The 144,179-nt window shown below is 37.7% G+C and overlaps 3 protein-coding genes across 6 annotated transcripts in view; 2 read left to right on the forward strand and 1 right to left on the reverse strand.

Moving 5' to 3' along the window:
* SAMD10 (sterile alpha motif domain containing 10) overlaps positions 1–1,674 on the reverse strand; it is a 65,673-nt gene extending 63,999 nt beyond the window's left edge. The window contains exon 1 of one of the 4 annotated variants that reach the window (XM_074288913.1): positions 1,256–1,665. In XM_074288913.1, coding sequence (XP_074145014.1) covers positions 1,256–1,346 — 91 coding nt within the window. In that variant the 5' untranslated portion in view covers positions 1,347–1,665. Of the gene's footprint in view, positions 1–1,255 lie in introns of all 4 variants that reach the window. The other 3 variants (XM_074288914.1, XM_074288912.1, XM_074288918.1) reach the window with 3 other exon arrangements.
* Positions 1,675–28,562: 26,888 nt separating this feature from the next.
* Positions 28,563–96,363, forward strand: PRPF6 (pre-mRNA processing factor 6). The gene is made up of 21 exons (XM_074288924.1): positions 28,563–28,775; positions 30,311–30,479; positions 31,913–32,031; positions 38,163–38,241; positions 39,427–39,603; positions 39,826–39,981; positions 40,257–40,351; positions 41,297–41,453; positions 43,522–43,684; positions 54,656–54,774; positions 55,643–55,861; positions 56,754–56,876; positions 63,701–63,822; positions 65,709–65,847; positions 67,867–67,986; positions 69,841–70,017; positions 70,613–70,746; positions 71,315–71,406; positions 89,682–89,796; positions 93,321–93,447; positions 95,958–96,363. Exons 1-21 carry the CDS (start codon positions 28,705–28,707, stop codon positions 96,108–96,110), a joined length of 2,826 nt encoding a protein of 941 aa, XP_074145025.1. The 5' UTR covers positions 28,563–28,704; the 3' UTR covers positions 96,111–96,363.
* A 6,088-nt stretch (positions 96,364–102,451) lies between these two features.
* On the forward strand, positions 102,452–103,976 carry C2H20orf204 (chromosome 2 C20orf204 homolog). The gene is given in 3 exon segments (XM_074288925.1): positions 102,452–103,202; positions 103,205–103,423; positions 103,640–103,976. Coding segments are annotated over 3 exon segments (960 nt in total). The 5' UTR covers positions 102,452–102,668; the 3' UTR covers positions 103,847–103,976.
* The last annotated feature ends 40,203 nt before the right edge of the window (positions 103,977–144,179 follow it).

Here is a 144,179-nt window from a genome sequence, read left to right on the forward strand (position 1 = left end):
GGGAATCTTGGCACCTCACTAGAGGGGGCTGGGGGGCATTGGGACCCCTCAAGCCGCCCCCCCAAAATTTTGGAAAATAATCACCATGCCCGAGTATCCTCCTTGGCAGACTGGTCAGAAACCAGTCTGACGCCCTCGCGGCTCTTACTCCCGGCACCGGCACACACCTGCCTTCCGAGCCTCCTTAGCACCGCCCCTCGTGTCCTGCTTTCCCCTTCGGGAGGGAAACAGGGGCATCCTTCCCTCACTTCCCATGCCAAACGTCTGAATGGGCCGCGGGGTCCAAGGTCGCCCGCTTACTGGCGCTTTCCGAGCCTGGGCCCCCTCGGAAGGAAAAGCGGCGGTGAATCCTCGGAGGACGCTGCAGTGGAGCTGGGTCTGTCCCCCCTCCCCCCGTTTTGGCATTTACAGAGCGCTCTCACCTGCGGCTCTCTGGGATGTGTGCGGGAGTAGAGGGGTGTGATTTTCTCAGTAAGGGGAAGCGCAGTTGTGAAGGGGGCTGAATCTCTGCGAGGGTCAGCATCCCCGGGGGAGACAGCGTCCCTTAGGGACGAGCGCCCTTGAGAGAGGATTCTTTGGAGGGCTAATATGCCTAAAAAGGGCCCCCGAGACAGAGGGCGTGGGGTCTGTCCCCTCTATTTCCTTCCTCCTTCCCGGGGGATCGGACGAGGACGGGGAACAACAGGAAGATGGGAAATCAAAGACAGCTCCGCCTTCCCTCCCCCCACTACAAAGGCGACCAATTTGTCGCTGCTCCCTTTCTCCCCCCAAGCCCCTCCCTCACCTCTGCGGGCGGAATAGGAGAGCCGCCACCGAGAGCCCCCCAGCCCTTTGGGGAGAGAGGGCTTCTCTCCTCGGCACCGACTCTGCATTTGGGAGGGGGCTGAAACCCCATCTCAGGGTGCTCCAACCATTCCCCTTCCTGTCCCCCGGAGAACCCGGCCCAGAACCCAGTCGGTCCAGGCTTAGACCTCGGGCTAGGGCTCTCTTCTCCAAATCCCCTCCCCCTCCCCCGGCTGCGCAGCCTGCGCGAGAAACCATAAACCGGGGCTGAGGCGGAGTGAGGGCGAGCCGGTGCCGGCTCGTTTCCTCTGCCTCCGCCGCGGCTTTATGTCAGCGGAATGGGAGCCCCCGCCCATCCAGCCCGGACCCGGCTCCTTCAGCGCCTTTGCTCTTTCTTCCCGAACCTGCTCCTCACCTTGGCCCCAGCGGCCCCACCCCGCCTCCCCGAAGGCCAGCCCCTCGCGCTTCTCACCGTCCACATCTCGGCGCTCTCCGAAGCTCGTCCTCCCGGCCCCGGCGCGGCCTCTCGGAGGGCTCAGCTTGGACCTCAGCTCCGTGAACATGGGGCATCCGCGCCGCTGGGGAGATCCGGGAGGCTGGGGTGGAGGCGTGGACACGGGCTCGGGGTCCCGCCCCGCTCCGGCCGGGGCCCGGCTCAGTCCGCGCCCGGTCTGAGGTTCTCTCTCACACGGACACACGGACACACGCCCCTTTTCGGGAGTGCGGAGGGGCGGGGAACGTGTCACTGAGAGGCAGCGTGGGTGCCCACCTAGCTGTGCGGCTTTCGATGAGTGCGTGTGCCTGTGTGTGCTCGCCTATGTCTGTGCTTACCGGGCCGAGGTTCCTTACCCCCGCCCAGCTCCGACTGCCCAGGTCTCCGCAGCCCCGCCCCCAGATCTGCAGCCCCGCCCTGCTTCCCCGGCGGGCCCCCCCCCCCCCCCCCCCGTGGGTGGGGAAAGCAGCTCCGGGTAAATGACCCAAGCTCCTTCCCTGGGTGTGACCCCTTACCTCTCCCAGACTTTCGGGTTTCGGGGTGGGGGGTGGGGGTGGGGAGGAAGACACCCTCCTCCGATACCCCTCGGGCTCCACTCAGGACAGATAGTCACCGGAAATAGCTGCCTCCGAAGGTCCGCGCAGCTTCTCGTCCCCTGTCCTTACTGGCACTTGTGTGTGTACCATCTCTGCCTTACGCCGCGCACGGGGCGGAGGGGCTCGAGTCTCGTTTGAAATTCCGTGTGTGTGGGGGTGTGTGTCCGTGTATGTCCGTGTGTGTGTCCGTGTGTGTGTGTGTCCGTGTGTGTGAGGGTGTGTGTGTGTGTGTCCGGGTGTGTCCGTGTGTGTGAGGGTGTGTGTGTGTGAGGGTGTGTGTGTGTGTGTCCGTGTGTGTGAGGGTGTGTATGTGTGTCCGTGTGTGTCCGTGTGTGTGTGTGTGAGGGTGTGTGTCCGTGTGGGTGTGTGTCCGTGTGTGTGGGTGTGTATGTGTGTCCGTGTGTGTGAGGGTATGTGTCCGCGTGTGTGTGAGGGTGTGTTCATGTGTGTGTCCGTGTGTCTGTGTGTGAGGGGGTGTGTCCGTGTGTGTGTCCGTGTGTGTGAGGGGGTGTGTGACTTGTGTATATCCATATTCATTTTCTTTTTTTCATATTGGTATGTCCAGCGCCAGAGCTGCACCTCGTGGATCAGTAGCTCTTGGCGGAACGAACGGACGCAGATTTGTTGTGCCATCTGCGTGTATAACTACCTACCTCTTTTCCTCTGCCTAGGGCCTGCCTCCATGCCTGCCTCTGAGACTGTGTCCCCCACGCCCATCTCACGCAAAGGGTATAGGGTTCGGCTGGCGTCCGTGCCGCCAAAGTGGTTGAAGTCTTAAAAACCTTAGGAGTCAAAAAGTGGAAAACATTTTTTCTGCCCTATCTCCCGCCCCTTTGTAAGGCCCTGGACCCCCATTAAAAATTATATATTCCGTCCCTTTGGATGGGGGGAGGGGAGGGACAAAGAAACAGAACAGATTTTTTTTCTCCAGCCTCACTGCAGTACTTATGCCGTAGTGTAGAATTCTAGCTCAGCCTTAAGCCAGGAGGGACTCCCACCCCCTGGGGGTCATGGACCTAAGGAACCTCAGAGCAGATATCTTTCTTTAACCCAAGCCCCTCACAAACGCCGTCCGCTTTCAGTTGTACCAGAGCTAGTTTTGACAACATAGATAAAATAAAACTGGGGATAATCCACAAATCACTCCTCCTTTTCTTTGGAAGTCATAGACTATCTCCCCCAGCACATGTATCTTCATTTGCTGCAGGCTTGCATTTTAAATATGTAGGTCAAATTGGTGAGGAAGGGAAAGAAGGCTATTTGGACTAATTGCTTTTTAGAGATCCCGGAGCGCCCTGTGGGGTCACCCAGGCAGGCCACGGGGTCTCCCTGAGCTCTTGGGGACGAATTGAATTTTCCTGAAAAGCAGAAGCCACAGCTGGGGGGGGGGGAAGGGGGGGAGGGGGGAAGCCATATGGAGTCCCAGATGGCAGTTTAGCTGCTAGCTTTGGGGGTATGGGTCTGGGATCCAGAAAAGAGGTGCATTTTGGGGGGAGCATAGTAAGGAGAATCAAAGAATCTTTGGTTGAGGAAGGAATTTATGAGTCCTTGTTCTTTGGCCCAAAGTATTCGAGATGGGTGGGAGTTTCCTGTGGTTTATAGTTTTGTTCTAGGTCTCTAATATCATTATTATTATTTTTTCCTGAGCAAAATGCCCTAAGAAGACCTAGTATCTACAGGGAGAATCTCCTTAACACCATAGGTTAGGGATTCTCGCCTGTTCCAGCTGTCATTTCCTTGGGCAGAAGAGAGGTAGCTGAGAACCATTCCTGTTTTGATTTGAAAATTAATTTAGGTGACTTGAAATTTTTTAAGCCAGCTTTCCCCTCAGAACCCTCTCACACAGTGATACTCCATAATACAAAGCCTTGGTTGAAGCAACATGGGCCATGATTAGTGTAGACACTGCTTTGTTTAGAAAAAAAAAATGATTATTTTTCCTATCTATAAAATGAGGGGTAGGGTTAAATGATTTTAAAGTTCCCTTTAGCTCTAAATCCTGTGGTCTTAGAATGAGCATTGAACCTATCCAGCAACAACCACTTGAATATGCAATTAATGTCCTACCATGGAGCTGGCTACAAATACAGACCCTCTGCTTCTAAATTCTATATTTTTTTCATTGTCTACACAACAGCACCTTTAATTCAATTAATGACTTCAGCTGTGACCCGAGTCTTGCTCTGGCTCTAAATCGGGGCTTGTCTTGTGGCATAATGCTCAGGAACTCATCGCATTCAAGGGAAAACTGTGAAGGAGACAGGAACTTCAGTTTGGATTCCCCAAATGGGCAAGATGTATATAGCAGACATACATGGGCACATTTAGATCTAGATCCATATGGATCTCTCTCACACATACACACTCACTCACATGCGTGCATTCACATTATCCAAAATATATATACACAGTATGTAGAAAATACATGCATAGATGTTCACACACAGACACAAATTCATAAATTCACATGCACACAAGTACACATTTACCCAGATACACAGGCATACACAGATGCCCCTCTCTCTGCTCTCACTCCCCAGAATATATTACTGGTGACAGGCTGAGAGGTTATTCACTATGCTTTATATCCTCATGGGCCATGGGCCAAAGCAGGATTTAAAGATTATGTCAGATCATGGGGTTCCAGCCCAATCTGTGCTGTGAGACAAAAGGAAATCTGGGTGACTTCCGGCTCTAATCACTTCTCCCTGCTCCCAAAGGACCCAGAACAACTACATAAAGAGCATTTGGCGTCTCCAAGGGGGAGGGAGATGGTGGTACATTCTGTAGCACCCAAAGACAAAGACTCATTGACTGAGCATCAAGTGCCCAGAGCAATTGCGGTCATTTTGGAGTTGCTTCTGGCCAGAGCTGGTTCAGACATGGACACGAGCTGAGAGGTTTGTGTGGGCTAAGTTATGTTTTGTAATAAGCTGACCCACCTCTCAGTCCACAACTCTTCTCCCTTCTTGGGCATGGACCAGTCTGTAGGATCAGGGGAAATTAGCAGGATTTATCAACATTGAAGTGGGGAATAGGGGAAGGAGGAGAGAGTCTTTTGGACGAAGTCCCCTAAGAGAACAAGGCAGCTGTGTGATTGAGGTGGAGGAAGGGAAGGGATATGGAGTAGGGAGAAGGGGTGAGAGATGAAGGGTCAAAAGAGGAAAGGGATTCGGGAGTAGAAAAGTGCTATTTATGAAGGAGGTTTTTGTTACAGTCCAGTTCCCCAATGGCCAGAGCAACAGGGTTGAAATTCTAAAGCCTGCTACCTCTGCTTGGAGGAGGAGCCCCTACAGAGATGTTGTCCCCCCCCCCAATCCCCATCATATATGTTTAGGGCTTTCCTATATGTCTAGGTATGGAATTTAGAGTTTGAATCTCAGGCCATCTTGGGAGGTGGGGTCCTGAATGAGAGGCCATGCTGGATAATGACTCCCATCCTTAAGATACCCATTTAAGTGTCAAGCTAGCTGTCAATAGTATCTCTTGAAGAATATTAGTGTAAAAATATTATTTAAAAAATATATAAGAATTGAAACCTTGTGTATTCTCTACTTTTTTGGCCTGTAAAGTGTAATTCAGTACTTGGCCTCTTTATTCTTTTTAATTTTAGGTGACAGGATTGGACACTGACCTTTTGTATTTTGAAAGATCAGAATATCTTTCTGAATCCATGCCATATTTTGTTTCTTCTGCTCAGGATCATTGGATCTAAAATCGTTTAGCACATTTTTTTGGAAGTGGGTTGTGAAGATTATAATCTGTCTGTTTTATTGATTTTGTTTGCATCAATATAACTTTTCAATGATTCATCCCCCCCTCCAACTTTTTGTATAACAAAAGTTGAATATTTTCTGTCTGCCAGCACATACCTCATTCTGTACCTCCTTATTAAATTGATTAGAGTTCTTAAGTTTTCCAGTGTTGTTTTCCTTTCCTTATTGCAATCAAAACCTTATTTTCAGAGATGAAATTCCCAAATACATTTGCAAAATTTCCTTCCCTGGAAGGAAATGCTTCCTTACATCCTGTGCTGAAAAAGAGAGAAAGAAGAGAGACTAAGAGTCCATGAGGACTGAGACACAGGAGAACTTGTTTTGAGAACTGACATACTAACATCAACTCTACAATTAAGAAGAGAACAGAAGACCTGATTACAATATTAAAAAAGAAAAGCGTTTGAATTTATTTATATTATATCCTTCATGGGGAGGTGGGACAGCTTTGGTGTGAATGTTCCCTTCACCCAGATCATACTCTTTCTTATCCTATGGTATTCTTGTCATTGCTATCCCATAAATATCCCAACGAGGAACTACCTAATAGCCTCTATGTGTTCTTTTTTTTTTTCTTGTTCTTTAAATATTTCCAGGGTACCAAGGTACCCTTGTCCACTGGTGCCAGGATCTCTCATTATCACTGGGACTTTTTTCTGCTTGTACATATCCTGGATAATGTTGAACATGCAAGTTATCATTGTAATCATGTTGTAATGTATTTAAATCCACCATAATCCTTCCATTGCTCTGTGGGTCATCTACAATTTTCATATTTCTCAGATCATGGCATTTTAAAACTAGCTGTCAAGTAAGAAATATTTGAAGAACATTAATGTTTAAGATGTTTACAGTGATAAAAATGTTGAGGTCTGGGGCATTCCCTAGATCTATAGCTAAAAAAGTTAAAATATGACTGTGAAAGGAGATTCAGTTGTTGGCTTCTGCATTTATTCTTCTCAATTTTAGTTGACGTGATTAGAAACTCTGATTTAAAGATCAGGAGACTGAGCTTTGCTGGATTTTGCAGCCAGGTAAGCAACAATACCCCAAGGAGCAAGAAGTGATCTTCAGGACCCAGACATGGGTAGTTGAAACATGAACTTGGTGGACTAATGTTACATAGAAACTAACTAAATAGTAAATCCATTCTTTCCATAAATTATAGAGGATTATAGTAGTCATGTAAAGTTGTAGGAGATTATATAATTATATAAAGTATGCCCACGTGGTATGGGGGAAGGAGGAGAGACTATTTGTACTTTAATTATTGCCATATCTTTGAAAAAAGTATCCCTCTTAAAATGCTAATTAATGGTAAGTGGCTAAATGGAATCTAAAGGGTGGAAGGATTGGGACTGCTAGGGACTTGAGCTAATAGCATTAGATAAGATACTCTTAAACACTTTAGGGAGCCTTAATGGGATATCTACCAGTCCCGACTTTAGAAGAAAGAGCCTGGACTATTTCCTACAATTGAAAAATAAATAAACAAAACACCCCACAGATTAATACTATGATTTTCCTTTTTTATTATACTATGTGGTACAACAGATAAAGCACTGAGTCTGGAGTCAGGTGGACTCAATTTCCTCAGTTCAAATCTAGTCTCAGATACTTATTACTTGTGTGACCCTGAGCATGTCATTTAATCCTGTTTTCTCATCTGTAAAATGAACTGGAGAAGGAAATAGCAAACTACTCTAATATTTTTGTCAAGAAAATCCCAAATAGGGTTGCAAAAGTCAGACACAACTTTAAAATAACTCAAAAACAAATAGAAAAACCTCCCAAGGTTGTTGTGAGGCTCAAACAAGATAATTATAAAGCACTTAGCACAGTGCCCTAACAACACATAGTTAGGGCTACATAAATGTTAACTATTATCATTTTTAAAACATATTTTGTTTTCCTATGTGGATAATTAGACTGATCTCTTATATACTATGGATTTTACAGAGGTTGTTTATTTGTTTGTTGTCCTTCATTTCTGGAAGAGGACCTAAAAGATATCACATGTTAGAATCAAGTTAGTATGTCCAACTGTGGCTGATCAGACCAATACAAGCCTGGAATGCTCTGCCTCAGGCTGGACACAAATAGTCCCAATGAACATTTGGGATGGTTTCTCTAACTTTGTGCATCTTGTATTTCTTCTGAGCTAATTCTACTTTGCTCCTAGAGCATAATACCTTCTCTGATGAGGTCATGCCATAAGGGCAATCCTGTGGCAGAGTCTCCCATGTCACAAATCAATTCTAAAATTCTTTTTTATTTTATTTTTTAAATTCTAAAGTTCTTAAGAGAGACCTTGAGAGTGTCATTTTTTCTGACTACCTTGTGAGAGCTTGTCCTATATGAGTTCTCTACAAAACAATCTTTTTGGCAAGTGTACATTTGGCAGTCAAACAGTGTTTTTTTTTGGTTTTGGGTTTTTGGGTTTTTTTTGGGTGGGAGGGGGAATGGGACAAGAAGTTTGTTCTTAGGGAAAGGAATGACAGCATATATCAATAGACCAATTAGAACAGAATCATTAACAACTTACAAATGCACTACAAGTAAAATCTTCTAATAGTTAAGCTCTGTAGCAGCAAGAAATAATTTTTGCATGGCTTCTAATTAGTTATTTTACATCTTTCCTTCTGATTAACATGGTTTAATCAAATATACAAGTCTGGTCTTTCTGTCAACTGCAGAAACTTCTCTTGCTGTCAGATCACTTCTGTTGCTTCTGAAATTACAAGTACTTATGTTATTGTTCAATAGTTTTTCAGTATGTTTGACTCTTCATGACCCCTTTTGAAGTTTTCTTGGCAAAGGTACTGGAGTCGTTAGCCATTTCCTTTTCCAGCTTATTTTAGAGAAGAGGAAACTGAGGTAAACAGTTTCTTTAGGGTCACATAGTTAGGAAGTGTCTGAAGCCAGATTTTAATTCAGGAAGAGGAGCCTTCCTGACTGCAGGTTGGAGTGCTATTTACCCTATTATCTGGCTGTCTATAGACACTCACACCAAGTATTTTCCAAATGCTCCTCTTTGCAAATGACATACTCATTGAATTGAGGCCAGAAACATTATATTTGATCCATATTCAGAAAAATGAATTATATAGATAGAGTGTGATTTGAATAGCCATAAGTTTTATGCTGATTCTTGGAACATGGATTTTGAGCAAAAAGGGATTTTAGGGGCTATCCTGCCCAACCTTCTCATTTTACAGACAGGGAAACTGAGGCTGAGAGATAGGTAGTTGATTTATCCATGGGTACATAGCTAGTAAGAATCTGAGTCAGGATTCCAATTCAGGCTTCCAGGGCCAGCACTCTATCCACTATGCTACTTTGCTGTCTCAAATGTGGGAATGAAGGAAATCTAAAATTCCTTCCTAGAAGAGGCGAGATGATAATGCTGTGGCTCTGAAGGGAATGGAGGCAAGAACAATAGCAGGGCAGCTATTTTTCACTTTCTATGGGCTGCACTCTTGGTTTTGTTTTGCTTTTTTGAAATAATAGCTTTTTATTTTTTCTAAATACATGCAAAGATAGTTTTCAACATTCATCTTTGCAAAACCTTGTATTCCAAATTTTTCTCCCTCCCTCCTCTTCTCCCCCTTTCCCAGACAGCAAGCAATTCAACAGAAGTTAAAATATGTGCAATTCTTCTAAACGTATTTCCATATTCATCATGCTGCACAAGAAAAATCAGATCAAAAGAAAAAAAATATGAGGGAAAAAAACAAGCAACCAAACCACAACAAGAACAAAAAAGTTGCAAATACTATACTTTCATTCACATTCAGTCTCTATAATCTGCTTTCTGTATGTGAATGCCTCTTTGCATGACAAATCTGTTGGAATTGCCTTAAATGACCTCACTATTGAAAAGAGCCAAGTCCATCACAATTGATCATCAAATAATCTTGTTGCTGTGTACAATGTTTTCTTGGTTCTACTCTTTTTATTTAGGATCCTTTCATGTAAGTCTCTCCAGGTCTCTCTGAAATCATCCTGTTTTCTAGGAATTGTTGGATCAGTTCATAACTCCACCAACAAGGTAGTAGTGTCCCAGTTTTCCCACATCTCCTTCAACATTTATCATTATCTTTTCCTGTCATCTTAGCCAATCTGAGAGGTATGAAGTGGTACCTCAGAGTTGTTTTAATTTGTATTTCTTTAATCAATAGTGATTTAGAGCATTTTTTTAAACTATGGCTATAACTGTCTTGAATTTCTTCACCTGAAAATTGTCTATTCATATTCTTTGAATGGCTTGTATTCTTATGAATTTGAGTCAATGCCCTATATAATTTAGAAATGAGGCCTTTATCAGAAATACCAGATATAAAAAGTTTTCCCAATTTATTATAATAAAAATTATCCATTTTATATTTCATAATGTTCTCTAGTTCTTCTTTGGCCATAAATTCTTCCCTTCTCTACATATCTGAGGCAGAGAAACTATCCCTTGTTCTTCTAATTTGCTTATAGTATCACCCTTTATGTTTAAGTCATGAACCCATTTTGACCTTATCTTGGTATAGGGTGATAGGTATTGGTCAATGCTTGGTTTCTGTCATACTATTTTTCAGTTTTCCCAGCAACACTATTTTTTTGTTCTATTTTAGAATGAATATTTTATTTAGAATAAATGCATATAGATATTCTTTACCTTTCTTAAAATGAAGCTATTACTAGGGAATATCACAAAATCAAAGAAACTAAATATCAAAAGTCTGTTTGAATTATTGAGGCTATTCTCACATCGTAGGATAGAATTGTATCTTTGTAAAACAGTTTTTGACTCTGTCTAGTATGGTTTAAGTATCTTAAACTTTTCTTAAACTGCCCAATAATGTCAAATATTAAATTATTATAGTCATAGCTATTGGGTCTTATAAATCTAACCTATTCTATTAATCTACTATTTCTTAGTATCAAATGGTTTTGATGATTGCCACTTTATAATATAGTTTTAGGTCTAGTACAGCTAGGTCACCTTCCTTTGAATTTTTAAAAATGAATTCCCTTGAAATTCTTGACCTTTTGTTTTTCCAGATAAATTTTATTATTATTATTATTATTTTAGTTCTATAAAGTAATTTTTGTTAGTTTGGTATGGCACTAAATAAGTAGATTTATTTAGGTAAAATTGTCATTTTTATTATATTAGCTCAACCTGCCCATGAGCATTTGATATTCTTCCAATTGTTTAGATCTAACTTTATTTGTGTGAAAAGTGTTTTATAATTGTGTTCATATAGTTCCTGGCTTTGTTTTGACAGGTAGATTCCCAAATATATTATTTACAGTCATTTTAAATGGGATTTTTCTTTCTATCTCTTGCTGCTGGACTTTGTTAGCAACATATCAAATACTGACAATTTATGTGTATTTATTTTATATCCTACAACTTTGCTAAAGTTGTTAATTGTTTTTAGTAGTTTTTAGGTGATTCTCTAGGATTCATCACATCATCTGCAAAAAATGATCATTTTGTTTCATTATCTATTCCAATTCCTTCAATTTCTTTTTCCTCTTATTGTTAAAACTAACATTTCTAGTACAATACAGAATGATAGTGGTGATAATGCACAGCCTTATTTCACCCCTAATCTTTCTGGGAATGCTTCTAGTTTATCCCTATTACATATAATACTTGCTGATGTTTTTAGATAGATGCTACATACAGTTTTAAGGAAAACTCCACTTATTCCTATCTTCTCTATTGTTTTTAATAGGAATGAATGTTGTATTTTGTCAAATACTTATTCTGCATCTATTGCTATAATCATATGGTTTCTGTTAGTTTGATTATTGATATGCTCAATAATGCTGAAAGTTTTGCTGATATTGAACCAGCCTCTGAATTCCTGTTATAAATCCTACTTGATCACAGTGTATTATCCTGGAGTTAAGTTGTTGTAATCTCTTTGATAGTATTTTATTTAAGATTTTTGCATCAATATTCATTAGGAAAATTGGGCTATAATTTTTCCCCTCTTTTTTGGCCTTTCCTGGTTTAGGATCAACACCATATCTGAGTCATAAAGGGAATTTGGTAGAACTTCTTCCTCTATTTTTCCAAATAGTTTATATAGTGTTAGAATTATTTATTCTTGATTTTTATTTGATTATGGTTTTTATGTCCTTATACTTGGTCAATTTTTGAGCTGGTGCTATGCACCACTGAGAAAAAAGTATATTTCTTTCTGTCCTTATTCAATTTTCAATCTAACTTTTCTAAGATTCTTTTTTTTTTAATTTAGAATTTTTTTTTCACAGTATATATGCATGAGCAATTTTTCTCCACAATATTATCCCTTGTATTCATCCCCTCCCTCCCTCTACTCCCTCCTCCTGATGACAGGTAATCCCATACATTCTACATGTGTTACAATAAAACCTAGATACAATATATGTGCGCATATATCATTTTCTTGTTGCACATCAAGTACTAGACTCCGAAGGTACAAGTAACCTGGGTAGATAGTAGTGCTAACAGTTTACATTCACTTCCCAGTGTTCCCTCTCTGGGCGCAGTTATTTCTGTCCATCATTAATCAACTGGAAGTGAGTTGGATCTTCTTTATGTTGAAGATTTCCACTTCCATCAGAATATATCTTCATACAGCATTGAAGTGTACAGCGATCTTCTGGTTCTATTCATTTCACTCAGCATCAGTTGATGTAAGTCTCTCCAAGCCTCTCTGTATTCCTCCTGCTGGTCATTTCTTACAGAGAAATAATATTCCATAACCTTCATATACCATAATTTACCCAACCATTCTCCAATTGATGGGCATCCATTCAACTTCCAGTTTCTAGCTACAACAACTTTTCTAAAATTCTATTAACCTCCTAGTTTCTTATTTATTTTGTGGTTATATTAATTATTAATCTATATAATTATATTAATCTAATTTTAAAAATTAAATTAAATTAAATTTTAATTAATCTAATAATATTAATTAATATTTAATTTGTGGTTATATTCACATAATTAATTAATTAATTCTCCCTTTTTTCACCTCTCCTTTCTTCTTTTACCCCTTTCTCCCTATGTTTCTGCTCTCTCTTCTATCTAGCCCCTCCCTTTTCCCCTTTCTTCTACTTCCTCATAGGGTAAGATAAGTTTCTTTACCCAACTGAATGAATATTATTCCCTAACCCAGAGGGGAAATTGTCCCAAGCTCTTTAGCAGGAGGACTGGGACTTCTCATGGACTGCACTGGGCTAGGACTGGGACTGGGACTGGTGGTGCAGGCTTTCCCACTGTGCTGGGTGGGCCTGGCCATGTCCTTCCTGTTATCTTCTCCCATTAGATTATCAGCTTTTGGAGGTCACAGACTGTTTTATCTTTCTTTGTATCCCCAGCACTTACCGAAGTGCCTCACACACATAGCAGGTGCTTAAGAAATGTTTGAGCAGCTAGATAGGGCAGTGGATGGAAGATGGTTTTCCTGAGTTCAGAGCTGATCTCAGATACTTACCAGCTGTGTGTGTGATCCTGGACAAATCACTTAACTCTGTTTTGCCTCAGTTGCCTCAACTCCAAAATGAACTGAAGAAGGCTATGGCAAACTACTCCATTTATCATTTATTTTTGCCAAGTAAACCCTGAAAGGGGTCAGATGTGACCGAACAACAAGACCAAAGAAATATTTGAATATATTGATTCCTTCAAATTGTGTGAATAGTCTAAGACAAATTATGTTACTTGTCCAGGGTAGCATGGTTCACCCAGGCATAGGAGGATCAGTACATATAAAGAGTGTCATTGATATAATCCATCTCTCCTCTTACCCCTCCCCCCAAAGAAGAGCTACTTCTGGGAAAGTTAGAATGATGTGCTTAGAATGAGAGACTGGAGCATGTATAGACATTCTATAATAATTTTGGTCTGCTAACAATATGGTTAGAAGGAATCTTTTCATTTAACTATATAGCTGGAACTGGGGGGCAGGAGGAGGTAGAGTAAGGAGGACTAGCCAAATAGAGCCAAAACTTTTTTCTTTGGGAACTCTCTCCTGGTGGATCACAGCTGCTGGTTTGATTTTCAGTGATGGAATCCATCAGACTGTGAGTTCCTTAAGATCAGGAACTTTGCATTTTGTCTTTGTCTTTGTATTCTCCAGTGCTTAAGACAATGTCTAACACATAGCAGGTATTTAATAAATACTTTTTGCCTGATTTAATGAGTATCTAGTACAATTCTACTAAGCAGAATGGCTTTGGGCGCTTTCTTTTTTGAAGCTAACATGTAGCCCTGTCAGAATGGACTTGATGGACTCAGGGGTTGTTATTTCATTTTAGATGGAGGAATTGGAAAGTCTACCTTTTGAGTTTTGAAAGAGTAGAAGGAGCCATCCAGGTGTCTGCAAGCATCTAGGTATCTGGGAGATTGGGGAGTCTGGAGAATCCAGAAAGCCCTAGTCCATTCCACACCAGGTTTGAAAAGCAGGCCAACATCAAGAACATCCTTCAGAGAACTATGGAGACTGAATGTGGATCACAGCATAGAATTTTTACCTTTTTTGCTATTTGTTCGCTCTTTTTTTCTTTGTCTTTTTGATCCCACTTTTCTTTTGCGGCATGATAAATGTGGAGATATGCTTAAAAGAATTGCATATGCTTAACCTATATTAGATTACTTGTGGTGTAGGGGAGGAGAGGGAGAAAAATTTGGAACACAAATTTTTTTGCAAGGGTGAATGTTGAAAACTATCTTTGCATGTATTTTGAAAAATAAAAAAACTATTATTATTAAAAAACAAAAAAGATAACAAAACAAAACAAAAACCAAATTCTTGAGGGTAAGCCCCAAGAGCCATTTTAGCCCATATCATGTACTTAGATGGGTTGGATTCAGTCTCCACATCTATAAGATGGGGACAACGATATTTGTAGTATGTACCTCATTGTAAAGCCCAAATACAAAAAGCACTTTTTAAATGTTATATTGTTATAAAATTTCACTTATCAACATCATCATCATCATCAATGACAACAACAAAAGTCATATCACATCTAGAGAATACTTCTAACTCCTCAGGTTATCCCTAGAACCAAGGGGGAGATGTGGGTTCTGGATGATGAGACAGAGCTTGCTTGCTACACAGGTTCATGCTATCTCCTAAAACAAAAGTTTCTTTTTATACCTCCAATAGCTTACATTTCATTTTAAAACCCACCATCTTTTATGTTACTCACCAACTTTTATGTTACTCACTTGGGTTAAGGGAACAGTGGATCTATCCAGAGTTGCTGGGTAGTTCACATCCGTTAGCAAAATTCCATAGTACACAGCTGCACAGAAAGGAGCCAGAGTACATGCCCAGCCCTGTGAAAAGCTCCATTGTTTCCTCACTACAATTCTTTATGTCTTCTTTAGTAAAGAACTTGTAGTGACTCCTAGTGCTTTAGAGTTCTTGGACTGAAGTCTAGGCAAGGTGTTTCTGTCCCCTGTGACCTCTGGTTTCGAAATAAAAATAACTCACATTTTTATTTTATTTTTATTTATTATTGCTTTTCATTTACAAGATATATCCATGGGTAATTTTTCAGCAATGACCCTTGCAAAACTTCTGTTCCAACTTTTCCTGTCCTTCCCCCAATCCCCACCCCTTGATGGCAGGTAGATCAATAAATAACTCACCTTTAAGGGATTATTCAGGAGCTCCCACTTTTGTTTTCATAGGAATAAGATAGAGAACTCCACTCTGAAATATAGCAGGAATAAGGAACAAAGAAGGATTTGGGAAGGGAATATTGGGTAGAAATAGATGTTGGCAATAAAAGATTGTATATTTGGGTCAAGAGGTATTAGGTTCTTACTAAGTGCTAATGAGATAATGAGATATTAGGTTCTTACTAAGTGCTAAGTCCGTACTTGACAATTCTCTAGTTCTGGTCTTTACTAGGAGTTCAACCCCTTTGAATTCCTGGGGAGGAGCTTGCATGCTTAGGAGGAGCAAGTTCATTGGTTGAAATAATTTTTCCCAGAAGCCCTTGCAATATCCCACGCCCATTCTCTGGGAGGATAAAAGAGGGCAGCACTCAAAAGATAGAGAGTCTTGTCTGGACCAGACTTGAGGTGGCTCTCTGGAGGAAAAAGTCTCTCCTCTAGAGCAGAGAGCGATCAGATCGGCAGTTTCTGGAGACAACAGCATGGTATATATTGGCGCCCAACGTGGGGCAAGGACTTTTGCTTATCCTGACAAGGACTTATTCTGAGTCCTTCAGAGGAGCTAGACCGGACCATTGCAAAGAGGACTTTTTTTTTTTTTCCTGGCCAGAAAAGTCTCAAATGGAAAGGGGAATATCACTCACAATTAAGTCCCAGTTCATTCTCAATGAGGTCTTTCTGATTTTCCCAGATCTCCTGGTTTGGTATCACCACTCCACAATTCTATAGCCCTCCTGGCTTATGTAAAGATAAAACTCTTTTTTCCCTTAATTCCACAAGATCTCCTATAACTCTTTCCTACCTCTCTACCTCTACTACCATGTCTCACTGAGACAGAGCATGCTTGCTACACAGGTTCATGCTTTCCCCTAAAACAAAAGAGGTAGTTTCTTTTTATACTTGCAATAGCTTACATTTTGGGATGCTCCTCTTGATTCTCACTACCATTATCCCAGACTATGAAGTCAACTGCTTTCACTTTCTTTTTTTTTTTAATTAATTTTATAATTATAACATTTTTGACAGTACATATGCATAGGTAATTTTTTACAACATTATCCCTTGTACTCCCTTCTGTTCCGAATTTTCCCCTCCTTCCCTCCACCCCCTCCCCTAGATGACAGGCATTCTCATACATGTTAAATATGTTATAGTATATCCTAGGTACAATATATGTGTGCAGAACCAAATTTTTTTGTTGTTGTTGTTGCACAGGAAGAATTGGATTCAGAAGGTAAAAATAACCTGGGAAGAAAAACAAAAAAAAATGCTCACAGTTTACACTCATTTCCCAGTGTTCCTTCTCTGGCTGTAGCTGATTCTGTCCATCATTGATCAATTGGATCTGATTTAGATCTTCTCTTTGTAGAAGATATCCACGTCCATCAGAATAGATCATCATATAGTATCATTGTTGAAGTGTATAATGATCTCCTGGTCTTGCTCATTTCACTCAGCATCAGTTGATGTAACTCCTCCAAGCCTCTCTGTATTCCTCCTGCTGGTCATTTCTTACACAATAATATTCCATAACATTCTTATACCATAATTTACCCAACCATTCTCCAACTGATGGACATCCATTCATCTTCCAGTTTCTGGCCACTACAAAAAGAGCTGCCACAAACATTTTGGCACATACAGGTCCCTTTCCCCTTCTTTAGTATTTCTTTGGGATATAAGCCCAGAAGTAACTGCTTTCACTTTCTTCCCTCCAATATTTCTTCATACCAGTACCAGGTTAATCTTGTTTACATGTAGATCTGCTAACAGCAGCAAAATCACTTCTCATTACTTATGGAATAAAGTTTAAAATATCGTTGCCAAGCATTTAATGCCTTCACAGCCTTGTGGCAGCCTCCCTTTCCAGTTTTGTCTCATATCACTCTCTTCTCCATTCTCTAGCCTCTAATGAAATGGAATTGTTGCTGGTATACAACCTATTCCTCTGTGCTTTGCTTATATTGTTCCAAACATTTTTAATGCCTTCCCAATCCCAATTTTCACCTATTCCTTATCATTACTTCAATTGTGTCCAACTCTTCATTTGGGTTTTTCTTGGTAAGGATACTAGATTAGTTCACCATTTCCTTCTCTAGTTCATTTTACAGATAAGGAAACTGAGGCAAACAGGGTTAAATGACTTGACCTGAGTCACACAGCTAGTAAGCACTTGAGGTCAGATTTGAATTAATGAAGATTAGACCTGGCACACTATTCACTAAGATACCTGTCCCTTTCTTTAAAATCCAAATAAAATGCTACCTCCCTAACTATAATCTTTTTTGCCTCGGATCTCACCATGACAATTTGTGATAGGTCATAAGAAAATAGGATCATAGAATCATAATTATAGAGCTGAAAAAGACCTTAGGGGACAGCAGATTGTTGAGATTCAACCTTTATTTTACAGATGAGAAAAATAAGGCAAATAAAAATTAAGGACTTGACCCATATTACACAGATAACATGTGAGGCAGGGTTTCCATCCAAGTTTTTACGAGTCCAGGACTAGTTAGTGGCCTCTCTACTATATCACACTGGCTCTTAATGCACTTGATCTATATTATAGTTAACTTTATCTATTATAACTACCAGCTCTTATGCTCCATTAAGGTTTTATGTCTAGATAAAGTTTGTATCTCACTCAGTGCCTACCAAAGTGTCAGATAAAACCAATGAGGGCCTTGGGTTTATGGATTATCTATTCCTGGTGGGTTATTTTGAGTAATTTCAGTATTTTTGCTTGCTGCTAATCTATCACGTGAAGGCTAAGTGATATTTCTTGAGCCATGAGTGATTGGGCGGCTGGTGCTGTTTTCTGAAGGAAATTTTCTGATTGGCTGAGGAGCTGGAAAGAAAGAATAAAGGAGAGGCTGAGTATGTTTTGACTGAATAAACAATCTTTCTTCCCTAGTGGATTTCAAGTGAGTGAGGAGGATTGGTATAAGTTATCAGGTGAGAACAATGGTGACATTATCTTTCAAGTTGGCTGCCATGTGTCCCTAAGGACATTGAACCTATTTCTTTTATGCTTCTTCTCTTCTGATTTTAGGTGAATGAGTATTCTGAGATAGGAGTGCTCTGGTGCCTATGGAGACGGGGAGATCTATCAAAACCACCTGAGGTCCCACTAACTGGTGTTTCAACGTTAGCAGCAGCAGCCAAATAACCTTTACCCGAAACATCAATGGATTGACCTGTCACCTGAGACACTGAGTCTCATAAGGAGATAGCCTAGTTTAAGAAGGGAGAGACTCACCCTTTGAGGACATCATCCTTAGAATCAAACTTGGTGGGATTTTGTGAAGGGGGAAAAAAAGAACTCAGATTCAGGAATATTGAAATACTTCTACTTTCCACATGTTTTCTAAACATATATCTCACTGCCTTTGTACCATACATTTCCTTTTTTTTTTTTTTTTTTTAATTTTCACCAGTTATGTGTAAAAACAACATTTTTTTGGTTGCATATGTACATTTTTTAAAAATTTTCATCAGGTGTGTATAAAAACAACATTTTTTTTGTTGCATATGTACATTTATTTTCTTATATTTTCCTTATGAGTCATGTTGGGAGAGAAAAATTAGAGCAAAAGGCAAAAAATCACAGGAGGAAAAAACAAAACAAAACAAACAAAAAAAAAACAAAAAAGTGAACATAGCATATTATTCATTTACTTTTAGTTTCCATAGTTCTCCCTTTGAATGTAGATGGCATTTTCCATCCAAGGTTTATTGATATTGCCTGAGATCATTGAACTGCTGAGAAGAACCAAATCTGTCATAATTGATCATCACACAATCTTGGTGTGGCTATGTTTTCCTGGTTCTGCTTGTTTTACTCAGCATTAGTTCATATAAATCTTTCCAGAACTTTCTAAAATCAGCTTGTTCATCATTTTTATAGGACAATAATATTCCAATACTTTCATATACCATAACTTATTCAGTCATTTGCCAGTTGATGAACATCTACTCCATTTCTAATTCTTGGCTACCACAAAAAGAACTACCACCAAATACTTTTGCACATATGGATCCCTTTCAATCTTTTATGATCACTTTGGGATGTAGACCCAGTAGAAACATTGCTGGATTAAAGGGTGTGCAGTTTTATAGCCCTTTGGGCATAGTTCCAAATTATTCTCCAGTTTGGTTGAAACAATTCACAACTCTACCAACAATGCACCAGTGTTCATTTTTCCCCACCCCCTTCAACATTTATCATTATCTTTTCCTGTCATTTTAGTTAATCAGAGGTGTGAGATATGTACATTAAATTTCAAAGTACTTTCCTCAGGGACCTTGTCTGGGGGAGAGGGGAAAGGGGGTGGGAAGAGGAGACTCATTATGTGACCCTGGACAAGTCAGTTAATTTCTCCTTGCTTCAGTATAGTAGTGTCTTTCACATATGTAAGCACTCTATAAATATTAGCTATGATTGTTATTATCTTCTCAATAAATTCCTTTTGTAAAAACTAACTGATGTCAACTGGTTGATATTGGAGAGATTGGGGAGATATTCATTAATTGCTATTTAGGGGTGTATCAGGAGGAAACTTGACAGTGATAGCATTAGAAACACAACCTCTTTTGAGAGATGTCACCTTCTGAGGACCAAGTCTAATAGGAGTTGGGAGAGTGAGTCTAAAGAGAATGCTGTACTAACAAAGTACTCTGTATAAAGTTAGTGGTTAATAACAGTAAGCTAGGTAGTAGAGTGAATAGAATCATGCACGGAAGTCAAGAAGATCTGAGTTCAACCTCCACTTCAGACACTTGCTAGCTGTGTGACTCCAGGTAAGTAACTTAGTCCTGCTCTACCTCAATTTCCAAATCAGTAAAATAGGAATAATAACAATACTTGTCTCTAAAGGTTTCTGTGAGGATCAAATAAGTTCATATTTGTAAAGTGCTTTGCAAACCTTAAAGTGCAATGTAAACACTATTATTAATAAATATTTATTATATTGAATCCACTGAAAATAGATTTTTAAAAAAGCTTTACTAGCAAATTAAAGAGAAAATAAAGCACAACAAAATATGGCATGGAACTTAGTCAAATCCTCATGTGTATAAAACAGTTCCTCCATTTAACTGTTTGGGGCACCAAAGTCTACCATCCTTTTTGCCAGTCCTGAATATATTGCTTAGTAGTGTCCAGAGCACTGATTTTGGAGTTAGAGGGCCTATTTTCAAATTTTGGATGCCTATGTGATCTTAGACAAATTGTTTAGCATCTCTGGGCCTTTGTTCCTTCATGTATAAAATGTATAAATTAGTGAGTATTTAATCTTTAATGCTGCATGCTGGGCAGACAAAATAAAATGAAGGGGGTTGAATTGGATCACAGATATCAAATGTGTGACCTGTGGCTCATATTTGCCCCAACAACATTTCCCAATGTGGCTGGAACCAGATTAAAATGTATTGGGAAATATTTAACAAAATAAAAGTACAATAAAACAAAGATATTATTACATTTTAAAACTAACTCAATATGTGGCCCACTGGAATTCTTATGTATGGATTTTCCATTTCCATTTGAATTTGCTCATCCCTCAGCTCAATAATCTCTGAATTATGTCAATGCTCTAAATTAATGATATTTCTATACTCTCTGAATTCAGAGGAGAAACTGTCGGTTGGAACAGTGAACATTAGATCATATATTTAGAGCTGAAAGAGAATTTAAAGACCTTCTTTATGGTCCAACCCTGGACCATTTGAAAAAATGAGGAAACGGAAGTCAAGCAAATGGAAGTGACTTACATACAAGACACATGGACCTTAAGTAGCAGTCAGGATTTGAACCCATGTCTCCTAACTTCAAGTTCAGTTCTCTTTCTCCTACATGAAGATGTTGGGAGATGCTCAACTGTTGAGCTGAATTATATTTATCTCTAGGCTACACTGTACATCGCCATAAACTTAGCAGACATTCAGGCATTACTTTTTCCTCCTTTCCTTTGAAGTAAAGGTCACTTTAGAGCAAAAAAGGAGAAAAAAAAAAAGGGATAAAAGTAATTTCTCTGTGTTACAGGGAAAGGATGTTGGAATCAGAGGACAGATACAAATCCTGATTGTCTCATTTTGGGCAATCCAATTTGCTGTGTAAATTTGCATAAATCATTCAATCTCTCTGATTCTCATTTCTCTGTATTCAATTCAATTCAATAAACATTGATTAAATTTCCACTATGTGCCAGACATTGTGCGTACTGAGGATACAAAAAGAGGCAAAAAATAGTTAAGGAGCTTAAATTCTAATGGCGAAGACAACATGCTAACATATATACAAACATACTACATTGAAGGTAAATATGAAATAATTAAAAGAAGGAAAGTTTTGGTATTAAGGAGATTAGGAAAGGCTTTCTGTAGAAGGAGTAGTTTTAGTTAGGATTTAAAGGAAGCCAGAGAAGTCAGTAGTTGGAGTGAAAGAGGAGACTATTCCAGCAATGGGGGACAGCCATAGAAAATGCCCAGAGCTGAAGGATGAAATGTCTCTTTCATGGAAGAGCCAGGAGATCAGTGTCCCTGAATCAAAGAATATTTATTGGGGAGTAAAGTGTAAGAAGACTGGAAAGATAGGAGGGAGCTAGGTTATGAAGGGTTGGGGCAACAGGAAGCCACTGTGGAGAATCATATAATGGATAGTTGAACTAACTTCTCAGTGAGACAGAAGCACTCTGTAAACCCTTAATGTGCTATAGAAAAATGAGGTCCTCTTCTCTCTCCCTTCCCTACAACTCTGGTAACTAAGCTGGGTCTTTAGAAAAGAACTAAGTGATTATATATATATATATATATTTGTATAGAGAATATTAAATGACATCAAAAGGGCTGCTTTCACTCATTCATCCTCATTGCTGATGCTAAGTTGTATGGTTTCAGGCAAGTAAGTTAAACGTCTATCTTTCAACCTAGTCTGCAATTTATTTTTGGTTCTCCCAAACCCAAGGGTAAGAATTCTGGTTTGAGATGTTAATTCTGGGAGGGCGGCAGGTAATCGTATTCCCAAATCAGGGGCAACTTCTTCCCATATAAGATTTGAAGGACAACACTATGACTGAGGGATATGGGGAGGTAGAGACTGAACTCAAGATAGATTTGGTCAAAACAAAGTTAGTTTCCAGGTCTTAGGATAATTGAGATATCTTAAGAGAGACAGGAACTGGGTGGCAAGCCACCATTCCATGGGCTATCCTTGACTCCCTGAACTTGAAGATCTAAAGGAAATGTAAAATCCTTAAAAATAATGCACTATCTCAACTGCTTCAAGAAGGACTAAGAGTGTGTGACTCAACCATCAGTCAATTAACAAGAATATAGTAAGTGCCCATGTGCCAAGCAATGCAAGCAGAGGGGATATAAATATAAAAATGTACTCTTTGCTCTTCCTTCGAATCTTTAGGCTAAGATTTTTTGTCATGGACTCTGCAGATTCATGATACTCCCTCTTCCTGAAGATATCTCAGATGTCCTAGGCACTATCCTTCCTTTGGATAAAACCTGAAAAGATTGAAGGGTAGTCTAGTCAATCCCAGATACAATCCATCTCTGTGTGAACTCTGTGATTCTTTTGGGGAGAATAAGGTCATCTACATTTCGCTTGTGTATGGGGATCCCCTAAGTTAAAGGTTCACCATCAGAATTCCCAGGGAAGTCCGGTGAGGGAAGGCCCAAGGCAGGAAAGGGAATCAGCCACAATATAAACCTCCAGGGGGCGCAGATCCTTCAAGTTCCTTCAACCCAAGCGTGGATCCAGCACATCCCATCTGTTCTCAAACTTCTGGGTGTCTTTACAGCTATTCTTAAAAATTATCCTAAAGTTAATGAATGTTCATCCCTGCCGCCTTCCACAAGCTAGTCCATAAGTGTGAGTGAATGGCAAGAGAATTCTGGAGCCAGCTCAATGGGAGAGCTGAATGCTAAATTTCCTGTGTGAGTTTTTCTCCTCAGAAATTAGTCAGTGCTACAAATCAGGATGTGATCTATTGTTTTGTTGATTGTCCAAATTTCAAAAAGTAATGGAGAAATTGTTAAATGGAGACTAAATTTAAAGGTGTGACATAAGCCCATTTTTCCCCAGAAATCTGGTTTTTAAGCATTTACTAGCATACTCCTGGATGAATGTGTATAGGGGTGGTATAGTCTCAGGCCCTCCAGCTTCCTCCTTCAGAATGACCTATCAGATGAAAACTATTAGAACCTAACAGGATATCTGGAGCACTTCCTATGTGATCTTGGGCAAGTCTCTACCTGGTAAGTGGATTGATAGTCAAATAAGTCATACACATAAGTCTGGACCAAGGGATTATGAAGAGAAAATGGTAGCATGCTGACAGGTATAAAGATACTAGCTCATGTATTATATATGAGCTAGCATGAGGAATATAAGAAAGTATGGGGGGTTGGCTAAGATGACAGGAAAAGATAATGATAAATGGAGGGGATGTGGGAAAACTAGGACACTAATACATTGTTGATAGAGTTGTGAACTGTCCCAACCATTCTGGAAAGCAATTTTGAATTATGCCCAAAAAGCTATCAAACTGGGTCTCTATTGGGTTTGTATCCCAAAGAAATCATAAAAAAGAGAAAAGGACCTATGTGCGCAAAAATATTTGTAGCAGCCTTTTTTGTAGTAGCAAGGAACTGGAAACTGAATGGATGCCCATCAGTTGGGAAGTGGCTTAATACATTATGGTAAATGAATGTAATGGATGGAATATTATTATTCTACAAGAAATGATCAACAGGCTGATTTCATAAAGGCCTGGAGAGACTTATAGGAAGTGATGCTAAGTGAAGTGAGTAGAACAAGGAGAACATTGTTCACAGCCACAACAATGTTATGTGATGATCAACTGTGATAGACTGGGCTCTTTTCAAGAATAAGGTGATATGGGTCAGTTGCAATAGACTTGCAATGGAGAGAGCCATCTGCATCCAGAGAAAGGACTATGGGAACTGAATGTGGATAACAACATTGTTGGTTTTTTGTTTCTCATTTTTTTCATTTTTCCTTTTTGACCCGATTTTTTTTTTTGTGCAGTATGATTGCACATGCTTAACCTATATTGGATTACTTTCTGTCTAGGGGAAGAGGGGAGACGAAGAAGGAGGAAGAAAGACTTGGAACACAAGGTTTTGCAAGGGTGAATGTTGAAAACTATCTTTGCATGTATTTTGAAAAATAAAAAAATAACTATTATTATTTTGGAAAAAAGAAAGTATAGGAGAAGTTTATCTCAGGGAATGTTGCCTTCAGTTTCTGATCATTTCGCCTTCCCTTCTATTGGTTCTGAAGCCCAGTGGCTGAGATATAAATTAGACCATGCTGAATAACCCCAATCTAGTCTTCTTCCCACACCTGAATATTTCAGGATAGAAATAGAGGATCATATATGTTACAGACTTCATCTAGCAGGGGTTACAAGAGCCAGAGCAGCCTAAGCATGTGTGTGTGTGTGTGTGTGTGTGTGTGTGTGTAGATTTTTCCAGTCTTTCCTCTTCATGTGAGGTATGGCAAATCCTTACACTCATTCAGATGGGGGAAGGGACATGTTAGCCTATTTAGCTGAATCCTGGCTATCACAACTCCAGAGCCACACCAGGACAAAATGAAATATGAAGAAGATAAAAGAATAAATATACAGTTGAGGGATAGTTCAGGAGGGTGTTCAACTTCCTCTGTACCATTTTCTGCAAACCCTTCCTCATCCAATTGAAGTTGAGTTCCAGGTTTAACTCCTCTAATCCTGGAATCCTTTCCATACTGTACTATAATGTGAGATCAGTGTTACTTGCTTCTTTCTTTCCCTCTTCTCCAGAGCTGGGCACATTAAGGCAAAGGGTTGAGAACAAGGGACTCTGAAAATAATTGTGATGGTCATTTTGAGAAATGGTCAGTCTGTGATAAGTCTTGTCTTAGAAGTCTCAGGAACTCATATGTATGCACAATTATATGTACTAGTGTGCCCTCCAACCAGGCATATGCTGGTAAATATTTAACTCCCACCCCTGAAAGGCAGGTGACACTTAAGTTTAATCAGCCTTAATAACATTAAGAAAGGGATAGCCTTTTCTTAAATTCAGGTTATCAACAAAACAATAAATCCTTTGAAGTTCAGTTGTGTTGGACACTTCCTGATCTCATTTAGGGTTTTCTTGGCAAAGGTATGGGAATAATTTGCCATTTTCTTTTTCAGTTCATTCTATAGATTAGGAAACTGAGGCAAATAGAATTAAGAGACTTGGCCAAAGTCACACAATTATTGTTGGAGAACAGATTTAAACTCAAAAAGATTCAGGCTCATCCCCATGCTGGTGATTCTCAAGTCTACCTATCCTGTCTCAAACTTTCTAATCTCATATCTACAACTGCCTTTTAGACATCTAGCTAGATGTTCAGTGATATCCTAAACTCCTTGTGTACAAAATGGAACTCCTCTCCTCTCTCTTCTCTCCCTCCCCTCATGTCCTAGCTTCCCTATTTACTGCAGAGGGTAATACCATCTTTCCAGTCCCTCAGTCTCATAATCTTAAAGTCATCCTGGGTTTCTCACGATCTTAGCCCCTCTTCCCCCATATTCAATCTATTGCCAAGGCGTGTTGATTTCACTTTTTTAACATCTCTCATATACTCTCCCTTCTCTCCTCTGACACTGTCCCCATTCTAGTGCAGGCGCACAGCACTTCAAGCCTTAATTACCGCAAGATCCTGCCGACCGGTCAGCCTGTCTCAAGTCTCTCCTTACTCCAACCCCTCCTCCATTTAAGTGGTTTTCTTAAAATGTAGGACTGATAATATCTCACACAGTCCCCCTCCCAACTCAATCAGCTCCAGTGGTTCCCTATCACTTGCATTATCAAATGTAAAATACTCTCTTTAGCATTCAAAGCCCTTCATAACCCAGCCTCTCCTATTTTTCTAGTCTTCTTATCCTTCATTCCCCAATACATATTCTTCAATCCAGTGATAACTGGCCTCTGGGCTGCTTCTTGAACAAGATATTCTAAATCTGAGCTCTAGGCAATTTCTCTGGTTGTTATTTATACCTGGAATGCTCTTTCCCCACTCCATCTATTGACTTCCCTTGGCTTTCTTTAAATCTCAGTTAAAATCCCACACTCTATAGGAAATCCTTCCTAATCCCTTTAAATTTCAGTGTCTCCCTCCCGTTAGCCATTTCCTATTTATCCTGTACAGGGCTTTCTTTGTATTTGTTTGCATAATGTTCCCAGAAATTATCAGCTCCTTGAGGACAGGATTATACCTCAAAATTATACAAAATTCCTCAAAATAAATGACAATAGAGGTATAATTGTGTGTCACAGAGAGACTTTAGCAAAGTTGAAAGGTAAAAAGAAGGAGAAATGAAATGTAAAACTGACATTCCAATTCTTAGAAAAGTTCAGATGCATGCATAGCATAGCTGCATATGAAAAGCAGGGCAACTAGGAGGCACAATGGATAGAATGCTAGACCCTCAGTCAGGAAGACTCATCTTCCTGAGTTCAAATGTGACCCCAATGCTAGATGGGTGATCCTAGGCAAGTCATTTAATCCTGTTTACCTCTGTTTCTTCATCAGTAAAAGGCGCTAGAGAAGGAGTTGGTAAACTGCATTGATTTTACCAAGAACACACTAAATGGGGTCTCAAAGAGCTGGACATGATTGAAAATGACTGAAAAACGACACAATTCTTCCCCTTCTCTTCATTTCCTTTAGCAGTTCAGGATTGTTGTGAAAATCCAATAAGATAAAAATTTTAAACACAATAGTGTCTGACAACATAAGCGCTATATAAATGTTAGCTATTATTATGTACACTCTTATTTCCTTTCCAACTTATGTGACAGATGTTTCTCAATCTCTATTGATGGATCACTGTCCATAAATTCTCCCATCATGCACCACCTTAATTTCTGTTAAATGTTCTTAATTTAATTTTTTGCCACCTTTTGACAATCTGGTGATTGTCAAAATCTATTTTTGCTATAGACCCAAACTCAGAATAATATTTTTGAATGCATAAAATAAAATACATAGGCTTGCAAAGTAAAACATTTATAGTGAACTTATTTTCGAGATATTTTTTAAAAACTTAAGCTTTTAGTTCTCAGGTTAAAAGCCCCATCATCGACTTCTCACGGATTTAAATAGCATCTCTGGATGCTTGCCTGATGGACATTCTAACCTACATTTCTTTCTTCAGTTCCAATCTTACCTCACCAACTCCCTGTTGGACATGTTTGCCTAGATGCCCTATAAGTATTTCAGAGTCAGCATGTTCACAACAGAATTTCCTAATTCTCATGCTTCTTCTTAACTTCCGTATTACTGATGAAGGCATAATCCTTGCCACTAGGTTTACAAAATAGGTTAGGAATCATCCTTGACCCTTAGTCCTTCCTTATTCTCTACATTCAATCAATTGCTAAATTTTATGATGTCACTTGCACATCTCTTCTCTTCGCTCATACAGTCATATCTTGGGTGAAATACAAGTTCTGTTTAGTTTGTAAAGCTCTTCAAAATCTTTCTCAACTTTAGTCCTGCTTAAAATTGTCTTTCAGTCAAACTGACCCACCTGCTCTTCCTCTGATCCGTGTCCTATCTTCTTGCCTTCCTACAAGCTGGTCCTTATACTTGATTTTTTGGGAAATCTTAGCTCCTTTCATGCATCAGTTCCAGTGTAATCAGCTAACCACAGATTCTTCTGGCTCCCTAGTGTGACCTATAAATTACTTTGCATTTGTAATTCCGTGTGCCTGTAGTTTTCTAGGGTAGAACATAAGCTATTTAAGAATAGTCAGTTTCATTTTTTCCCTAGCAGAATACCTGACAAATTGAGCAGGTGCTAAATACTTGTTGCAAGAAATGAATAGTGTTTGCGTGAGCTTCTGTGTTCTTGAGCCGGGAGCTTTGTATGTTTTTGTTGTGTGTATTGCACCTGAACTGAGCGAGGTACAAAAAGCGTGGCCACCTTTATGCTACTGGTGGCTGAAGTTACGTGCAGATGCGCTTCTGCGCAAAAGATGCTACCGCATTCTTGCGCCCACGGTACGAGACGGAAAGAATTTCTACGCATGCGTACACACCCACCACTTAGGAACCTCGCCATTTTGATACAGTCCGGTCGGAAAACTAGGGGAAAAGTACTTCCTGTCAAGCTTCAGAGAGGAAGAGGTGGGGTGGGCCGTGTCGCGACGGAGACGTCATACACTTCCGGGTTTAGAGTGACGCACTTCCTCGTCCTCGAGTCCGCTGTTCTGCGACATCTCTGTCTCAGAGGAGTAACCCAAGGGTCCCCTCCACTTCCCCGGCGACCCCCGGTCTTCCCGCCTCCAGCCGCAACCATGAACAAGAAGAAGAAGCCATTCCTGGGAATGCCCGCGCCCCTTGGCTATGTGCCGGGGCTGGGCCGAGGGTGAGCAGGGGCCGCAGTGGAGCCGAGGCCAGGGCCAGAGTAGGAACGAGGCGGCCCTGAGCAGTGGAAGCTGCGTCCCTCATCCGCCCGCTTGTTGTCGTCTGCCCTTGTCCGAGAAGGGAGGGGGAGGGGAGAAGTACGAGGATGCTCTGGGGAGGACTCGTCGCCAAACACCACCTATACAGACACACACCTACACACAGTTCTCGTTCCTTCTCTTTCTGCCTGCCCTCCCCCCTTTCTCTTTTATGTCTCTCCTCCCGTATTCCTTTTCTGTCTCCCACTCTTGCTCCCTCCAGATTCCCGGCATGATTTAGGAAATACTCCTTCAGATAAATGCTGCATCATAATAATCCCCGTAGTTCTCGTTTAGATAATAACTAAGCCACAATTTCATTGCGCTTCGGGGATTGCAGAGGAGTTTTTTTCCAACTCTAATGTGAGTGATACAAGTATACATCACCTGCATCGTACAAGTCGGAAAACGGGGGTTTAGAGAGCTTAGATGACTGGCTCTCTTAGCCAGGAATTTTCAGCTTTCGGATGTCCGACTCCACCAAGGCGCTTTCTGGGAAACCCAGGGCCTTGCTTAGCTTTTTGAATGTGGCATGGGCAGAGAAAATAATTCATTCTATCCGGCTTTTCCAACTTAGCTGCCTCTTTCCCTTTGCATTTTCTCCTCTGCCTTAACATAAATGTATCCACTGGGTGTTGGGGGTGGGGATGATGAGCTCGTTACCCTTTTCACAGTGGGGAGGAAAGTGCCTCTGTTTATTGCATTAAGTTTTGTTTCGAAAATAGGGCAATGGTTAGTTAATCTCCGTCGAAATAGCTTTATGGCATCTTAAAATTACTTTTTTCCCCTTAAACTACCATTTACTTAGACAAGCGTTTAGATGGATGCTAGAAAGAAAAGAAGAGGGAAATTGGTATAAGAGTAAGGTAGATGAAATGGAGTTTCTTTTCCTCATAGTACTTGGCTTACTTGATGTCTGTTAAAATGCCACCTTCTGCAAGATTCCTTCCTTTCCCAATCCTTCTGAATATTAGTGCTTTCCTTCTCTGATTTCCTCCTTTTTGTCAAACGTGCGGATAGTTGTTTGCAGGTTATCTCCCCTCATTTAGGTAACAGTCCTTGTTCTATGGGCATGGGCTGTTGTTGCCTTTCTTTGTATTCCCAATTTGCAGCATTCTGCAACATAGTAGGTGCTTAATAAATACTTTTTGACTTGATTGAAATCTATTAAGAAAAAATATGGCTTTGTAGATAGAACCTTCACTTGGATTCTGAAAGACTTGGGTTAAAATCTTGCCTCTTATACTTACTAGATGAGTGACCATGCAGTCGATTAATCTTTCTGAACCTTAGCTGCTTCACATCTAAAATAAATGTACGTTCCTCACAGCATAGTTTTGAGTCTAAAGTGAAATAACATGTAAACCACTTTGCAAAGAGTAAGTGTTATATTAAGCCTTTTAGGCATTTGTTAAGAGTTATCATTCATCAGTAGCTGAATCTATGCCATTTCCTACAGAGCCACTGGTTTCACCACTCGGTCAGATATTGGGCCTGCTAGGGATGCCAATGACCCAGTGGATGATCGACATGCTCCACCAGGCAAGAGGACCGTAGGAGACCAAATGAAAAAAAACCAGGCTGCAGATGATGATGATGAAGATCTGAATGACACTAACTATGATGAGGTGATGACATTTATTGAGACTTTCATGGACTTTTTTGATAGCTGCCTAGGAAGAGAAACTCTAAACTCCCCCTACTGTTATGCCGGTACATCTGTGCTAGAGAATACTTTGGATAACTGGTTGTTTTTTATATTTTAGCTATTAGACCATTAACAAGGTGAGAAAGGTTAAGGTTGAAATGAAATGTTTGTATAGTTTTTGTATTTCAGCAGAAAAGACCATTTAGGTTCAATTACCAGTATAACAAGTAAAAAGCAATCCATTTTTTGTATTAATGTAACATCTTGACTTAAAAAAATTATTGGTATATTTTATATTACCTAGTGTATTCCTCCATCTTGCCCTGCACTATCTATCCCTTATAATAAGTAATTAAAAAGAGGAGAATGTTGAGTAAAATTTATCAGTATATTACTATTCCTATATTACTATTAATTATATTAATATTATTATTAAATTAATTATATTAATATTTATAATATTACTATATTACTAATAGTATATTACTATTACTATAGTCTCTTCTGCAAAGAAGGGAGATAACATTCTCATATCTGTGTCTGTTCCTTGAGGCCAAGGGCATTTTATCTTCAATGTGAATGATAATGAACACTTACAAGTTTGGTTGCTGGTATTGTTTTTTCTTTTTGGGGGGGAGGGGATTATACTTTTATACTGATAGTGCTTCTGAATAGTGAAAAGAAATAATTGATATCCGTGATCTCATCTAGTTAGATCCTTCATCTGATTACATTGCATTTTATCCATGTTTTGTTATTTTATGCTGTACTTCTCTCTGAAGTATCTCTCCAATGTCCCTGGGGATTTTTCTTCCTTTGATTATTTCTTGGGTATCAATTTATCACTTAAGCAATCCGTCCATTATTTTTGTTATTCTTTGTTTTTAAAATTTGACCATTCTATCTTTTTTTTTTTTTTTCTTTTTCCTAGTTGTGTATATCATTCATGATATCTTTATATCACTTTTTTTTGGGGGGGGGCCCTAAGGCAATTGAGGTTAAATGACTTGCCCAGGGTCACACAGCTAGGAAGTGTTAAGTCTCTGAGGTCACATTTGAACTCAGGTCCTCCTGAATTCAGGGCTGGTGCTCTGTCCACTGAGCCCCCTAGCTGCCTCTCTACCACTCTTTAAACATGTTATCATTAATAAGATGCGCCTGACCTACTTATACTCTCTATATTTTTTATTGTTCTGGGTTTCTTACATTTTTTGATTTTGAAATTGTATTCTGTGATTTACAACTGTATAACAGCACTTTCTAAATTAAGATTTTGTTCTTAAAAATATTCTACAGTAAGTGTGGAAAGGCACATTTTTGCCCTTGGTTATATTGACAAAGATAGTTTTCCTTATTTCTGTTGATACTATTAAAGGAATCAATTTATTCAAAAATTCTTTCTTTGGATCTTAGTTTAATGGTTATGCTGGAAGCCTTTTCTCAAGTGGTCCTTATGAAAAAGATGATGAGGAAGCAGATGCTATTTATGCAGCATTGGACAAAAGGATGGATGAAAGAAGAAAAGAAAGAAGGTAAGGATAACTTTTGCACTATACATTTTTTTCTTTTTTTTTTTCTTTTTCTGACGCTGGGGTTAAGTGACTTGCCCAGGGTCACACAGCTAGGAAGTGTTAAGTGTTTGAGACTATATTTGAACTCTGGTCCTCCTGAATTCAGGGCTGGTGCTCTATCCACTGCGCCACTATACATTTTTGTTTATTTAATTTCTGAGAACAGCTACATCTTTAGTCTGTGGTAGTCTCTGCTTGGATCACAAATCAAGAACTGGAAGGTCAGGGGCCATCTAATTCTACATCTATATTTTTGAGTGATGAAAAAATTGAGGCTGAGGGAAGTTAAGCCAAAGGTCATTACAGGAAGGATCAGAGGTAATATTGGAACCCAAGTCCTTTGAATCTGTTCTATAAATGCTTGTAGTGGAATTAGCAGAAAAGACATAATGATCTTGGAGCCTGGGTAGAGAAGTCAGAAAGTCTTGAATTCTGCATGTAGGTCAAAATTTGCATTAATATTTTGAACAATTTACTGTGCCTCAAATTTCACATCATAAAAGTAAACACTATTTGAGCTGACTAGGACAAGGTACAATAAGACTGTCACCTTCATTCTTAGCATAACGACCTGTGTTTTAAGATGGCATTAATTGCTTTGATTGCCCTACCATAGTGTTGATTTATTGAACTAGTGGTCCAGTAAAAACTCCCAGCTTTTTTTCAGATTAACTTCTTTATAACCAAACCATAATCTGTCTTGTACTGGTGAAGAGTTGGTTTTTTTTTTTTTGTTTTTTGTTTTTTGTTTTTTTTTTTGTTTTGTTTTTTTTAATTCTTTTGAAGTTAATTAAATTTCTATTTTATTGGATTCAGGCCAGTGTTCTTTTTTAAGATTATTTTGGATACTAACCTTGTCATTCATTATTAGCTTTGATTCATTTGCAAATTTGATAAACTTGCCATCTTTGCCTTTATATAAATCATTGATAAAAATGTGAAAACCAGGATTAAAGACACATTCTTGGAGTGCTCTTCAAGAGATGTCCTTCCATATTGGCTGTGAATGGTTAGTGATTATTCTTTTGTATCTGATAGTTCACTAATTAATTAAAGTTCATATCTTTATGTAGAAAACAATAATAGCATGAGAAACTTTCAAATTATTTGATGAAATCTAAGTAAATTATGTCTATAACAGTTTCCTGGTTTATGAATCTAGAAGCCTCATTTTATATGTAAATCTAATATTTCTCTTGATATTCCATCATTATTTCTAAGAATCATGAATGGTCATTGCATTTATCATAGTTCTTGCAGCTTTCTGAGTTAACAGTTTTTAACTGATCATATGAGTTAATATTTGTAAAGTGCTTATTTCGTTGTGTGGTACATGTTGTTCTATTGTTTTTCAATTGTGTGCTATTCTTTGTGACTTCTTTTGAGGTTTTCTTGGCAAAAATACTGAAATGGTTTGTTATTTTTTCTAGCTTATTTTTACAGATGAGGAAGCTGAGGCAGGCAGGATTAAGTAACTTATCAAGTTTGAAGCCATTTTTGAATTCAGGAAAATGAATTTTCCTGACTCGAGGCCCTCTAGTCTGTCTAATGTGCCACCTAGCTAACCCTGATACATGGTCTGTGATTAATAAATGCTTGTTTCCTTCTTCCCTCTCTCCCTGGCATCCCTCTTCTCCTTCTTTTCATTAGATACATTGGCTTCTTTATGTTATATAACTAATTTGTCCCACTGATAGATCTCTATTTTTTTAATCAGTATCAACTTGTTTGAGTAACTACTGTTTCGGAGTATAGATTAAAATCTGCCATGGCTATACCCCTTTTGTTCCCATTTCTTCTCATTATTTCTCTTGAAATTTTTGATTTTTAAAAATGAATTTCTTCATTATTTTTCATGGTTCTGTAAAGTATTGGTAGTTTGGTATAGCATTGAATAAGTAAATTAATTCAGGTAGTATTTTATTTTTATTATTTACTCCTCCTATGAGCAATTAATATTTTTCCAATTATTTAGAGATGTTTATTTCTATTAATAGTTGTTTGTGGTTGTATTTCTATGGTGTTTTTTTTTTTTTTGGTGTATCTTGAAAGTTAGACTCCTAGTTATTTATATGTGCAGTGGTAGTTTTATGAAATTTCTCTTTCTTTTCCTTCTTAATGGGTTTTATTGGCATTTTAAAGAAATGCTGATAATTTGTGTGGATTTGTTTGCTTAAGTTATTGTTAGAAAACAGTATTATGTCTCATACAAAAATTGGCTGTCTTAGAACATAAGAATATAAATATCACAAAAATGCAGAAAAATTATATATATCATTTATTCATCACAGAAAATAAAAATAAATAAAGGGCCACAGAAAATCAACTGTATACTAAATAATTTATTCTTAAAATATTGTTGGGTCAAAGAACAGTTCATATTAAAAATAATAACCATGAGATAACATTCCAGATTTTTGAGGGTACAAAAAAAGCAATACATGAGAAAAAATTTATGTTTCTAAACATTTTAACAAAAAGAACAGATCAGGGAATTGGGAATGCATCTAAAATACTAGAAAGCCAACAAATTAAATCAATTAAACACCAAACTAGAAACTTTGAAAATTAAAGAAGAAATTAATATAATTGGAAATTTAAAAAAAATTCATCATAGTAATTTTTATTAAATAAAAGTAAGAACTGGGTTTTTTTGGGGGGGGAGCTGTTTTGATTAGAAGAAAAAATGGAGGACCAAATTGTCAGTATCAAAAATGAAAAATGAGAATTCACAGCATATATTGAAGAAATAAAGGATATTAGAAACTATTTTGCCCCAGTACCTACTAATAAAGCCAACAACTTAAATGAAGAGAAAATATTTACAAAAATGTAACATACCCAATTTAATAGAACAAGAAATAGAATATTTATAAATTCAGTTTCAGAGGAAGAAATTGAAAATAACCTTAAATGAATTTTCAAAAGAAAGTCTCCAGGACCAAATGGATTCACAAGTGAATTCTATTAAATATTCAAAGAATAATTCCAATATTATATAATTTTTTTGGTATAAATTTAAAAAGAAGGGATATATTCCTTATATAATATAAGTAAACCAGGGAGAATCAAAATGGAAAGAAAATTATAGACTAATGTTAGGATTCTATATCTCTAAATGAACATAGATGTAATTTTTTTTAATGTTGTGAATTTGTGTGGTTTTACTTTTTAAAATGTCAATAATGATTTATGCAAAAAAAGTTTTTCTTTATTTTGCATTCTGACCACTAATGATAGATAACTTAGAATTTTTAAATGGTTTAAAAAAAAAAAGTCTGGGTTCAAAGTACTTAATTTTAAGACCCTAGAGTTCAAAGGAAGCTCAATTAGTCCATCTAGTCCAACTCATACCTGAACTTTCTGGGTACCATATAACCCAACAAGTGGTACAGATGTAAAAAATTAAATGTAAAATATTAACAAAGAAAAAACAAGAGCTACCATTATTTGCAGCAGAAGTAAGCTAGAATCCTTTCCAGTAAATTCAAGGGTGAAGAAAGAAAATCCATTGTCACAGTTCTTTTTAATATGGTGGTAGAAATAATGGTTTTAGCAATAAAAAAAAAAAAAAAGAAAAAGAAATTGAAGGGATAATCACAGGTAAAGAAATAACAAAATTTGCACTTGCAAATGATATGGTGTACTTAGGGAACCTTAAGGGGTCAACTAAAAATTAAAGTCAGTAACTTCAGCAGTGAAGGAAGGGAAGTGCATTTTCTCTCTCTCTCTTTTTTTTTTTTTTTTTTTCCTGAGGCTGGGGTTAAGTGACTTGCCCAGAGTCACACATTAGTAAGCTAGTAATCTAAGACCAGATTTGAACTCAGGTCCTCCTGACTTCAGGGCTGGTGCTCTATCCACTGCGCCACCTACCTGCCCCTTTTTTTAAAAAATAACATTTCCTTAAGAATTATATTGGAAGAGAAAAATCAGAACAAAAGGGAAAAACCATGAGGAAAAAAACTTTTAAAAAAGTGAACATAACATGTGTTGATTTATGGTTTTCATAGTTCTTCAAGTGACCCAACTGGATCAGAGGATATGTACAGTTTTATAGTCCTTTGACCATAGTTCCAAATTGCTTTCTAGAATGGTTGGATTGTTTCACAACTCCACCAACAATGCATTAGTGTCTCAGTTTTCCCATATCCCTTCCAACATTTATCATTATCTTTTCCTGAGATCTCAGCCAATTTTATTGGTATGAGATGGTAACCTTAGAGTTGTTTTAATTTGCATTTCTCTAATCAATAGCTACTTTCTCTTTTTTTTTGACAATTGGGATGTCATTTGTCTTCCTCTAATTTAGTTGTCCAATGTTTTAAGAGATTAGTTAGAAATGGTTATAATTTCTTCATCTGAAAATTGTCAGTTCATATTCTTTGACCATTTATCAATTGAGGAGTGAGTCATGTTCTTATAAATTTGACTCCATTCTCGTATTTTAGAAATGAAGTCTTTATCAAAAATGTTGGTTGTAAAAATTGTTCTCCAGCTTTTTGCTTGCTTTCTAATCCTTGCTGCATTAGTTTTGTGTGTGTAAAACCTTTTAAATTTAATGTGTTCAAAAGTATCCATTTTGTATTTCATAATGTTCTCTAGTTCTTTCATCATAAATTCCTCCCTTTTCAAAGATCTGATAGGTAAACTAACCCTTGCTCTCCTTATTTGCTTATAGTATCATCCTTTACACCTAAATCATGTACCTGTTTCCACCTTATTTTGCTTTGGGATGTTAATGTTTGTTTATGGCTAGTTGCTGACATTATTTTCCAGTGTTCCCAGCAATTTTTATGAAATAGTGAATTCTTATCCCAGTAGCTAGAATCTTTGGGTTTATCAAATTGTTCTTCCAAAATCTAGAGGCAATGCTTAGTTTGCTTCTGTAATACACATTCAAAGGTGGTATAGCTTTTTCCTCCAAGGGTCCTATCAAATTTGTTCTAACCACCAGTTCATGTTTTTTTAGTGATAATCAGGTCCAAAAAAGACATTCCTCCATTTTTTGAAGCATAAACTTATTAATAAAAACCTAGAAAATGTTAGTTGCTTTGCTTTAACCAGGAGATTTAATTGAAATTCTTTATTACTCCTTTAACCTGCCTACATGTCAGTCTTGTGTTCTCTTACCCATTTTCTGTTTTTGATCAGGTAGTATAGTTTATTGACAATATTAACTTTGCTTCTGCCAATGTTAATCTTAACTCATTCCCCATTGTGTACCCCAAGATTGAATAAGAGTTTTTTTGGCAGCCCTGTCATACTAAGCCTGCTGTATCATACTGAACCACCTGTTCACTAAAATTGTCTTTTTCACATGAACTACTTTTTAATCTTGCTACATAATGAGATTCTACTACGAGAAAGTCTTTTACACAGGAATGTTAATTTCTTAGGAAGGGTAAAAAACTAGAGTGTAAATTTTGAGAAATGGGCCAATGCAACTATGATGCATAAGTAGTATGACTTTGGCAAGGGGAAAGTGTTGAATAGATAAAAGTTGGGAAAAGTGGACAGTATTTAGCTCCTTCTATGATTCTTCATAGTATCATTTAATGGTTTCAAGTATTATGAATTCTTAAAACATAAACTGTGCCTTTAGTTGTCAATATGAAAACATATTCCAAAAACTTAACTTTGTTCCTGAATTGTTTCTTTGCTAAACATAAGGTAAACAAATATAACAAACATCATTTATGAATATATAAACTTCAATTTCTTGCTAATGGAAAGATGCAGAAGTACAAATAATGTAAAAATTAATGTGCTAGCATCCTAAGATTCCATTAGGCATGTTACTAAGATTCTAGTATGTTAATTTTTTGCATTATTTGGAATACTACATTACTCCATTAGCAAAAATAATATAGTTTCATCTGTGAATGAATAATATTTCTTACCATAAAACATTTACATATAACATTTATACATAACATTTAATAAATATAACATTTATAAAACATTTATCATTTGGATTTGATACAGAGTCTAAGAAATTATTTCTTTGTAGACAGATGTTTGAAAAGTGTTGTAAAGCTCAGATATCCTTGCAGAATATTCTGCAATATTTTTGTAAATGTTTCCTTTTCTAGGGAACAGAGGGAAAAAGAAGAAATTGAAAAATACCGTATGGAACGTCCTAAAATTCAGCAGCAGTTCTCAGATCTGAAAGTAAGCAAACTATTTAGCAAGCCAATTTTAAGTGATTTTGTATCAACACTTGAGAATCCTTCTGCTTTTATTAATTTTGACGCAGTAGTGTAACCATAAGTTATTATTTAACTTTTTCAGAATAATGAGTAGGTGGTGATTTCCTGCTTTAAAAAAAGAAATCTGTGTGAATTCTGAATGCATATTAAAGCATTTTTTTTCACTTTCTTTTTCTTCTTCTTTTTTTTTTTGGCAACATGACTAATAAAAAAATATGTTTTGCATGACTTCACTTCTATAATTGATATATTGCTTGCCTTTTCAATGGGTGGAGAAGGACTGGGAAGGAGGGGAGACATTTGGAAATCAAAAGTTTTGAAAAAACAAATGTTAAAGCAAAACCACAAAAACAAATAACATGTATAACTAAAAAAACAAACAACAAAAAAAAACCTCAAAACAATTTGTAGCCAAATGTATTTCCCTCTTTCCCCTTCCTTTCTTCTCTCTCTCCATCCCCGAAAAAAATATATGCCTTTTAAGATATGTTCTTTGGGCTCTTCAAGGATTTTTTTTAGTCATATGGAATGGAGAAGATAGATAGCATTGCTAGTAATCAAAAATTTATACTTTCACAGAACTATTCTAATGCTAAAGTCTTTTCCAATTAAAAGTATAAAAATTTGCATACTGTTGATTTTAGTTATGAATATCAACTTTTGTAACTATATTTTTAAATTATAGTTTTTACTTATCAGATATATGCATGGGTAATTTTACAGCATTGATAATTGCCAAACCTTTTGTTCCAATTTTTCCCCTCCTTCCTCCTCTTTCCCCCAATGGTAGGTTGACCAATACATGTATAACTAAGTATTAATGCCTCTAAATTACTTCATCATTATGTCTTTCTTACATTGGTTCTTAGGTGCTATGCCAATAAAACAGGCTGGGGAAATCCTGTTAAAGTGGAAAGATTTCTATAGGCCTATAATGGACCATATATAACTTATCTGTTGCATAAAGACCATACTAGCTAAATTATATTACCAGAATGGCCTTGGGATTGATGGATTTTTTTTTTTCAACTTTTGAAAATTATATAGGAGAAATTGTGATCTGTATTGGTAGAGAGCATGTGCCCTAATAAAATTAGATATACTTGAAAAATTAAAGTATTAACTTAAGTGACTGTTTTTTTCTCAGCGAAAGCTGGCAGAAGTTACAGAAGAAGAGTGGTTAAGTATTCCTGAAGTTGGTGATGCTAGAAACAAACGCCAGCGGAATCCACGATATGAGAAACTTACCCCTGTTCCTGACAGTTTTTTTGCTAAACATTTACAGACTGGAGAGAACCATACTTCAGTGGATCCCCGACAAACAGTAAGTCTCCATTTGAAACAAAAAAACCATTCTTTTCTTATATCTAACAGAACAATGTGGGTGTTTATGATGAAATTTTAGAAAAATTATAAGTTAATAATTCTGGGGATAAGAAAATATAGTAGTTATATAAACTGCATAACTATACATGACTTAACCTAGAAGATTTCATAAAATAAGATACTTCAACACATGAATCTATCTTTTTTTTTTTTTAAAAAGCAATTTGGAGGTCTTAATACACCCTACCCAGGAGGACTAAATACTCCATATCCTGGTGGAATGACACCTGGACTAATGACACCTGGAACAGGTGAATTGGACATGAGGAAGATTGGTCAAGCCAGGAATACCTTGATGGATATGCGATTGAGTCAGGTATATTATTTAATGCATTCCAGGGAATAGAGATTTTTATATAATACTATTTGTCTCCTATTCTATTTCTTCCCATTAATGACAATTTTATTTATCTATTCATTTATTCATTCATTTATTTGTTTGTTTGTTTGTTTATTTATTTTAGTTTCTTCAGATTTTCACAATTGATCATTGGAATTTAGAATTTTTCCTCTCAGGAATTCATTAGGTAGAGTTTTTGTTTGTGACCAAAATGATTTTCAGTTTTATTTGTCTCAAATTTAATTTTGCAGGTTTCTGATTCTGTGAGTGGGCAGACTGTGGTGGATCCTAAGGGATATCTTACAGATTTGAATTCTATGATTCCCACACATGGAGGAGATATCAAGTAGGTATTTTAGGGAAATATTATGTTTTAGATGATACTTTAATTTTAAGTATTTCACTCATCTTGTAATAATATCATATTTCCTTGTGAAACACTGATGCTTCTTAGTTTTTTGTATTGTAAATATTTGCATAGTGGCAATACAAAAGGGAACTGATCTCAAAGCCAGGTAAACCTGGGTCCAAATCCTGTCTTTGACATACTGTGTGATCTTGACATGTGGCTTAACCTGTCAATGCTTTAGGTCTGTGGTTTCAAACTTAAATAGAACAGGAAAGGATGCACTTATTAGCTTAAAAACTATAAATTAAAGTTATATGTGTTGTATTTTTTTCTTTAACATTTTCCAATTACATTTTAATCTGATTTAGGTTTGAGTTTTACATTTCTGCTTTAGGTAACCCTCTTAAGACTATGAGTTGCCCAGATGATGTGAAATTGCATTGATAAAGGGGAGTTTCCTCATTTGGGAATTCCCTGTAATCACTGAAATCACAGATTTGTTTCCTTGCCTAAATATTTACATCCCTATATATGTCCAAAACTTAATTGATTATATCTTGTTACTGCATTCAACTCTTTTTTGAAGAGCCAGCAATTTAATTCTTTAATGTGTTCATCTGTGTGTGTGTGTATGTGAAATTATTATTATTATTATTTTTTTTTTTGCTGAGTTGGGGTTAAATGACTTGCCCAGGGTCACACATAGCTAGGAAATGTTAAATGTCTAAGTCCAGATTTGAACTCAGAACCTCCTGACTTCAGGGCTGGTGCTCTATCCATTGCCCCACCTAGCTATCCCTGTATATATCTTAAATGCTTTTTATTGAGGTGTAAGGATCCTTTGTAATTGTATGCACTTGGGTAGTTATTATTTTATGTATTTATGATATTGATTATGCCAGCATAAAAAGTTTAGTAACGTGAATTTTCCTGTCCTCCTAGTGACATTAAAAAAGCCCGTTTACTTCTGAAATCTGTGAGAGAGACAAATCCTCATCATCCTCCAGCATGGATTGCTTCAGCTCGCTTGGAAGAAGTCACTGGAAAATTACAAGTAGCAAGAAATCTTATTATGAAAGGGACAGAAATGTGTCCCAAGGTAAGACATATGGGGGCATCTTACTTCCTATTTGATAATTGTAAATTTATTGAAAATAATGACTTGTTTTTAGTGGAATTTGTGATCCTAAAAATCCATGTTATATTCCAGGAGAGAACGATACTAAGATTAGGATAATGACTTTAAGATATTAAAATCCATCTCAAATAGGAGCTCATGACTTTTGAAGATTGAAGATTGAATCATCATTGTGCCTTTTATTTCCTTTTCATCTTAGTAGATAGTAAAAAATTTACTGTGGGACTTCGTGAACTGAAAAATAATTTAGCACTGGTAACTAGGAAGGAATTCACTCCAGTGACCTTCCCCTGTTGTCTTACATAAAAATAATTATTTGCCATAGTCCAACATCTTAAGAAAATGTCACTTGCATATTTTCTGGAAGGGATTAAGAAGCAGAAACAGAATGCCAAAAACCTTGTAATTAAAAAAAAAATCTTTTTATTCAGTGAATTTAGTGAAGGTCAAATTGTGTCTCCAGCTTTAGAGCATTATATAGACCAATGATTTTTTAAAATTTCTGTTTATATTCTTCATCCATTGGTGTCTATTTATAAGATCTACAAATGATATATGTTTGCTAATATATGCATTATTATAAAATTTAAGCATTTAAGTGATTATTATATGCCAGGCATTGTACTAAGTGTTACAGATACAAGTAACACGTAATAAGTAAGACAAAATCCCTGCCCCCTAAAGAGGTTACATTTTAATGGGGAAAGAAAGCAAAAAAAATGGTGCTAGAAAGTTGGTTGGGATGGAGTGATAGAGTGGGGAAAGTTAGTGAGGAATAAGGATAGAGGAGGTTATTCACACACAATTATAATGAGGAGATAGCCAGGAAATGCCCTGGAGGCCTGTATTTGATTTTAGAGACTATGAAACATCACAAGAATTTATTTAGTAAGTAGGGGAATGACATCAACCAATTCTTTAGGAAAATCACTTTGGTTGTGTGTGTGTGTGTGAAAAATATGGCTTGAAGTAGGTAGAGATTCAAGGAAGAAAGACCAAGTAAAATATTGTCACAGGAATCTATGTAAGATGAGGGCCTGAACTATAGTGATATATTTGTGAGTGGAGAAAAAGGGATGTGGGAAAGATGTGGATGTAGAATCAACAAGATATAGCATCTAATTGATTGGATACATTGATGTGTAATGAGTGCAGTCACTCCTGACAATAAGGTTATGGATGATTGGAAGAATGGTACTGTCATGCCCTTAGTGGAGAAGTTTGGTAGAGGAATAGATTTGAAGGTAAAAATAATGTAATGAGACCTATGAATCAGATTACAAATCTACGTATGCTTACTCAACAGTGTGTCTTATAATTTCTGTTCCAAAACGAAAAGGTAGAAGACCACACTCTTATCAGACATTATTCTCAAGTACAGAGTTCACTTTCTATGGTACCTGCTATAGCCACAGGGTGATCTGAAAAGCAGGAATAGGGCTGGAATTTTCCCAGTGGCACTTGTGCAACACATTGGTTTGTAGTTAGTTTAGGTGTTAGCTGGTTTTAAGGTTCAACACCACAATCAGAAGTGGGTTGCAAATTTTCGGTGAATTGGGGAGGTATGTCTGTTGGAGAAGTGTGATTGTGTTGGAGACAAACTCCACAATTGGCTGTTGCAACAAGGACATTTGTATACTTTAAAGAGTAAGTTTTGGACTTTTAAAAGTAAGGAACCTCTTTTTTCAGTCTAGTTTGCTTACATACTCTTGGGGTCAAGCCATAGCCTCTTAGGGAAACTTGGCCCCTATTTTGCAGACCATTGATAGAGAATACTTTCATTACTGTAACACAGAAAGTTAATGTGATGGTTAGCCATATTCTAGAAATACTAGCAAAGATCTTTTATGCTTAAATAATATGAAATTTGTACAGTTGAATTTCTCTTAGAAGATTGCGATCTTAAGAGAAGATAAACCTCAAAATCTTCTTATTTTAACAATCATTACTTCTGAGAAGCCACTTTGGACTTTCTTATTATTTTCAGGTACCACTGATAATAATTATTCCTATTATTTTTGCTCCACAGAGTGAAGATGTATGGCTAGAAGCAGCTCGTCTACAGCCTGGTGATACGGCTAAGGCTGTGGTTGCCCAAGCAGTTCGTCACCTTCCACAGTCTGTCCGGATTTATATCAGAGCAGCAGAGCTAGAAACAGATATCCGAGCAAAGAAGCGTGTTCTTAGGAAAGGTAAGACCTTGTTTGAACAGTCTCTTATTCAAGGAAAATTTCTGTCCTTTAAAGAGTAAACTTTGGAATTTTTAAAGGCAATTATATTATTTGAATCTTGACATTTTTCCTCTTTCTGATTATTTTAGTATTTACTCTCAATAAATAACTCATTAGTGCTAGATTTTCCATGTAGTAAAGAAACTATTTAGCTTTAGTAATTTTGTGAAACAAAAAAAGAAACAAAATGCCCCTTAGTCCTGTACTACCCCTTTTTCCTGTTGCAGTAACAAGTGTCAGAATGGATAAAAAGGAAGTTTAAGGTGCTAAGGAATAGTTTTTAGATCATCCATGAACATTAATCAAAATATTACTACCTTGAATATGAGATTTTTGGCCAGTGGCTAATGAGTGAATACATGCCAATTGGAGTAATTGAATCATATCAATCTTGACATGATGCCAGAAGACACAAGGAAGTTGCAGCTAAATAAAAAGGGGATAGACAGGATCTTCTTTAGTGTAATAAAGGAATTGACAGAATTTACTTTATTGTGTATCCAAAGACAAATGTTGTGAGATCATCTATTTAATAACAATTAAAATAAGTAACAGAGATACCATCAGGAAAATAAATTTCAACTTATGTCCAATAACTGCTTTAAAGTAGTATGAAGTAGAGAAATTCTTTGAAGAACTTGATAGCCAAAGACATAGAAAAAATATCAGAGATTATTAGCATCTTAAACAATAACTACTCATCTCATTCCCATTTTTTCTGCTCTATAAAATTTTTATAAAAATAATCTGTGCCTGTACATTGAGAGCATTCTTGAAGAAGATATTAGAAGGGAACGGGATGATTTATACACTGAAATGTTCCATAGTAAATCACACCTTACTATCATAAGATTGACCAAAGATGTGGAGAATGCAAAAAACTGTTATGCTCATTGTTGTTTGACCATAAATAAAGCATTTGATTCACTAGAGCGAATTGCATCTTAAGGCTTTTTCTGCAACGAGGTATATATTACATGCTTATATGTAAGAGGGCCTGCCAACTCCCTGCCAGCTTTGGATATCGCACAGGGCATGGCTCAGGTAACTTGAGGGTAGCCTTGTAAGGGTGAATAAGATGGCACTGGGAGGAAGGGGTTCCTACCCCAAGGAGTAGCGTGGCAGTTCCCAGGAGAGGCGTGCCGGACCTTAGAGGGGAGTACCTTGAATATCCTTATTAGGAAAGGAATGCACACAACATATCTCCGTGTAGCTTCCTGTAGAGAATCATGTATCCACTATAGTCTAGAATGTGATTATGTATGAAGTAGAAACTAGAAACAAGCACCAAGATGATAAAAGGACCTGCAGTCTTTGTAATAAATGGACTCTCACACCACCCTGGCTCTCGCCCCTCATTGCTCACAGTCTTTGCCATTTCAGTTGGACAGACAGTGCTGGTCACAAGACCTGTTCCACTTGGAAGTTAGGGCCAAGACCCCTAACACATATCAGAGGGATACAAGATTACTCCACTGAGTTTAGAAAAGATGGGGATTGAGAAGTCTTAGTAGATAGGGAAATCAAGAGCTCATTGTAACTTCGGAGAAAGCATTTTCAGCTTAATGATGAGGTCAGAAGATATATTATAGATCAGGAGTTCTCAAATTATGGCCTGTGGGCCAGATGTGGCCTGCCGGGTTATGGCAAATGAGCTGAGGGGCGCAGAGTGTGAGTTTTTGTTTTCATTATATTCGGCCCTCCATCAGTCTGAGGGACAGTGAACTGGCCCCCTATTTAAAAAGTTTGAGGACCACTGTTGTAGATTGTTCAAAAGAGAGTAAAAGGAAAGGAAATAGAGACACTAAGTGTTAGATTAAGGCTTTTTCTTTTTTTTTTTTTATTATATATATTTTATAATATTACCCCTTGTATTCATTTTTCCAAATTACCCCCCCTCCCTCTATTCCCTCCCCCCGACGACAGGCAATACCATACATTTTACATGTGTTACAATATAGTCTAGGTACAATACATGTGTGTGAATATCATTTTCCTGTTGCACAATAAACATTAGAATCCGAAGGTACATGCAACCTGGGCAGACAGATATTAGTGCTAACAATTTTCATTCCCCTCCCAGTGTTTCTTCTCTGGGTGTAGCTACCTCTGTCCATCATTGATCAACTGGAAGTGAGTTGGATCTTCTTTATGTTGAAGATTTCCACTTCCATCAGAATACATCCTCATACAGTATTGTTGTTGAAGTGTACAGTGATCTTCTGGTTCTGCTCATTTCACTCAGCATCAGTTGATTTAAGTCTCTCCAGGCCTCTCTATATTCCTCCTGCTGGTCATTTCTTACCGAGCAATAATATTCCATAACCTTCATATACCACAATTTACCCAACCATTCTCCAACTGATGGACATCCATTCATCTTCCAGTTTCTAGCTACAACAAAAAGAGCTGCCACAAACATTTTGGCACATATATGTCTCTTTCCGCTCTTTAGTATTTCTTTGGGATATAATCCCAGTAGTAGCGCTGCTGGGTCAAAGGGTATGCACAGTTCGATAACTTTTTGGGCATAATTCCAGATTGCTCTCCAGAATGGCTGGATTCCTTCGCAACTCCACCAGCAATGTATTAGTGTCCCAATTTCCCCACATCCCCTCCAACATTTGTCATTATTTGTTCCTGTCATCTTAGCCAATCTGACAGGTGTGTAGTGGTATCTCAGAGTGGTCTTAATTTGCATTTCTCTGATCAGTAGTGATTTGGAACACTCTTTCATGTGAGTGGATATAGTTTCAATTTCTTCCTCTGAGAATTGTCTGTTCATATCCTTTGACCATTTATCAATTGGAGAATGGTTCGGTTTCTTATAAATTATGGTCAGTTCTCTATATATTTTGGAAATGAGACCTTTGTCAGAACCTTTGTTTTTAAAAATATTTTCCCAATTTGTTACTTCCCTTCTAATCTTGTTTGCATTAGTATTATTTGTACAGAAACTTTTTAGTTTGATGTAATCAAAATCTTCTATTTTGTGATCAATAATGATCTCTAGTTCTCCTCTGGTCATAAATTCCTTCCTCCTCCACAAGTCTGAGAGGTAGATTATCCTCTGTTCCTCTATAGATTAAGGCTTTTTCAAGAAGTTTAGCAGTAGGAGAGGAAAGATACAAGACCATAGCTATTGGAAATTGTAGGAGCTAATCAGAATTTTTGAAACACGGGTAAACATTGGTATGTTAATAGTTTCAAACTCAAATAGAAATTAATCTCTCTGGGAATTGCATAGTGATTTAAAAAAACATATTTACATTATATATTTTATTATACTTTTTTATTTGTTTTGTTAAATATTTCTCTATTCTTAATAGGTTTAGGCTTACTCTCTCACTCCATGTAGGTAAGGGCATGGAGTTTGACATTTCTTATAGACCACAGGGTTGGGATTAGGCAGGTCTCCTCAGGCTTACCTGTATACTGCAACACAGCAGAGTGTCATGAAAGAATGATCTTGAACCTTCTAAACATTTGTTTTTCTCTCCTCATCCATTGATCTTCTTGATCATCCTTAATGGTTCCATGTTTCCTTATTCTTCCTGTCCTACAGATGCTGAACCTCTCACTGCCAAAGAACAATTCTCTCTCGTTAGTTGCACCTGTCTGCTTCATCTTTCCATCTAACTCAGTTCTGCCCCCCAAGATGATCCACTGTACTTTAACAACTATTCCGTTTACTATGCCCTTGAGACTACTCTTTCTGTAATTAAACAAGCTTCCTTTCATTTTAAACCTTTTTCTTTCTCCTTCCATCTTCAGGTACTCAGACCTTGTTTATTATAGACAACACTATTACTGTCTATTCTTTTCCTTGCTGACTGTCCTTTTTTTCATAACTTCAACTCTGCTCCTAATGAGTAGTCAGAATACTTCTTGCTATCCATCAGTACTTCTAGATATTCCCTTTACCAGTTATCAAGCTTTCTGCCTTTGAGGTTTACATAGTTTACAGTGCTATTGGTCATTTTCCACAGTCTCTTTTGCCTTCTTCCTCATAGAGTTCAGTGCATGACTCACAATCTTTCTACCTCAATCTACTGCCCTTATGCCAGGGATCTTCAGCATAAATGTTAATAATTCCCTTAAATATCCTAATTTCCCTGTTTCTCATTTCTACTCAAAGACCTATTCCTTTACTTCACCTCAGCTAGATAAAGAGATGATCATTTTTTTTTTTTTTTTTTGCATTTGCATCTTAATTTTTATTTATTTATTTTTTTATTGACAGTACATATGCATGGGTAATTCTTTATAACATTATCCCTTGCACTCACTTCTGTTCCAACTTTTCCCTTCCCTTCCTCCACCTCCTCCCCTAGATGGCAGGCAGTCTTATACATGTTAAATATGTTATAGTATATCCTAGATACAATATATGTGTGCAGAACCAAACAGTTCTCTTGTTGCACAGGGAGAATTGGATTCAGAAGGTAAAAATAACCTGGGAAGAAAAACAAAAATGCAAACAGTTCACACTTATTTCGCAGCATTCCTTCTCTGGGTGTAGCTGATTCTGTCCATCATTGATCAATTGGAACTGAATTAGATCTTCTGTCAAAGATACCCACTTCCATCAGAATACATCCTCATACAGTCTTGTTGTTGAAGTATATACTGATCTCCTGGTTCTGCTCATTTCATTCAGCATCAGTTCATGTAAGTCTTTCCAAGCTTCTCTGTATTCATCCTGCTGATCATTTCTTATAGAACAATAATATTCCATAACATTCATATATCACAATTTACCCAACCAGTCTCTAATTGATGGGCATCCATTCATTTTCCAGTTTCTTGCCACTACAAAAAGGGCTGCCACCCTTGCACATTCTTGCACATACAGGTCCCTTTCCCCTCTTTGGTATCTCTTTGAGATATAAGCCCAGTAGTAGCACTGCTGAATCAAAGGATATGTACAGTTTGATAACTTTTTGGGCATAATTCCAGATTGCTTTCCAGAATGGCTGAATCTGTTCACAACTCCACCAACAATGCATCAGTGTCCCAGTTTTCCTGCATCCCCTCCAACATTCATCATTATTTTTTCCTGTCATCTTAGCCAATCTGACAGGTGTGTAGTGGTATCTCAGAGTTGTCTTAATTTGCATTTCTCTGATCAATAGTGATTTGGAACACTCTTTCATATGAGTGGAAATAGTTTCAATTTCATCATCTGAGAATTGTCTGTTCATATCCTTTGACCATTTATCAATTGGAGAATGGCTTGATTTCTTATAAATTACAGTCAATTCTTTATATATTTTGGAAATGAGGCCTTTATCAGAATCTAACTGTAAAAATGTTTTCCCAGTTTGTTGCTTTCCTTCTAATCTTGTTTGCATTAGTTTTGTTTGTACGAAGGCTTTTTAATTTGATATTTTCTATTTTGTGATCAATAATGATTTCTAATTCTTCTTTGGTCACAAATTCCTTTCTTCTTCACAAGTCTAAGAGGTAAATGACCCTATGTTCCTCTAACTTATTTATAATCTCGTTCTTTATTCTTAAATCATAGACCCATTTTGATCTTATCTTGGTGTACAATGTTAAGTGTGGGTCCATATGATCATCTTTTATTATTCCATTTTTTCCTTTCCTTTACAACCCAACGTATTATTTGCCCTTTCATAACCTTCAGTCTTTTCATCTCTGCCTACACTATTCCATTTCCACCTTCCCCATTGAAACAGTTCAGTTTTATACTACACTTTTTTCTCAGATCCCTTGTTCTCTTATCCTTCATTATATACTTTGCCAAACCTCAGCTCTGGATTATTTCTACCATTCTTCTCATTCCCTCTTCCTCATATTACTATTGAATGAAGCTAGAGAGTCATGCAACTAGTAAGTTCATTATAAATTATTCTATTTCATCTCAATTGAGCTCTCACTACAGCAGCGTAGTCTTATTCCTTCTTAATTGTACACTGCACAACCTAGCTGCCCCTAAATTGAGACTATTTACTGGGAGTGTTCTTCCTTTTTTTTCCTCCATATGCACCTGCCCATTGTTTCCTTCTTACTCTAGTCTTTGATAAAGAGTGATACTTATGCTTAAGGTCAATTACTCATCATGTACTACCCATGATTTTATCTTCTCTCATTAATTAAAAAAAAAAAATACACAACCAATTCCTTACTGTTGCCATAGCAAAGAGACTAAAAATGATCAGGAACCATGTTGGCCAATATCCAGTTAAGCTTGGAGAAGAAGGTTAACATCAGTTTAGAGTAAAAACCCTTTTGAAAAACATTGCAAGGATCACAAAACACTAGAAGCTATCATTTCACACAATTGAGTTTTTAACACAATGCCTGGCACATTAGAAGCATTTCACAAATATTTATTGATTATTTGAAAATGAACTTATAGTAAGTTTGATCAAAAGAAGATCCCCAAAACATTTGTATTTTTATTATTATTATTTGCTGAGGTAATTGGTGTTAAGTGACTTGCCCAGGTCATACAGCTAGGAAGATACACGTGTCTGTGGCCATATTTGAACTCGGGTTCTCTTGACTTCAGGGCTGTTACTCTACCCACTGTACCACCTAGCTGCCCCAACATTTGTATTTTATGCAAGAATTATATCAGCATTTACATAGAGCTTTAAGGTATGTAAAATACGTTATTTAAATTATTTCATTTAGTCTTCACGATAAACCTTTGAGGTAGCAGAAAGACTCAATCCAAAGTCCAGTTCTGTTGGTGTTTTTCTAGTGATTTCTTTAAATTATAATGCTAGTGGTACCACCATTGGGCCTAGTCCTTCAGTACATAATGGATTATGTGAGGAAAGGAAAATGAATGGCTTTTGCAAAGATGAAATTTGGAAGAGTAGCTGAATTTGGCTAAATACATTCAGACATCCAAGTTAGTGTCAACACATTCTGAAATCCAGAAACTTAACAGATTAATTTTTAAGACATTTTAAATAGGAAGATCACTTTTTTCTAGTTTTCTGACACCTTTGTTTAACACTAATCCCTTGACTGTTCCACAAATAAGATTTTTCTCTGTCTCCCAGGGCTGGAATGCTCTCCCTTCTCTGCTCTTGGCTCTTTTCCTTTCATTTTTTTCAGTGAATTTAGTAAAGGGCATGTCTAGATGGTTACCTTTCCTGAAGTCTGGTTTCATTACTATAATCTCACTTACTCTTTGGAGGATTTTGAGTCAGAATTTCTTTACAGTGAGGCCACAAAAGATGGTAATGTCTTTGAGATTTGTTTGTATAATTAATTTTCAAGATAATCAGAAAGCATATTTTGAATTTGTTTGTTAGTTTGGGATGCTATAGACCAGGGGTTCTCAAACTACGGCCTGTGGGCCAGATGCGGCCGCTAAGGTCATTTATGTGGCCCACCGGATTATGGCAAATGGGCTGAGGGGTGGAGACAGAGTGTGAGGTTTTGTTTTTACTATAGTCCGGCCCTCCCACAATCTGAGGGACAGTGAACTGGCCCCCTATTTAAAAAGTTTGAGGACAAAAGCAAGGTAGATTTATCTCTAATTTTCAATTTCTTCCAATCAATAGATTCTTCTTTGGGGCCAAGAAGACTCATGATATTTTCACACTATTCATTTTTAAAAATTTTTTGTTGATCTTTTCATTTCCATTTTCACTGTGTTTGGGTCTTGGTTCTGCTTACTATTATGTCAGTTCATATAAATCTTCCCATGCTTCTCTGAATCCTTGATGTTATTTCCTATTATGTAGTAATATTTTATTACAATGGATCACACATTTAGAATTTGAAAGGAACTTAGTGTTTATTCAGTCCAGCCTTCTCATATTACAGATAAACTGAGGTACAAAGAGATCATGTGATTTGCCTAGGGTCACACAGTAAATGTCTGAGGTGGAATTTGAACTCAGATTTTCCTGACAAGTTCAATATCCTCTCTGTTACTCTATTAATGTACCACATTTTATTTAGTTGTGCTCTAGTAAAAAGAAAGCCTTTCTTTTTATTATCAATAAATACACTTATATATGATAAAGGACTGTAGAGAGGTTTGTGTTGGGTGTGATAAAGTTGCAGTATATTACAAATTGACAATTTTATGATGGAGAAATAGTTTAAAGAATCATCAAAGAAATATATGAGTGAAAAAGAAGGTTATTTGGTCATGGAAAATCTGTATCCTTCATTAGAATCTTCATTATGTCAAGAGAATTTGAGGAAAGTCTTCCTTGATAAACTCTATTGGAGTACTAAAGGTATCATTAAAGTTTTCATTCATTTCTTATTTTTCACCACCTGGCTCTCAGTTTCATATACTGATATTTATTTATTTCATACCAAAGTGTAATAAAATGCTGACATCTAGGGTACTTCAGCTGTGGCTATTCAAAATTCACCTCATTGTGGTTTCTGATAATTTTATGAACTCTTGTGATTGCCAGAAGAAATTTGTATCTTGTGGGATCTCTGGTTTCCTAAGTTTTACTGGCATTGGGCTTGTTTTTGTGTCTTCCTTTGGTGAAGCCTGATTTCATTACTGTAATCTTACTTATTCATTGGAGGATTCTGAGCCAGCATCTCTTTAAAGTGAGGCCACAAGCAGAAGACTAGCATCTGTCTTGGGTTATAGAAATGGACTGCTTATCTTTGCAACCAGGAAAACAATTTGCTGATGACTAACACAGCATCCTATTAGCAATTAGCTTTATTCATTTAGAAAAGCTCTACTGATTCTTCTGCTGCATTGAATGTGATGAAGGGCAAGTAATGTATATGTGGATACTTTACTATTCACAGGAGAACTAAAGCAGAAAATTTCCTGAATACATCTTTGATTGGTTTTACATATGTAGGGTGGCAGAATCTCTTTGGGGTATTATTAGCTTAATTATATTTCAAGGTCATCAAAAAGCATGTCTTAAATAGTTGTTTGTAGCTTGGGATGCTTTGAACTGTGCAGCAGGAGCAAGTCTGTTGACAGCATATTTTCTCTAAGGAGGGAAGAATGTTTGGACAACATTAAGCTGAAAACCCCTTGGAGAAATTGAAAGAATATCAAGTTACCAAAATGACACTTAGATTTCAACTGTTTGGATCTTAATGTTAGTATTGGCTTAACACATTGCTTTTTAAAAATCTTTTTAGTGATTCTGAAACCTAGAATTCTAATGACTTTTTTGGGTGACTCAATGATAAATTGCTTTTGAGAAAGCTAGGTTATCCATTAAGCTGTCAGTGAATGCTTAAAATAAAGCTGCATTTTGGGGACCTGATTTAGACAGTTGAAGCTGTGGCTATTATTTGTAAGAATCTGTAGATGCATGCAAATATTATGTTGTATCTGTTAAGATTAACATCTATTATGTAAGTGACATGACTTCTTTATGATTCTGATGTAGTTAAAAATATTTAAACTTTCCATATGCATGGTACCTCTTCTAAGTTCTTTGAAATAATGACAAAAATGAAAAAATTCACTTTTAAGGAGCTTATATTTTCCTGGATTTCCCTTTTCTGGATTTATGCTCTCTTTTATATTTTTAAATGTTTCATTGATGCTCTTATTCCATTTTGATATCATTACTGCTACCCATCCATCGCTCCAACCCTAAATAGACACTCTCACCTATTACAAATAAGAGTAAATCAAGCATGTTGATGTATGAAAAAGTGTCTCCTTAATTTTGTCAGCTCTTAAGCAATAAACTTTTTAGGAGGGAAAGAGCACTAATAATGATAGGATCAGGAAAGACTATGTGTAAGTTGGTATTTGAGCCTTATTTCAAAAGAAGATAGTAAGTGAAAGGGGGGAGAGAGTACATTTTAGACTTTAAGGACCACTTCTGCAATGACATAGGGGTGGAAGTGAAATGCTGTGTACAGCTGGGAGATGACTTTGAAATGGAAAGTTAGCAAAGGAGAATATTATAAAATTGAACTGGAAAGATAAGTGAGAGTCAGATCATAGGGGATTTAAATGCCAACCATAGGATTTTGTGTTTTATTGTAGAGGCAATAGGAGCTGTTGGCAAATTTTTGAGGGAAGTGAGATATGAACTATATTTTAGAATATTCAATTTAATCACTTTTGGAAAGGGTAAAGATACATCTTCTGTAGTGATCAAGGAATTAGTGTTTGATTTATGCCATATGGTTTCTAGCTTTGTTATTTAAAATATGTATTAAAGTTAATATAGACTCAGTATATGTTGGGACCCTGGATCTCTTAGAATCAGCCTGAGTCAGGACAATTAAAAGTCTTTATTCTTGGTCTTTTGGGGTTGAGGTCCGGGGATTAGATCTAGCAATCTCCACACCTCCTTCCTCTCTCTCCACAGCCAGGAGAATCAATCTCTTCCTACTCCACCCACTCATGTCACTTCCCCTTCTTTGTCCACACCCACCAAAGGAGCCCACACAGAATAGTTAAGTAGGTTCATCCTCCAAGCATGTGTCAGTAGAGAATTGTCCAATTGGCAGTTAGTCTCATTGCTCCATTATCCAAGTGCACCTGCTCAGTTCTAGCCCTCTACAAGTATAGCTCTAAGCAAGAGCTGATGAGAATGCCTTTGAGGTGTTCAACAAATTTAAATGGTTAATTTGTTTCTTTGTGCTCCAAAGTAATTTCATTTGAAACTACTGGATAAGAATGGGTTAATGTACAGCTTATACACATCCAAGCAGCATTGGCAGTATAAAATTTCCGATTTTTTTTTTCCTAATATATTATTTAGTTTCACTTAAAAAAAAATTCCTTATCGAAACAAATTCCCAAAAGAAGGAGGCCTCTTCCCATCTTTTGGGGATTGCTGGTTTCTGATATTTTTAATATATAATGATTATGGTTCTAGAGGCAGTACTACTTTATTATGTTGGCAGCAGCATTCGTAGTTCACATAAATCTCCTCTCTGTACTCTCTTTTCCATGACTCAATTTCTCATTTTATCTCTTAGCTCTTGAACATGTGCCAAACTCTGTTCGCTTGTGGAAGGCAGCTGTGGAGTTGGAAGAGCCAGAAGATGCTAGAATAATGCTAAGTCGAGCTGTGGAATGCTGCCCCACTAGTGTGGAGGTAACTACTTCAGGTTGAATTATATTAGACATAGGTTGAAAGTTTGGAATTTTGGAAATTAGTTCCTTACTGAACCTTTATTAGGTTTATTTTATTCATTGCAACTGGATAGTATATCAATTGTTTATTTGATAAGCAAGAATGGTCACTTTATATTTTCTGATCCAAGTGGACATTACCTTTAAATTATACTTCTGTTCTATTATCTCTGTCCTAAAAGCCAATCAAGTCTCTAGATTTTTACAGCTTTTTTCCTTTCTTTTGTTTAATGCAGTGATTCTTGATCTTGTGCTTATATCTGAGCTTGATCATTTTGAGCTGCACTGGGTATTAGAGAATCTGTGCTAAATTTAGCATTAATATAGTTAGAACAGGAGACTAGGGGAGAAACCATGTTGTCTAAGGAAGTATGAACCAGTGAAAATCAAATAGAGAAAAGCTCTTGTGCCAATCTATATGGTATTTTCAACCTTGGTGATGAGATATAGAGATCCCGGCTTTTTAAAAATTTAATTTGAAAGAAATGGTTTTAATGAATAATATCACAGAATCACTGACTTGTTATATCACAGAATCACTGACTTGTTAGTAGTCAACTTAAGAGAAAGTTTCATTGAGTGAGAATTGTTGTTATACGAAAAATCAACCAATTCATTTTTAAAATGAAGAAGTTGTTTCAGTTTTCATATACAACTAGTTTTGTTTAAAGAGAAATTTGCATAAGTGGTAGTAGCATTTCTTACTTGCCTTTTTCATAGCACACATTCAGGTTTGTTCACCATCTAGGTTGACATTGCTGCCTTGAGAGCATTGTTTTCTTTGGCCTGATGATCTATCTCATTATTTATGATGTCTTTCTTCTATATAGCTTTGGCTTGCTTTGGCAAGACTGGAGACCTATGAGAATGCCCGAAAAGTCTTGAATAAAGCACGTGAGAACATTCCCACAGATAGGCACATTTGGATTACTGCAGCGAAACTAGAAGAAGCCAATGGAAATACTCAAATGGTGGAGAAAATCATTGACAGAGCCATAACGTCACTTCGAGCAAATGGTGTAGAAATCAACAGAGAGCAATGGATCCAGGTAGTGATCTATATCTATTTTATTTTAAATGACTATAATATAGAATAGTTTTAAAATGTTTTTAAAATGATATTAAATATTAGAAGTATCAATGTTGAGGAAAAACAACCAGCACATTTAGGCGAGAGGAATCTTACATAAATCATTGACATTTGTGTACTGTTAACATAGCTATGTAGGCATATATGTGTATATATATAGACCAGATATAAATATATATTTGCCATATGTCTGTAATACCAAGCTTTTTATTCTTTCACAATAACATTTTTGTTGAAGTTTTTGTTTATTTCTCCACATAGGTATTTTATTTTAAATTTTTTTACATGTATTTTAATTTTAATTGCATGTTTCTTTATGAATCATATTAAGAGAGAAAAATCAGAACAAAAGGGGAAAACTATGATGGAAGGGAAAACAAGTGAACAAAGCATATGTTGATTTGCTTTCAATCTTTATACTTCTCTTTCTGGGTGGAAATGGCATTTTCCATCCAAAATTTATTGATGTTCTTTAAATCACTGAACCACTGAGAAGAACCAAGTTTTTCATAGTTGATCATTGCACAATCTTGCTTTTACTGTATGCAATGCATTCCTAATTCTGCTTGTTTCTCTCAGCATCAGTACATGTAAATCTTTCCAGGTTCAAGTTTTTTGAGAGAAGATTTCTGAATAATTTATGTTTATGAGACTATTACAATTTGCCAGTAGATATGAAAAAATGGTTTTGTAATTAAGAGATGGATGATTCTAGAAAAAAGTGTGCCATATTACAAATTCTATATTGGAAAAAATTTCTGCCATCCTTAGGAGACTGATTTGGAGAGAACACCTTGCTCAAAGTTAGGTTCTGCCAATATTTATACTTAACATTATATCTCTGTATTTAGGATGCTGAGGAGTGTGATAAAGCTGGGAGTGTGGCCACCTGCCAAGCTGTTATGCGTGCAGTCATTGGAATTGGGATTGAGGAAGAAGATAGAAAACATACCTGGATGGAGGACGCAGATAGTGTGAGTCTGGTGTATATTAATTCTTTATGTGTATTTAGGATAGGAGGGAAGTGACAATTCATTTTATTTATTAAAATTTTATTTATTAAAATACTCTCTATGTATTAGTTAAAATACTGAGCTAATTATTAGAATGCAAAAGAAAAAAGAAAAAGAAACTCATCCAGTCCTCTGACTAGTCCAGCCATGTTACATTCTAATGGGGGAAAACAATAGGAATTCATGTTACTAAGTGCAATTATATACAAAGCAGATTAGGAGTTTGGAGAGCAGAAGGGCTGTTAAAAATTGGAAATGATCAGAAAAAGCCTTGGCTTGGAGGTAACTCTTGAATAGAGCCTTATAGGAAGCTAGATAGAGTACTTAAACAATATCTGACTAGTTTTCATCTTTTTCCTTCTCTCCATTATTTCTGAAAGTATACTAAGCAAACATAAATCTACATTACTATGAATTAATGGGGTAATTAAAATGTTTATATATATATATATATAAATAATTTCCCCCATAGTCTAAGTTCATTGAGAAAAGAAATCTATCTTTATCTTTGTATTTCTTCTATTGAATAAAGATGCTTAAAAAATGGTTTTTAATGAACAAATAACAATATTTAATAAATGGACTAGCAATAGAGAATAAGAAGGCATACTATTTTCGATCAACTTTGTAATTTAATCATAAGTATCTCAGTACCAAATAAGCAGTAACTTTTTACTCACTGAAGTGGGGAGCAAGTTATCATAAATTTACATTTTCTTTCCTAACTATTCAGAGCCATAATTTTTTTTTCTCTTAAGTTAGTGCCAGTCTTCTCTGTTTAGCTATTTTCTTTCTTATTTTTACTTATTTGATATTAATCTATTTAAATGTGACTAATGTATAATGGGATGTATCTGCTATTTTAAATTGTTCCTCTAAACCAGGACTTCATGAACTGTTTTACCTGAAATCCCTTTTTATCTAAAAAATTTTTATGTGATCCCGGGTATATAGATATATAAAATAAATATACAAACTTTTTTGGTAATAAATCAGTATTTTGTGACCCCCCACATTCAGTTACATGACCCCATATTGGGTTGCAACCCACAGTTTAAGAAACTCTAATCTAAATAGCTTCATCTTTCACATGTAATTCATGAGTGTACCTGTTTTCTAAATTTTCTACCTGGGCTAAAGAGTATGATATTCTTTGTACTACTTTTTTAGAGTACCAAGGACTGACTCTCTTCATCACTGGGGACAAAATCATACAAAAACAAGCAATAATTTAGAAACTTAACTTTTCACTATTATTTCCTCTACATGGAAATAATTATATAGACTTACTCTGCATTTTCAGTTTATTAGTTTATTAATTTATCAGACATTTATTAACTATCTAATATGTACAGGGCTCTGGTGATACCAACACAAAAGATGTTTTTTCACTCAAGAAATTTACAAAAATTTACAATTTAGTAGGGAGAAAAAGGGACATCGAACTATGATACAGATTATAGTATGGCTTAGTGTTTGGGAGATGTCAAATAGAAAGGCATGAATGATTCAAAGAGGAAAGAATCAATGTAGTTAAAAACTATCAGGAAAATATGCCACTTGATGGGTCTTAAAGAAAGAGAAGGATTTCAATAGACATATTTGAATTGGGGGTTAAGATGGATAATCAGTTCCAAACATAGGAGACAAATTTGTGTGAAGGTGGAAGCAGATTCAAGATTTAGGAATAATGGATTGTTTAGTTTGTCTAGAATATTGTGTTCTTTTTCATCCTGATATCTCTTCCTAACTGGGTATTTAGAGGTTTTGTGGTAGGTGTGACTTTGCTGTTTTCTGGGCTAGTCAGAGGTACATAGACTGGTTATTTTATTCAAGGAACCAATGTGCAAGAAAAATCCCCTTTTTTTCCTAATTTATGCCATACCTACTTGATGATTGGTGATAATTCATATTCTCTAGGAAGGAGGTTAGAAACTTAAAAAGTGGCTTTTACATTGGTTTCTGTGGATATCAAGTTTAGGCATTCCTGTATTACTTTGTCTGAATTATACTTCACAAGTAATATTTCTTGTGTCTTTCTTGTGCATGACTCTTTGCTTGGTGTATAACTGTTAGCTTTTTGTGACAAGGGTAATTTATGCTCTTTAGAACCAGGCATTTAGTTTTAACAGTGGTTATTTCTATGACCATTATTTTCTGTCAACTGCTTCTGCCTTTGCTTTAGCTCTTCTAAACTTTTTTTTTTTTTTTTTTTTTTTTTTGGTCTTCATTAAAACCTCTCAATTCCCATCCCCCTCAGTATTTTTCTAATCTTCTGTGGGAGTTGCTGTGATCTCACTTACCTCTCTCTTTGACGACAGCCAGGTGGTTGGCCATTTCATCTCTATCTCATCTTGTCTCTTCTTTGAATCTTCTGATCCCCTTAACCTGGTGCTGCTTGTGTGTGTGTGTGTGCTCTCGCCAAAATTTAACCCTGGATTATGCCCAGCTTTCATTTTCTGTTCCTATTCATGAGCTGCTTAACATAGTTGAAGTTTCACAACTGCTGAATGGGTTCATTCTAATCTGAAATGGGCCCTCCCTTTTGTAAGACAGGTTTTTTATTTTTCCTTAATGAATTTCCTATCTCTGCAGAAGCTAAACCTTTTCTTCCCTCCTTAGGTAAGGAACCTCCTAAACCTCTCCTTTCCCACTCTGTTAGGAATATTGCCTCTTTCCCTCTTCAACAATGAGATGAACCAAATCAGTTCCAATAGAGCAGTAATGAATTGAACCAGCTACACCCAGGGAAAGAATTCTGGGAGATGACTATGAAGCACTACATAGAATTCCCAATCCCTCTATTTTTGTCCTGCATTTTTGATTTCCTTTACAGGCTAATTGTACACTATTTTAAAGTCCGATTCTTTTTGTACAGCAAAATAACTGTTTGGACATGTAGACATATATTGTATTTTTAACTTATACTTTAACATATTTAACATGTATTGGTCAACCTGCCATTAGGGGGAAGGGGTGGGGAGAAAGAGGGGAAAAGTTGGAACAAAAGGTTTTGCAATTGTCAATGCTGAAAAATTACCCATGCATATATCTTGTAAATAAAAAGCTATATGTAAAAAAAGAATATTGCCTCTTTGTTGAGAAAATCAAGACCTTTTTAAAAAAAGTTTTTTATTTTTAAAACATAAATAGAGGGGCAGCTAGGTAGTATAGTGGATAGAGCACTAAGCCCTGAAGTCAGTAAGACCTGAGTTCAAATGGGGTCTCAGAAATACTAAACAATTCCTAGCTATGTGACTCTGAGCAAGTAACTTAACCCCAATTTGGCAAAAAAAAAAAAAACAACAAAAAAAACCCCCAAAACATATTAGTTTCCAACATTCACATTTGCAAAACCTTGTATTCTAGATTTTTGTCCCTTCCCCCCACACCTCTCTAAAAGCAAGTAATTCAATATATATTAAACATGAGCAATTCTTCTATACATATTTCCATAATTACCATACTGCACACACACACACAAAATCAGATAAAAAAAGAAAGAAAACAAAAAGCAAACAAGCAACAACAAAAAAGTGAAAATGCTATGTTGGAATCCACAATCAGCCCCACAGTTCTCTCTCTGGGTGCAGATAGCTCTCTCCATTATAAGACCATTGGAATTGGTCTGAATCACCTTCCTGTTGTAATCTTATTATTGCCGTGTACAATTTTCTCTTGGTTCTACTCATATAGTGATCATTTGATAATTCTATTCTCAGAGTCCCATAATAGCATATCATCTTTGTATCCTCTTATTTTTCAGTATCTGATAAAGAAGAATCCCTTCTCCTAACCAAGACTACCTCCAGCTTTCCTCTGCCTTGTGTACTGAATCTTATTCCTTCCTGTCATTTCCAGCACATTCCTCCTATATCTTTGACTTTTCCCTATTAATTAGTTCAATTCCTGCTGCCTCAGAAATAACCTATGACCTCCCATCATTAAAAAATCCTTCACTAGAGCTTACTATTCCCTCATCGGTCATATATCTATATATTTCTCATCTTTCACAGCCAAACATTATGAAAAAGCCATGTATACTTGCTGCTTCTACTTTGTGTCTCCTCTTACTTTTTTTTTTTTTTTTTTTTTTTAATCCTGTTCAGTATAGTTTTAGACCCCATCATTCATCTGAGATTGTTTTCTCCAAAGTTACCATTGGTCTCTTAAATGATCAGATTGGATAATCATTAACTAATTAATCTATTAATTTTTTAGTCCTAAGACCAGTAAATAGTGCAATGGAAAGAGCACTGGGATTGGAATCAGGAAAATCTAGGTTCCATTCTTGCTTTAGACATTTAGTAGCAGTGAGACTAGACACATTACTTATCTCTCTCTAAACTTCAATTTCCTCACTGTAAAATGAAGAATTACTAGCACTCATTTTATAGACTTGTGAGAATCAGATGAGATAATTTTTATAAAGCACATTGTAAAACTCAAGAGTGCTAAATACATGGAGCTGTTATGGTTCTTAATATATCAATTCCATTTTATACTGTCAGCCTTTTTCTCTTCCTGAATAGTCTGTATTCTCTGATTTTTTTGGACACTTTCCTAGTTTGCTGTCTTCTTTTTTGAGTGTTTTTTTCTCAATCTCTTTTGATGGTTCATATCATTCATATCATGATCCCTAGTTATATTTGTTCCCCAGGGTTCTCTATTAGACCTTTTTTTTTTTTTTTTTTTTTCCTCCCTCTACACATATTCTCTGGATAATTTGTCTTAGTAAATGATTTTTCTGTCTCTGTGCAGATGACATTAAGATTGATATATCCAGCCCCAGTCTTCTGAGTTTCAGTTCCATATCATCAGTTTCCTTTGAACTTTTCAAATTGAATATCCTGGGGTCCTCTTCAGCTCAGGATATACATAACTCTTTCCCATCATCTTTCCCCCTAAATTATCTCCTCTTCTAAATTTTCTTATTTTCTCGAAGACAACACCATTTAGCAGTCTCCTTGGCTGTAATCTTGGCATTATTCTTAGGCGTTTATTTTTCTTCAACACACGTATCCATTCACTTATCAAATTTTCTTTTCACTGACACAGCTACCACAGTTCAGATCCTCATCACTTTATGTTTCAGCAGCCTCCTAATTTCTACCTTAAAGCTCTCCCTACATGCTACTGTCTTTCCTATATGCTGCTCCTCAAGTAATTTCTTCTAAACAGATCTGATTTTGTGACTTACTACTCATTCAACTCTAATGGATTCCTGTTATCTGATAAAATATAAACTCTTTTTGTTTAACTTTTAAATCCGTATACAACCTAAGTTTAACTTTTTAATCTAATTTTGTTGAATATTACCCTCACCTCCACCCTCTATGGCAGGGGTTCTCAAACTATGGCCCGCAGGCCAGATGTGACCAGCTGAGGATGTTTATGCGGCCCTCTGGGTAATGGCAAATGGGCTGAGGGGCACAGACAGAGTGTGAGTTTTTGTTTTTACTATAGTCTGGCCCTCTAACAGTCTGAGGGATAGTGAACTGGCCCCCTATTTAAAAAGTTTGAGGACTACTGCTCTATGGTCTAGCCAAACTAGCCTTTTCTCTGATTTTCAGACATAACAATTCCATTTCCCAAATTTGCATTTGAATCAATGATTTCACATATCTGAATATGCATATTCCCTCCTTACTGCTACTTCATAGTGTCTCTCACTTTAAGCATCATCTACATAATGCCTTCCTCATTTTCCAACCTCTTGTGTCGTCTTTTCCAAACTACCTCATATTTAACTACTTTGTATTTTTTCACTCTTATATTTGCCCTAAACAAGTATAACCCCCCAAAAAAGTCTTAGTAAATGTATAAGGTTTACTAAAGGAATTGAGCAATTATTAAAGTTTATTATGATAGACTACAATAAGTAATTTTAAATTATCTTATTTTATCCTCACAGCAACCCTGGGAGGTAAATTTGATTATCATCCCTATTTTATAGTTAAAGGAACTGAGGCTGACAAGTTAAGTGACTTGCCTATGGTCATATAGGTAATAAATGTTAACGGCTTGAATTGAATTAAGCAAATTGACCCAGATTCAGAAGTCTATCCATTGTGTACTAGCTACTTTAAGGAATTAATGTTAATAAAGCTTAAAACTGCACTGAAACTTTTGGGACACCCTATATTATTTTAAAATTTGTATTTGTTGTCTCTCCCATTAGATTGACCTACTTTTGAGTTTTTGTTTTATTCTTTTTACTTGTCTCTTCATCACCTTAGCACAAAGTGACCAAAAGAATGGTGATAACATTAATGGAAATACAGAAGCTGGGGAGAAGGATGAATTTTTGATTGATGAGTTTGTTTTAAATACACATAGTTCATCCAGTTTGGATGTACTGTAGGCAGTTGGTTGATACATGAATGGAATTCAGGAGAGAGACTGTAGAGTTGGATATATATATATATCTGGAAGTCATTTGTATGGAGATGATGCTCAAACTATTGTTAAGTGATGAAGTCATTGAAAGAGAGAGAATACCTGTAGCAGACAATGTTTTATATTCTATTTAAAATTGTTGGCAAGAAACAGCACCAACCAGAAACAGAAAGCCCATATGTTTTTTGTTTGCTTTTCAGTTTCTTATACGACATTTTATCTGTCTCATATTATAACATTTAATTGTGATCAACCAATATTATTATGCAATTCCTATTAAATGTCATTACTAGGGAATCAAAACTGTACAGGGATGAATCATTCCATTTGTTCCCATTGGAGAATATTCTGATGCCTATTTTTATCTATTTTTCCCTTCTGTGTAGTGTGTTGCTCACAATGCACTGGAGTGTGCCCGAGCTATTTATGCCTATGCCCTGCAAGTTTTCCCTAGCAAGAAGAGTGTGTGGTTGCGAGCTGCTTACTTTGAGAAGAACCATGGGACCAGGTATGTTGTGGGTTGGTCATTTCCTTTTACATGGGAGTATATTCATAAGAAACAGTTTTAACTTCTGATTTGAATAGTAGCTGGATTACAATGTCTTAAGAGTGCATTAGCTTTGTTCTATATGGATAAAACTCTGATTCTATGGAATGACTTTGAGGGAGGTTCATGATGAAGATAAAAATCTTTTATAACTTTGTTGGCCAACTACTTTGTAGAGTTACTTGCTAATCTTTACAAACATCATGTATAGCATTATCATCATTTTTCAGATGAAGAAATTGAAATGCTAATGAAGAATCTTAACCATTTAGTTGGTGGCAGGTCTAGAGTTAGAATGTACAGCCTTAAGAGTTTTTAACTGCCGCTGAATTGGCTGAACCTTTTTTTTTTTTTTTTTTTTTTGGGTGGGGGGGTCAATCAGGTATTTAGCATGTCTGATGCAGTAGGACTTATGATAAATTGCTCATTTAGCATGAATGTGAGAGTAAACGGGCTGAGAGATCTTCAGGCAGTTGAATTTTGCTTTTAACAATGTGGGAGGGTGAGTCATTTTGGGATTAGTATCATATGCTTTTCATTTAAACTTAGTTCTGACTTTTGGCTAATTCTTGTGCTCTGAGGAGGTCCTGGATAATTTTTAATTGTCTCTTTAATTGAAAAAATATTTGAGGTTTTGTTTATTGGATATAAGCACTGATTAAATTAAGTGTTGCAATTTCTTAAATGTTTAACTCTTGCTAGTGCTTCTTAAGGTTTGCTCTCTATGATGTGCATCTGACATTGCTTGAATCTGGGTTGACCCTCCTAAAATTTATATCTAGTGCCAAGTTTTAAAAGCCTGAATTTTATAAAGTTGTTAATTCTTTTCAGAGAATTTCTACATGTAACTCTTAAAGTGATAATTTTAGAGTGATTAGCTATCATTTTACATGGCTTTATCTATGTTTGTAGTTCTTTAATTCCCATTTTACTCCAGACCAGAAACTAAGGAAGTAAAGGAATGAGAAATCTTGAACTGATCTTTGAGTTTGGTTAATAGTATTGTGGCATCTAGGTAGCACAATTGATATACCAATGTATCTGTAATCAAGAAGACTCAATTTCCTTAGTTTGCTCATATGTAAAATGGATATAATTCTAAGTACTTCCCATGGTATTGTGAGGATAAAAAGTAACAAAATATATAAAGTGCTTTGCAAATTTTAAGGCACTTTACAAGTATTAGCTATTATTCTTTTTTATTAAGAATGTCAGAGATTAAGGAGCTTTGTTATGAAGTGGGGAGGGTGTCTGTGGAAAAGAGGGAATCATTTAGAATTGACTGATTTTTTTTTTTTTTAAGCCTCACTAAAATATATTTTTTAAAGATCAGCAGCCTTCAGATGTCACTTTAAGTTGGACTACCTTAAAATAACTCTTCTAAAATAATATAGTCTTTGTCATTTTTCTTCTTTTCCTGTTAGAAGAGTAAAGACTTGACTATAATTGTTTTTATCATTGCCATCCAGATTATTTTCAATGATTCAAGGTGAAAATGCCCGACTTAGCACCATATCCTATGAGAATTATTGCTTCAGTGAGTAGGCCCTTTACAAAACACACAAGCTATAAAAAGGATCTTTCCTGAAGTTGCTTTTATCAGAGAATAGTAGTTAAACAATGAGGTGCTTTGTAGAACCTTATTGTGAAGTTGGTTTTAGGATTTTTATGAGCAAAAAGAGTTTCCGAATCCTCCCCATTGTAAAACTTGATGAATCATTTATAATTTTGGACTTTGAAACAATAATGATATTTACAACATCAGACGATAATGGAAGTTAGCACACTCACTTCTACAAGTTTATGGCAACAAATCTGAGTAACTACAACTCCTTGTTGTTTTGTAGGGAATCCCTTGAAGCACTCTTGCAGAGAGCAGTGGCCCATTGCCCGAAAGCTGAGGTGCTCTGGCTCATGGGGGCTAAGTCCAAGTGGTTGGCGGGAGATGTGCCTGCTGCGAGAAGTATCTTGGCCTTGGCTTTCCAGGTGGGTATAACTGTCATTAACACAAACAGGAATAATATCAAGGCCTGAATGAATTTGGACATGGGGAATGAAAAACCCCTTAGAGCAGGGTTTCTTAAACTAAGGCCCACGGGCCAGATGTGGCCTCCTGAGGACATTTATGCGGCCTGTCAGGTTATGGCAGATGGGCTGAGGGGTGGAGACAGAGTGTGAGTTTTTGTTTTTTACTATATCCTGGCCTTCCTACAGTCTGAGGGACAGTGAACTGGCCCCCTATTTAAAAAGTTTGAGGACCACTGCCTTAGAGGATGTGTCATCTACTGGTTCTCTGACATCTTTTGATTGTTCAGGAGTGGATTAAATAAAGAAGACTCAAATTCCTTTGTGACCCTAGGTAAAGCACCTGCATTGACAGGTCTGAAGCAAGAGGAAAGAGTGAAGACCATATTATATCTGGCTATATTCTTAAGCCAAATAGAAATGATTTTGGTATGCTTTGTTCTCAATATCTTATCTCCCTAAATAATCAAAAGGTGATGCGACAGGCCAAAAACTAGTTTAGGAGATGTTACGTTTGAAAGGATTTCAGAGAGTTGAGGTACGACCTTAGCAGAAAGGATAAAAGGCAAGGAAGGTCTGTTTCATCTTATGTGGCTGTGTATTGACTTATCAGAACTAGTGCCTTCTGAGTTTCTCAGGTCTTTTAGTTAAGCTGACTCAGATTTGGCTTTTGCTACTTGGTTCAAAATTTTCTTTCAAAAATAGGAAATTTGTTGCTTCTGATGGCCTCTTACACCTCAAGTACTCTCTATCTAATGTGTATTGCACTTTAAATAATATGCAATTTTATGAACAGATGTCTTTATCAGAGAAATCAAAGAAATTCCAGGTCCACATCTGAAACGTCTAACAAATTGTAAAACTACAATCTTTCCATGTAAATTTAAGACAATGAAGAGTAATTTGAAAAGATGGCCAAGAATGATCCACTGTAAAAGAGGCTATCTTCTGTGCTGCTAAATTTTAATGGCACCTAATGTAGCAAGAAACCCATTCATTGTTTTGAGTTTACAATACAAAATCATAAGAAATTATACTACACATGGTTAATATTAGCCAACCTTGGTTGCATTTAAATATTTGGATGTTGTTTTTTTATTATTGTTGTTGATTATTGTAATATATCCTAACAACTTTGGCATTAACCAAATACATTATTTTAAAAATCTATGCTTCCTCAGTTTCTTAGGTAAGTGTCCCTTAATCTCTTCAGCTTGTTCTAATTCTCCTCCCAGAAATATTTAAGATAACCTCAGTGCTCTATATTAATTAGATGGATAGGCTGAAGGAAGGAGTGTAAAAGTTCTTTTATAATCCAAAATAAAATAATCCAAGGAGGCAGCTAGATGGTACAAGGTGGATAGAGCATCTACTAGTTCCCTAAGACCTTTTGATTGCTCAGGAGTAGATTAGTCCTGAGTTCAAATCCCATTTTAGACACTTACCACTTACTAGTTAGGTGACCCTGATTAATCCCAATTGCCTCATAAAAACAAAAAGGAATATTACCAAATAAGGTAATCTAGAAGTATTTATTTTGACTTAAGAGTACATTGATTTTTCTTTAAATAACTGATTTACTTTTTTTTTTTTTTTTTTTTTTTTTTTGACCCAAGTATATTCCCTTGATTGAACATAGATTTAAAGCAGCGAGAAGCAGCCTAGAATTTTGTTGGGTAGCAGAAAGATAATAGCCCTGGTTTTTTAATTTTGTTATCAATAATCCATACTTGAGTTATCAAGGACTGGCTATATGCATATTTATTATCTCTAAATAATAATAATTATCGTAATAGTTGTGTCTGTATTTGTTGGGGGGGAGTGGAAAGATTGGCAGGGATTACATGATATATACTATACCTCATAGGCTGATATTATGATTTCCTCTGACATTATGAGGTAGCTTAGAATTTTTAATCAGGCAAGAAATGAACGTGCTTGCTATTCATGAACTGTATGTGCTTTGTCTTTTTCTTACAGGCCAACCCTAACAGTGAAGAGATTTGGTTGGCTGCTGTAAAACTTGAGTCAGAGAACAATGAATACGAGCGGGCTAGGAGGCTGCTGGCTAAGGCTCGGAGCAGTGCTCCTACTGCGAGGGTAAGTGGGGAAAGGGAGGAACAATAGGCCTGACTGCTTCTTAGACACTCTTTGGGATTGAATGTTGTGAGGAGGTGTTCAGAATTCTTTTCAGGCAAATAAGGGTGGGGGATTGAGGGCATCTGAGGTCTGTTAAATATGTTGGAAAATATATTCTTATTGCTAATGATTGTGATTTTCTTTTGGAGGAACAATGCTATTTTTTTTTTTTTTCCCCAAGAAAGTTATTCTAATTTGCTCAGCACACAGGTGGGTTAAGATTTTGTCCTTGGGATCTAATATTAGCATAATACAGAACTTATGTAGATCAGGAAGTTCTTTTCTTGGTTAGTTTTCTTCAAAACGGTTATCATTTTGATGAGAAGCAGGTGATGTATTAGGAAAGAGCAGGGGGCTCTGAAATCCAGAAGACTTGGAGGGTTTTACTCTTTATTCTTTCACTTAGTAGCTTTGTTACCCTGGGAAAGTCACTTGATTTCCCTGTGTATTATTTAGAAATACTATTTATCCTAGTTATTTTACATTGTGATGTGATACTTTGTAAAACTTAAAATAGTACAGGTTGTCCCTAAAGTTTAGGGAAGTTTTAACCTTATAAAATCACATTAAGATTTTTGGATCTCCTTGTATATAATAGCAACAGGTTCTGGATCTGTGAACTCATTAGTGAAGGGAACTCTCAGTGAGTTTCCTCTGTCAACAAAAATCATTACCTTAGAGAATTGCCTGAACTTAGAGGTTGTGACTGGCCTAGAATCATATAGCCAATATATGTTCTGAGTTCAGGTCTCGCCTATAACATATATTGATTATATGATTCTGGGCCAGTTACTCTAGGGGTAAATTATTATGAAAATATGACGTAACAATATGTCTTCATATTTGCAGAGACTGAAGTGGTAAGGAAAACCATGCTTAAATGGCAGAATCAGAATAACTGAATAGATTAGAATTGTGGACTAGATCTATTAAGATTAAATAGGGATATATGTAACGTCTCGATATTTTAAAAATCATTTGGATCAACATATGTTGAGCAGACTATAGGCTGGAAAGCAGTTCCTGTGGAAAAAGCAGTTTATGTGAAAAAAGATCTAGAGGTTTTAAGGAACTTCAAGCTTAATATAAGTTAACATCATGACAAGGAAACCAGTAAAACTGATAATGTCTTTGAATGCATTAATAAAAACATAGTATCCAGAAGGAAGGAAGGTGTTAGGTTAGATTCACTTGTATTCTATCCTGCTTGGCCTTTTTCTTCATTAATTCTGAGGTCCTTTCAAAGGAATGTAAACAGGATGGTGAGAGAATTCAAACCTACACCATAGGTAGGATATTTTGAAAAATAGGGATATTAAACCCAGAAAAGACAGAACTTAAAATAACATAATACTTGCCTTTAAATATTGGTCTCAAAGGATAATAGTTGGATAATATGGTAGGGTAATAGTTGGAAATTACAGAAGATAGATTTTGGCTGAATATGTTGAAAAACTTCCTAAAGATTAGAGTTGTTTAAAAGTGCAAAGAATAATTTTTTTGGAAGTAGTGAATTCCTCCTTACTTCAAGGTCTTCATTTGAAATTAAGTGTCAAAGATGTTGAAGAGGTGATTCATGGTTCAGATATGGATTGGACCAAATGTTCTCTGAGAACCCTTCTTTATTCAGGTGTTTTATGATTTGGAAGTTTGGAAGAAGACAAGAGAACTGCTAACACCCAAGCAGTGGTGCCTTTTATTCTAATCTCATTAGATGATTTTGATTTATGTAAAACTTCTTTCCTTGCAAAAAGAATGCCAGCATAAATTGGTTTGTGGCTAATAAGTGGTAGAACCCATTCTGTCCTTGCTTAGGTGTTTATGAAATCTGTGAAGCTTGAATGGGTACTAGGGAACATTGCAGCTGCTCAAGATCTTTGTGAAGAAGCTTTGAAGCACTATGAAGATTTCCCCAAACTGTGGATGATGAAAGGGCAGATTGAGGAGCAAGAGGAGCTAACTGAAAAAGCTCGGGAAGCCTATAATCAGGGGGTAAGGAAACAGTTTCAAATTGTTTTTCATTCACCAAGTGGCTCTCCTGGCTGTCATTGTCAAAGTGGTTGTCTTAATTAGCTGTTGTCTTTGTTAGTAGGCAGAAAGATAAGGACCCAGGAATTAGGAGTGAGGAGTTACTAGGTAAAATTACTTCACCAAGATTATCGAATCTTTCCTTCTTAATTTGATATATGTCACCTTGTAAATTCCTTTAAGAGCTATGGTATATAAATTGTAGTGTTAACTTCACAGTAATACAAATGAAACTTTTTAAAGAGTTTAGGTATGGAGAAGAAATCCAGATTTATATGACATTTTCTGTACTGCCTATTCCATGACTTGTTGAATAGGGATATACATAAGAGATTTCCTTTTTTAGTCATTTTGGTTGATACTAAACATTGAAAAGATAGGACATTCCTGGGTGACATGAACAGCTTGCACCCCCCCCCAAAAAAAAAAAGGGAGGTAACTGTGTAATAAAGACAGATTTATTTTGATATTTGTTTAGTTCTATTTTACAGGTCTCTATAGGAGGTGGTGTTAATTTCTTAATTTCTACTCTCTTTTCAAACTTTATTTTGGGAACTAGTTGAAGAAATGTCCCCACTCTACACCCTTATGGCTTTTACTTTCAAGACTGGAGGAGAAGGTTGGACAGCTAACCAGAGCAAGAGCCATTTTGGAGAAGTCTCGTTTGAAGAATCCAAAGAACCCTGATTTGTGGTGAGTCTCAGTCTTGCTTAACATGCACATTTGAACTTCTGCCTGTAGATAGACTGCAAAATGAGGGCTTCTTAACTATCTCTGGCTAAAAAAATTATGTGTGGAGCTTCTTCTTTTATGGTCAGTTCCTGTTTGATAACCTTGCTTTTTCTGGAGAAATTAAATTTATATGTATGTTTATGCTTTGAATAGCTGTGAATGTTACTTATTTTGTTTCTTCTGGCCTTAGTATTCTAAAAGTATATTTTTAGCAACCAGGCCTATCCTTTTTCAGCGTTATCTTCCCTTTTTGATTTTAATAATGTTAAGGAACATCAGGTTTCAACCTTCTGTTGGCAACTATTATCAAAGAATGGTAATGGCACAGGCATATTAGAATTTTTTTCCATTACTTTTCACATATGCATCATTCAAGATACAGTGGAACTATTAGCGATCTAGGTACCTTATAGCTACTACTTTTAAGTCTAAAACCTTAGTCTTTCAGATAGAGGTTTTTTGAAGCTACTGGGGTTGTAATTGAGTTAATTCTTAATTTTGATTGTCTGCTTAATTTCTGTGACTTCAGGTTAGAATCTGTGAGATTAGAATACCGAGCTGGACTAAAGAACATTGCCAATACACTCATGGCAAAAGCTCTGCAGGAATGTCCCAACTCAGGTAAGGAACAAGTTTCTTTAGGAAAGCTATTTTATCTTGGTGAATAACAATAGATCCTAAAGAATCTGAGATTTGATTCATATTTAATTATAAGCTATTGTATTTGAACTCAGAATTTAAATTTCTTGAATTAGAATAAGTCCCGAATTCAAAATGTTAGCTGGATAAATGTAGATAAGCCTGACTAGTAGAAGTAAGAATCAGTTGCTATTTACTGTTTCAGAGAACCTATGTATAGGTTTTGAAATACTTTCTGAATCAAGTGTTTGCTCTTTATAATAGCTGATATTTAGTACATTAATGTTTACTGAGTACTTATATGTATTCTCATTTGGTCTTCACAAGAGTCCTATAGATACTATGGATATTGTCTCCATGTAACAGATAAAGAAACAGACATTCAGAGAGGTTAAATAATTTGTCCATGGCTACACAGCCAGTAAATGTTAGAGATGGAATAGTAGTCATTCAGTCACCAACCATTTATTAAGCACTTTCTATGTACTTGGCAACATGCCAAGAGCTAAAGATATAAAGAAAAAAGAAGTATGCCCAGCTGTCATTATATTTACTTTTTCTCAAGAAGGAAGACACATGTGTACATGTGCACATACAAAAACAAGTAATAGGTGATTTTGGAGAGGATGGCACTAACAGAGGGATCAAGAAATTCTTTATGAGATGTGGCATTTGAACTGAGTTTGATGTAACAAGGGATTTTAAGAAGTTGGAAAGAGGGAAGACATGTGGGAGACAGCCTATGCAAAGTATGATGGCAGGAATGATGTGTCTTGTAAGCAGCATTTTAAAAAAGCTAAGACTGTAGGTTTTTAATGACAAAACAGAGGAGATTATATTTGATCTTTATGGCAGTAGGGAGTCACTGGAGTTTTATGAAATAGTAGAGTGTCATAGATTTGTGCTTTAGAAAAAATCACTGAAGTTATCTAGGGTATGGATTAGATTGAGAGAAACTTTAATAAGAAGCAGATTGGGAGATTTTTTGTGATATTTTAATTGAGAACTAAGAGTGGGGATTGTGGTTAGGAGAAAGGACAGAAACAATAAGATTTGGCAATTGATGGAATATGTGGAGTGAATGAAAATGAAGAGGTGAGGATGATCCTGAGATTGTGAACTTCTATTGCTGGAAAGATAAATGATGCTTTTAGTAGAAATAAGGAAGATTAGAAGAGTGTGGTGGATTGTGAGTTATGGGGAAAGATAAAGAAAGAGCTTTGTTTTGTACAAGTTACTTTGGGATTCATATGGAAAATCCAGTTTAAAATATTCAATAGACAGTAGGTGATGCTTTACTAAAATTCAGGAGAGGGACTAGGGTTAGATATATAAATCTGAGTATAATCTACATAGAGATTGTTTAATCTATGGAAGATGATGAGATATTATTAAATGAGAGAATATAGAGAAAGAAGAGATGAGAGCCCAGGACAAAAAACTTTGGAACATAACCACTTGGAAAATAGCTCAGGTCACCAAATGGATGATGAATAAGCAAAGGAAGCTAAGAAGGAGTGTTCTAATAGGAGAAGAACAAAGAGAAAGCAGTGTCATGAAAATTAGAGAGGAGAAATCTATGATAAAAGGGTAGTCAGCAATGTAAAAAGCTGTAGAAAAATCAAGATGGATGAAGGTTGATTAAAAAACTAACTAGGTAATTAAGAAATTACTGGTAATTTTGGACAGAACTGTTTTGGTTGAATGATATGGTTCTAAGCCAGATTGCAAAAGGCTGAATGACTAAATTGGAAGAGAGAAACTGGAGTCTCTAAGTCAGCTTTATATAGAAGTTTGGCTAAGAAAGAGATAGAAGATGATAGCTGGTGGGGAATTATAAAGGACTATCTAGGGTTTTTTCAGGATGGGGAAGAAAGGTGTGTTTATAGCCAAAAGGAAAGGAATTAGTAGGTGAGTAGAGTTGGAATGATAATGTGGCCAGTTTGCTAGAGATTGAGAAAGAATAGGATCAGGAACCAAGGCAGAGGTATTTAGATTTGGCAAGGAGAAAAAAAGACTACCTCATTGTCAGAGACTAGGGGAACTGCCACTGAAGTCAGTGATGCCTTGACTACAAAATAGTTTAATTTACCAGTTCATGAACCTCAGCATATGTGGACAGGGAAAGAGAAAGCTGAATATTTGCTTCAGATTTAATGTGATTTTTTCAGGGAGGATGATTTTTGTTATTTTGGTGCATTGTTTCCATAGTACCAAGGATGAAATGGTAGAAAAGGTGGAATCATAGAAGTCCTAAACTGTCCACACGCACACATACAGCTGTTGGTTCTCTTACTACTCAGACTTATTTAGTAATAAATGAGTTGACATACTGCTCTAAAAAATGTGCTACAACCTTCTGGCTATGATTAAAGCTAGAAGGCATAAAGCTGCAACCAAATGGAAGGATGCTTACAGTTTTAACTCAGAGAAGCAAATAAAAAGGTTAATGAAATTGATTTCCTCTTGTACCCAAAGACAACAAAAGGCAAAAAGACCATTTAAAACTTGGTCAGCTATATCAAGTATAAATGAATAGACCACCTCGAAGTTAATTGAAGCTTATACTGTTATGAAGCATGAAAAAAAAAAGTAAGAGAAATTCTGTGAAGAACTTAACAAGAATAAGTATATGCCTTATATGGACTTTAGAATGAATTTAGAGACAGAGTATTGGAAAATAATTTCTATGATCAAGAAATGAAAGACAGATCAGAGGCTTGAAGATTAAGAAACTTCATACCTGAATTTTCTATATATTTCAGTAAGAGTTAGAAGGTGTTGGACATGATGAACATTAAATAATAACATAAAAATAGAATTGGTTGTATTTTAATAGATATGACGTAACTGGTTATACATATAGTACTATTTTGGAATCAGCTATCTGTGTGTGGTCATACTACTATCTGATTATAGCAGAGGCCAAAGTAAATACTAAATAAGGAGAAAGGATAAAATTAGAAGATACTACATGTGTATCGTTGGCAAATCATTTAACTTTTCTGGGGCTCAGTGTCTTCTATCTGTAAAATGAGGCATTCGGATCATAAAACAGCAGTAATCTGATCTTTTTATTCTTCAGTTTTAAAATATTTAAAGTTTTAAGTGCTAAATTCTCTCTTTCCCTTCTCTCTCCCTGAGCTAATAAGTAATCCAGATACAGTTTATATACATATACAGTTATGAAAACATTTCTATTTTAGTCATTTTGTATGAGGAGACGCAAATAAAAGAAAAAAGGGAAAGTGAAAAATCACATGCTTCAGACTGTATTCAGTCAATATCAGTTCTTTCTCTGGAGGTACTTCATTATATTAGTCTTTTGAAATTGTCTTGTATCATATTGTGGAGAATAGATAAATTCTTATAAAAAATATTGCTGTTACTGTGTTTAATGTTCTGATTTTATTTATTTCATTGTGTATGAGTTCATATAAGTTTTTCCAGGTTTTTCTGAAATTATATTGTTATTTCTTATAGCACAATAATATTCTATTGCCATCATAATACCACAGCGTGTTTAGCCATTCCCCCATTGATGAGCATCTCTTTGAGTTACAATTTTTAGCCAACACAAAAAAGAGGTGCTATAAGTATTTTTGTATAAATTCGTCCTTTTCCTTTTTTGAAGGTGTCTTGGATATAGACTTAGTAGTGGTTTAGAATTTTCAAAGTATAACATATTATCTTCAGAGTAGTAATTTTGTTCCCTCATTGCCCATTCTAATCTCTTTAATTATTTTTCTTATTGCTGTGGTTAACATTTCTAGTACAATATTAAATAATATTTTATGTTTTTATTACATTATATATATCATATATCATACATATACATATTATACACATTTATTAGATAAATATTAATTATTTATTTTAAGGTAAGCTCTATTTATTTCTATGCTCTCTTGTATTTTTAATAGGAATTAGTGCTGTATTTTGTCAAAGGATTTTTTTGAATGTATTGAAAGCATAATGATTTCTCTTGGTTTTATTGTTGATATTGTCAATTGTGCTGATCATTTTTTAAATATTGAACCAACCCTGCATTCCTGGTATAAATCCCAATATATGAGCCTTGTGATATATTGCCGCGATCTCTCTGTTAGTATTTTATTTAAAATTTTTGCATTCTTTCTCTGTTTTGACTCTTCTTAGCTTGGTTATCAGCATCATATTTGTATCATGAAATGACTCCTTCTTTGCTTGTTTTTCCAAATAGTTGTGAATCCATTTTGTTTGGGAATTTTTTTATTAGGAAGTCTATTTATGATTTGTTCAAATTCTTTTTTCAAATTTGGATTTGGATTTCTTCTGTTAATCTGAGCAATTAAAATTTTTGTAGATAATTCATTTACTTCATTTAGCTTGTCAAATTTATTGGCATGTAATTGGACAAAATAGCTTCTAATAATTGTTTTAATTTCATCTTCAATGGTGGTGAATTCACTTTTTCATTTGAGTACTAATAATTTGGTTTTTTTTCCTTTTTTTTAAATCAAATTAACCAATGGTTTATCTATTTTATTGTTTTTTCATAAACTCAGGTTCTAGTTATATTTATTAGTTGAATATGTCTTTTTTTGCTTTATTAATTTTTCCTTTGACTTTTAGGAATCTGAATTTAGTGTTTAGTTGGGGATTTTTAATTTGTCCTTTTTCTGCCTTTTTTTTTTTTTAATTGCTATCCCAATCCACTAATCTGCTTTTTCTCTATTTCATGGTAAGCAACTAGAGATATACATTTTCTTTGACTGCATTCCATAAATTTTGGTATGTTTCATTGTCAAAATCTTTAATGAAATTATGGATTATTTCTGTTATTTGTTCTTTGACCTACTTGTTTTTGTAGGATTAGATTATTTAATTTTCAATTAATTTTTAATCTCACTTTTAATTGTCCATTGAATTTAATTTTTATTGTATTATGATCCAAAATGGATGTATTTATCATTTCTCTTTTTCTGAATTTAGTTGTGATATTTTTATGTTCTGATACATGTATAAGTACTATATAATGCAGGGAAAAAAGGTATATTCCTTTCTATTCTCATTCAGTTTTCTCCAAAGATTTATCATATTTAAGCTCTCCAGAATTGTATCCACTTTAACTTTTTTTTGTTGAGATGTTCGGATCCTCCAGTAGTATAGTTTTATCTATTTCCTCTTGTAACTCTTTCAACTTCTTCAAAAATTGAGATGCTATACCATTTGGCACATATAGCTTTACTATTGATATGACTTCATTGTCCATGATACCTTTCAGCACTATAGTTTCCTTCTTTTAATTAATCAATTTTTTTGTTTTTGCTTTGTCTGGGATCATGATTGTTATGCTAAAGCATAATAGATTCTGCTCTAGCTCCTTAACTTTACTCTGTGTGTATCTTTCTGCTTCTAATATGTTTCTGAGAGAGAAGGAGAGAAGAGGGGAGGGGAGGGGAGGAAGAGAGAGATTTGGTGGTGTTATTCGGTAACTGGGCTCTGGGCCTGGGCATTCCAAGCTTTTTGTGCTATGGTTCTGGATCTTATTGCTGGTTTTAACTAGACTTCGGAGTTTAGAGTTAGAGGCTTGCTTTTTCGGAGGTATGTTTTCTTTCTGGCTTGTAATGGAGTTTAGCCTCCCCTGTGTGGGGCTTGTCTGCTGTGTGGGGTGAAGTTTTGCTACTAGGTTTCTGTGATAAAGGCTTTTCTGTTGACTGGCCCTGGAGGAAGGAATTTTGTTGTTGGTTGGCCCTAGGGATGGACACTTGATGCTGGGGGTTGTTAAGGAAACAGGGTCTCTGCTTCTAAGCCCCAGGGAGGCAGGGTTTAATTACTGTTCAGCAGTGAGCTCAAAGCTTCACTGGTGGCTTCTAGTAGGGGTGGGATCATGGAGGTGAGATTTTGCTGCATTGAACAGATTGAATAATTGCTTAGAAGACTGCTAGTTTGAAGGAGGAAGGGACTTCTCTGATGTATTTTTATTGCACTAGACTTGGAGCCTTGCTGCAGGTCCCCTCCTGTGAAGTTAATTGCTATTTCCTTTTGGACCTTGCTTTCTTGCCACCCCAATGAGACAAACCTTTCCTTTGTGCTGATAAGCTGCTTTCTTGCTCCTAGAACAATTTTGAGATGGTTTTCTAATTGTTTGGAGGGGAATTTGGGAGAGCACTCTTTATCCTCACACTACCTTGTTGGCACTGGAAATCACCATTTTAAACATGTTACAAATTACAAGAAACTTAAAATAAACAACAGTAAAAACATTCTGTTACTATTTGTTAGCAAGGTTGAACTGATACAAAGCAGTTGCTAGAATATAGAATTGGAAAGAGCCAAGAAATTTCCTCATCCCACAAACAAAGTCTTCTTGCCAAACAGACATGGTAGCCAAGGACAGCATTCCTTTAAAAGATAAGTCCATTTGTTTTTAAAAAAAAAATTAAGGGGAACATATTGTTAGACTTTGTATTGTGTCACCTCACAAAACAAAGAAAAATAATTCAGAAGTCTGCAGAGAACTTACATGATACTGAGAACATTTACATGAAGAAGTTGGAAGGAAAACACTACAAACATAAAAAGGAGTAAATTGGTATTACTATTTTTAATACTATTTTTTTTTCAATTACATGTAAAGACAATTTTAAACATTTGGTTTTTAAAAATTTTAAGTTCCAATTTATTCCCCCCCTTCCTTCACCACTCCTGCAGCTAAGATGGTGAACAATTTGATATAGATTATATATGTACAATCCAGCAAAACAACTGTTTGGTCATGTATACATATATTGTATTTAATTTATACTCTTAACATATTTAACATGTATTGGTCGACCTGCCATCTGGGAGGAGGGAAGGAAGGGTAAAATTGGAACAAAGGGTTTAGCAATTGTCAATGTTGTAAAGTTACCCATGCATATATCTGGTAAATAAAAATCTATTTAAAAAAAAAAGATTATATATGTACAATCAAGTAAACCATTTCCATATTAGTCAAGTTGTAAAAGAAGAAAAGGCCAAAAGAAAAGAACATTGAAAAAAATAAAGTGAAAATAGCATGTTTAAGTCTACATTCAGATGCCATAGTTCTTTCTCTGGAGGCAGATAGCATTTTCCATCATGAGATTGTCTTGGATCATTGTATTGCTAAGAAGAACTAAGTCATTCATAGTTCATCATTGAAGTGTTGCTGAAAAAATGTTCTCTAAGTCCTGTTCACATCACTTTGTATTACTTCATATAAACCTTCCTAGGTTTTTCTAAAATCTGTTGGTCATTTCTTATACTGCAATATTATTCTGCTACATTCATATATCCCAACTTATTTAGCCATTTCCCAAATGATAGGCATCCCTTCAATTTCCAGTTCTTTACCACCATAAAAAGAATTGCTTTACAAATTTTAGTACATGTTGGTTCTTTTACCTTTTTGGTGATCTGTTTGGGATACAGACCTAATAGTACTATTGTTAGATCTAAAGATGTAGGTAGTTTTTTTTTTTTTTTCCTTTCCCTTAATAGTTTTGTATTTTTCCAATTAAATGTAAAACTAGTTTTCAACATTTATTTTGTAAGATTTTGAGTTCCAAATTATTGTTTATTCCCTTACCTTCCTCCCCAACATAGCAAGCAATATTACATAGGTTATACATGTACAATCATTTAAAATATATTTTCATATTAGTTATGTTGTGGAAGAAAATCAGAAGGGAAAAAAACCACAAGCAAAAAAAGGTGAAAATAATGTTTCAATCTGCATTCATTCTCCACTGTTCTCTTTCTGGATATAGATGGCATTTTCTTATTGGAATTGACTTGGATCAATGTCAATGTATTGCCTAGAAGATCTAAGTCTGTCATAGTTGATTATCACATAATCATTGTTACTGTGTTCTTCTGATTCTGCTCCTTTCACTCAGCATCAGTTCATATAAGTCTTTCCAGGCTTTTCTGAAATCAGCCTGCTCATCATTTCTTATAAAACAGATTCTATTTTTCCAATATTCCATTACATTTCTATACCATAATCTAATCAGCCATTCCATATCTAATTGATGGATATCTATTCAATTTCTAATTCCTTGCCATTACAAAAGGAGCTGCTACATATGTGCACATGTGCAGCCTTTTCCCTCTTTTAAGATCTCTTTGAGATACAGACCTACTAGTGTCACTGCTGGATCAAAGGGTTTGCACAGTTTTATAACCTTTTAGGCATAATTCCAAATTTTCTCCAGAATAACTAGATCAGTTCACAGTCCCACCATCAATGCCGTGCCATGTGTCCCAGTTTAACATATCCCCTCCAATTTTATCATTATCTTTTCCTGTCATTGTAGCTAATCTGATATCTGAGGTGGGATCTCAGAGTTGTTTTAATTTGCATTTGTCTAATCTATAGAGATTTAAAAGCATTTTTTAAGTTTGGTTTTTTTTTTTTTTTGTATGACAATAGATTGCTTGGATTTTCTCATCTGAAAATTGTCTGTTCAAATCCCTTTGACCATTTATCATTTGGAAAATGACTCCTATTCTTACAAATTTGACTCATTTCTCTACATATTTTAGAAAGGAAGCCTTTATCCGAAACTTTGGCTGTAAAAATTGTTTCCCAGATTTCTGTTTCCCTTCTAATCTTGAATGCATTTGTTTTGTTTGTGCACAGCCTTTATAATTTAATGTAATCAGAACTATCCATTTTGCACTTCATAATGTTCTCTAGGTCACAAATTCCTCCTTTCTCTGGAGAAAATAAAGTTTATATAATATATAATATACATGTAAATATATATAATAAAAATAATATATAAATAAATATCTAATAGAAAAACTATACTTTGCTTTCCTGATTTGCTTATAGTATCACCCTTTATGTGTAAATCATGAAACCATTTTGACCTTATCTTGGTCATAAGGTATAAGATATTAGTCTATGCCTAGTTTCTGTTGGTATATGAAGTTTTATAGCCTTTTGGGCATAATTCCTAATTGCTTTTCAGAATGGTTGAATTAGTTTACAAATCCACCAAAAGTATATTAGTGTCCTGATATTCTCACATTCTTTCCAGCATTTATCATTTTTTCCTATCATATTAGAAATTGACATTATTATTGATTTGTTTTCATAGTAATGCTACTAGAACAATTAAATTTTGACTTATTCCTTCAGTATCTGATTATATTTAAAGGAGAAGCAATAAAAAAAAGATGTACTTTAGCAAAATGTCTGGACTTGACCAAATGCAGAAAAACATGTAAAGGTAGTAACAGATCTTTAAAGAAAAGATATTTTTAAAAGGGAAAAAAAATTTCATTTCCAAAAGAATGGAAAATAATTTCTGATGATGCTTTCATCAAAAAAGACAAAGTAAGTTGCTAATGATGTAGTTTATTTCTATAGAATCTTTATGATAATAGACTATGTGTGTGGTGCAGCGGATAAGAGCACTGAACTTGGAATCAACAAGGCTCATCATCTTGAATTCAAATCTGACTTCAGACACTTAATAATTGTAGGCAAGTCATTTAATCTTATTTGCCTCAGTTTTCTCATCTATAAAATGAGGTGTAAAAAGAAATGGCAAACCATTTCATTATCTTTGCCAAGAAAAGCCCAAATAGGATCCCAGAGGGTCTGACATGTAAAGAGGGCTGAAACTCTGAGTTGGCGCACTGGAATCAGACAACCGAGTACTTAAAGCTAATTACCTATTGGACAATACTCTATTAGCATATGCTTGGAAAATGTCCCTTCCCACTATTCTGGCTAGATCTTTTGGGGTATACAGATAATCCTAGGAGAGATTAGGGGGTGGAGTAAGACAAGCCAGAGTCACTTTGGAGGAGAAAGAGGAGAAGGGAGATCGATCTGTGGAAAGTGTATGGCAGTTTGTCGATTCCCTTCACTTCTCCCCCTAAAGACTAAAGACTTTTGCTTATCCTGACTCCGGCTGATTCTGGGGCTTCCAAGGAGCTAACCTGGACTTCACACTGACATTACTGAAACAACTCAACAACAAATGCATTATGAAAACATGAGAAATAAACATATTATTTTCTTTACCTGTTTATGATTTTCTAAACCACATGTCTTTAGAGTCCTCTTAAGTGATGGGTATAGAAAGTGCAATATTGTAGTGTAACAGATTTGGAGCTGGAGGCCATCAAGCCAAATTTCCTCATTTTACAAATGAATAAACTGAGGCACAGAGCAGTTAAATAAATTACTACGGTGACATTGCTAGTAAATATCTGAGAAAGTGCTCACATTCAATATACCAGTATACTATACTTCCTCAATATCTCACTGGGTTGATTTTTGATTGATTTTTAGGAATGATATTTGTTTTGGTAGAGTAAAATAGATTCTTGAATGCTTTCTTTGCACAAAACATGAAACATTAACCGTGAAAATTACAGAAGAATTAATGATAGATAAGCCTATGAAGGCAAATTTGTTCTGCAAATTGCTGGATATTTACATCAAAGTGAAATCTAATTCATGAAGGGTGTTCATTACTGTTACAGAAGAGTCCAGAAAAGAGGTTTCCCATTAATGGCAAGGTTCTTCAAATTTTCATTAGTGAAAATGATATGCTAATTGCATCAAGCTTTGAAACACCACACAACCTTGAGCCATGAAAAAGAAATAGATTTAATGATATATATTGAAAAAGCAAAACAGATGATAAATGTTTGCCTATGGGATTACACATAGCTGAATAGGCAACCTGTTTAATTAATTCATCATTATATAATTTCATATATGTTTACATAGGTAATTGATTATCAGGGTCCAGAATTGAATAGGGGCAAGTAATTGGGAAATTCCTTGGTAGTTTTGATGTGTATTTTTCCAGTGAGGCTCCAAGTTTTTGCAAATCTTGGAACATAACGAACTTGAAAGTGCCCTAACTCAGTATGAACAACCAGATGGCAATAGAAAGATGCATGAAGATCATAAGCAAATTTTAGCATGTAATTAATGTTGATCTGTGCACAAAAGATGGTATAAAAGACATTATTGAAGACAACTTAACCAGCAAAATTGAGTATAGTGGTATAGGGAGAAAATGGGCTTTTTTTTTTTTTTTAATCAGACTGATGGAGAAGATTTGATTTAAACACAGGAATAAAGAGAAATTTTAAAAAGTAGATATGAATCAACAATGATAAAAGAGTAAACAAACTACATTTAAATATGGGGAGATAATTCTGAGGTTATTTCTGAACTCTTATCATCATCAAGTTTGTAGAAGTAGTCCAATTAGACGAGGCATATCTTATGTCTTGATGATCTAAAGAGAAAAATGGAAAGAGGAGAAAGAAGAAATCAAGGAGTATCAGGCAAAGTTATCTTACATAATGAATATGCACAGACAGATATCTAAACAAATGGGGGGGATGGGAGGTAGTTGGTGGCACTTAAACCACACTCATCTGAACTGATCAAAAGAAGGAAGTGTACACACTCATCACACATACACATAGGTACAAAAATACATTTTACTCTGCAGAGAAGTAGGAAAAGGCAGAAAGGAGAAAGGGAAATTAGAGAGGAAGGGAGATTGAGAGGGATTAGTCCTAAATAAAACAAATTTTCAAGATATACAAAAATATTTATAGGTCATCTTGAGGTGGTAAAAAGAGAGAACCCGAAGGGATGTTCATATATTGGAGAATGGATAAGGGATGTTCATATATTGGAGAATGGATGAATAAGTAGTGGCATATAAATATGATGGAATATTATTGTACAGAACTCTTATCAGTATAATGACTAAGCTGGATCCCAAAAGCCTAATGGTGAAACATGCTACCCACTTCCCATTGGAGAAATGAAGAATTCAAATGGGATAAATGTTTTGGACCTGGACAATGTGGGAATTTGCTCTGATTGGCTATACCAGTTTGTAATAGGCTTTGTTTTTTCTTGTATTTTCATTGGGTGCTGGGGTTCAGGATGTTGTAAAAAGATTGTGGATGATTAAAGCAAAATAGTAAAAACAAAACAAAACTTATAGATGATGTGAAGGTATGGAAGGAAGTGGCTATACCATAGAAACCTCAATTCTATCAGTATCTAAGTAGGATTCCTTATCTGCAAAATTACTTAATTTAGACTCATCTATCAGGTGTCTTGGGTTGAAATAACATTTTGAACTTTACAAAGTACACATTTACATCTTTATATTGGCATACAATGTAATTAAAAAAAAATGTTATATTTGGAGCCAGAGAACTGGGTTTTCATCTTAGCTTTGTTACTTTGGGCTTTGCACAAATTGCTTAACATCACTTTATCCCTGTTTCCTTGAAGTCCATGTGAGCTCTGAATCTTATAATCCTAAAATGAGGAAACTGACACTTAGAATCACAATCTATTATGCTACAGATCATATAGCTAGTGTCAGAGTTGATATTTGATTCTTCAGATTCTTTAATCAGTACTCTATTGTTTATACTGAAGCTTTTATTTTCAGATGATAGAGATTGCCTTTGTCTATTTCTTTGAAATAAATTCTTAATCTCAGGAAGAAAAAATAGGATGTTTTCATAACTTTTTGAATTAATATAATTTCTGGTCTGCTAAACAGGCCTTTTCTTTGAAATAGACTTTAAGCTTCTAAATTTTATCTGATAGCTCCTCTGTCTATTCTGTCTATTTTTGCTATATTTTCTTTCAGATCATGCCCTCTAACTGTAGATATGTCTCTGATTGTGATCTCATCTCCTGTGGATTTATCATCTCTAAACTGATGATTCTCAGTTCTGTTGTTGCTGCCTCAAATGTTTCCAATCTTGGATTTCTATCTTTCTGACATTTAATAAAAATTTTCAATAGTTTTTTTTCAAATATATGTAAATATAGTTTTGTAAGATTTTTGTGTTCCAGATTTTTCTACCTCTCTCTTACCTCCCCTCCACGACAGCAAATAATCTGATATAACTTAAAAATGTGCAATTCAGACATCTCTTAACTTAATGTACAGTAGACATCTTAAACTCAGTGTCTAAAATGGAACTCATAATCTTTCTCCCTAATCCCTCTGCCTCTTCTATATTCTCTATTATGTTATTTTTTATAATAGTGTTTTCTTTTTTTTTTTTATTTTTATTTTAATAGTTTTTATTTACCAGATATATGCATGGGTAAATTTTACAACATTGACAATTGCCAAACCTTTTGTTCTAATTTTTCCCCTACTTCTCCCCCCATGCCCCCCAGATAGCAGGATGACCAATACATGTTAAATATGATAGAGTATAAATTAAATATAATATCTTTATACATGACCAAACAGTTGTTTTGCTGTACAAAAAGAATCGGACTTTGAAATAGTATACAATTAGCCTGTGAAGGAAATCCAAAATGCAGGCAGACAGAATTAGAGGGATTGGAAATTCTATGTAGTGGTTTATAATCATCTCCTAGTGCTCTTTTGCTGGGTGTAGCTGGTTCAGTTCATTACTGGTCTATTGGAACTGATTTGGTTCATCTCATTGTTGAAAAATGGCCACATCCATCAGAATTGATCATCATATAGTATTGTTATTGAAGTATACAACGATTTCCTGGTCCTGCTCATTTCACTCAGCATCAGTTCATGTAAGTCTCTCCAGGCCTTTCTGAAATCATCCTGTTGGTCATTTCTTACAGAACAATAATATTCCATAATATTCAAAGAGTATGCACAGTTTGATAACTTTTTGAGCATAGTCCCAAATTGCTCTCCAGAATGCCTGGATGTATTCACAGTTCTACCAACAATGTATCAGTGTCCCAGTTTTCCCACATCCCCTCCAACATTCTGCATTACCTTTTCCCGTTATTCTAGCCAATCTGACAGGTGTGTAGTTGTATCTCATAGTTGTCTTAATTTGCATTTTTCTGATTAATAATGATTTGGAGCATCTTTTCATGTGACTAGAAATAGTTTCAATTTCCTTATCTGAGAATTGTCTATTCATATCCTTTGATCATTTATCAATTGGAGATTGGCTTGATTTCTTATATATTAGTGTTTTATTTTTCAAAAATATATGCAATTTTCAGCATTTTGTTTCAAAATCTGGTGTTCCATATTTTTTTTACTCTTCCCACTCTTCCCCCTCCCCTAAACAGCAAGTAATTCAATATAGGCTAAACATATGCAGTTCTTCTAATTTATCATGCTGCACAAGAAAAATCAGATCAAAAAGGCAGGGGGGGGGGATGAGAGAAAAAAAGCAAGCAAACAGCAAAAAAAAAAAAAAAAAAAAAAAAAAAGGTGAAAATACTAGGTTGTGATCTACATTCAGTCCTGAGACCATAGTCTTCTCTCTGGGTGCATTTGACTCTCTCTATCACAAGTCTGTTCTTCCCTTTTACTTTAGAGGGGAAAAAACTATCCTTTTGCTCCCTTGGGTTCACAATCTAAGAGTCATTTTGGATTCCTCACTTTCTCTTATCCCCTACTTTCAATATTCATCTGGTGCCAAGGACTATAAATTTCATTTTTGCAATGTCTCTTGAATAAGCTCTTTCCTCTCCTCTGACATTGCCAGTACTCTGGTGAAGGCCTTTATCACTTCACGCCTGGATTATTTAAATAGTCTGCCTGCTTCATCTGTCCCCACTCCAATGCATTCAGCCACTAAAATAATTTTTCTTAAGCAAAGGTAACCTCCACCTGTGGAAGTCCCTCTCCTGCCTTGCCCCCTCCACCCAATTCTAGTGACTTCCTAGCTCCTTCAGGATTAAACATAAAATATTCTGGCAGTCAAAACCCTTCTAGCCCATTCTTATAGTATGATAGGAGTATGTCTTCTTACACCTTACTCCTGGAAATGTATTTTTTGATCTAGTGACTCTGGCCTCCTGACTTTAAGAATAAGACACCCAGCCATCTTTGTAGTGGCCAGGAACTGGAAACTAAGTGGATGCCCATCAATTGGAGAATGGCTGAATAAATTGAGATACATGAATATTATGGAATATTATTGTTCTGTAAGAAATGACCAACAGGATGATTTCACAAAGGTCTGGAGAGACTTACATGAACTGATGCTAAGTGAAATGAGCAGAACCAGGAGATCTATACTATATGATGATCAATCCTGATGTTTGTGGCCCTCTTCAACAATGAGATGAACCAAATTAATTCCAATAGAGCAGTAATGAACTGAACTAGCTACACCTAGCGAAAGAACTCTGGGAGATGACTATGAACCACTACATAGAATTTCCAATCCCTCTATTTTTGTCCGCCTGCATTTGGATTTCCTTCACAGGCTAATTATACACTATTTCAAAGTCCGATTCTTTTTGTACAGCAAAACAACTGTTTGGACATTTATACATGTATTGTATTTGATTTATACTTTATCATGTTTAATATGTATTGGTCAACCTGCCATCTGGGGCGGGGGGGAAGGAGGGGAAAAATTAGAACAAAAGGTTTAGCAATTGTCAATGTTGTAAAATTACCCATGCATATGTCTGGTAAATAAAAAATATAAAAATAAAAAAAAGAATTAAAAAAAAAAAGAATAAAGACACCCCATCTTTCAGTTCTGGGCATTTTTCCGGGCTGTCCTCTTATATCTAGAGTGCTCTTCCTCTTTGGCTCTGACTACTGACCTTCCTGACTTCCTTGTAGACCCAACTAAAATCTCATCTTTTACTGGGAATTTTCCCCAGTCTCTCTTAATTTCTAGGATCTGTCTTCTGTCAATTATTTCCTATTTATCTTGCATATGGTTCTTTTTGTGTATGTATGTGTTTATACATATATATACATATATATGTATATATATATGTGTCACAAATATATATATGTAAGTTTTGTGTATGTATAGTAATAATTATACATAAATTTTTTGTGTGTTTTCTGTACCATTAGACAAAACGGTACTTGAGCACACAGATTATTTTTTGCCTCTTTTTGTATACCTTGACAGATTGGCTACTACATAGTGTAGGCACTTAGTAAATGTTTAATGATTAGTTCATGTTACATAAGCATGCCATATTAATATATGCATCAGAGGTTCAGAGGATACAAAATTTAAGGATCAAATTGGCAGTTTCTAGTTGGGTAATATTACATTTATTTTAAATATATTTTTTGTTACAAAACTTTTAAAATTAAGAGTTGGCCCTAGAGAATCAACTAAAAAACTACTAGAAACAATCACAATTTTAGCAAAGTTGCAGGATACAAAATAAATCCACATAAATCATCTGCATTTTTATGTGTCACCAACAAAGTCCAGCAGCAAGAGAGAAAAAGAGAAATTCCATTTAAAATAGTTGTTGATAGTATAAAATATTTGGGAATCTGTCAAAGGAAAGTCAGGAACTATATGAATACAACTACAAAACACTTTCCACACAAATAAATTCAGATCTAAACAATTGGAAAAATATCAAGTGCTCTTGAATAGGTCAATCGAATATAATAAAAATGACAATACTATCTAAATTAATCTACTTATTTAGTACTATACCAATCAAACTCTCAAGAAATTATTTTACAGATCTAGAAAAAATAATTCATCTGGAAGAACAAAAGGTCAAGAATTTCAAGGGAATTAATGAAAAAAAATGCAAATGAAGATGGCCTAGCTGTACCAGATCTAAAATTATATTATAAAGCAGCAGTCATCAAAATCATTTGCTACTGGCTACTCTATTTCTATAAGGTGGAATAGGTTAGGTCATAGGACAAAATAGTCAATGACTATAATAACCTAGGGTTTGACAAACCCAAAGAACCCGGTTTTTAGGATAAGAACTCACTATTTGACAAAAACTGCTGGGAAAATTGGAAACTAATATGGCAGAAACTAGGTATTGACCCACACCTAACACCATATACAAGATAAGGTTGAAATGGGTTCATGATCTAGACATAAAGAATGATATTATAAACAGATTAGAAGAATATCGGATAGTTTACCTCTCAGACTTTGTGGAGGAGAAAGGAATTTGTGACCAAAGAAGAACTGGAGATCATTATTGATCACAAAATTGAAATTTTTATTATTTTAAGTTAAAAAGTTTTTGTACAAACAAAACTAATGTAGACAAAATTAGAAGGGAAGCAGTAAAGTGGGAAAACATTTTTACACTCAAGGATTCTGATCAAGGCCTCATTTCTAAAATATATAGAGAATTGATAAGAATGCCATTCTCCAATTGACAAATGGTCAAAGGATATGAACAGACAATTTTCAGATGAAGAAATCAAAACCATTTCTAGTCCTATGAAAAGGTGCTTTAAATCCTTATTGATCAGAGAAATGCAAATTAAGACAATTTTGAGTTACTACTACACACCTCTCAGATTAGCTAAGGTGACAGGAAAAGATAATGATGAATGTTGGAGAGGATGTGGGAAAACTGGGACACTGATATGTTGTTGGTGGAATTGTGAACGGATTCAGCCATTCTGGAGAACAATTGGGAACTATCCCTGAAGGACTATCAAACTGTGCATATACTCTTTGATCCAGCAGTGTTTCTACTGAGCCTGTATTCCAAAGAGATATTAAAGAAGGAGAAAAGGGACCTGTATGTGCAAAAATGTTTGTGACAGCCCTTTTTGTAGTGGTAAGAAACTGGAAACTGAGTGGATGCCCATCAGTTGGAGAATGGCTGAATAAGTTACGGTATATGAATGTTATGGAATATTACTGTTCCAAAAGAAAGAATCAGTTCAGAGAGGCCTGGAGAGACTTACATAAACTGATACTAAGTGAAATGAGCAAAACCAGGAGATCATTATTCTCGGCAACAAGAAGACTATATGATGATCAGTTCTGATGGACATGACTCTCTTCAATAATGAGATGATTCAGACCAGGTCCAATGTTTGTCTTGTGATGAAGAGAGCCATCTGCACTCAGAGAGGGGACTGTGGGAAATGAGTGTGGACCACACCATAGCATTTTCACTCTTTTTGTTGTGTTTGCTTGCATTTTTTCTTTCTCATTTTTTTTCTGGTTTGATTTTATTTTTTTGGTTCAGCAAGATAATTATATACATATGTATGTATATATTGGATTTAACATAAATTTCTACCATATTTAAAAATATATTGGACTACTTGCCATCTAGGGGAGAGGGGTGGGAGAATGGGGGGGAAAGTGGAACACAAGGTTTTACTAATGTTGAAGACTTATCCATGCATATGTTTTGAAAAATAAAAAGCTTTAATAAAGAAAAAAAATTAAGATTTGGGTCACTGGGATAACCAATGATTAGATTCTTTTTGTTTGAATTTTAGGCATCCTGTGGTCAGAAGCAATTTTCCTTGAGGCAAGACCCCAGAGGAAGACCAAGAGTGTAGATGCCCTGAAGAAGTGCGAACATGACCCCCATGTCCTGCTAGCTGTGGCTAAGTGAGTTCTTTAATGTGTTTAATGTGTTATGTGGCTGTATTAAGTGAGGATAGATTTTAGATGATAGTCTTATTGTGGTGAGAACATATCTGAAGTTCAGGTCTTTTCATCATATTTTAGAAAGGATATTGATGGAACTCGGTAAAACATCCTAAAGATGACAAGTAGAGTTTTGAAAAGCTTCAAACTTTATAATATAGGAAAGAGGAACTGGGATTAGTTAGTCTTAATAAGAAAGAGCTAACATTATAAATGATGTCATCTTAGCACCTCAGTTTGCTCATTCTTTTTTTTTTTTTTTTTTTTTTTTCTTTATTTTTCTTTACAACTCTTGAAGTTATATAATTGGGTGATGCATAAGATTTTCAGGTGCAGAACAGGAGAGGAGATAAGACCCATTAGGAACTTTAGTCCCAAAGATTACATAATATGTGATGAATTTCTTGGCATTAATTGATAGCACTGATATTATTCCAAGAAATTTCTGCCTTTAATGCAGCATAAGTTTCAAATTTATTCCATTGGAAGGTAAATAGGAGGACCTGGGGTGATTTAGTCTGAAGAAGAAAGGGCTAATGGGAGGGGAAAGGAGACATGATAACTATCTTTAATTATGTCAAGGCTGACACGTAGAAGAGGGATTAGATTTGTTTTGCTTGGCCCTAGTGTACAAAATGAGGTAGAAGTTGAGGAAAAAGGTAAATTTAGATTTGATGTCAAGGGAAAACTGCCTATTAACAATAAGGACTATCCCAAAGTGGAATGACTGCTTTAGGAGTTATCTCTCATTGGATATCTTCTCAATGTGTATCCCCTCATTAGAGGTCTTTAAGCACCTTTGTACTGGATGACTGCTTGTCAGGTGTGTTTATAATAGGGATTGGGGTGATGGTGGTAATGGGGATATGATATGAATTAAATGAGTGATGAGGTGTCTTCCAACTCTTGATATTTTAAAGATTATAAATTATTAAAATCTGCAGATATAGAAAGATGTGTGCTTCATTGTGAGACTTTATTTTCAACATATAATTTTGGTAATATTTTCCAGGCTTCTTCATCTAATCAGATAGTGATTCTTGTTAATCATTCCTGGACAGTTACAGGAATTTTAGTTGCACAAATTTCCTGGGGAAGAAAATGCTTGTTTCTCTTTTTACTCTCTGGATGAGGGTATTTTTCTCTTTTATCCTTAGAATTCTTTTATCCTACTCTTTGTGATGAGGTCATAATAAAGAAGATTCAGAGCTGCAATAATCTTCATGATTTAGGGCTTAAATTTTTTTTTTTTTTAAATAAACAGGGTTTTTGTAGTTACCTTTCTAGAAATATGTTTTCTGAGTAGGTCTTTTCTTGTGTAGTGGGAAAGCTGTACTTTCTCTTTGGGGGTTAGGCCAGTTTTTCCTTGACTAAAGCTTATTAGACCACTTAGAAGTAAACTCTGGTTGTCTAGTAGTCCGTGAATGAAATCTTCCTCTTGCATGCTCTCTTCTTCCCTTTAAAGTTTCTCTCTCTTTAGAGGAGTCAAATGGTCACCTTGTTCTATTCCATTTTTCCTTTTTGTTGTATAGCTTCTGTTACTTTGCCTGTTTAATTTTCTATCCTATGGATGTAGTTAAAATATACAGAAAGCTTCTTTTGAGTAGTGAGCAACTCTTCAGCACAGATACACTTGTTTCCATTAGGTTGGTGGCCTGCACTCTCCCAGGGAAACATTCATTTGTCATAAACTTGACCCTGGTCTGGCATTTGCTTGATATAACTTATTTGAAATAACTGAAGAATCATAGACTAATGTTGAAATTAGGCTTGATGAAAATTCCCCTCTCTGTATTCCTTCCTCTTAGTGTATTTAAAAGTCCTATTTATTTAAATTTAAATCTTCTTTGACAAAGTTTGCCCCCTGCAACCCCAGGGCCCCCACGGTGACTTTCTAATAGCTTTTATTCCAGAGCATGACTGGCTTTGGTTTGCTGTGAATAGAGCCAATTATTCTGTTGCTCATTTTTCTCTTCAGTGCCAAAAGTATTTAATAGATGAGGAGTGGAAATTAGTGTCCCAGCTCTTTCACAATCTCTTCCAAGCCAAAGTAAATGAGGCTTCCCAGGCTCTAGCACTATGGGCTGCCAGAGGACTGACAGATAATGGGACTAATTCAGTTTAGTCAGCAAAGGAGAAGACTTTTTCCAGACCCTCTTTTAGTCTAATTTGTACCTCTTTAGGTATACAGCTAAATCCAACACATGTGCTTCTGCCGCCTCTAATGACTTTCATATATGACATTCTGATAGGGATAACTATTATAACCTTGTAAAAGGCTTTGGTTAAAGTAAATAATTTACTCCTAGCTGTTCCCATACTGGTGTTTTGTATCTCTGTTATCAGGGTTCATGCTCTTTAAATCACAGTTTATCTAACACTAAGCAATTAACAGAACCATAAGGCTTAAAAAACAATCATGTTATCAGGCCATGAAATTATGCCATTTAGTAACTTGTACCAGCCAAAACAGTCACCTTATTCATAAGAAATTGACTGGTATAATTGAGCCCTGTTTGATGTGCAGAAACCAAGCCCATAAAATATTTGCACAATTGTAGCTGTAGTCAGAGAGGGAAAATTAAATTAGACCTGCCCTGAACATGGACATAACTGTTGTGGTCTTCCTTCTGACTTGGGGTAGTGGCTTTAATTCCCTATTGAATTTTCTTTGATGTGGTGTCCCTTTGAACCTGTATCTAATAAGACTGTGGTGCAGTCTGATCCTGATTTGTTTCTGATTATGACTGAATTTTTGAGTTTTAGCAAACATTATCCAAACTTCTCTGTTGTTGCCTTGGCACCCCAGTTTACCAGATCCTTTCATTTTTTTTTTCTTTTGAAGTTTTTGTTTTTTAACAATACTTGCAATTAAATAGTTGAGTGACAGATAGGATTTTGCAGGTACAAAACAGGAGATAAAGACCCTTTAAGAACTTTAATTCCAAAGATTTCATAAATGTGATATGTTTGTTGGCATTAATGGGCAGACTTAGCTTTTTTTCAAGGACACATCTATTTTTAATGGGGTGAATGCTTATAGTCCTGTTTTAGAGCAAGGCAGAAACATCCAGGAGATCTCCTAATTGAAATCAGTTTCTACAAGAACTTTTTAAAAATCCCTTTCTTGGTAATATCATAAATTTCATGCAGTTATGAGTATTCCTTTTTGTGTTTTATTGTCTGACCATGGGGAAATGATTCCATTTATTAGGATTTGAAAATCTGGCTCTTGTATTTTGAGAAATGATTTGTTTATGTGGACACAAGGAATAACTTTCTAAAAATTATGGTTGTTATCCTAGAGAGATTGTAGATTCCCCTCTTTATAATTAAAGTAGCTTTTTTCTGACTCAGAGCTTTTAGTTCTTTCCTTCTTGGAGCACATGACTCTGTTGGTCCTGTACAATTTTGTTGTCACCATGACTGTGTGCTGGAAATGATGTCCAGCTTGCTCATTTACTTCTTTCTATTCTCTGCCATAGACTGTTCTGGAGTGAAAGGAAGATCACCAAGGCCAGGGAATGGTTCCACCGAACAGTAAAGATTGATTCAGACCTGGGCGATGCTTGGGCTTTCTTCTACAAATTTGAATTACAACATGGTACGGAGGTAAGGAAGCTTTTTTAATAACAGTTTCTGGATTGCTACTCTGCTCTGCAGTTCCCTCTCTTATCTTTCTATTTTATTTCTTTAGTCTGAGATGAGGTGATTTGAGATCATATAAGAGTAGGGGAGGGCACTGGAGTTGAGAGACCTGGCTTAAAGTCCTGTGACTTTAAGTAAATCATTTCACTTCTCTGAATCTTAGTTTTCTTCTCTTTAAAATGAGAAAATCTAGAGAATCTCTGAGGGTCTTATCTCTTTTAACATTCTGTGATTTGGGATATAGTATTCAACAAAATTTACCCAGGGCTGGGATTCTGAGTAATCTTCCCTTCGGTAATATGGGCTTCCTTTTAGTACTAGTTCTTAGAGGGTGCTAATTAGATCATGGTTTTCTTTTCTTTTCTTTTTTTTTAAATGAGAGAAAAGTAATGGTTTTCTTATAGCAATGATTGAAATGTAAAATGTTTACAATACCATAAATAGGTCAAATATCACATCTTGCAGTCTATTTTGAATCTATATCAATTTTTCAGAAATTGATTCCAAGATTTTTTTGCATTGTTTTTAGCCTTTTCTTCTATTCCTGTTTAAAGCCTTCCTGTTTTGAATTATGTTAGAAGATAGATGGAGATCACTATTTAGAAAAAGGAAATAAGGAAAAGCAGAATTAAAAAAAAAAAAAAAAGAAAAGTTGATTCCAAAACTAGACAGATCATTCTAAATAATTTTAAAATAAGTTATAAGCAGTTTTGAATTGGTGTTAAATGATGGTTAAGGATCTTTTTTTAAAAAATCTGAAAACTATATTGCAAGCAAGGACTTTTTAATCTTCCCAGGAATTCTTAATCTTGGGCCTATAAACTTTTTTTAAAAAATATTTTAAATTTATTTAAATATTCTTGTTTTGCCTTAAAATACTTTAACTTTGAATATAATTGATTTCCTTTGTAATCTTATGTATTTTATTTTATGCATTTAAAAACATTCTGTGAAGGGGCCCATAAGTTTCACTAAACTTTTAGAGTCCTTGACACAAAAGTTCAAAACTTGGAAATTTTGGGGCTATTAACTTGTCAACTCGATTTATGGGGCAGTGGTAACAATTTTGCAAACTAATGTGGCACAATCTCACCAAGTTTAAGTTTTCTTTGACCTAAGCTCAGCATTTGCTTTTTGAGAAGAATGAGTGAAGCTGCTTAGCTGTGGCTTGGTCACTCATTGGAGTTGTATAGTTGCAACATATTACAGTATGTTGATGGAATTCTTGGCCTATGTTATTTCATTTCGTCCTATATCATTTTGAATTCCTTTCTGCTGAGCCTCCATCTACCTTGGGAAAAATAAGCAAGCTACACTAGATATTTTTTCAGGACAGCAGATTGTACACTACCATCATTACAAGATAATTAGGGGGAAAAAAAGTTTGAACCTCAAATAGTTGAGTATGATAAAATGAATCTCCAAGAAGAGGAAGAGGAAATACCCATTTACTAAGCACCTACTATATGCCAAGGACTGTGCTAAGTGCTTTACAGATACTATCTATTGGTGGTATTATTATTCCCATTTTATAATTTAGAAAACTGAGGCAGACAATTTAAGTGACTTGTCTAGAATCACAAGTTAATAAGTGTGGCTGAATTTAAACTCATCTTCCTGATTCCAAACCCAGCATCCTATCCCACTTTGTCACTTTTGGGGAGGGGTTAATATGATCCCTCCCCAAAAGAAATCATCTCAGGCACATCTTTGTGCTTGGGACACATGAGCCAGTCAGTATAATGGAACCCAGGTTGTGTTAACAAATCCCTGGGAGAGAAGACTATATTTTCCTTTATTCCATCTACCATTTGTCCATTGGATTATGTACACCATGGTGAAGAAAATGTTTATTTCAAGAATAAATATAGAGTTAACTCTTATCACCACATATTGATTATCCCATTATCTGTGGTGAATTTTTAATTCTAAGTGACTCCTTTCCATCTAACATTTGCTTGGGTTGTATACACACATGTTTGGGTGATTTTAGGAAATTTAGACTTTTGATTCAACCTGAACTACACATTGACAAATAAGTTGGCCAGACTTCTGGATGCATTCCTATCACTCCCTCTCCCCTCCAAATAACAAAATAAACCGAAATATGGTAGTTTGTATTCCAAAGCTGACTCTAAAGGAACTTAGAGTTTGCCTTTTTGGTATTAATCTTGCTTCAGTTGTCCATCATAGTGGATGGTGGAGAATTGACCACATGTTAATTATCAGACTAAAAATAAATATGATTAAATTAAAGCATGTCTCTTTACTCTGTCACTAATTAACATTTGACCCTCCTTGTTGTCGGAAACTTATTGTCCCTCAATTATTCAACACAACCTTTATGAACTGAAATCTTGTCATATGTCCAAGATCCTCATATATTTACTCTGTCCCAAGATCTTGGAGCTGATACCCTCCAGATGAAAGTATATACTCATCTGCTTAAAGTGTTGTTTTGATTCCTCCTCTAGGAGCAGCAGGAAGAGGTCAAGAAGCGCTGTGAGAATGCAGAGCCGCGCCATGGGGAACTGTGGTGTGAAGTATCCAAGGACATTGAGAATTGGCAGAAAAAGATTGGGGAGATCCTTGTGCTTGTAGCAGCCAAGATTAAAAACACCTTCTAACTGATGCTCCATCCATTCCTGTCACTGTCCCTGGAGAAAGTAGCATTGTCTTGCTATCCAAGGTCCAGAAGGAGGGAGGTAAAGGAAGGTCTCCCAGTAGCTGTGCTGCAAGATGCTTTCCAAATGAACTGTGCATACCATGAGGAATGGTCTTTGAGACATTAGAATTTTTGAGTGCTGATGTGATGGGCAAGCAATCTCTTTAAACGAGTTAACTTGCTCTTTAAATTTAATTAAATTTTTTTTTTTTTAATATATGTGTCAGGTTTAGTAATTATAATTTGTTATTGGATTATTCTTTATTGCCTATTCTACTTCCTTTTCCATTTTGGGGTTTGTCCAGCCTGAGTTTTCTCCATCGAAGATTGTCATAGACAACTCAAATTCATAGTAGGTATATATTGAGAAGCAGTCACTCATCGAGACTGTGGAGAACTCAGTGGGGAAACAAACAAACAAACAAACATTGTTGCTATGTCATTTGAATCTCTAAATTATGTTTTGGAGAAAATGGGGTTGGCCTTCTTAGCTTTCTTATATTCCTTAGAGTTCAATTCATTGTAATTTTCTTTAATACAAAGTGAGTGTGTGTGTGTGTGTGTGTGTGTGTGTGTGTGTGTGTGTGTGTGTGTGTGTGTGTGTATGCATGTACGCGCGTTAAAAAGAGAGGGAAGGAGAGAGAATGTATAGTAGTTATATTCAGCAGCAAATATAATGCAAAATTTGAAGTTTTAAAGTATGTTGCTTCAAAGAGCTTAATAAAAAGCATTTAAGTGTTCAGTGAATTGTGTGCATGAGTTCCCCTCAGGGATCATATGATACAAGTTTCTAGCCATGGTTCAAGCTAACAGATACCTGGACCATGCATGTGTTGCAGAGATGAACATATAAATTGCCCACCTCAAAGAACCACCCCCTCTAGGAAAATTGCTAATCATACATTTTCCTGAGAAATATGAATTCCTTTCTGGGGACACTTATTCTTGGCCTGTGAGGAAGGTATTTTGCCTGTGATCTTATTTTCTAAAGGCCTCATTAGTAAAACCTGAAGGATGTGATTAGAAACAATCTCTGACTGATACCCCAACCTTTTTAACTCCACAAAAAAACCCAAATTCTCAACTGCACTGTTTTCCATGGAAAAGTAATCTACTTATTTCTTCAAGGATGAATTGAATGTGAATGATGATCATTTTTCAACATTTATTAAACCTTTAGTATATGAAACACTGCACTAGACATTGAGGCCCATTATCCTTATCTATATGTACCATCTCATATATGGAAATCCAAAAGACAGTTTAATCAGCTTTTTACCAGTCTACATTGTGTTGCCTTTGAGGAGCTGGGTAAGAAAAATATATTGTTATAAAAAAATTTATATGATTAAAGGTAATTAGTCCTTGTTGATTATGTAAATATAAATAACCATGAGATTGATGTTTTTCATTTCGATTTATAGAAAGAGCATAGGAGTAAGAATTAGATTGTCTCTTGGATAATCTAAGAGTTTTGTAACTCTGTACTTCATTCTAATGTTGAGATGATTTAAATCCATAATGATTTAATATGTAGGGAGTGGTAGTGTATACTTCCAGGTTTCGCTTATGTTTTCATTTCATTTAGAAATATCCCTTCCTCTCTGGAGACCCTGTGCACACACAGCATCAAGTGTACATTAAGTGATTATAGAGATAAGCTTACAGAAACAAAGGAATCTGTAGTTGAAAGGAAGGCCGCCTTTTCCTCAGGTTGTGACCCACAGCAGGGTACTTGGTGAGAAAATTATTTAGAATTGTTCCCCACTGCACATGGTTCATTTAAGATATGTCCTGTGTGTCCCCTCTATTCACTCCCCAAATTATATTTGAATTTCCTCTGATGTATAGTGCTGTTTTCACAAAAACTATTGAGACAGTTAAACTACATACACTGTTCTGATTTCTTGCTATTGACTTGAAATTACCAGCATTTCTAGAAACAATGGAAAACCGAACTTCCAATTTCAAATGTTAGCTCCAAAAATAAAGGCAAGTTCAATTTTACAGGTTATTTTCTTCTGTACTTTTGGTTTAGATTGTTCCGTCTTCTCTCTGCTTACCGTCCATCTAGCCTTCTAAAGATTCTGTTCACTTTCATACTTAAAAACTGTCTTGAAATAGTGACCTGAATGAAAGGATGAATATCATAGGTGACCTAAGGAAAGAAAGAAGATAATAATAGCTGAGATGTTTCCTTCTCTGGCAGACTATACTCTTTTGTATACTCTTGTACAAAACTTCCTGAGGAGTACATATCTTTGAATCTGAAACCTAATGTTTGCCATTGCTCATAAAATTCACAGCTAGTAGGATTTCTTTTCCAATTCCACTGTAATTCCTTGAAAGTGGATGATCCATAGAAATGGGAGAAAGAAGAATCTGGTGCTGCTTTGAAATTGGAGCTCTGGTATGCTGTCTGATGAAGTGAAGTCATTTGTTTCGGCTGCATTATCCTTTATATAGATTCAGAGATTCCTAAAAAAATTAGATCAAGAAAGGCACTTTTAAGATTTTTTTCTCTTAGTCAATTCATTTTATAGAATCCCTTAGAATAGGCTGGGAACCTTGTTTCCATGAAGGAAATTTGCTCTTTGTGCTCTGGAGCCAATTTCAGCTCCAGGTTTACTAGGTTGTCCTTGGTTTGCCACCCATTTGATTTAAAGGATTTTGTGGATGAGAAAAAAGGTGGGAGGGGCATCGGAAGCTTCTTTTGTTGACTATTTGGAGAAGAAAAGTTGTTTGAGGTGGAATGAGCTTTTTTCCTTTTCTCTGAAGAACCACAGAATTATGAAAGATTTCTGTTTCAGAAATGAAAGGGGGAAAAAGCTGCTCTGTGAAATATTAGCTATCTCTGCACACTCCAGAACAGGCCTTTCTACTCTAACCCAGAGAAATGATGTCACCATGATGAGCAAGCCAAGAGACCTCTTCCATACCCCCCATTTATTCAAACAGGGGCTTTGACTTCGGAGGAGTGAGTGGGTGCCAAAATTAGGTGCAGCTCAGCTTCTTGTCTGAAGAACTGGATTCTATGGAGAAAGTGCTCCCTGCTTTGGCAGCAAACTTCTCCCACAGTGGTCTTTGGAAGTCCCCGTATCAGAGAGCTAGGTCAGCGCTGCTAGGACATGACAGGACTGGATGGTGTCAGGTCACATTCACATTATCTGGCATTGGTTGCTTAGGGAAGCTGACAAATTCTCGCTTTGTTTTGGTTTCTTGTAATCAGCAGAAAATAAGTCTTTTGAAAGAAAGCTTTTACATTGAATTATAAGGAAATGAAATGCATGAAAGCCTAATCTTAATAGATAAGAAACAGTCATTTACAGAATCCCAATGCAGCAGCAGCAACATCTGTCAAGACAACAGGAATATAACCCTTAGGATTTTGGGGGCTACGTTGGGACTGGATAACACCCCAAGCAGATAGAAGGCTATACGATACAGGCCTCTGGTTTCACTGCCTTGGAAGCCTTCCGCAAATCAAGTTGTAGGTCTCATCAGAAAGGGAAGAAAACAGATCTTAATTGTGGGCTTCTCCAGCTGGGAAGTTTGGTGCTGATCTCCCCTCACTGGGTCCTGTGTATTCTGTGTATTCCTCTCCTGAGGGGCTTTTGGAATGGTGGCTACTAGCGTAGAATGTGCTTTTATCTTGGTGGTGACAGGTATGCGACAACTGGTCTAGGGAAACAACTTTGGGTTTCAGCTTCACGAGTACTTCACAGCTCTGACCTTCCAGACTCTTAAGGTTATTTGTTCTTGCTAAATTAGTGAGGGGCGCTGCGGAGACGGCAAAAACCTCACGGAATTGGCCTCTGCTGGGTTGAGTACCGGCTTGTGCGGCTAAGTTCTTTCTGCTTCCAGTCAGACCTGGCTAAAGACCGCTTGAGCTCTTTCCTACCTTCGCTGACCTCACACCGACCCGTCAGACCAACATGTCGCTCCTGTAATGTGTCTTTTTTCCTTTTGGCCGATAACAGTTTAATCAAGAACCAACCGAAGGCTCTCCGGAGGGGATCTTGGCCGAAGGAGGCGGTGCAGAAGGCTGGTTAATTGATCATCTGCCTGAAAGACTTGATGAGACAGGATATGAAGAGGCGGAGAGGGGAGGATTGGCAGTTCCGAAGGGCTCCCCTTTCCTTCCCTCCCCTTCCCTCCCCCTTTCACACTCCCTCCCTCTTGCTCCCCTATCGCCTGGTGGAGCCAACTTCAAATACAGAGCCTTGGGCACTTTTAGGGAGTCTGGCAGTCATCGGCCCAAGGGGGAACGACTGAGCTACGGTACCACAGCTTGAAGGGGAGGCTGGGACAGGGACCCCCTGCTGTGTACGGTCCAGCAGGGACCATGCCTCAAGGCTTCTCTGCCTGAATTGGGGACCCTGAGGGGAACCTGGCTCCTAGAGAGCCCAATGGTGAGCCGAGACCTGATCTAAGGTTTGGAGGGGTGGTAAGAGTCCTGGAATGAGTCTTGAAGGAAGGGGGCTGGGTTGAGATTGGGGAATTAGGTTAATTGGTCTGGATAGGAAAAGAAAGGAAACCTTGATTGGGTTTGGGGTTTTTTTGGGGGGGGTCTGGAAAAAACTTCTCTAGCTACTTTGGAGCACTGGGATACAGCCTGGAAAAAAGGTAGACTCTGAGGTTTGAGAGTTCAGAACCCTTATAAGCAACTCAGGTTTTGTGTTGGAGTCCATTGTATGCTTCCTGGTGGGCCATTCCCAAAAATGGGAGTTTCAGGAACGTGAAATTTATTGGGAGAAACTACCTTAATACTAAATTTTGTTTCCTTTCCTGTTACCCTTTAGGAAACTCCCTGCAGTGGTTCCTGTAATCCTGCAGGATCCCTGGGGCCCCTTTCCCGGTTAACAAGTTGGCTTGTGGAAGGTCTTGCTGGGGAGAGGGGGGATGGGTAGATGTAGATCTTTTCTGGGACTGGATTCTCTGGCTTCCTACAATACAGTGTACAGTGGGCTTGTGGGCTGAAAGGGAGAATCTAAAGTGCCTTCAGCCTAAAAGGATGCTTATGTATTTTTGTATATTGAGGTGGGGAGAGTCCCCAACTTGGATGCACACAGAAGAGGCACTCAATAGGACCATAGACTATACCCTTGGAATCCACTGGAGCTGTCCCTTTGGGTGGGTTGACCAAAAACCCAAGACCTGGCTGTGCCCTTTTCCCTCCTCCTACATGTAAGGTTCTCAAGGTCTGGGGTCTGTCATGAAAGAAACCTGTTCTGTGTAACAGTCTCGAGTTTCAGTAGGATCTCTACTGAGTAGAGAGGCTGTGTATTCAGTCATTTTATCTACCATTTTGCTTTCAGGAAACATTACATTGTCCCCTCTAGGCAGATGGTCTATTCTTCCCTTTTTTTCTTGTGGGAAACCCTGTCCAATTGTCCTAATGTGGTTTCTCTAGAAAATCTGAATGCATTAGTGTGAGTAGAGTTTAACTTTTATACAGAGCACCAGAAACTTCCATGCACTCACCTACTAATACATTCCCACTGACCAAATCTTTTCAACCTACCTGCTCTCATTCACCAAGGTATCCACTCAAAAATATTCTTCCTTCAGCTAAATTACTTATTTCACCCACTCACTGCTTATGTCTCGGTCTTGGCACAAAATATGTCCTGGAGAATCCTGAAGAGACCTCCCTCCCTCCCACCCCAAGAATCTAATTGTAACCACCTGATCTCTATTCTCCTGTCCTGGGGGGTAAGAGGATTCCCAACCTGGGAGTATGTGGCCTTGTCTGTAATCATTGAAAAGTTGGGACTTGGGAGAAAGATGTTTCTTACATGTTCTGTTTTTGGAGATGGAATGTTGGGAGGGGATCATGGGGAGTTGATTATTCTATTTGGTCTTGAAGTGCACCCAGATCTCCATTTTTCAAGCCTTGGTAATCGGTGTAGCATAAATATTCCACAGGGTACGATGTATTCAGACTCCAGGCCGACTCCAGGGTCTCAGAAATGTCCCTTATGAGTTTCCCAGCACATTTCCAGTTTTTATTCTCTGGTCTAGGAAGGCCTCTATTTTACATTAATCCATAAGTATCCAATAAGTGGATAATAGAGAGGCAGCTGAACTGTATCTTAGCAGAGAACTCATATGAATCCCACATTTGAGAGCAGAATAATGATTTGGAGAGGGAGGGCAATGGCAGCTGAAGAACAGGCATCTATGGATGTATCTACCAGACACGCCTCCTTGGTGGTTCTAGTGACCCTTGCATTTACCAGGGGGGAAGGTGGTAAGTGCACAAACAAGTAGTTTCAGTGTCATCCTTCATCTTCTCCCAGAGCTGCGGGATGTGGGGAGAGGGAGAGGGCTGGGACAGGGACGCAGAGGGCCTGGATGACGGACGCTGACTGGGTAAGTATGCCTTAGTGGAATGATTGACTGTCGCAAGGACGCAGCGAGCCTCTGGAGAGATGGAGTGTGGTGGTGGGAAAGGGTGAGGTCAGAGAAGTGGCGGCTTCTTCCAGGTGGCTGGTGCTGGGGGCTGGGTCATGACCCTATGACCCGAGACCCCGCTTACACCCAGGTGCTTGCCAAGCCTGCTGTCTGTGTGCTGCTCCTGGCTATACTGGACTCGGCTCTAGTGCGCGGCGGCAGACGCAAGGACTGCAACGTGCCCGATGTGCTTCGGCATTACCGCGCCGTCATCTTCGGGGAGTTACAAGCCGTGGTGAGGAAGACCCCGCGGGGGCTGCTTTTCCTTGGGGATGGCCGTGGGTTGTGGGCGCAGAACCTGTGGCCGGGGGGCTGGGCCTGGCCATGGGTGAGAGTCGCGGGAGCTGCCTATTCATGCCTGTTGGGCCAGGGCCAGTTTCTTCTTTGGTTTGATCCAGAAAAACTTGGCAAGCACCAGGGGTCTCAGGCGTCCGGGACGAGGGCGAGCAGGGGGCGCCTCCTGTCGGGCAGAAAAGGTAACTTCTCAGAGAAGCGTGCTTGCTCCACCCCGTCAGGAGAGTTGGGAAAAGGACTTGGGACTCTTCCAGGACCGGGGCCGGAGAGGGGCGGGGCAGAGATGACGGGGGAACTAGACGGACAGCGGCTTCAATCCCTAGTTACCTGGTCTCTCTCTCCCCTCCCCCCCAGGAGCACCGCATCTTGATGTCTATCTCGTCCATGGGACAGGCTCTGCGCAGGTCTGTAGCGGGGGCCGGGGCCGGGGCCGGACGCCGCCGCGGAGCCCTGGAGAAGGCGGTGTGGACAGTGGCCATGCGCACTGAAGCGGTGACCCGAGAGTTCTGCGGGACTCTGCATCAGGTCCGTCCCCGCCCCTCACTCCCTGTGCTGGAGGGGCCTTCTCCTCCCCGAGCAGAGGCCGCAGGGTCTCCCGGACAGGGACCCCTGCCAGCTTTGCCCGCAGTTTTCCCGGAGAGCAGCCCTGGGGGCTGCGGGTAGGACAGGGATGGAGGTTGGGAGCAGGGAGGCACCAGGGACGCCCGCTGACCCTCTTCTTGTCCCTGTCCCCACTGCCAGCGAAGCCAGAAGCGGCTGCGCCAGGCCTGGCAGGAGCGGAAGAGAGGTCCGGAGATGGAGCCGGAGCTGAGCCTGGAGCCTGCCCGGGTCCCGGGTCAGAGTCGGGGCCAGAGAAGGCGTCTTTTGGGAGCCGTGGAGCACCTGGCTGCCTGTTGGGAGAAATTGTTCTCTTTGCGCTCCTTGGCTGCGGCCTCCGGGAGCTACTAGGGGGAGAAATGGGGGTAAGGGGGTGAGGTCCGGGGTGCGCCTCCTCCGTGCCCCGGGCCGCAAGTCTCGGGACTTCTGGGCTGGAGAAAGAGAGCCCCACGTCTTCCCCCTACCAAAGTACTGCAAAAACAGCTGGACCTGTGAGCGGGGAGGTGGAGCGGAGAATTTCCTCTTCATTTCGGTTCAGCCAGGGAGTCTCAGGATTGGAGGACTTAGTGCTTCATCTCTATCTTCCTCGACTGAGGGGGGAGAGTCGGAGCCCAGCCGGGTGGGAGTGGAGCGATGGAAAGTCGGGGCCGAAATCTAGTGTCGCTGGAACTACTTTAGCAATTTACGCTTTTATGTATTACCCTAATAAAGGAAGGGACGGAGGGAAGTGTTCTGCGGGGGGAGAGGGGGGGGGGTGCGGGGAAGGTGAGGTGCTGAGATTGTGGTGCTGAAAGGGATGTTTCGGGGATTGACCTATTTTAAAACACTGCCCTAATCAAACAGGGGAAGCTTTTCTGTGCCAATACCCTTAAGAAACGACGCTGAAGCTGAATTTCTCTACTGTGTGGCGCCGGCAGCCTGGCCCCAGCCCAGCCCGCTACTCTCCTGGATCCTGTCCTAGGGCCGTATTCCCCGGGCTTCGAGGCCTCGGGGAAGGGCGGCTGGCTGGACCGAGGGGAGTCGAGGGAGCGGTAGATAGCGACCAGGTGCCGGCTTTACACACATAAAACTGGACCTGGGGCTTTGGGGACAATTGGAAGATAATGAATAGCCTCTTTCAGGCTTTTCAGCTTGTCAGCTTCATAAATATTATGCGCATCTTTTCCCCTCACTACAACAGTTCTTTCCCTGCTAGAGAAAATAGGTGTGAGTCTGTCAGGCCCAGATTTCTAGCTATTTCTTTGAAAAATCCTCAACCCCTCTGAAAAATAAACGATTTTTGGCTGTAACACCCGGATGTCACCGGGCCAATAATTACATCAGGCTGGAATTGACCTATCCCTGCATTAATCTGTCCCAGTACTCACTTCTCTTGGTACTAACTTGCCTGGACTGACATGTTCCATATACATCTGCCCAGGCACTGACTCTTCCAGACATTAGTGTATCTAGTGGGAGCCCCCAATGGTGTACATAGCTCAGTAACAAGGAAGGGAAATGACTCTGACCCAATTTGATTCTGCAGTCCACTCTATTCTATCTCATAGACAAAGCAATAGGAATCCTAAAGTTCTGTTGAAAGGAGATAGAAGGATTAGAGGGGCTTAGTCCAGGATCTGCTCACAGAGAAAGAGGCCACTCCAAACCTGATCAGTTTTCCTTTCTAGTTCTCCATGTGAAGGGGATAATTTTCACAATCCAGAGACCTGACTGACCTGGGGATAAAACAACTGGGGAACTCAATTTCTCTGTCTTAAAATTGAATTCTAAGTTTGGACCACACTGCAGTGCAGGCATTCACATCAGGCTGGTCTGTTTTGCTTGCACCAACTCTGGATGGACTTGAGCCTCCTTATGACACTCCTGCTATGCCTTCCTCCCTTCCCATCTTTCTGTGTTAAGCTTAGGCACAGGGTGTAGGCTGCCCTGGTATCTCTGACTTCTCTGTCAAGTCAACTAGAATGCCAAAGGGAAAGAGCTCCTCATTCAAATACTTAATCTCCTGAGTTCCATGAGAGGAGGAGTAAAGAACTTCAGGTGGCTATAGAGATCCCACTTAATTCCTGCCTTCTATTATCCCTTTCTCTCTTCAACCCTCTTCCCTTTCTGTGCTTGTCTAGTCTTTCTCATAAGGGGATACAGTGATTTTTGCATCAGGAGAGAGCTACAAACTTCTCCTGGGAGGCTATTTCCATGGCCTGATACTAGTGGTATTCAGTGAAGTTTTCTGGACATAAACCTTCCCAATTCCCAGAAATAGGTATCTCACTATATCCCACAGGTTATTGAATACAAGATATTCTTCTGAGCCCTTCTCCCATTCAAGGTAAATTGGCTTAATGAGGGCTCTTAGCATTCTAGGAAAATATACCCCACACTAATAGGAAGTCTCCCCTAAATCAAACCTTCGTGGGCCAAGCTCACCTAAATAGAATCTCTCCTGGACCAGCATCTAAGATGCTCTTTTGGGTGAGACTCATCTGGGTCCCTCTCTCTTCTGAGAGAGAAGGTTTCCATAACCGTTCTCAGACCTACTTCATCCCCACCTTTACTCCTTTGGACCCAGAGCAGAACAGTTTCCTTGCTGTTTCCACTGGTTCCAGAGGTCTGAGGAAATGGGAGGGATATTTTGATTTAGTGCTAGTTCTGCTACACAATTAATTCAGTGTATTTTTGGATCCATATCTCCATGTGCTGAGGCCACCAGGGGTCAGTATGCTCTGGGATGGCAAGCTGTTCTCTAGGACAAAGTCGTCCCTTCCCACTCATTCTCCTTTCTCAAGAATCTTGGATATATTAGTGACCAGCAGGGGGCAGACGGAGGTCACGCTGGGCACTTTTTTCCTTTAGGAGACTGAGAGCTGCCTGGCAAGAACTCTGCTTCCAGAACCCATGGCTGCCCTTTGTCCCATCACAGATCTCAGGATCCTTCCTGATTCTGGTCTTTATCTCTCTCCCCATTCCTTCCAGGATTCCTTTCCCTTCCACCTGCATTTGTGGAAGAGTTTTGAAAAGATGGAGAAAGATGGGAACCGCCCTCCCAATGAGTGACATTCTAATGGGGATGGAGTTGGCAAATTGCCACAGTTAATAATAATATAGTGAAATGTTGCCCCAAATGAAGAATCCCTGAACTTATGTGGGAAATACACCAGTAAGGGAAAGGAGGATGCACAAGGGGCTGGTCTGACTTCCAAACAATTATGGAACCACAGTATTGGAGAGTTGGAAGGGACTTCATTGGCCATCTAGAAGGAAACCTTATTATAACAATAAGTAGGCATCCACTCTCTGCTTGAAGACCTCCATTGAAAGGGAACCCAGATGACATGATGGTATACTTAGAGAACCCCAAAGACTCTGCTAAAAAGCTATTAGAAATAATTCAGAATTTTAGCAAAGTCGCAGGATACAAAATAAATCCACATAAATCCTCAGCATTTTTATACATTACCAACACAATCCAACAGCAAGAGATACAAAGAGAAATTCCATTCAAAATAACAGTCGATAGTATCAAATATTTGGGAATATATCTACCAAAGGAGAGTCAGGAATTATATGAGCAAAATTACAAAACACTTGCCACAAAAATAAAGTCAGATTTAAATAATTGGAAAGACATTCAGTGTTCTTGGATAGGCCGAGCGAATATAATAAAGATGACAATACTCCCCAAACTAATCTATTTATTTAGTGCTATACCAGTCAGACTCCCAAGAAACTATTTTAATGACCTAGAAAAAATAACAACAAAATTCATATGGAAGAATAAAAGGTCGAGAATTGCAAGGGAACTAATGAAAAAAAAGTCAGAGGAAGGTGGTCTAAGTGTACCTGATTTAAAGCTATATTATAAAGCATCAGTCACCAAAACCATTTGGTATTGGCTAAGAAATAGACTAGTTGATCAGTGGCATAGGTTAGGTTCACAGGGCAAGATAGTGAATAAAAATAGCAATCTAATCTTTGACAAACCCAAAGATCCCAAATTTTGGGATAAGAATTCATTATTTGACAAAAACTGCTGGGAAAACTGGAAATTAGTATGGCAGAAACTAGGCATGGACCCACATTTAACACCACATACTAAGATTAGATCAAAATGGGTCCAAGATTTAGGCATAAAGAACGAAATCATAAATAAATTGGAGGAACATGGGATGGTTTACCTCTCAGACTTGTGGAGGAGGAAGGAGTTTGTGTCCAAGGGAGAACTAGAGACCATTATTGATCACAAAATAGAACATTTTGATTACACCAAATTAAAAAGTTTCTGCACAAACAAAACTAATGCAAACAAGATTAGAAGGGAAGTAACAAATTGGGAAAAAATTTTTACAGTTAAAGGTTCTGATAAAGGCCTCATCTCCAAAATATACAGAGAATTGACTTTAATTTATAAGAAATCAAGCCATTCTCCAATTGATAAATGGTCAAAGGATATGAACAGACAATTTTCAGATGATGAAATTAAAACTATTTCCACTCATATGAAAGAGTGTTCCAAATCACTATTGATCAGAGAAATGCAAATTAAGACAACTCTGAGGTATCATTACACACCTGTCAGATTGGCTAAGATGACAGGAATAAATAACGATGAATGTTGGAGGGGCTGTGGGAAAACTGGGACACTGATGCATTGTTGGTGGAGTTGTGAAAGAATCCAACCATTCTGGAGAGCAATCTGGAATTATGCCCAAAAAGTTATCAAAATGTGCATACCCTTTGACCCAGCCATACTACTACTGGGCTTATACCCCAAGGAACTACTAGAGAAGGGAAAGGGACCTGTATGTGCCAAAATGTTTGTGGCAGCCCTTTTCATAGTGGCTAGAAACTGGAAGATGAATGGATGTCCATCAATTGGAGAATGGTTGGGTAAACTATGGTATATGAATGTTATGGAATATTATTGTTCTATAAGAAATGACCAACAGGAGAAATACAGAGAGGCTTGGAGAGACTTACATCAACTGATGCTGAGTGAAACGAGCAGAACCAGAAGATCATTATACACTTCAACAATGATACTGTAGGAGGATGTATGCTGATGGAAGTGGATATCTTCAACATAGAGAAGAGCTAATCCAATTCCAATTGATTAATGATGGACAGAACCAGCTACATCCAGAAAAGGAACACTGGGAAATGAATGTAAACTATTATTTTTACCTTCTGAATCCAATTCTTCCTGTGCAACAAAAAATTCGGTTCTACACACATATATTGTATCTAAATTATACTGTAATATATTTAACATATATAAGACTGCTTGCCATCTGGGGGAGGGGGTTGGGGGAGGAAGGGAAAAAATCTGAATAGAAGTAAGTGCAAGGGATAATAATGTAAAAAATCACCCATGCATCTGTCAAAAAATGTTATAATTATAAAATAAAATAAAAAATTTAAAAATTAAAAAAAAAAAAAAAAAAAAAAGAAAGGGAACCCACCTGGTCTTGAGACAGCCTACTCCACTTTTGAATAGATCTCATTGTTAGGAGGTTTTTCCTGACAACAAGATTACATTGTTCTCTTTGCTGCTTCCACCTTTTGCTCATTTCTATCCTCTGGGGCCAAGAAGAACAAGTCTGATCTCTCTACTATTGTAATATCCCTTCAACCTTTCTCAGTCAAAAATTAGTGATGATTTCTGCATTCTCTAAGTCTCTCTTGTAGACTCTGTACAAGGTCTGGGGAAATTTACAGGCAGCTAGGCTTGACATGGAAGGAGTTATAACTACAGGATTCTGTTTCCTATTCCCAAATCAAAGGGGTTTCCGGACCCATTTCCCAATGGGGTAGTGTGCTTGCAAGTATGCTCACATATGCCTGTGTGCAGAGGCATTTTTGTGTTCAACTCAACAAATATTTACTGAGAAGTATCAGAGTACAGTTCTAAGCATTGTGGAAGGGCCAAAAGAGTAAGAGGTAATTTAATTTTGAGGTGATTTGTTATGCTGTATCTATGTTTTCTTCTCTTATTGACTGGGTAGAAAGTTAGGCATGCATATGAATGGGCTATACGTACTTTATGTATGTTCTCTTACCCCATACAGGGAATCCCTGGTCTATTTAGATTTTTCAGAGTACATCCTCTATGACCTTAAGGAACAAATGTCTTCCTGTTTTGTGTCTCGAAAAATTACGCTAATTTTCAGAGGATCATTAAACAAAGTAGAACATTATCTTTGGTTCTTTTAATAGATAGCAATGAAGTGTTTAGGTTCTACTATTACTCTTCACTACAGTGACTATCCTAGCTTGTTTTCAGATCATATACCTCTTTGATAATGCCATATATGTTACTTACAAATGAATAATTGTGGGTGGTAAAATTACTTTATATGCCTCTCCATTAGTGTTTTATATGGTTTGCACTTTTTATTCTTCTGAGTGTTTTGTTCCATAATTCACAGTTGACTGGCGAGAAGTGGAAAAGCATTTAATAAATGTACTATGTACTAGACACTAAGCTAAGTGCTGTACAAATAATATCTTCTTTGATCCTCCTAATAATCCTTGAGTTAGGTTCTGTTATTTTCCACATTTTTCAGATGAATAAACTGAGGTGAAAAGAGGTTAAATGATTTGGCCATAGTCACAAGGCTTCTTAGTGTCTCAAGCCAGATTTGAATTTAGATCTTCCTGACTCTAATGCTCTGGCCACTATGCAATCTGTTGCCACTATTCATATTTAAAAAATGAGCTTTTGTGGCAGCTTGTATTCAGGAAAAGCCCAAAACAATTTGCCAAATATGACCAACCTGGTCTTCCTTTTCTTTATGGAGCCAACATCTTCCATATCAACTGACTCTTTTTTTCATTATTGGGAAAACCTCATCATCCTACTAGATCAGCCTTCATACTCCATATTTTCATTACTCTATGTCCCTTTGATTGGAAGGTGAAACTATACTCTAAAAATCTCCATTGAAGGATGGAGCTCCGTTCAGACTTCTTTTCATTTTTGCACTGCTTTGGGACTTCTCTGACTTTTCCATCATGCCCCCCATTAGATCCACCTCCTACTTTTTAGTCTTTTGTGTGTTGCCTTTCCCCACTAGATTATAAACTCCTTGAGGGCAGCAACTTTCTTTTTTTCTTATTTGTATTTTTACTGCTTAGCACAGTACCTTGCCCAGGGTTGATGCTTAATAAATGTTTATTGATTATTGATTAATGGGTTAACTCTTTGGTCTGCTCACCCAACTGTATGCCATAATCTGGCAATCTGTGTAATATTCATTTTTTTTAATCCACTGTTTTTTTCATTGAGAAGGATTAGACTGACATCTTTTAAGTAACCATGAACCTCACTGAGGAGACCCTGTAGTGTTATGGGACTCAATGCAATCATTATATCATCTGCAAACAGAAACATCCATAGTCTCTTACCCCATGTAGAGAACTTCTATTCTATTTGAACTTTTCATGGAACATCCTCCGTGACTCCAGAGAACAAATGTCCTTCTGTTTTGTGCCTAGCTTTATGTTAATTTTCAGAGGATCATTAAACAAAGCTATCTTTGTACATGTTTGTCATGGACTTTTACATGGTTTTAACATTCAAAGAGAATCTTTAAGGCAACATTTCATCCTACCTAGTCAAATGCTGTTTTGCAATAAAAAAATAACAAACACAGTAAAATTTTGCATTCTTGACCCTTTTAATCAGTTGTGACTGTGAAGATGTGGTCTATTATAGAAAATCATGTGCACAAATCTGTCTGCCCCCTTCATACATTTTCATAAAGAATAACTTCAAAGATGATTATTATTTTATAAAGATGAAACAATTAGTATATTGGTTGATAGGTGCCAATATCTTCTTAATCGTCCTTTTGGGTTACTATGGATTTTTTTTTTTTGATTAAAACAAAGTATCTTTCCTTCTTTTGGCAATATCTGTCTCTGGCTATAAAAATGTATTTTGTCTAGCACAATTTTCTTCCTGGATTTGGTCAGATCTAGCTCTTCTTTCTGACTACATCTTTTCCATACCATTTCTAATTCCTCAAATAACACGTTGAGTAATGAAGCGGAGGAGCCCAAAAGTGGTGATTCCAGTGCTATCAAAAACAGATATGTTCCATTTCACATCTATTTGTTCTCCTTCTTCCTGTTCCATATATAAATGTACTTGGGATTATATGGCTTAATTGAGTACTACACAGATTTCTGTACCAGCTTTTTTTTTTTTTTGTGAGGTGATACTGAATATAGTTTAACATCATATGTAATGTTTTGCAAGTGAACTTATTCTTTAAGTATTTGTTGCCCTTGGCTGCCCTTTGCTTGGCAAAGAGATCTAGTATTTGTTAGCTGAGATAGTTTCTCAGCTCTTTTGGCAACTTCATTGTGGCAATTTTTCATCAAATGAAATTTCTCTAAAAAAAATGGCAATAGGCACAACACTGAATATTTTTACTTTGGTCTATTTTCTTTTCTTTCTTTCTTTTTTTTTTTTTTTGAGTCAACAGCTTATACAAATTATAATTGCTATAATCACATGCTGTATTGTCTTGTTTTTAATATTTTTTTTCTAATTTAGTATGTACCCTGTTCTTTACCCTAACTATTCAGTAGTGATTTGAGTGCACAGCTAATTTGTAAATAACTTCCACATCAATAATTGGTTGTTTCCTGTCCATTAAGTTATTAATAATTTAATTTTACTTGGCAATGTTGCCTTGTCTCATCGTGTCCATTGCTTCCAGATTATATTCTCAAAGTAAATATCCATGATACACATACATATATCTTATGAGTAATCAACAAATCTTTGTCTCTTTCTTAAGCTTTAACCTATTTTCCAAACCATATGGCTTTTGCTGTTCTTCCCTTTGCATTTAAAATCACCAAGTTTTAAATATCAAGGTATAAATAGTCTTAATTTGTAGGATATTGTTAAGTTATTGTAGAATTCCTCTATTTCTTCACCCTCTGCAACAGATGTTGGTATGTAAGCTGCAGTTGTCCTCAAGGTGGCTTTTTTGCTTATGCTCAAGATGAGGATTGCATAGTGACATGATGAAGTGTTCTGTGAAGTGATGTTTATTGTGGTCTTGGGTGCATGTTGGGGACATGCTAACTTTCACAACTCTTTTATAAGTTTACTGAGGAGAATCTATGACCCAGCCTTTCATTGGCTATAACTTATTTTTCTTCCAGCATTTATAGGAGGAATATCAACATAGATGTGACTAATAATTTGGATCAATAATTCATCCATTTGGTAAAGATCCCACATTTAGATGATCCATAGTTAATGTTTGTAGATGATTAAAATAACATGATTCTTAATATCCTTTCTCCTTTTCTACCACAGCCATGGAGAAACTGAAGGAACTAAAAGGAAAGTTCTTTTAGAAAGGAACTAAAAAGGACTAAAGATTGTGTTGTATTATTGACTGTTTTGTGGACTGCTGGGTCCAAATAATTCACTATATAGTTAGCTTTTGAGGGATGAACCCTTCTAAGCTGTTCCCTTGGAAGAATATATATCTTTTTATCTCCCCAATTAGACTTTAAGCTCCTTGAGAATAGGGACCTGTTTAAAATAAAAACAAATTTTTTTTTGGCCTTTTGCTGGGTCCCACTTGCCTGGAACATAGTAGAAGCTTAGTAATGTTTGCTAACCAACTTTGACATTTACCTAATGTCTCTGACTTTCATATCTCATATCTTTGAGATTGTATATAAAACTTTTCCAGGGATTGCTAGAATTTGTATCGATAGCTTTATAGAATGCAATATTCTAGATTTTCTTAGTGGAAAAAAAAAAGTCAGAACCTACTTCTCCTCCTTCCAATTTTCCATAAAATCAGGACAAATTTTGATTGTATAAAAGTAAATTTGTGTTTATAGGAAGGAACAATTGAATATGTTCCAAAGACCTAACGTGAACCAATCCTCAAATCAGAAGAGTGGAGCATGTTTGGAGCTGGACAGCGTCCTTCTCTTCTGGGACCGTGAAGAAAATGGACACTTCCATGAAACCCAAGTTTTGGGGACTTTACTTAAAGATTAGATCAAATGTTTTAAGCAATATTCAGGCTAGAAATGGGTAGTTGATTTGATATTTGTGAAATTATATATTCCCTAGAAAACCTTCCTGTTAACTGGTATATTATGGATTCAGAGAGAAGAGGAAGGGAGCACATTAGAACAGATGATCTCATTATAGTGCCACATCAGAGGAAAGGGAACAGGATAATCTGGGAGTGGCTGAGGCAGATTTCTGAATCTTGATATCACCAAGTTTAAGGAGTTTCAAAAGATGTGGTATCTCAAACTGAAGTTCTGCATCTGAAAATGTTTAATAAGTAGTGAAAGTTCTGGAGCCAGAAGAAGGATCCCTTAGATCATCTCCAAGGATATACTGGAATCCACAGGATGTTAAACCAGATTAACAAAACCTGAGGTCTAGGGAAAGATAGTATTTCACAGTAATCCTGCTCTCCCTGAGCTCACAGGCCAATAGAAGCAATGAAACATGGACACTAATATCTGTAATATAAGGAAACATGTGATAAGTAATATAAGAGGCACGAGTCCAAAGGAGGAAGAGGAGCTGCCAGCTTGGAGGTGGGAAAAGCTTCATAAAGTAGGTGGAACATTAATTAGATCATGGAGAATCAGGGATGGAAGAAGGGTGAGAAGGAGGGACTTCATTCCATGCTAGAATGTAAGCAAAGGCAAGGCTGGAAAAAGACCACAATCTGTGGGGGATGATTTGTCTGTAGAATAAGAACATTCTAAGAATGGTAAGATGGGGGAGAGATCATGTAGGACCTTGAAAGCTAAACTAAAGAGTTGGAGTCTTGTTTGGCAACTTAGTGTCACTGAACATTTGTGAACAGGAGAATGCCATCCAGTCATTCATCATTCCTTAAATATTTATTAATAACCTGATATAGGCTAAAATATAAAGGGTCATATATTCAACACTGGAAGAGATACAAAGATGGATAAGATAGGATCCCTATTCTCAGGGAACTTGTAGTGATATCTCTACATTCACAAGATTATATTGGCAGCTGTGTGAAGGGTGAAATGGAAAGAGGAGAGACAGGAAGCAGGAAGATCAGTAGGCAGCTACTGCAATAATTAATCTAGATGAGGAAAGAAATGTTCTCAGCCAAAGTCCTGGCAATAGGAACGAAGAGAAAGGGATCAAAGAAGGGGGGGGGGGGGAATTATCAAATCCTATGCATAGATTTTGGTTCCTCTTCTCCCACAAGGCAAGGTTCTCCATCCCCACCCCCCATTATTCTTAGGCTCTGAGTCAACCTGTCCAGAGGGGGACTTAGTAACAAAGCAGGTGTGTGGGGGGGAGGGGAGTGGGAGGGGGGATGATCAAAGATGTCCCTGAGTTTTTGAATCTGTGTGAATAGACGGGTGGTGATATCCTTAACAGGATTTGCAAAGTGGGGAAGTGGGGAGCATATTGTGGGGAGAATGTTTTTCGGATTGCTTGTTTGTGTGTGTTTTCCATGGGTGTGACTTCATTTCTCTGTGTGCATGTTATATGGGGGTTATGTCTCTGTGTGTGTGTGTGTGTGTGTGTGTGTGTGTGTGTGTGTGTGTGTGTGTTATGTGGGGGTGATCATGGGGAAAAAAAGAGGGAAGGGGAGGGGCCTTGAAAGGACAAAGCCAAAGATGGAATAAAATCCAGGGGGAACCTCTAGGGCTTTAGGTGGATTTAGAGCAAAAACAACCGGAAAAAGGAAACTGGCGAAAAGAGGAAACAGAAATAACTCAGAGCTGCCCTGGGCCATCTCAGGGATAGGAGGCTGCTTCCTCCGTTTCTGGGAGGGTCTAGTTCCCTATCTTCCTCTTCTTTTAACTGAGTCTAGTTATTTTTCAGTCATGGGCTCTGGTGCCTCCAGAGTTGGCAGGGAAAGGGATTGGGGTTGTTTGGAGTTGTGTCACAGTTATAGTCACAGGAATGATCAGCTCTGAAGAGATCTTTCTCAGAGAGCTTTAAAAAGCGGGGAAGGACATCCAATTTAACAAAATTAATAAACATGTCTGCTGTGTCTTCCTAATTTTTGTAATGAAAGGGGAGTGGTTTGGGGGAGTGGTTTGACAGGGGTTGATTGCTATTGTCTAAATCCCACCCTAGGTAAAAGGCCTACCACCTCTTTTCCATGTCCCCCAAATATGGTCTTGTGCTCTGCCTCCATTCACAGGGTCTTGTCCCCATTCCTAAAGGATATCCCTTACTCCCTCCAAATCACAAATTTTGACTACTCTTCCCCCACAGGACCTATTTTTTCACCCTACCCCCCCCTCCCATTCACAAAGTCTGTCTCTCCCTCCTTCTTTTTAAGGTTTAGTCCCAGGGGTCTCAGTCATGGGCATATGGCAGAATGCGGCCCCTGTCATTTTATTTCTGGCTTCTAAGGGAGGATGATTGTCAGGGCTGATTGTCACCTTCTCATCCCACCCCCAGCCAGCCTAAGACCACTGAGTATCTCTTGCCAGATATGAATTGTCAAGTGTCAGATGCAAAGGCACTTTGTTAAAGACTTTAGCACCTCTTTTTCTGGAGTGACACTTCACAGAAGAAGGTGCCCCAGGGAAATTCTCTGCCACATAGGGCTGAATAGGATTTGCACTGGAATGGTAGCCATCTATATATTATCATGTGCCATAAAAATGCAATCGAGGCTGGGTAAGTCTCTGAGGTAGGGGGCCAGAAATTTAGCTTCCCATCCCCTCTTTTCTCTAGGATTTGGAGTTACAAGCAGAGTCTCTGGCTCTTTTTTAAAGATCTTCACCTTTAAATTAATGGGAGGGCAGAGTAAGGGCCAGATAATGTCAAACAAAGAATAATCTCATGTTTATTTTTGTTTGGGGACATTGTTGGCCATTCTACTGCAGGTTAATCCTCTGATTATTCTCAGGGATAATCAAATATATTTGCATTCTGTGTACAGATGATGAATTCTATCATACCCTCCTTTAGAGGGCTCAGGGTGAGAACAAGAGTGGTTTCTCCCTTTACTATATTCAGCAGGGGTCCTTTAAATTAGGTTCCAATAAAGAAACTAACCTTTGGGGATGAACTGGATGACTAATTGTTTTCTTTTTCTTTCTTTCTTTCTTTTTTTTTTTTCTGGATGATGGGAAGAGCTATCTGTGACATTGTATGATGATATTTCCTTCCTCTCTCTGGGAGAGAGATAGGGACAGAGTTTAATTAGTGAATGAGTCAGTGGGGAATATATGGGTGGAGAGTGAGAGATGGACACCTAGAACCCTCCCCATTGACTAATATTTGCTGCATTTTTCTACAATAGACAAATGAGTGCCGTCTGGGGCTTTTGTAGGACAATGATGATAGGTGTATGTTTATTGCCCAAAATATGACCTGAAGTTGGATGGATAACCCACAGAGTTAGTCTATAATATATGGGAACATGATTATTGAACTGGGTTGATGGTACATGATTGATGATTATTGAAGATGATTAATGAACTGGTTCTACAACAGAGGCAGCTCTGTGGTACAGCGGATAAAGCACTGGGCTTGGAGTCAGAAAAACATATTCCTGAGTTCAAACCCAGCCTTAGACTTAGGCCAGCAGTATGACCCTAGGCAAGTGCCTTCATCCTGTATGCATCTGAATCCTCATCTAAACTGGAGAAAGAAATGGCAAGTCAATTCAGTATCTTTGCCAAGAAAATCTCCCTAAGGGGTCAAAAAGAGTTGGTGACAACTGAAAAATGATTGAACAACAATTGAACCTTGAACTGAGTTGGAGGAAGAGGATGGATTAGATTATACAGCTATAAGTGACCTTAAACTGCTCACACGCTCCAATGTACTTCCCTCTCCCACTTAATAGTATTTCATTTTTCTCAATTACATGTAAAAATAATTTTCAATATTCATTTTTGTAATATTTTGAGTTCCAAATTTTTCTCCCTTTCCTCCCTCTACCCCAAGACATCAGGCAATCCAATATAAGCTATACATGTACAATCATGTTAAACATTTTTCCATATTAGTCATGTTTTGAAAGAAGAAAGAAGAGCAAAAGGGGAAAACCATGAGAAAGGAAAAAAATATAAAAAGTGAAAATAATATGCTTCAATCTGCATTTAAACACCATAGTCCTTTCTCTGGATTTGTATGGCATTCTCCATCACAAGATGGAATTGGAATTTTCCTGGATCACTGTTCCAACACACTTTTAAAAAATAATACATATTTTATTTTCAAAATACGTGTAAAGATAGTTTTCAACATTCACCCTTGCAAATCCTTGGGTTCCAGATTTTTCTCCCTCCCTTTCCCCTATCCCCTCCCCTAGACAGCAAAGAATCCAATAAACATAGTTCAACATTTATCATGCTGCACAAGAACAATCATCTCAAAAAAGGACAAAAAAGGAAAAGGGAAAAAAGGCAAGCAAAGAACAATAAAAAAAATGAAAATACTATGTTGTGATCCACATTCAGTCCCAAAGATCCTGTTTCTGGATGAAAATGGCTCTTTCCAACCCAAGTCTAGCGGAACTGGTCTAAATCACTTCTCCAGTGCACTTTTAAAGAAACACTAGTATTTTAGAAGATTGGGGAGCATCACATGGAACTACAATGTCTGAAGGACCAAAACTATTCAGGTGAGTGATTTGCATAGAGTACATAGAACAAAGCATATTATCAATAATGAATTATTAATAAGAAATGACATGAAAGCTGTCATCAAGGACATCTTTATGTTATCAGAAAAAAGAGACAAGCATAAATGGACATTTCATAGGCTTATGTTAGTTATGTAGAAAATATTAAAAAGCTCAGAGGAAGATCTCCATTCATTGGGTGAACTCTATGGAGGATTTCTAGGAGGATGTGGATGAGTGTAAGGGGCCTTTAAATGGGCAGCGCCACAGTGCATCAGGAGATTGAGGCCCAGAAGTAATTTCTGTGGATATTAGGACTGCCTTGTAGGTGGGATCTTGCCCACATTGAGATAGCTTCGTAATGGGTGACTCTCTCGCTGATTGGCTGTGTGTGTGACCTCACAGGCCCTTTATAAGCCCACTACAGGCAGCAGTCATTCTCCTTAACCTGGCGGTCTTCACCCTGGCTCCCTAGCCTGGGTGGCCAAGCCAAGATGGGTAGCCAAAAGAGGTAAGGATTTTGGTAGTGAACACGTGGGTCTTCTGACCAGGTGTTCACTCGGGAACCAACAAGTCAGGGCATTATGTGAGTATGTATAATAAAGGCTTTTAAGATTACACATGGCTGTTTTTGAGTGCGCTACCGGTTATTAAACTATAAATTCAAAAAATCGTGGCCAGAGACCTTTGAAGGCCTCAGAGGAGGCGAGCCGGGTAGAGTTCACACTGCAAATGTCAGTGGTCAAAGGTACTCTGGGCCTACAGCAGACTAGTAATTGTAACTGCTGGGAGAGCACGCTACCGATGAGGATTGCACAGAATGAAACAACATGAATAGACAAAGTATTTATTAAGTTCTTACTATATGCCAGAGATTGGCTGCTATAGCTGTACAAATTAAAGCAAGCAAGGAAGTCTCTGACTTTAGGGGACTTCTATTTTAGTGGGGGAAGCCAATCTATAAGGGGAGATGGAGAGCAAGGGGCATGGTGCTATTCCTCAATTAGCATGATTTGGAGCTAGTGTTGAGGAAGTGAGATAGAGGGCAAAGAAGGCAGTAGTTTACTTGTTGGAGCCCTGTGAGGTCCACTGGTCATAGTCCAAGTTTATAGTTTAGAAATGTTGGAGATGAAAGTTGAAGGAGAAGCAACATGGTTCAGAGCTGATAAAAGAAAAATGAGTTGCCATCTACATTGCTAAAGAGAATGCCCACATCAGTGAGATTATTGATCTATTCTTCAATATCTAAAAGGACTGAGGTGAGTAAAGTGCTTTGTAAAGAAGCATAGTCTCTAATACTAGTGAAGCTGAGGCTGAAGCTGGTAGATTGCTTGAACTGAATTATAGTAGAGTTAATGCTGACTATGTGGGGTCAACCAGGCCAGGTTAGAATGGAATAGGTCCAAGATTTTAGACCCATGGGATTGGGCCTGTGAGAAGCTACAGCATTTCCAGCTTGGGAGAGATAGAGAGACTCTTCCTCCTTATCCCCCTTAAACTTCAAAACATAAACACAAATACACAAAAAAATTCCAAAAATCCCCTGAAAACTAAAAATGAATTTTTGTGGTTATTATCATGTATGCTTGAATATCAGAAATACTGATTGATGCTTCTATGCTTTCCTTTGTAGTTAAATCCTCTGTAAAACATTTATAGCCTGAACTGTATGGAGAAGGATCAGCTGAGAGAAAAAGATAGAGTGCTTTTGGAGAGAGTGTGTCTTAAGTTGGTGGCAATGGGACAAACTAATTACAAGGCAGCCAAAGATGGGGTTTGGCCCTAGGAGCTCATGTACAAAGTAGGTGCTACGAAGATAGATTGGTGCTCAGGACTGAAACTCAAATCTGAAGAGTAGTGATTGCACAGAAAAAAGTTTTGATCCAGGAATAGTTTTCTGTAGGGACAAGTTCTTCCCTTTATAAGATGGAGTGCACCATTTTATAAATGGTCAAAGGATATGAACAGACAATTTTCAGATTAATAAGTTAAAACATTTCTAGTCATATTAAAAAAAATGCTCGAAATCCCTATTGATCAGAGAAATGCAAATTAAGACAACTCTGAGATACCACTACACACCTGTCAGATTGGCTAAGATGACAGGAACAAATAATGATGAATGTTGGAGGGGATGTGGGGAAATTGGGACACTGATGCATTGTTGGTGGAGTTGTGAAGTGATCTAACCATTATGGAAAGCAATATGTAACTATGCCTAAAGAGCTACCAAATTGTACATACCCTTTGATTCAGCAGAATTTCTACTGGGCCTGTATCCCAAAGAGATCATAAAAAGGAAAAAAGATCCACATGTACAAAAATGTTTGTGGCAGTCCTTTCTATAGTGGCAACGAGCTGGAAACTGAATGGATGCCCATCAATTGGAGAATGGCTAAATAAGTTATGGTGTCTGAATGTTATGGAATATTATTGTTCTATAAGAAACAATCAGCAGGATGATTTCAGAAAGAGACTTACATGAGCTGATGCTAAGTGAAGTGAGTAAAACTAAGTGAAAATTGTACATGGCAACAAGATTATGTGATGATCAACTCTGATGGACGTGGCTTTTTTCAACAATGAGGTGATTCAGGCCAGGTCCAATGGTCTCGTGATGGAGAGAGCCATCTGCATCTAGAGAGAGGACTGTGGGAACTGAGTGGGGATCACAATATAGCATTTTCACTTTGTTTTATTGTTTGCTTGTGTTTTGTTTTCTTATTTTTTCCTTTTTTATCTGATTTTTCTTGTGCAGCATGATAATTGTGGAAATGTGTGTAGAAGAATTACACATGTTTAACCTATATTGGATTACTTGCTGTCTAAGAAGGGGTGGAGGGAAGAGAGGGAAAAAATTTAGAACACAAGGTTTTGCGAGGGTGAATGTTGAAAATTATCTATGCATATGTTTTGAAAATAAAAAGCTTAAAAAAAAAAAAAAAGATGGTGTGCCTCATTGAGCCTAAGGCCAGGGATTCTCTCACCATAGTCCCTCATGTTATTCTCTTGGATCTTGGGTTAGGAGAGGATGGGAAGGAATCTCAACATTGCTCATCACTTGAGTGTCTTCCCTTCCCTATACTCCTCATGCTTCAATTTCTCCCTTGGAGCAGCTTCTATATGGGAGAGCTTTGAATATTTCCTCTATCATTCAGATGTGTGTTTGTTTGTATGTGTGTGGGGAAGCTCTGAGAGGTTGTATTCCTACTCTACAAATTCAGAGAAAATTATCTCCATGAGGAGAATGCAGCGGAGGAGACAGGACAGATCAATCTCAGCATGTCTCCTTCAGGAGTCACTGCTGGATTTCTTTTAGACTTCAGGTTTGTGCCCCTGAACTTGGCCTGAAGCTGCTCAACAGCTGTCTGCAGCTGCAACCCTCCCCCCAAAGCTGCCCTCACATCTGGCCAGGCCCTGTTCTGCCAGGGACCCTCACTTCCCTCCCAGCTCCTGACTGAGATCAAAGGCTGAGTGAGGGTTACCACCCTCTCCCCACAATCCTAAAAGGTTCAAACAGAAACCACAGGGTCTCAGGGGGCCCTGAGGAGGCCTGGAGATCAGAGGCTTTGTGTTGTATTGGACATATGTTGGCAGGAATCGGGGCTAGGGCACTTTGGGGAGGGGCACAGAGATGAAATCCGGCCCCACATGTGACTGAGCCCTTGAACCCTTATGATCCTGGAGATGAGGTGGTGGTAGCTAGAGTGAGATGACATTCTGTATATTCTCCTTCCCCCAATCTTTTGAGCTTCTTGTAGGATCTCAAGTGATTCCTTACTCCACTTTGTTCCTGTTCTTGGAGGGTAGAACAGAGCTTCTGATTGGGGGTGGGGGTGGGGATAGTGGTGTGAGAAAGCATGTCTGATGAGTCCTTTGGCAGAAGAACATATTAGCCTATCTCCAAATTCCTGGTATGAGGAAATAGGGTTTTCTACCTAGCCTTTTTCTGGTTTTCTTGACTATTTTATGTGTGTCTACGTATGCATGCATGTGTTATGTATGAGAGCGGATGGTTCTTTGAAATGGGGACTCCTGTTTTCCTTTGCTACCAGATGCTCCTGTTCTTTTAATCTAGGGATGTTTAAATTTCACCTGCTAGCATACATGTATATATTAACTTCAACAGACCTCTGATCTTGATCCTTAAACCTTCAGTTATCTCAGGACAGAGGTTATTTTCCCAAAATTTTCTTCTAGTATATTATACTTCAGTGTGTATGTATTTAATGCCCCCAGGTATGAATTAAAGGCAAGGTCCTTAGGGAAGCCTTTTTGGATCTCTTAGTTCAATTTAATACCTCCTGGTGGAGAAGTCCTTACTCCCATGCTACAATCAATGTTCTCTATTTAGCTTTAATTTCAGCTCCTTTCTTCTGTCTTGACCTCATATAGCAGGAGAAAAGAGCATGTGAAGAATTTGAGCTTGTGGACAATTTTCCAAGGATTTTAGCTTCTCCCAGGTGACTTTTAACTCCAACGCAAGCCTTTCATCTTACACTCCTTTCTAAACCTTTTCTGATCACTGAACCTCATACTCTCCACCCAATCTAGGCAGTAGAGATCTCTGACTTTCTTGGCCCCTAAGTCTATTTGACTTCCTGGGCTGAGAAATCTGCTATACACCAAGCCTGATTACCCGTCCCTCTTATCTTTGTCACTCTAAATACTTTTTGTTGTCTATACTCTTCACAAAAAATCGTGTTTCTAAAGTTCATTCCCAAGGACAAAGAGAACATGTGAATTCAGAAAAAAATAATCTAGGGAAACAACATTTAAATGTTCAAATCAATTAAACAATCAAATATTTATTAAGAACCTAGAGTGTTCCCAGATAATTCCAATAAACTTTGGAAAGAAAATGCCATACAGAAAAAGAATTATGAAGATTGAATATAGGGGGCAGCTAGGGGGCGCAGTGGATAGAGCACCAGCCTTGAATTCAGGAGGACCCGAGTTCAAATCTGGTCTCAGACACTTAACACTTCCTAGCTGTGTGACCCTGGGCAAGTCACTTAACCCCAGCCTCAGGGGGGAAAAAAAAAAAAAAGATTGAATATAAACCAACACATGCTATATTCACTTCTTTTCTGTTTTCTTTTTTTCCCCTCTCCTGTGGTTTTTCCTTTTTGTTCTGATTTTTTCTCCCAAGATGATTCATAAAGAAATGTATTTTTAAAAAGTTAATATACATGCATAACCAGAAAAATAAAACAATAAAGGAAAAAAAAAACAAAGAAAAAAAGAAACGATAGTGTGCCAGAAAAAAAAGAAACTATAGTATTCCAGAAAAATACCCAGTCCCAGGTTAGTTAGTATTTAAACATTCTAAGTTAGATATATTCTCTAGATTGGGTTTAGTCTATTTCTAGGTTTGACCATGGTGTCTCCCATCCCAAAGATAGCTTAAATTTATTGGTGTATTACATCATTCCACTTAACTCTTCAGCTACTTAGGAAATTTCCTCATTGCCTGATGGATTTAGGGATGTTCTTTATAAATTCCCATTTATTACTTACTAAATAGATTCCTCTTCAATACCAGAAATTTCAAGGGAAAATGAGAAGATATATAATAAGCACAGATAATGCTCTTTTTGCCACAATTCAGAATAGGAAAATTCAGAACATGTCACTCTCAAGGCTCACAAAAAACATTTCATTACATCTTAGAATGTCTCCAGATGTTCACTTTTCTAGACTCCTTTAGGAAACCCTTAAGTGCAGGAAATAAGCTCCTCCCCAATTGACTCATCCTTGGCTTCTTTATTTTTATTTTTTCCTGAGGCAATTGGGGTTAAGTGACTTGCCCAGGAAGTCTAGCTAGGAAGTATTAAGTGTCTAAGGCCAGATTTGAACTCAGGTCCTCCTGACTCCAGGCCTAGTGCTCTATCCATTGCTCCACTTAGCTTCCCCAGCCCTTTAATTTTAGATGGGTACATGAGTCAGGTATGTGACTACAGATCCTTGTAGGAAGGAGAGGTTAGAAATACAACAGATGGAGTGATTCAAGGGAACTCTTGCTTCCAATAACTCTTGTGACAGGATTCCTGCTTTGGAGGATGAGGGAAGACATAGTGTATCTATACTAGCTATTCCCAGGAGGAAGTCCATGCTTTGTGCAGACTCAAGTCTGAGTCCCAGGCCTGGGGCCTATAAGATAGCACCCACCCAGAGGGTGCAGAGTATGGGCTCTCCAAGGGCCAAAGCACCTGAATATTAAGTGTTTAGGCTGAGCATGGGAAGAGGAAATGCAGAGCTGTGGGAGCATTGAGATCAGTTCTATAGGGCCAATGATAACTGCCAGTTGGTTGCTACAACTGGAATTAATGTTTAAAGGTCTGGCACATACTTTAGTAGCAGGCATGGGCTGGTTACAGTCAAGCAGGCATTGGGATGGGTTCTAGGAAGGAGTGACTGGTTACCCAGAAGTGGCTGGTTCTTTCTTCTAAGGCTACAGGCCTAGCTAGGGATTATCTGAGGAGTCCCCAGGGTCTCATGAAATCTGGTGCTCCATAAGCTCTTATTCCTGGAGTTCTATCCCTCTCCCTCCCCAGGCAGAAACAAGGCCCCCGTGTCCCAGAAAATTAGCTATAGAGTTCTATATTTGGGAAGACCCTTGGAAACTTCAGATCTTTCCCCAGTGAGGAGGGAGCAGCAATGGTCTCGTTTCTGGTACAGAGTCCTTCCTGCTGTTCCTGGATTTCTGAAGGCCTCAGGGAGCCCTTGTACTGCCCTGACGTTGAAGCTGATCAGAGAACTGTGCTGGTTCCCGATTTCCAAGAAGCCAGCCACTGGACTGAAAATTTAGAAATCTGGGTAAAATTGATTTAGGCAATTCTGAAATATATTTCTTTGATAACTCAAGAGACAAATATATAATAATTAACTTCCAACTCCTCCTTGAAACTCCTCATCTTTATGGCATCCAAATCTACAGAGAGCTGCTGAATGAAGGTTCAGCATAAACATGGCTAGGAGTGGGGAAGGGAGGAGATCTCAGAACCCCGTTAAAAAGGAGTTTGGGGGGGTTTAATGAGCCCCCTCAGTCTGACTGTGCTAGCACAGCAGAGAGTCAAAGGGGACAAAATCCAGGAGTTTATAACCAACAAATATACCAAAGGCAGAGCCATGAAGAGATAGAGAACTAGATATACTGAGAAGTGGAGAGATAGAGAGATTACAAACCAGACAAAAGCAGATTAGTGGAGAGATGGAGACAAGCAATGTAACATGGACAGCAATGGAGAAATGGGGGAGAGGGAGGGCAAGCCTGGAGGGGTTCTTGGTTAGGCCCAGTTGTGTAACTTTCCGCATGTTGAAGCTCTGGGACCCCCCGTGTGCTGAGCTGAGGGAGAGGGAATCTGGAGGCTTTGAAGGCTGTTCTCCCCACTCCCGTTCTCATGGCCTCTAGCTTTGTAGCCACTGAGCCTTTGATGGGATGAGGCAGGAACATCTGGAAAGAGGAGGACTTAGGCAAACACAATTCCCTAGACTCAAGAAACAAAAAAGTTAATCCTGATTTTGCCACTTGTGTGTTCCCCCACCCTGCTGCTCCCCTCCCAGCTGCCTCCTTGACTAGGGTTTCATCTTCCTCCCTCACCCACCCCCTGGGGTCCCATTCCTTCCTGCCTCAGCCGAGTTCCCAGGGTGGCAGAAAAGGGAGGGATGCCCATAATAGCGGCTCAGAGGAGGGCCATCCTCTTGACTTGGAGACCAGCTGCCCCCATGCAGTTGGCTTGATATCATTGGATTTGGTCTTCTGGAATCTCTATTTTTGCAGCGCTGCTTCTACCTTATCCTGGCTCTGGGTTTCTATTCATCTTCTACATTTGATACAACTCTCTTGCTTCAACAGGAGTGTTTATTGCTGATCTCATTTGAAGAATGCCCGAGGCAATGGGGGTGGGGATAATAGAGGTGATGGAGGCAGGGAGGAATATAGGGGAGATGGTGGGAAGTCTTGTGGGTTTCTGAGGGGGTAAACAGGAATTATGGGAAGGTGATGAGAATGGCTGGAGTTTCTATAGGGAAGTGATAAAGGATATGATTGAATTTAGAGAAGAGATGAGAAGGAGGTGATGGATGGAGCAGCGATAAGGAAATGTTATAGGGGATAAGTTGGCAAACGATTTTTAGTGCAATGGATAGTGGCAACAGTCTCAATGTTTGACTCTGGAAAAATGTAATATATGAATCTTGCACTGAGGTAAATGATTGATTCTGAGTATCACTGCATAAACCAGAGCCTAAACTGGCATAAGTAAACACTTAATAAATGCTTGTTGATTGATTAACAGGGTATTAGTTGATCGGCCTGAAAATGCTGAAGTCAGGATTTGTTGCTGGGGTGAAAGTCAGGTCAAGTTCTGTTGGTATTGTGCCTATCGTTGTTCAAAGCCAGGCTGGGATTTGTCCTGGGTCAACAGTAAAGAAATAAGGGTCAGGTTTAGATTAGGTCACTTAGTGGATAGTGTCTGGTCTGGAGTCAGGAAGGGTCCTCTTGCTGAGTTCAAATCCAGCCTCAAATACTTTCTGGCTATGTGACCCTGGCAAATCACTTAACCCTATTTACCTCAATTTCCTCATCTGTAAAATGAGCTGGAGGAGAAACCGTCAGTGTACCATTCCAGTATCTTTAACAAGAAAACCTTAAATGGCATCATGGGGACTTGAATATGATTGAGGAAAGATTGAACAACGTAGACCAGGGGTTCTCAAACTAGGGCCCGAGGGCCAGATGCTGCCTCTGAGGAGGGGCGGAGACAGAGTGTGAGCTTTTGTTTTTACTATAGTCCGGCCCTCCCACAGTCTGACTGGTCCCCTATTTAAAAAGTTTGAGGACCACTGTTATAAAGCCAGGCCAATGGATCTGTAAGATCCCAAGGATATTCTGCTTGGTTAGTAATCACCAGCACCCTCACAAAGCACCCATGCTTTTCTTCTACATCTTGCCACACCCAGAAACTTTTTTTTCTACTCATATCCAGAGGTGTTTTAAAGTTGAGCAGAACACATCTTGGAATTTTTTGGAAAAAATGGTTTTGCCTCCCTTGACCATCATATGGGGATCTCTTTGTTCTAAAACCTGAAATGCTCTCCAGTCTTCCTGTCCTAGTTCTGTTCTCCTGTCTCCTTGTGCACAGTTTGCATACTGGACCTCAAACTCAGTGCCTTTTTATCTGTGCCCTTTGTCACCAACTGGACTTTTAGACACTGGCTGAATTTTGCTGACTTAGACTTTGAAATCAGCCTGACACTTCTCCCCCTTTCCCCTCGTTATATCAGTTTCATTAGTGTAGCCGCACTACTCTTATTCCTTTTAGATGTGCTGATTCTGCCCTGTTGGTCCATACGGACCATATGCTGTGTCCTGATGTTCTAATTTTTGGTCCATCCTAGACCCAGGTGTTTTCTGGCTTTAGAGGATTCCAGGTTGAACCTGGGCTTTAAGGTTATCCCACTAGTCTGGAGAGGATGCCTACCCCCATCTGTCTGGTTCATTGCCCAGGCCTGGGGTTGCTTGAGGTAGGGTCTCATTGCTGATATCAGAGTTTAATACTGCTTAGGCCAGACTAAGGTGGACTCAGGATAACCTCTCTGTACTCTGACTATGAGTGGCTCATCAGCACCGACAGATAGATGCTTAAAGTTTGCTCTCTCCTCTAGAGGCCTTATTCTCTGTGGCAAAGCCTAGGAGCAGTGCCACTCCTCCTGCCTTTTCACTAAGTATGATGGGGGTGGTCAGCCAGGTGGCTCCTTTCCTGAGAGTCCTAGTTCAGACCAGAGAATGTGATGGAAGTTGGAAGATGATTCAGCTAAGATGACCCATATGTTCAGGCTGGGGTTGGCCTTATGGAAAGTCATGTTTGGTGATGAACAATAAATACAGTAAGTCAGACGTTCCAAAGCAAGGATGTTACTGTTCCAGGTGGGGACTGAATGGAGACAAATACTTCCCCTCCATCTTCCACACTCTTTAGAAGGGAGAGAATAAATATCCTGACGGGGGCCAGGTGCTGTTCAATAGAACTAGGTGATATTGTCTGAGTGTGTATGTGAGACAGAGGCTGCCAGGCAGATTGTGTCCTCCAGAGGACAGTCCTGCATCCTGCCTCGGCTAAGTCCCTCCTTCTTCCCCCCTTGCAGGAAAAAGCTGAACTTTATAAGTATAGAAACAAACAACAGGGTCCTAGGTCCCTGGGTCCTTGGAAAAACCTGCCACCAGGACCACCTGCTCAGGGAAGCAGTCCCTCTGTCTCTTATCTCTCATGGAGAGAGGAAGCAGCTGCTCTGCCCTCTGAGGTCAAGGCTGAGGAGAGTGTTTGGGGATGCTGGGCTCCCTAAGCCTGTGGAACCCTAGGAGAAGGTCCTAAGGGGATATTTACCATGTCCTTTACTGGGGGGAAGGAGATGGGCTTTGTTTCAGGGGTGGGGGGCAGGGATATTTGTATCCCCAGGTGCATCCATCAAGACAATGGACTGAAGTCAGACAGCTCCCTTCCCCCTAACCTCCTTTCATTGGACAGGCTTCTAGGGGTAGGGGACAGTGGGAACAATAATAATAACAAAGGCCTGTATTTATGTAGTCCTTTAAGAGTTGCAAAACATTTCACAAATGTTATCTCATTTAATCCTCACAACAATCTTAGGAGGTTTTTATCATCATTATTCCCATTTTTACAGAGGAGGGAACTAAGAAATAAAAGCTAAATGCCTTACCACACAGTAGTAAGATAAGACTTGAACACAGCTTTTCCTGATTTCAAGTCAACAAACTACACTGAGCCACCTAACTGCCCTTGCTGCTATAAGGCCCATTCTTTTGTGTGGAAAGAAACCCACACTCTGATCTTAATTATCCATCCAAATTGAAAGCCTTTTCTTTGGCTTTCCCACGTGCACCCCCTGCCTCTTTGGTAAGTTCTACCTAGTGGCTAACCCGAGTCCTTCCTGCTTTAGCTTCCTTTGGTTTGGTCCTGACTGACGAGGAAGGCGCAATCTCTTGGCCTTTGCCATTAGTCCAGGCCCATCATTTTTCATATCTGAGGAGCAGAAGGCAGGCCAGCTCCTCTCGTCCCCTCCCTCTGTGGGACCATGTTGTAGGCCTCTGCCCCCCAGGACTGCCTCTACCAGGCCCTCCTATGCCTGGGCTTCTTGCCAGCAGCAGGTTCAGCAAATTTCCGCACAGTCTGGAGTCCCGGCCCTGCTACCCAGGTCCTTCCTTGCTTTGTCCCCTCGCTTTCCCACTCTGTGAGAATTCCCAGGCCCAGGCGCCAGAACCTTAGCTGTTGGTTTAGAGAGTTACACCGTTGCTGACCGGACCACGGTTAGCCTATCTATCTCCCAGGGCCCTCAGCTCTTCGTGCTGTGTGTGGGGTTTCTGTTGGCAAAGACCGACTGCATCATCCTTAGCTTTAGGTAAAACATAGATGAGCCCTTTCTAAAGTGAGGGCTGGCGACTGCTTTACCTGATATTGGGGGTTCTGTTTGTGGTTATTTTCTCCACAAACTGAGAACTCTGAATAATTTCTCTGCCAAGTGACCCTAGCTGATCATGTCCACTTGCACTCAGGCTTTTACAGCTTGCTCACCTTCCTGGCTTGTGCCTCAGGTTCCCCGGTGACACCGTTCACCTGTCAGGTGCCCTGTGGAGAAAGAAACTCAGGCTTGGGGTGGAGGGCCTGGGCAGGGCTGTGGGCAGTCCAGGAAAAGGCCTAGTCTAGGCGCGGCCACGCGTGTTTGTGGTTTCTGAGCTAGGAGCCGAGCCTCGGATAGCAGGGAGCTATGCGGCTATCAGAGACTCCCTGGGCTCTGGGCCAGACTGGGCAGGGTTGGGCTGGAGGAAGGGCCTACCTGGTTGTGTTGTTGGGGGAGGGGGAGAGAGGCTGGTGCCGGGGCTGGCTGTGGGAGGGGAGGGGAGTTGGGGTGGGTGGGAGCCAGCTGTGGGGTGTTTGTCAAGGAACTCGGAGTGGAGTGCGTGGCTGAGATAAGCCTAAGAATGCCCGGGCGCTCAGGCCGGCTTCCTGCCGCTTCCGCCCCCTCCTCGGGCGCCTGCTCCTGGTCGTCTAATTTCCTCCCTCTGCTGCCTAGGCCGCTTCCTGTTTTCTCGATGGGGGCTGGGCTGGCTGGCCGGGAGGGCCGGTGGGGAGGATGGGAATTGGAGGGAGAGAGCAAGCCACGGGGGGCCGAGCACCTGCCTTATTCCTGCGGATTCTGAGCAGCAGAAGCTGGGAATGAGGGTGGTCTGGGTCCCAGAAATGGATAGTGTCTGAATCCCCCCCAACCGGCCCGTCCTGTTCTCCCTGGGACCCCGGGCTTAATGACTGAGCAGATTAAGAGTCTAGTGACTGAGATTTAATGCTGGGCCCGAGCCCATCCTCTCTCAGGCCCCCAGCCCCCAACAAACTCATCCCAGCACTGAGCCTCCTGGCCGGCGGAAGTGAATGAGGTTTTATGAGGTCAGGAGGGCTACAGCCCTTACAGGGAGTCCAACCAGGTGTTTTTCAAGGTTGGGACAGCCTAGAACTGGCCAAAGGGAAACAGGTGTAGAAGAGGCTTTTGCTTGGGCCTGAGGGAAGGAGGAAGGGGAGATAGGGGAGGGAGCAAGAGGAGCCCAGGGGAGGGAATATCAGGAGGGAGTGCAAAATCCGGGTGTTTTGTACTGTACTCTGGGGCCAAGATTCCATAATGGAGCCCAGTGTTTGTCCAGAGCCTCCCTGCTGCTGTTGGGGGGAGAGTGGTCAGGGGAGAGGAAGTCAAAGCAGCAACTGAAACAACAATGAGAAGGAAATCGGGCTCATAAATCAGAGACCCCTGGGACCCCTCCCTCCCATAGGGTCTACTTTCAATTATTGGTGCTGCTAAGGGGCATTCCCTCAGATAATCCAAAATGGTGGTAATTCAAAAGCAATAGATTTTGTTACATTAATTCCATTCTCTTTGCCTTTGGAATGCAGAATAAAATCATTGATTTTTTTTTCCTCCAGAGGGTCTGAGTTCTCTTGGCTTAGAGTGATGTCTAAAAGGGGTAGTATTGCCTAGGTATGGGTTGAGGACCAAAAGTTTAGAGGAAATGTAGGCTATAGTGAATAATCACCCTAGAAAGTGGAAAATTGAGACTTGTGGGAACAGGTGGAGGAAGGATAAAGACAGAGGTATCCTAAATCCTCTGCACTGATAAATTCATAGGTCATAGATTTTAGAGCTAGAAGGAATCTTAGATATCGTGGAGACCTCTCCTTCTTGTGACAGATGAGGAAACTGTGGACCAAAATGGAAAAGTCACTTGCTCAAGGTCAATGGTAGAGTAGGAATTTGGACCCAGGTTCTGCTTCCTTTTTTTGGGAGGACAATAATATGATGTGTGATCTTTTCCATTCTTTTGGAATTTTCCACTTTTTTTTTCGAGATATCTGAATTTATTTAGAATCGTGTCACTTCTAACATGGATTTCTTCTGCTTATGTATTTGATGAAGTCCATCTACTTTTCCTGAATTTATTTTATTAGGTGTCATTCCTACTTCTTAATTATAACCCACTGTGTGCTGAGATGTTGATGAATGAATGTAGTAGTTGTAGTGAAATCAATGATAAGAATATGTCAATGGCAAGCTGTTCTATTTTATGAATATCTTTTGCCCTCCCAGTTTATCTGTAAATGCTTTTGGAGTAAATACTTAGTCAAGTCTTACATTTTCAGTAAGTTTATTTTCTCCTTTTTTACTTTTCAGTGTTTTGTGAAGTGGTGTTCCTCATAATCTTCTGTCATCCTTATCTGTAATGTCTTTTCAACTTACTTGTACTCTAAATTATTGTTGCCTTCGGATGCTATGTCTCTATGCTTGGCAAGAAGTCATATTTTCTGTATGAAGTGGTTTCTGGGAACTTTTGGCCTCTGTGTTATAACAATTGTTTAGTAATTGTTAAATTTATCTTAGAAATAGTGATGGCTGGAGTTAATGTCTCTACTTTTATCTATTTCTAATTTTTGGGAACTTAGCTTATTTAAATATGTAGCATTGAAGTAATTGTGTTTGCATATAGGCTCTTTTAGTCTTTATTTTTCTAATTTAGTATTGATTTGCTTTAGCTAGTCAGTGATCAGACTGAAAATGTACAGCAGATTATGAAATGACTACCCCACAGCACTAAACATTTGTTTCCTGTCTGCTAAAATAGTTGTTTTGAAAAATTAACTTCTCATTTTGTTTGGTATTTAATATGTCTGATCTCTTTCAATTAATTTTAATACTTAATGAAGTTAGATGCTAAGACATTTGGAAGATATATGTTTGAAATTGATATTGATTTCTTATCTGTGGTTCCTTTCAGCACAAGACAGTGTTGGCAAAGCTCAGTCATGTCTGACTCTTCATGTCCATTTGGTGTTTCTTGGCATGGAGTGATTTGCCATTTTCTTCTCCAGCTCATTTTTTACAGATGAGGAACTGAGGCAAACAGGGTTAAGTGATTTGTCAAGAGCCATATAGCTAGTAAGTTTTGGAGGTCAGGTTTTAATTCAGGAAGATTTCTCCATTTCTTTTGCTTTTTTAAATCCCCCTCCTTTGCTTTCTTGCCCATAGGCTCTCTTTTTCCTGAGAGAGAAGATGAAGTATTTTTCCTTCATTTTTAGTCTTTGGATTGATGAGATTACATATTGCATATTTACATATTGTCTTCTATCTTTTTCCCTCAGGCCTTTTATTCACCTTCTCATTCTGTAATTTAGTCTCATAAAAACAAATATTGACTCACCTGTAGGTAGGATGTAAGATGTTTAGTCCATGATGTTTCAGGTCTGTTTCTCCCCCATCATTTTTACGTGACTTGCTTTCATCTTTGTTCTTTCTGTACACTTAAAAACAAATCTCTTAAATGTTATTTTTGCTGTTATTTTGTTATTCTTGTGATCCATAGTTAATACGCATATTTACCCTCCATGTGTTTATGTTGTCTAGAGTGTTTACAAGACAAAAAAAAAAATCTATTCAGGTATAGCTTTATTTCTAGAAATGCTTCAAATGCCTTTTTCCCCTCATTAACAGGCCCAAATTTGCAGGCTATGTCATCTTAGGCTGCATCTTTGCTTCTTTACTCTTTAGAATATATTACTCCATTCTCTCCTGTGATTTCTGGTGGGTGAAGAATGGTCTTTTATCATTCAATTTTGTTTTCCTTTATGTGTGATCGTCTTTCTGTTGATCACTTGCAGAAATTGTCAGCAGAATTGTTAAAATTACCCACTATATGTTTGGAGTTTACAAAATAGGTACTTTGTTTGTTTGTTTGTTTTGTTTGTTTCTGGAGGTGATCTATTCAGTTGGTACTTTGTCTTCTGTGATCAGAAGTACTGGGAAATTTATTGTGGTATTTCTTCCATTGTGGTATTAGGGTTTTTTGACCTCTATGAATCTTTTCTTTAGGATAGATGTGTTTTGCTTCTGTGGAAGTCTACTTTCTTTTAACTGCTTTTTGTTTTTTTTCTTTCATATTTTCCTTCACTTCCATGTGCAGTGGTACTGGGACACTCATCACTAATTGGTTCCAGAAGGTACAAAAGTGGCAAAACCAATAAGTATTCCCCATTAGGGAGTATATCTCCAGTCAGCAGCCTAACCAAATCTCCCCACCCAAATCCCCAAAGAAACAAGTGGGCCTTCTAGCTATAGAGAAACAAGCCAGACCACTTCAATCTAGCTGGACTCCTACCTTCTTGACCCAACTTACTTTCCGAGAGGAACCTCAACCTTTATACTTTCTCTCTACCACACATAGTTCAAGCTTCCTTCTGAAGTTGGGGGGTACTTTTCATCTTTCAGTATATCTCGGAAAGAAAACAGCAACCAAACCATGTCCTCCCCTTTAATGGTGGCTTCCCCGGGGGGCTGTGATTTTTGCCCTAGTTGATTTTGAAGGTGACAAAAGTGACCCTAGCTGTACCTTGTAGAAGTGGAAGTTATGATCTTGCCCTTTCTGCTACCCAGGACTGTGGCTGCTTGGGACTTGGGGCTGCCAGGAATCCTGGATCCTTTGCACTATCATCACCCCTGCCTGGGCTCTCTCTTACTGTTGCTCATGCCATTGTTCCTGCTGCTGTTGCTTCTGCTGAGCACACTGGCTGCTTTGTGTGCACTTTCCAGTACTATTGTTTGAGGCAATAGCCTTGGTCATAGGGACTGGGCAATACACCTGGTCAACCTCACATCCCTACTGCACAACCAAGACAACAACTAAGTGTGACCAGTGCTGAGCAAATGTCAAGAACTGAAGCATTTTTTTTCTTGTAGAAATGCATCAAATACTGAATTCTGTGAGTTTCAAAGCAAACAATATTGAGGTATGCTGTATTTGCATTCTTAATCTGTCACCCTCTCTTGTTTCTTTGGTGAGATTTGTTACTATGGGTTATATTTTTTCCATTCTTCCAATTATTTATGCTGTACAGCCCATAGACTTTGCTTTCACAACTTATTTTTCTTTTCTTTTTTTTTTTTCCTGAGGCAATTGGGCTTAAGTGACTTGCCTAGGGTCACACAGCTAAGAAGTGTTAAGTGACTGAAACCAGATTTGAACTCAGGTCCTCCTGACTTCGGGATTGGTGCTCTATCCACTGCACCACCTAGCTGCCCCAAGTTATTTTTCTTTTAAACAATTTAGGAACATCCTGCTATAACTATGCTTTCTTGGGAATCTATAAGGCATTCTTCTTCATCAGATATCAATTCATTTTCCTTTATTCTACAATAGTTGTTTATAGATCACTGACCTTCGGTTGCTAATAGCTTTCCTGTTCATTTACCTGCTTATGCTTAAGTCATTTAAATTTTCTTTCTTTTGAGATCTTTGGTCATTTTAATCTATCCCCTTTATTTTTCCTTATTACTCATTTTCTGACTCCCTCCCCTTTAATGGTGGTTTCTCTGGGGACTGTGATTTTTGCCCCAATTGATTTTGAAGGTGACAAAGGGGACTCTAGCTGTATACTTTTTTTCAGGCTTAGTAAAGTACCACACAGTACTTCTCACTCCCTAACATTAACACACATGTTCTGCCCTTTTTCTCTATTCCTTGGTTTTCTGGTCAAGGGCTACTAAGCTTCTCTTGAAACCAGGCACCAAAGATATAAGCAAATTAATAATAATCATAAAATAAGCAAATTATACCAACATCATGGGATTGGTTGAAGAGAATCAATAATACCCCATTGGGCTTGGATCAAAGCTCAAACCAATTCAGAATCTCACATTACAATTGTAGTTCAATCTTGTGGTGGAACAACTCTACCCAAAACCTTCAGAAGGAAATTTTTTATTTTTCAGCAAAGGAGTTTCTGTTCTTCTTCCACTCCTTGACTAGAGCATGGCCTTGAACTTCAAAAGATCAGGGGATTTGAACTTCCCATTGGCACTGATAGCTGTGGCCCCATCATTTTGCTTTTGGAACTTTCTAGCTCCTCCTCCTTAGCTTCAGAAGGAAGGTGGTTAACCAGGTTGGGGGGAGGGGTGGAAAGGTCAGCCAAGTAGGGGCTACTGATGATCACCTAATGGCTTGGTGTGGATTATAAAATTTGTCAATAAGAGAATCATAGAAAGTTTAAGAACTTGGGGACAGCCAAATCTTTAGGGAAAAGAAAACTTGAAAATAAGATGGAATTTAGTGGGAGATTAGAATGAAGGGAAGATATGGGCTTGTGTTGTCTCTGAAAGAAAACAGCAACCAAACCATGCGGTGTAAATGTATTAACTTAATACTCATTCAGCTCCCTAATAGCCTAGTTTGGTATTCATATTGATGTAGATTAATATTTTGGGTTTCTATTCCCTCTGAATGTCTTCCCCAGTGACCAATTACTTTTTTTAAAATTAATTTTATAGTTATAAATTTTTTTGACAGTATATATGCATGAGTAATTTTTTTTTTACAACATTATCCCTTGTATTCATTTTTCCAAATTTTCCCCTCCCTCCCTCTACTCCCTCCCCTAGATGACAGGCAATCCCATACATTTTACATGTGTTACAGTATAACCTAGATACAATATATGTGTGTAAATCCAATTTTCTTGTTGCACGTTAAGTATTGGATTCCGAAGGTATAAGTAACCTGGGTAGATAGACAGTAGTGCTAACAATTTACATTAACTTCCCAGTGTTCCTTCTATGGGTATAGTTGTTTCTGTCCATCATTGATCAGCTGGAGGTGAGTTGGATCTTCTTTATGTTGAAGATATCCCCCAGTGACCAATTTCTATATTAATCATATAGTATCACATTGCAATGGTGAAAAAGGACAGTTTACTTAAATTTTTTTTTCCATCACTTCCTGGCTCATGCTGCCTGAAGAAGTTCCAGTATCTTTGCTCATACTCATTATTGTATTCCTCCAAAACTTTGGGGTCTCTTAAACTCAAGTTCTATTTAACCACTCAATAGTCAGAATATTTTTTTAAAGGAATATTTACTTCAAAGGCATGAAAAAAACAAACATGCAAATATTTCCTCCCAACATCTAGAGGCATAATATTCCCCTGACTTCTACCTCAGTCTTTGAGAAAGGAAAAAGAATTAGATTTATAACTTAACTCAGTTCTGATAAAGCATAGTCTTAACTGATTTCCAAGTATAGAGACTACTATGGGCCTGAGTTCTGAACACCTTGGGTTCTCAGAGCCTCTCTGATGGGCAAACAGCAGTATCTGATCTGGAATACTATCTCTAAGATTGCCATGTTGATAATCTGTATTGGGGATATCACCTCTTGCACTGAAAATAACAATGAAACTGGAAGTCCATTTCTTAGAATAATAGAGCCTAAAAGGGGAAAAAAGAGAGGTTATAATTCTTTCCTTATCCCTTTCATTTCATTGGGTCTGTGCTGTGCATAAACAAGACTTTCATCTACTCTGAAAGAGTAGAAAGAGACTGTAAATTTTAGTCTGTTATTTTAAAGATGTAGCCTGTTCTGGCTGCTTAGTCAATGGAAAAGAGGATGTTACTGATAAGGTTCGAGGCTCCTGGTGGTCAGGGAATCAAATGAAGAGATTTGGGGTTCAGTGAACCAAATGAAGAGGTTTGAGATTCAGTGAACCAAATGAAGAGATTTTGGATTGTGTCCCCAAATAATGAGGTTCGGTGCAGGGCCCCTTGATTCTCCTAGGATTTGGCAGAGGGCAGGGAGTTGTAGGAACCCCTTTGGTCGGCACAGAGGTCCTTCATAAAGGAATTTACAGACCGGAAAAGCTAGACTGGCAAAATAAGTTTATTATTGGCATTGGGAAGTCATTCTTTACTAGAAAGACTGAATTCCTTGGTGGCAAGTTCCCAGTAGAGAGATAAAGTTTCTAGTGGAGTCCTGGCAGACAGAGTTTCTAGCAGAGAAATCCTGACAGAGAGGTATAAAGTCTTGATAGGGTAATAGGTGAGAAAGAGGTAAAGATGGGGTAATGCAGAAAGACAATATCATTTCAGCAGGCAGAGTGTTGCTGCTATGCCAAGGGGAAATAAGAGGTTCCTTGGCATAGTGTGGCATGGCATGTTAGGTCCTCTGCAAGGACTGAAGTTCAAGTTGCCTCTTTTTATAATTGAAGCTTTGGCTGGAAGCTGGGGGCAGCTCTTGGTGGGGGCTGAGAGCAATTTGAACTGGAATCAGAATAGAAAATCTTGGAATTGAATGAGTGTCTCTGGGCTAATCTCCAATTCAATAGCATTGGAATCTCTAGCTCAGGCTAAGTAGGAGTGGATACTCAACCATTCCCATCTAGATAACAGAATGAAACATTTTATCTTGATTCCCTGGGATGGGTCTTTACCAGAGGTAGGGTTCAAAGAGAATCTCTCCTTCAAGGAGCTTTACCTCATGGGTCATCCACAAAGTCAGAGAGAGAGAAAGAGAAAGAGTTTTGGGGCTCCCGTCATCATTACCACATGAGTTATAGCGTAATATGAAAAATATCTTCTCCTAGAAACAGATCCCAGACATTTCTCATATAGGTAACTCCATTTTAGATAATTTGAGCATGCATAAAACAAAGCCCCATTACAATAGAAACAAAGAGTAAAACCAGGAAAATGCATGAAGTATTTATATTCTTTCTTATCTATACTCTTTCCAAATTCCCATGAAACTGGGTTACTTCCCCTTCCCCCAGACTCCTAGGAATGAAAAGGTTTGATTCCATTCTAATACTGTCAGAAAGCATGGGTGAAGACATCTAGGATCAGCAGGATGCGATTGAATCAAATTCCAAAGTTTGCCATTGGCAGGAATGGGAGAAAAACAAAACAACAATAGCAAAAACTTCAATGGCTATAGTAGTGGTGCTATCTCAATGATCAACAATCTGATATCTGAAGGACTTTGATGCCTGAAAACTTTTATGTGGGAGGAATCCATGAACTAAAAAGCCCTTCTCTCTTTGGTTTCCTGCTTCTTCCAGATTTACCCTGACCTCCTTTAAAAAAAACAAACAACTCTCACCTTAGAGGGGAGGATTCTGGGAAGATGGCAAAGTAGTAAAATTGGTAAATTTCAAGCTCTCCCAATTTCCCCCACAAATAGAACAAACTTTGTGCCTCAGGGTGAACATAGACTTGTGAAAATCAAGAAAATTGGAACATAATATTGGAACTTTTTTATGTTTTTATATAAATGTCAATATAAAAAAGCTTCTACCCCCAAAAGTAACGTGAAACAATTCCCTTCCCAGAGAGAAATTATAGAAGAACTCAAAAAAGAATTTAAAAATCAAATGAGAGATGTTGAGGAAAAAGTAAAAAAATAAGTATAAAAACCATACAAAAAAACCAAGAAGATTATGAAAAAAAAGTTAACCAACTACAAAAGGAGATAGAGAGTTTTGAAGAGGAAAATAATTCTTTGAAAATTAGAACTGGGCAAGGAAAGCCAGTGAAACTATGAGAAACCAAAAGATAACAAAACAGATTATAAAGAACGAAAAATAGAACAGAATATGAAATGTAAGAAAAACAACAAATTTGAGAAATAGATCAAGAAGAGAAAACATATGAATAATTGCACTGCCAGAAAGTTGTGACCAATAATGCAGGAAATAATCTAAGAAAATTGTCCTGGAATAATAGAACATGAGGGGAAAGTAGAATTAGAAAAAATCCATTGATCACTACCTTAAAGATATCCTTTGTGGAAAACAGATAGGAATATTGTTGTCAAATTTTGAAACACCCCCCCCAGATCGGAAGATAACTTTTTGTAACAAACAAGAAAAAAAATTCAAATACACTGAAGCTACAATTAGAATCATACAAGACTTATCAGCAACTCCAATAAAAGAGAGTGGATCCTGGAATCATATCTATTGACAATCAAAAGAACTAGGCCTGTAGCCAAAAATATCATGTCCAGCAAAATTATAATTTAGAATGAGAAAAAAATGGGGCATTCAATGAACTTGCAGATTTTCAGGACTTCCTATCAACCAAACCTCAACTTAAGAGAAAATTTAATATACAAGAGCCAATACCACAATATCAAAGATCAGGTTTTTTTGCTGAGGCAATTGGGGTTAAGTGACTTGCCCAGAGTTACACAACTAGGAAGTGTTAACTGTCTGAGATCACATTTGAACTCAGTTCATCCTGACTTCAGAGCTGATGCTTTATCCATTGCGCCCCCTAGCTGCCCCTCAAAGATCAGTTTTAAGGAACTCAACATGGACAAACTTTTAAAAAAGACAAATTGTTTATGGTTTTTAAAAAATAGGAAATCTATACTATATGTTTAAGATTCACATCAACAATAGGGTAGCTCAAAAGAAAGATTGGCAGAGTTAAGGTAAAAATAATAGTTATACAAATGAGGTATAGAGGAAGAATAGATCACAGAAGCATTAGAGAGGGGAGGGCTTGTAGTTCTGAAAACCTACTCACATAGGGAATGGGTTCAATAGACAACACTACATGTATACTACTAAGAATGTAGGACCCTCCAAAATCTATAGAGAGATAAGGGTGGGGAAGGGTAGGTGGATGAAGAAGTAAAGAGTAAGGGAAGAAGACAAGGGAGGGATCTTTGGGGAGGTAGGAGGTTAAGTAATAACAAGGGAACAGAATTTAATTAAAAAGTCAGAAGGGATAGGAAAGACATGTACATGTATGTGGTATGTGTGAATATGTATATATTTATATATGTATACATAAATATGTCTTTTCTTAACTGTAGCTTATTTGAGGGTGGGCAGTGAGATGAAAGTGAGATTGAAAAAAGAAAGCAAATAAGATGTACAGCAGAGAACTAAAGAACAATTTACAAAGGAGTAAAGAAAAATGGACTTTCACAAATACAATTTTGTCTACTAATTATCTATCTATCTATCTATACTTTCTTGATCTGGTAATTTGTTGTTATATATTTTGAATCCTCCCTGATGTTCTGCTGGGTACTTGACAATGTTCTCTCTTGTTTTGCTTTATTTTGTTTTGTATTCCTTTTCTATTTTTCTTTATTCTTACTCTATTTTTTCAAATAAAATAAATTTTTAAAAGAAATAAAAACTCTCACCTTAAAAAAAAAACCAAAAAAACAAAACCCTCACTTAGAAGTATCCCAAATATGTGTAATTACTTATATTTTCCTAGGACATATGAAGTCTCTATGGTGTAGTGGGAATTGACTAATCACCAAATATTTATCAAGTTTCTATTATATGTCAGGCATGGTACTAGGACCTGAAAACACAAATTTAAAAATGGAATAATTATTGCCTTAAGGAACAGGGGTATCAGGGACAAATATGTACCTAGTACATATGTGAGTATGAACGCTTGGGTTCTATTACCTTCTCAAATATTCAATAATAGAGTAAACCAGATAGTAAGGAATTTTACTACCCTCATCACAATATATGGATATAGCATAAATCAATTTGAAAATATTATAACTATTTGGATGAAATGTAGATGATACTGCACAGGAATCATCTTATGAATATTTTAAAAGATGAAGTTCCTTCTTGGGTTACATAAGAAAAAATCTCAACAATGAGCATCTCACTGATGGCAGACTCTAGGTTCTGAGGAAATTACTCTTTATAAGGGGAAGTGGAAGGGGAGAAAAGAGTTTTTATTTCTCCTCCTTCCATCCACTGACTTTGTAATTAAAGAGAAGGGACCAGTAGAGCACAAGGCATCCAATTGAAAGCCAAGAGATATAATGAAGACAGTCATCTAAAACAGGGGAAACTATGTCCTAGAGCAGAGACAGATATCTTAGATAAACATGAATAAATATGAATACATAAAGCTAACCACAGGAGGGAGAAAGCAATATCAAGGAGCTCTTTCACCAAAGAAGAATGCTGGCCATGATCTCAGTAAATGATTTCTATTGACTAGCAGAATTATGTGTGTTTGTACACATGGTTTCTACATGCATGTCACTACCATGGTATTTTAAGTTTGAGCATATTCTCTCCAGGGACCTTATTTGCGCAAGGTTGGGGATGGATGGAATGGTTTTGTAATGACTTTTTGCTATACTCTTCATAGTAAATACCTTTTCTGAAAACTAATTAAGTCTGCCTAGTAATTGTCAATGGAAAACACACTGGTAGGGGCTAATAAATGAGTACCAGAGGCTCAGCCCTTCAGAATTATCTCTAATTCCTAGAGAAGACTTGCAACCAGCAGCTCTTTGGGAAAACAAATTTTGAGCTGGGTAGATAGCCCCTAAATGGGGTACTATATAAATATACAAAATAAGTTTTGGCAAGGAGAAAATCGGCTGCTGAGGAAACCGGGAAAGAATTTGTATAGAAAGTAGAACTTGAGAGAATGTGGCAGACATCTGGAGAGTCTCTCTTTATATGAAGCCTAAACTCCAAATTTTGTGTTTGGGAGTGAGTTGATAGAGTTAACATACTGGGAGCCACTCCTACCTGTTTGGCTAATTTCTTTAATATTGATCTTTGGTAATACCATAGCAATGTTTCTAGAGAGATAGATGGAACACTGGACTAAATCCTAGGGCTTCTAGATTCAAATCTTGGATATTAAAGTTATTAACTTTATAATTTTATCTGCAACTAACTTAATTTTTTTAATGATAGCTTTTTATACACAAAACATATGCATGGGTAATTTTTCAACACTGACCCTTGCAAAAACTTCTGTTCCAAACTTTTCTCCTCCTTTCCTCCACCCCTTCCCCTAGATGGCAGGTAGTCCCATACATGTTAAATATGTTAAAGTATATGTTAAATACAATATATGTATACATATTTATACAGTTCTCTTGTTGCACAAGAAAGATTGGATTTTGAAAGAAGATAAAAATAACCTGAGAACAAAAAAACAAATGCAAGCAAACAGTAACAGAAAGAGTGGAAATGTTATGTTGTGGTTCATACTCATTTCCCAGTGTTCTTTCTCTGGGTGTACCTGGTTCTGGTTACAGATCAATTGGAACTGATTGGATCCTCTCATTGTTGAAGAGAGGCACATCCATTAGAATTGATCATCATGTAGTATTGTTGTGCAACTAACTTTATAACTTTACCTGCCCCCATGCATTTAATTATAATTTCTCTGCAGATAAGACATAAATTCATATATCTAGTATCAGTCTCTTCTCTTAGCTTTATAACTGTATGACATGTTGTTTCCTGGACATTTCAAACCGGATATCCCAGAAATTGAGTTCAACATGACCTAAACTAAAATTTTCCCTCCCCAAATATTTCTTCCTAACTTTCCAATTTTTGTTAAAGGTATCACTAGACTTCTAGTATTCTATATTTGTAAGTTTGGCATTATTGTTTCTTTCCCACTCTTCCTCACTATACTCTATGTCCAATCATATGTCAAATATTGTTTTTACTTCCAGGACATCACTTAAATTCTACACCTTCTTTCTATTCACATGGCTTTTACCTTAGTTCAAGTTCAAGTTTACAATTTGTTTGGATGTATTGCAACAACTTTCTAATTGGTGTTGCAGTCTCATCTTTCTCCATCTAAATCATCTTTCTCACAGATGTCAAAGGGTTTTTCTTTGAGTGTCTATCTGACAATGGCACTCCCCTATTCGATATATTCTAGCAGTTCCTTATTGTCCCCAGAATTAAATATAAACAATTTTGCTTAAAGTCCTTCACAACCTGGATTCATCATATCTTTTTTAACCTCATTGGACATTACTTGCCTACCACACTCTTCAATTCATGCAACTTAGCCATCTCTGAACAGCTAGATGATGCAGTGGATAGAGTTCCAGACATGGAGACAGGAAGACTCACTTTCCTGAGTTCAAATCTAAATCTAGGCAAGTCATATAACCTTGTTTGCCTTAGTTTCCTTATCTGTAGAATGAGCTGGAGAAGGAATAGCAAATCCCTTCAGTATTTTTGCCAAGAAAACCCCAAATGAGGTCATGAGGAGTTAGACACCATTGAAAAATGTTTCAGTAACCTTTTCTGTGTTAATTATAGATAATGCTTCATTTCCAGTATCCATGTCTTGGATGTATACTCTCCTTATCCTTTCCTCATAGAATCCCTCTCTTCTTTTGAGATGCAGTTCAAGTATCATTTTCTACATCATCTTTACTGCTAGTTGCTTCAAGTCTCAGCAATTGTCTTACCTTCTGCTAGAAACCTTTTTAGTTTTACTTGATCTTTCTTTATAGTTTTCTTCTGAGATTATTTCCAATTTTATTCTGTTGTATCTTGTTTATACAAAGCTGCTTACATGTTCCCTCTCCTTTTGACTATGAGTTTCTTAAGGAGCAGGGTTTTTTTTTAAACCTTTCTTTATAGCCTTTCTTTTTGTTGGGCCATGGCTTCATTCCTCTTTCATCTGCAGTCCTAATTCTCCTGGACTTTCTGTAACTCATTTATAAAGAAAAAAAGGAGAAATAACGATCACAACAACTTACTTTCGGTACTTTCCCTATAATAACCTTGTAAAGTAATACATCATTTTTATAGATGAGGAAATTGAGATTCAAAGAAGTTGAATTAACATGCCCATGTCAAAATAATTAATCAAATGCACTTTTTAAACAC

This window comes from Sminthopsis crassicaudata, chromosome 2, assembly GCF_048593235.1.
Source record: "Sminthopsis crassicaudata isolate SCR6 chromosome 2, ASM4859323v1, whole genome shotgun sequence".
Taxonomy (NCBI): Eukaryota; Metazoa; Chordata; class Mammalia; order Dasyuromorphia; family Dasyuridae; genus Sminthopsis; species Sminthopsis crassicaudata.

Coding starts and splice junctions, on each gene's coding strand:
- PRPF6 (XM_074288924.1), top strand. CDS start 28,705: ATGAACAAGAAGAAGAAGCCATTCCTGGGAATGCCCGCGCCCCTTGGC. Junction 63,823..65,708: donor GAGAAGAACCATGGGACCAG/GTATGTTGTGGG, acceptor GTTGTTTTGTAG/GGAATCCCTTGAAGCACTCT. Junction 89,797..93,320: donor GTCCTGCTAGCTGTGGCTAA/GTGAGTTCTTTA, acceptor TCTCTGCCATAG/ACTGTTCTGGAGTGAAAGGA.